The following is a 144,179-nucleotide window of genomic DNA, read 5'->3' on the forward strand; positions in this document are numbered from 1 at the left end:
TATAAAAATTTTAATACATAATTTAATCTTAACAAAAATTTGAATCCCCCAATTAAAGGCAAAGACCTTAAAGGCCTAAGCATAGAGCTGCCCCTGCAATCAGTTGTCTCAAATACTGAAACAGAATACAACAATGTCAAGCATAACATTGTTAGTTCACCATTTTGGGTACTGGAATGATAAAAAAAATTTGTGTTGACTAAACTATAGAGGGGATCGCGATAAAACAGTCCATTACTAGTTAGTTATAGAAATGGGGTACGTTTTTTTTTCATTTATTTTTAATATTTATCTTTATCTATCTAAAAAATAAAATATTTTCAAAAAACATAAATAGAAAACAATATTTAAAAAAAAAACATATTGTAACCTAATGTTTAAATATGTTTAAAACATATTTTTTTAATAATAAAAAAATAAAAAATGCGACATAGCACCCTAATAGGAGATAATATTTTTTGTGTCAAGTATATTTTGAGGAAAATAGGCAAAGTTGGGTGATATTGTAGTCCTAAAACAAACATAAGTGATATTCTTATGTAATTTTCCAAATATAAGTGACTATCTAGAGAAATTACTCCTATTGGATACAAAATTGTCATTAATTGGACTCTCTTCTCACAACTAGAAACAAACTTATTTTTTCCAATGCGACTCAATGAGAAGTTTGTGTTATTAAACATGATTTTACCACTTATTTCTCAACGAATCAGCTTACTGCAAAATGCACGTTGAAAAACAAACTCTCACTAAAAATAACGGAAAACTACTTACTAATTTTTCATATGAAAATATTATCACTATTTTTTTCGCATCGATTCAATCAAATATATATGAAAAAGCTATTCACTACAATAATAACAACTTTTAGCGGCAACAAACTATAAATATTAACAAAGAGTGCTAAAATCTTTATTGATATCAGTTAGTTGTCATTAGATAAATTGTCGCTAACGGTTTAAAGGGACATATACATAAAGTGTTAATTATCGCTAAAAATACATATATAACAACAGTTAAATTACTATTACTAATTAATTATCGCAAAAGATTATTTTTATATAGGAACATTTTTGGGTGGAAATTCAGTGATTTTTTTTAGCTTGTGTGCTTATTTTACCTTCTGACTTAGATAAGATCGTTGCTATAGGTAATTAATAATGATAGGAGTAGTACTTCATAGAACAAGAAAGAGATCATCCGATAGTTGGAATACTGTAAAGTAAATAGAGTAGCTAGCCTAGCAGCAGTCTTAAAAGCACTTGAATATTCTGTCAGCTTTTCAACATATTTGAGTGAGGTTGACAAACTATCTTTTTCAAAATTGATATGCGTTTGGATATAAATTTTCTTTTTTATTTGTAAATAGCGATGAATTGAAACATATGTGTTTGACAGTAACAAATATTTTATCTTCGGTAAAAAAATTATTTCAATTTATGTGATGAAAATTTAATTTCACAAAAAAATTGAAAAGTTGAGAGTAAGAAACACATCTAAATTATTTCCATTTTTTGAATTTCCTACCTGAAAAATTAGGAGTGTGAAATACACCTAGACGCTAACTAGACCAAATATATGTTTACAAACACTATGCTAGACATGTTTAATTATTGTAGCTTGTTCAGGTGATATTGATGACTTGTAATATACGCAGGCCACAACTTCATGATGTCCCTTACTCCCGCACAACGGTCTATTTGTCCATAGATTTTCTAAATAATATTTGGAGAAAAACTTGACAAATAGTGTTTTTCCATACACTTTGCCATTAATTGACAAATATTTTTGATAAATATCTCAAATTTTTAAATACTAATTTTTTCTAATATTTGGGCCAAATCTTATTATTTGGGATCTTTTAAAAATTAAAATTTTACTCCAAACTTTTATCTTTTACAAAAACACCCTCTATAATTGTTGCATACGTTGCATTACATAATTTTTTATATTAATTTCAAAGTAGTGATGAAATACCCGGTGAATGTTAAATGATGATATGGTTATTGATGAAAATGATGAACAATCGGCTCAAGATAAAAAAAGTCATGTATTTTGTCTACTTCACGATGTATGAAATGATGTTTGTTGCACTAACTCCAAATTACCACATTGCTCTAGTGTCATGAACACTATTTATTATTATTGTAACAAAGATCCAATTGACTTGTAACACAAATGTATGGTTAGTTTTAATGTTTTTAAAATTTATGGGTGTAAATCATATTTTTCTAAAAAAGTGAAATATATTTCGCAAATACTATGACCAAACACATGGTGAAATTTCACCTAAATTTTCACCCAAATAATATTTGCTAAGAATATTTTAATATCTATGATCAAACACTCGCAACATAAACTTGCCAATTAGTAATTACCTAATATATACTGCCAACCACAGACAGAACAGGAAATTGTATAAAATTATGAAATATGAAGACATTTGTGTTACTTGAATTGATTGGTTCTGAAATTTGGAAATTGTTGGAACATATTTTGGTTCATCTTTTATCTATACGCATCCGAGTTTATTCAAATACCCACTTTATGAAATAAATTAATATTATCATACTTTTATTTGTTGATAATCTGATTGTGTGTTATAAATCTGTTGTGTTATATGGATGATCCATTAGAGTTATTCAACAATTAATTGGATTCATGTATTGGTGTTTCCAATGTGATAAGATTCTAAGGTGATATGAACCTTGATGATAACAATGTATAATTCCAAGGTGACCTTTGACTATGATATCTCAACACTATAAATAGAAATATCATTCACCATTGTATACACTTGAATAAGAAGAAAATTCCTCTTCTTCTATCTACTTCTCTTGTCTTCTTCTCTTTATGATTATATTCTTATGAGCTTGATTTTATAACACATTATCAACACGAGTCTCTAGCCAATTAAGATTGTGTTTTAGTTTTTTCTTTAACACATGTTTTGGTTGATCTCGTTATGAGAATCAAGGTATTATATGCATAAAATCAGGTATGTATATACTAAAATATTTTTATGATTTAGAATATTATAGTATTCAATCACTAACAATTATCAGGAACCAAAGGCATATACTACTATTGGTTGAATATGACATGCTATACAAAACTTCTTAAATGGAAGAAGGTATAAAATTTTAATAGCATGAGTTTGAATATTATTTTGATTGTTTTGAAAGTCTCAAAGAATAAATCATGTTGTACTTCGGTTTATTATACCGTTGGTTAAGGGTAAGACGATGGATTCAAGTTTCATCGCACTAAAAGGGTAAGACATCAGGTTAAATTCCGGATGCACCATAATGAAAAATATTTGAGGATAAGACGATAGATTCAAGTACTATTGCACCAAAAGGGTAAGACATCAATTAGAGTTTTGATGCACCGTGATTGGGTTCAAGTCTCATAGAATTATGGCGTAACACGCCTTATATGGGTAAGACATTGAGTTTGAGCCAATGCACCATAGTGATGATAAAATGATGACTAAGAAAAATAATATATTTTTGATGAAATGTCTTGAAATTCATCATATTGAATTTGCTCCATTCCTTGAAAAGAATGTGGTAGAAACATGTGATAACTCTGAAATCCACCTGTTGACTTGCTCCATTCAATCATATGAATGTGGTAGCAGCGAATGATTAGTCGGAAAGATGAAAAAAAATTAATAATATGAATAAGAGTGTGGAGGGACAAAATTATAATAGTTATCATTGTGGTAATGATAAAAGGAAGAACACTATGAGTTCTTCAAATAGTCCTTCAAAATGAGAAGACAATTTTTATTAGCAAAATGGTATGAAAGGTCATTAGACTTGTGAATGTTGTCAACCCAATAATTTGACAAGTTTATAAATCCTCTATCATGATACAAGAAGATAAAGTGATGGTACACTTGATCTTTCAAAGTGATGTTGAGGTGTGTTATAGAAATATGATGAATTTTAAAGCCATGACAATGTGCTTATAATGCAAATTTATGAAGTACATATAACTAATTAGTCCATTCCTTGAAGAGAATGTGACTTGTGATGAGTATCGTGAATGCTCGACCATTCTATAAGAGAATGGGTCCAGATGTGATAAAATCATTATGGGTTGGATATATGCCACAACTCACCTCTATGGAAGGTTTGAGAAAAAAAAATGATATATGTCACTTCTCATCTCTACGAGAGATTTGAGAGAAAAGAAATTTTATTTGACAGAAATGGCTAATTGTAAAGTACGTTTTATACGTCACTATGGTATGTTTATTGTGAACTACCGAAAGGGCAAAAGAAAAAAATAGTTCTTGCCTATAAGGGTTGTGTGGCAATACAAATTTGTCATTGGTTGTGTACCTATGGTACAACAAAAGTAATGCAAGAAAGACGTCTTGCTCGTAATGATTTTGACCATGACAATAATAATATAATTTCCTTTTTGAAAGAGATGCTCACCATAAGGATTGTGTCATGCAATATGTGATAGTACACAAAATTAATTGCAAGCTCTAACGAGTTGTGCTATTATCAGAGGAATAATATTGAGGTTGTAGTAAGTCTCAAAAGAAACTTTTTAAGTTTCGGATGAATTGAAAATAAATATTGAGACTATAAATCACTACAACCGAAAAGGGTTATAAATGTTTATGTAAAAGATTACCCCACTTTTCCTCTTGTTTGTTCCATACAAACATGTACATGCTGATGAAATCACATGTAAAAGTAAATTATAAGTGTACTAAAATAAAGATCAGTTGACATGACTGGTTGACCATTCCAATTAAATGTGATGCAAACGTGATTGAGAATTCAGGTGATTTATATGATGAAGAAATAAAGATTCTTCAAGAATTCTCTTGTGTTGTTTTTTCTCTTGATAAAATGATCATTGTACTAGCTAAGGTTGAGATTGTAATCCCCTAAAATTTTTGGAACATATAAAAGGGTGAATATGGGCCCGTTCACCTGTCATGTGGATCATTTGCAACTATGTGATTGATGCATCTATGCGTTGGTCACATGTATTTTGTTGTCAACTTACAAATTGGTTTTTGTAAGGTTGTTTGCTCGAATTGTTAAAATTAAGAGCACAGTTCCAAACTATGAAATTATATTGATAATGCTGGTTGATTTAGCAGAAATTGTATGCCTCCAATTATAGCTAAATCATGGTTATGAGAACAAAACTCCCAAATAAGATTTGGTATGAGATAATTTTATTTAACATGTAGCAACACATGTATGCATCAAACCAACAAGGTTTCCTCATTAAAATTGGTTCAGGGTCAGGAACCATATAATTTTCATCTAAAATGTTGAATGTGCGGTTATGATTTTAATTGCTCCACCACGCACGAAGATGAACTTCTAAATAAGGTTGGAATGAATGTTAAATTTTCTAACATTAGGGGGAGAGATGATTCACAGCTGAAAATTATGTGTGAGGTTAATTATGAATTATCTAGATCCTTGTTAAATAAATATGTGAACTTAAAGTTCAAGGGATAATTCAGTTGCATAATGTTGCAAATCAGTTGCCAGATGAATGCACTGACCCTATGATATAATTCAGCCGCAAATGCTCCAATGTGAAGTCCTTGAAGGACAGAGTCTATGACACACCGAAAACGTTATAGACCATTCGATTCCAAATATAAATTTCCTTAAAGAAGGAAGGAGCAAATGATCAATATGGTCATGATAATGAGGCAAGTGCTATAAATGAGCATATTGACATAACACTTCATAAATTCTTGAAAAAGGTTCATGTACATGAAATAATGAAATATGAAGAGATCTCGAATAAGTTATGTCTTGTTGGAATCGATATCAAATAACCGTCGATGGTATCTTTGATATGAGGTAGCGCTCAATGATATAAATTGTGACGAGGATCTTGAATTCAAATCTGTCATATAGTGTGGACAGATAAATGGTTGGCCAAGTAAAATGCACAATTCAAGTATATTTTGTTTCACTTAGAAAAGTGACATTTTGGACTGATAGTCCATAAATAAAGGTATAATGTCAGTGGGGTACAAATAAATTATAATGCGATAGTATAACCGTAAGATATCAAATATGTTTTGTGCCTTGGGGCATAAAGATTTATCGCAAAAATCCTGACATTATTAGAGATGTTTTCTCCTTTGGTGGATGCAATGAGGTTTGTTTTGATCTGGCAACATATGAAAAACTTGAATGCATATAATAAATAATTGTAATGTCTAGCTAGACAATAAAGGTTATATGAAAATCCTTGAAACAATCGAGGTGTCTGAAGCATATAAGAGTTTGAAAGAAACTTTTTCAATAAAGCTTGAAGAATCCTTATATGGATTGAAATAGTCAAGGAAGAAAAATGGTACAAAAGAATGGCCCTAATTGTCCTTGTATTTTTATGAAAAAATCTTGGTAAGGCAAAATTTTATCTTGACCTACAGATTGATAATTTGACAAATGAAATATTTGTTTAACAGTGCACATACACTGAAAAGTTTTGATGCAATTTTATATGGATAAATCGCATTCATTGAGTACCCCAATGATTATGAGATCACTTGACATAAATGATGATTCAATTTGATCTCAAAAGAAGGATGAAGAGTTTCTTGGTGATGAAACTCTATCTTGGCGCAATTAGGGCACTAGTGCATCTTACTAACAATATTTGACCAGATATTTGTTTTGCAGTAAATTTACTGGCAAGATTCAGTTTCTCCCCAATAAAAGGACATTGAAATGATGTTGAACACATTATTGAATATCCTCGAAGGGCCATAGTTATAGTTTTATTCTATTCCGAGGAATCCAAGACAAAATTGATTGTTTATGCAGATGCAAAATATTTATCTAATCTGCATAAAGCACGATCTCAAACACACTATTTGTTTTCATGTGGAGGCACAATAATATCCTGGCGATCAATAAAGCAAATGTTGCTACGCAAAAATAAAAGCCCTCCACGAAGCAAGTCGAAAGTGCGTCTGGTTGAGATAAATAACACACCATATTCAGGAAATGTGTGATTTTTCTTTGAAAAGAATATACCAACCACAATGTACGAAGATTTTGGAGACATCATAAAGAGAAATTAAGTGATGTTTTAATCAGGGGGAGTATAATACGCGTTGCACTCTTTTTCCCTTGACCGAGGTTTTTTTCCCACTGGATTTTCCTGGCAAGGTTTTTAATGAGGCAACAAATAGTGCGTATCAAAAGATATGTGTACTCTTTTTCCTTCACTATAATTTTTTTCCCACAGGGTTTTTCCTAGTAAGGTTTTTACGAGGCACATTATATATGGACATCCAAGGGGGAGTGTTATAAATCTATTGTGTTATATGGATGATCCATTAGAGTTATCCAACAATTAATTGGATTCATGTATTAGTGTTTCCAATGTGATAAGATTCCAAGGTGATATGAACCTTGATGATAACAATGTATAAATCCAAGGTGACCTTTGACTATGATATCTCAACACTATAAATAGAGATATCATTCACCATTGTATACACTTGAGTAAGAAGAAAATTCCTCTTCTTATATCTACTTCTCTTGTCTTCTTCTCTTTATGATTATATTCTTATGAGCTTGATTTTATAACAATTGTGTAATTTTTTATTTACGCTATATTGATCAACATATCAGCTAAACTATATAAATCAAACAACAAGAGCATATCCAATTAAATGCTATAAGTGGGTTTGAGGTGGGTAGCATTTTCACGATTTTATTCCTATTTCACAAAGGTAGAGAGACTATGTGTAACATCTCACAACTAGAAAGAACTAGAAAAGATTTTAAAAACTGAAAACACTTATGGGAATGCGAGTTCACAATAACTCAAGTTTGCATAAATCATGTAGCCATTGTGAGCATTAAAGGATCATACTTTTTTGATGATCACTTAAGTTAAGCTAGTGGATCCACTAAGTTAAGTAAGGTCCTATACCAATTGCAAGATATAGAATGGTCCTCGGCAGCGTGAGGTAAAAAGTTATACCATCACTTAAGCTCATAGTGATGATTATCGGTTAGAGAATCTCCCACAGAAGTTACATTACTTTAAATGAGTAAAGTTAAATTTGTTATTGCTTTATCTTTAATGAACTAAGATTGTTTTTGATTGCTTTATAAGTTGTAGAAGACTCCTCAAAAGAACTTTCTTAGAACGTTTAAAATAATTCTCAAAAACTTAACTCTCAATTCTACCTTGAATTTGAATTTTGAATATAAAGTTATGAACATGTTAGGAATGAATTTAGATATGAAGAACAAGGTTCCAAAAGAATATCGGCGTAAGGGTTTTTCCAATTTAAGTGACGTTGTTAATTAAGGGATTATCTTGATTTTTTCAGAGTCGCCACTTGGAATTGAGTTATGGTGTTCCAAGTCACCTTTTTTGTTTAATCCCTAATCAAAAGGAAATGACTCTTTGTTTGGTCTGCGAACGAGTTTGGGTAAGGAATTCTGTTGACCGAGGGGAAGGTATTAGGCATCCCTCGTGTCCCGTGGTTCTAGCACGGTCGCTTTATGGACATTTATGACTTAAACTAATTTATGAATATTGTATTATTAAGACAAATGTATTTACCCTCATTCTTTGATTTATTTAAATATATTAAAAACTACCTTATTTTATTAATTCATGCCCTTTAATTAAAAATATATATATACACGTATAAATTAAATCAAGCAAAGCAGAATAAAATAAGATATTCTTTATTATTTTTATTTCTTTTGTTATTATTATTTTTTTTATTTTTTATTCTATTTTTTACATTTTTTTTTACTTTCTCATCTTTTGCTATTATTATTATTTATTTTTATTATTAATTTTTAGTCTTTCAAGGTTTCATTTGTTTTGATTTTTTTTTATTTCAACTTTTTTTTTGTTTGGACAAAGAAACTTTAAATTAAAAAAAAATAAAAAAAATTATTTCCTCTTCAATTGATTTTTTAATATTATTTTTATACTTCTTTTCTATTATTTTTTTTGTTTTCTCTTTTCCCCTCTTTTTTATTATATTCATTTTCACTGTTTATTTTTTATTTAAACTTTTCCCTTTTTCTTTTTATTATTATTATTATTATTATTATTATTATATTTTTTCTTTTCCTCCACTTTTATTCGATTTTTTTTTTACGTCATTAACATTACACTAAAATTCTACTAACTAAAATTAATATTTACATAATAGCTACACATGTTATTATTATAAACTAAATATTAAAAATAAGAATAGACTTAGACAATAATTTTACTTAGGCATGAAATAAACTATGAATTATTTAATATGATATAAACTACGGTTTGTTATAGCAATTTCACACAAAATAAAACTATATAAAGGATCTAAACTAAACATAAAGTTGATATTAAATATTTGAACAAACTTCATATAAAACATAACGGTTTAACCACATGTGAAACTTGACAACTTTAATATATTGTAATCAGTGCTTGTATAAACATGATATTAAATTATATAAAAAATAATTAAAAAATTGTACCTCTTGCGAAAATTCCACCAAAAGAAAACAATTCGAATAAAGAACCGCGAAAGTAAACCTCCACTTCAACCTTTGTTTGTGATTTTCAAAAAAAGTAAGAATATGAGAATAATATTTTTTACGTATGTGTTGCCTTCTTTTCTTGATTTTTTTTTTCTCCCTTTTGTTCTTTTTTTTACCTCTCTGATCTTTTTTTTTTTTGTTCTTTTGGATCTTCCTTTGTTTTATATTTTGTGTTTAGTATAGTGTGTGCTGAGAGTGAATGGGGAGTGGGATAAAGTGGGGTAATGGGGAGTGGGGTCGTGGGGAAGTGGGGAAAATGGGAGTGGTTTCCTTTTTTTTTTTTTAATTATTACATATATATATATATACATATTAAATGATAATTATATAATTATTAATTTTTTTTGAGTAAATAAATAAATAAAAGCTAAATGGGTAATTAAAATAAAAAATATAATTAAGAAATATTAGTTTATTTAAATAATATATGTTATTTATATATATATATATATATATATATATATATATATATATCTTCTTTTTTTTTTACAATAAAAAACAAACTTTTCTAAATAAAAATTATATTTATGTTGTTTATTTTTATATCTTTTAAATAAAATTAATGAAAATAATAAAAGGTCAAAATATATTTAATTTAGATTGATAAAATTATTTATGCTTTAAATATTAGTGTTAAAATTAAATTCGGTCAAAAATTACGTGTCTACAAGAACATAAATAGAAACCTTGAAACCCTAGCTTGAAGGTCAATGATCAAGAAAATTTTTCTTGAGATTCTTGAATTAATTTCCTGAAATCTTTATGGCCAAGAATTATGATTTTCATTAATAAAATGAAAACCTGATTGTTTTGAACCTTTTATTAGTCAAGAAATTCGTTTAGGATTTTCTTGGAGGTAAAAAAAACAATCATAACATGATTGACATGTAACAACATTGTACAAGTTACTAAAATAATCATAACTTTTTACTCAAAAATTGGATTGACGCGAAATTGGTGGCGTTGGAAAGTAGATTCGATTAACTTTCATTTTATAGTTTATGACTTACGTAACATTTAATATTCTAAGAGATATGATCGTTTAAGTTAATCTAACTAGAATCTTACATCAAAACTTAATAAAACTTCAAGAATACTTACCAAGAACTTTAATCTTTCAATTTTAAGAATGAAATTGCGCTGAAAATAACATGATTGACATGTGGGTGAAAAATCCCAACAATATGGAATCTTACATACCTCTTAGAGATTAGAACCATGGCGAAAATCCACAACTAACTCAAGAACGTCGATGAACGCATTCATCCTTTCATCTTTTCTCCTCTTTTCTCTTCTTGCCTCTTCTTGAAGTATCAACTAAAACCCTAGGTGTATATTAGGATTTTGAAACTGAACCTAAAAGGACTAGCACCCTAATATATGACTAAAAATGAATTAAATTTTATTCGGTAAGAAAAGGACTAAAATACCCCTCATTATTTTTGCTAACTTTCCTTAACTGGATGGCTTAACTTCAAAAGGTCATATCTCACTCATTCAAACTCAAAACTTAGTAAGCTCAGAGATGTTGGAAAGATAATTCAAAGATATTTCTTATGGTATCTTTTAGCACACCTAACTCATCCTGTGGTAGGAGTTATGCTCGTTTGAAGTTGACCCAAAACTCATACTTGGCTTAACTTGCAAAATTTCAGATTTTGCTATTTCCAATTTAATTATTTTTGGAACTCAATGTGCTAAATCTAGTAAACTGACCTTAATAAATAAAATTTCTTTAATTCCTTGATTAAATCTCACTCACTACGATTACTGGCTCAAGTCTTAGTTCGAAAAAATCTGTGGTGTTACAACTTATAAACGATGCAATACACCTCTTTATACCACTCTACCAATAGACTTCTATTATACCCCCGGAAAATATTTGAGCTAAGACTCGAACCATGTTTCATTGTGAGTAAGATTTTATCAAGAAATTTAAATTTTCTTAAGTATTAAAGTCAATAGATGTAGAACATTGAGTTCAAAAAAGAATTGTCGAAAATTCATTCAAGTCATTGGTAAGTTCTTTTTATGTTTTGAATCATTTCAAATGACCATAACTTTTAGCACACGATGAGTTAGGAGATTAATGATATATCAAATGAAATATATCTAAGTCTTCTTTCCAACATCGCCAAGTATGCTAAAATTCGAGTTCGAATGAAAGAGATATGCCCGTTAAAGTTGAGTCTATCTAGTTATTACCTCAACAAACGAAGAGTATTTTGGTCTTTTCCTTAACCAACTAGCGTAGACCCTTTTTGTTAAACTTTATAGGGTCTAAACTGATTGAAATCCGTTTGAGTTATTCCTGAACGCGCTTAGGGTTTTCAAGTGTTCAAGATTCTTGCGATCTTCGAGAGATTTTGCCAAGGATCTGATCCTTACGAGGCATGTAAATTTTCATAGTGTTAGGTTCGTTCACCCACAAGTCAATCATGAGTTTTACTTTAGATTCGTCCATGAGAATGAGTATATTGAGGTTATTGATGAAATTCTTGAGGTGTTGTTGTTCATTCTTGAATTAAAATATTTGGTCGAGTTCTTGAGACGAGGATCTTGTTAATGAGCTTTTTCTTGAGGGTTTTCGAGTAGTTTTTCATGTAATTAAGTTGGGTAAACGAATCTACGAGGGTTTGGTAGAAACCATTCAATTATAGGTGAATTAGGGCCAAAAATTGAGGAAAAAAATTGTCGAAACTTTTGGGCAGTGGCGGGCTCTTTGCGCCAGCAGTGCAATTGAGCCGTGCCTCTGAAGTGTAGGGGCTGGCACCCCACGCCACTACATGCGCCAAGTCTATTTGAGTTTTTCATGGTAGAATATTAACGTTTGAATTTCTATTTCAAACATTGTCTCAATAATCCATCTTTGATGTCAATTGACTTACTAAAATCACTTATTTTAAACCTTATTTCCTAATGAAATCCCACTATTGCTAACAATATTTTCTTATTTTAATTTTTCTTTCACTAATCCGACAGAGGATTATTGGTGTTCACAAACCTATTATTGTACTTTCTGATACTTTCCCTTTTCTAATTCCCAACTCATGGTTGAACACAATCCTTAGTTTGGCCAATTTATTAAGGCGAGTATTTTGTTAATGAACTTTCCTTTTGAGGGTTTTGAGTAGATTTTCATATAATTAAGTTGGGTAAACGAATCTAAGAAGGTTTGATAGAAAGCATTCGATTCTAAGTGAATTAGGGCCAAAAATTGAGGGGAAAAAATCATCAAAAATTTTGGGCAGGGGAGGGCCCTTTGCGCCAGCAGTGCACTTGAATTGTGCCTCTAAAGTGTAGCCGTTGGCACCGCGCGCCACTACGTGTGCCAAGTCTATACGAGTTTTTCATGGTAGAATATTAATGTTTGAATTTCTATTTCAAACATTATCTCAATAATTCATCTTCGATCTCAATTGACTTACTAAAATTACTTACTTTAAACCTTACTTCCTAATGAAATTCCACTATTACTAACAATATTTTCTTATTATTTTTCTTTTGCTAATGCGATAGAGGATTATTGATGTTCACAAACCCATTATTGTAATTCCTAACTCCATCAATGGTTGGACACAATCCGTAGTTTGGTGGATTTATTGAGGCAAAGATCTTCTTAATGAGCTTTCCTTTTGAGGGTTTTCGAGTAGATTTTCATGTAATTAAGTTGAGTAAACAAATCTAAGAGAAAATTGGAAGAAACCATTTTATTCTAGGTGAATTAGGGCCAAAAATAGAGAAAAGCAATTCGTCTAAAATTCTGGGCAAGGGCTGTGGCCCAGACCAACAGTTCTCCCTAACTGCCCCTCTGAAGTTTAATCACTCTGTGCACTAGGTCTATTTGAGCTTTTGATGGTAGAATATTAACATTTGAGTTTCTATTTCAAACATTATCCCAATAATTCATATTCTATCTCAATTGACATAGTAAAATTACTTATTCTATACTTCACTTCCTAATGGAATTCCACTATTGCTAACTACATTTTCTTAGTATTTCTTCTTTCAAAAATCCAATAGAGGATTGTTGGTATTCACAAACCCATTGTTGTACTTTCGAATTTAACTTTAACAATGTCAATCATGAGTTTCACTTTCAAACTCATGAATGAGATTGAGTATATTGAGGATGTTCTTGAGGCGTTGTTTTTCATCCTTGACTTAAAATTTTTGGTTGAGTTCTTGAGGCAAGGATCTTGTTAATGATCTTTGTTCTTGAGGGCTTTCTAGTAGACTTTCATGCAATTAAGTTGGGTAAACGAATCTAAGAGGATTTGGAAGAAACCATTTGATTCTAGGTTAATTAGGGCAAAAAATTGAGAAAAAAAATTCGTCAAATAATTTGGGCAAGGACTTGGCGCACCACGCCATCAGTGCACCTAAACTGCTCATTTGAAGTTTAAGAAATGCCGTCCGCGCCACTCAATGCATCAGGTCTATTCGAGTTTTTCATTGTAGAATAATAACATTTGAATTACTATTTAAAGCGCTATCTCAATAGTTCATCTTCGATCTCAATTGAGTTACTAAAATAATTGATTTTGAACCTTACTTCCTAATGAAATTCCACTATTAATAACAACATTTTCTTATTATTTTTTCATTCACAAAACCAACAAAGGATTATTGGTGTTCACAAATACATTGTTGTACTTTCTAAAAATTTTCCTTTTCTAATTCCTTACTTTAACAATGGTTGAACACTAATATTTTGTTGGGTTCCTGAAAGAAAATAATAATAAAAATATGTTAAGAACAATAATGGAGGTACTTTATAAAGCAAAGTGTAAATCAAAGTATTTTTCATGGTAGTTATTCTTAAACGCGCTTAGTATTTTGAAAGGAGTTCAAAAGGAGAAAAAGGAAGAAAAATTTCAAGTGTTCAAGATTATTGCGATCTTTGAGGGATTTCGTGAAGGATTTGATCCTTAAAAGGTATGTAAGATTTTATAGTGTTGGGTTCATTCACCCACACGTCAATCATGTGTTTCACATTAAAATTCCTCAATGAGATTAAGTATATTGATGTTCTTGATGTAATCTTGAGGTGTTGCTTTTCATTCTTGAATTTATATGTTTGGTCAATTTCTTGAGCCGAGGATATTGTTAATTAGTTTTGTTCTTGAGGTTTTTTGAGTAGATTTTCATGTTATAAAGTTGGGTAAATGAATTTAAGAGCATTTGGAAGAAACCATTCGATTCTAGGTGACTTAGGGTCAAAAATGAGAATTTTTTTTAATTAGAAATTCTTGGCAGCGGTTCGTGCCAATAGTTCGCCTGAAATATGCCTCTAAAGTTTAGGGGATGGCACCCTGTGCCACTCTGTGCGCAGGTCTATTCGAGTTTTTCATGGTAGAATATTAACATTTGAATTTCTATTTCAAACATTATGTTAATAATTTATCTTCGATCTCAATTGGTATATTAATAATTTATCTTCGATCTCAATTGACTTACTAAAATCTCTTATTTTAAACCTTACTTCCTAAATACAAAATCCACTATTGCTAACAACATTTTCTTATTACTTTTTCTTTCACAAATCCAACAGAGGATTATCGGTGTTCATAAGCCCATTGTTGTACTTTGAAATTTTTCCTTTTCTAGTTTCTAAAATCAACAATGGTTGAATACTAATCCTTTGTTAGTTTCCTGAATGAAAAAGTAAAAAAATATGTTGAGAACAATAATGGAGGTATAAGCAAAGCGTAAAAATAAATATTTCTCGTGGTGGTTATTCTAAGCGCGCATAGGATTTATAAGGAGTTCAAAAGGAGAAAAATTTCAATTGTTCAAGATTCTTACGATCTCCAAGGGATTTCACCAAGGATTTGATCCTTAAAATGTATATAACATTTTATAGTGTTGCGTCCGTTCACCGACACGCTAATCATGAGTTTCACTTTAAAATTCATCAATGAGATTCGAGAATATTGTTTTTCATTCTTGAATTAAAAAGTTTGGTCAATTTCTTGAGGCGAGGATCTTGTTAATGAGATTTTCTCTTGATGGTTTACAAGTAGATTTTCATGTAATTAAGTTGAGTAAACGAATCTAAGAGGATTTGGAAGAAGACATTGGAGTCTAGGTTAATTAGGGAAAAAATTGAGAAAAAATTTATTGAAATTCTATGCAGGGGTTGGCGAGCCACGCGAACAGTTCACTTGAACTGCACCTCTGAAGTTTAGGGGATGGCGCCCTGCGCCACTCTTTGCACCAGGTGCATTTCGAGTTTTTCATGGAAGAATAACATTTGAATTACTATTTCAGACATTATCTCAATAATTCATCTTTGATCTCAATTGACTTACTAAAATCTCTTATTTTATACTTTACTTCCTAATGGAAATCCACTATTGCTAACAACATTTTCTTATTATTTTTTCTTTCACAAATCCAACAGAGGATTATTGGATGTTCACAAACCTATTGTTGTACTCTCTGAAGTTTTCCCTTTTCAAATTTCTAACTTCAATAATGGTTGAACACTAATCCTTTGTTGGTTTACTGAAAGAAAAAAGTAATAAAAATATGTTGAGAATAATAATGGAGGTACTTTACGAAGCAAAGTTTAAAAATAAATATTTTTATGGTAGTTATTCGTAAACGAGCATAGAATTCTTAGAAGAGTTCAAAAGAAGAAAAAGGGAGAAAAATTTTAAGTGTTCAAGATTCTTTCGATCTTCGAGGGATATCGCCAAGGATTTGATCCTTAAAAGGTATGTAAGATTTTTTATTGTTGGGTTCGTTTACCCACACGCCAATCATGAGTTTCATTTAAAATTCATCAATGAGATTGAGTATATTGAGGTTCTTGATTAAATTCTTGAGGTGTTTGTTTTCATTCTTGAATTAAAATTATTGGTCGAATCCTTGAGGGGAGGATCTTGTTAATGAGATTTATTCTTGAGACTTTTTTAGTAGATTTTCACATAATTAAGTTGTGTAAATGAATCTAAGAGGGTTTGGAAAAAACCATTCGATTCTAGGTGAATTAGCGCAAAAAGTCCAGAAAACAAAATTTATCAAAATTTCCTTGGCAGGGGCTGGCATGACGCGTCAGTAGTATCCTGAACATGCCCTATGAAGATCAGGGTATGACGCCCCACGCCAGTTTGTACGCCAGGTCTATTCGAGTTTTTCATAGTAGAATGTTAACTTTTAACTTTATATTTCAAACATTATCTCAATAATTCCTCTTCGATCTTAATTGACTTACTAAAGAAATCTTATATTTTAAACCCTACTTCCTAATTAATGAAAGTCCACTATTGCTAACAACTTATTTTTAATACTTTTTTCTTTAAGGAAACCAACGGAGGATTGTTGGTGTTCACAAACCCATTGTTGTACTTTCTGAAATTTGCCCTTTTCCTAATTTCTTACTTCAAAATGGTTGAACGCTAATCCTTTGTTGGTAACCTAAAAGAAAAAAGTAATAAAAATATGAACAGAACAATAATGGAGGTACTTTAGGCAGCAAAGTGTACAAATAAGTACTTTTCATGGTAGTTATTCCTTAACGCGCTTAGGGTTTTGAGAGGAATTCAAGAGAAGAAAAAGGGAGAAAAACTTCAAGAGTTCAATATTCTTGTGATCTTCAAAGGATTTCTCCATGGGTTTGATCCTTAAGAGGCATGTAAGTTTTCATAGTGTTGGGTTCGTTCAGCCACACGCCAATCATGAGTTTCACTTTCAAATTCATCAATGAGATTGATTATATTGAGGTTCTTGATCAAATTCTTGAGGTGTTTTTTTTCATTCTTGAATTAAAATTTTTGGACGAGTTATTGTGGTGAGGATCTTGTTAATGAGCTTTGTTCTTAAGACTTTTCGAGAAGATTTTCATGCAATTAAGTTGGATAAATGAAACGAGGGTTTGGAAGAAACCATTCGATTATAAGTGAATTAGGGCCAAAAATCTTGAAAACAAAATTTGTCGAAAATTCTTGGCAGGGGCTGGCACGACGTGTCAATAGTGCGCCTGAACTTCCCCACTGAAGTTTAAGGGATGTCGCCCCACATCACTCTGTGCACCAGGTCTATTCGAGTTTTTCATGGTAGAATATTAACGTTTGACTTTCTATTTCAAACATTATCTCAATAATTCATCTTCGATCTCAACTGACATACTAAAATCTCTTATTTTAAACCTTACTTCCTAATGAAAATCCACTATTTCTAACAACATATTTTTTTTACTTTTTTCTTTAAGGAAACCAACAGGGGATTATTTGTGTTCACAAACCCATTGTTGTACGTTATGAAATTTGCCCCTTTCTAATTTCTAACTTCAACAATGGGTGAACACTAATCCTTTGTCAGCAACCTAAAAGAAAAAAGTAATAATAATATGTTGAGAACAATAATGGAGGTACTTTACGAAGCAAAGTGTAAGAATAAGTATTTTCATGATAGTTATTCTTTAACACGCTTGGGGTTTTGGGAGGAGTCCAAGAGGAGAGAAAGGGAGAAAAACTTCAAGTGTTCAAGATTTTTGCGATCATCAAAGGATTTCACGAAGGATTTGATCTTTAAGAGGCATGTAAGTTTTCATAGTGTTTGATTCGTTTAACCACACGCTAATTATGAGATGTTGGATTTTAAAAAGGTGTGAATGGAAAATGAAGAGTTGCGACTTTTATGAAATGTTGCGACTTTTATGAAAAGTTGTGACTTTTATGAAAGGTGACGACCTTTCTGAAAGATTGTGACTTTTCCAAAGGTTTGTGACCTTTCTGGTAAGGCACAATAACAACCTTTTCGCACTATCCTTTGAATTCTATAAATTGAGGGATTTCCTCTCATTTTAAATAGAATTTATGGACTTCTTCTTCAACTATTAAATCTAGTATTCTAAGTGTACTTTATTGCCGTTGAGTGGTTCGCTGACACCAGAGTTTTTGGTATCTATACTCTGGTGATTGAGATCATTTTACCCTGGGAGGTCATATTCCAAATCAAATCTCGAATATTAGAGAGGAATAATTTCCTTAAGGGGACACTGTGAATTCAGTGGAATTGATATTTTTCCTATTAAAAATTTTCCAGATTCTGGTACGTGTTTTACAAACTTTAGATTTGTGAATTAATTTAAGTTCTTCTATTCTTTTGTTCTTCACTGGTTCATTAAACATGGTAACTTCGTGTTTCTGCAAACTTTGTTGGAATCAGTAAGATTCTTTAGACACATAGTAACAACAATTCTTCTTTAAGAAAAATATTTCGTATATTTTTTTTTAAAAAAAAAACTCTGTTTCTAATTCTAGTTTCGCTAGTAGTTTTAATTTTCTAGCTGTGAAAATGTTCTTAAACTTTGTTTTCATACAAAGATGTTCAAAGTTCTGTTCTAAGTATGTTTAGAATACAAGATGAACAACAAGAGATTCACTTTCAAATTCATTAATGAGATTGAGTTTATTGAGGTACTTGATTAAATTCTTGAGGTGTTTGTTTTCATTCTTGAATTAAAATTTTTGGTCGAGTTCTTGAGGCGAGGATCTTTTAAGAGCATCGTTCTTTAGACTTTTGGAGTAGATTTTCACGTAATTATATTAGGGTAAACGAATATAAGAGGGTTTGAAAGAAGCCATTTACTAGGTGAATTAGGGCAGAAAATCGAGAAAACAAAAAATTTTCGAAACTTCTTGGCACCGGCTGACACGATGCATTAGTAGGGCGCCTAAACTTCCCCTGTGAAGTTTAGCGTATGACGCCCCTTGCTACTCTGTGCGCCAATTACATTCGAGTTTTTCATGGTAGAATATTAACATTTAACTTTCTACTTCAAACGCTATCTCAATAATTAATCTTCGATCTCAATTGACTTACTAAAATCACATATATTAAACCTTACTTCCTAATGAAAATCCACTATTGCTAACAACATATTTTTATTACTTTTTTCTTTGAGGAAACCAACAGAGGATTATTGGTGTTCACAAATCCATTGTTGTAGTTTCTGAAATTTGTCCTTTTCTAATTTCTAACTTCAATAATGGGTGAACACTAATCCAATCCTTTGTTGGTAACCTGAAAGAAAAAAGTAATCAAAATTTGTTGAGAACAAAAATGGAGGTACTTTACGAAGCAAAGTTTAAAAATAAGTATTTTTCATGGTAGTTATTTCCAAACACGCTTAGGGTTTTGAGAGGAGTTCAAGTGGAGAAAAAGGGAGAAACATTTCAAGCGTTCAAGATTCTTGCGATCTTCAAAGGATTTCGCCAAGGATTTGATCTTAAGAGGCATGTACCTTTTCATAGTGTAGGGTCCCGTTCACCCACACGCCAATCATGAGTTTCACTTTTAAATTCATCAATGAGATTGAGTATATAGAGGTTCTTGATTAAATTCTTGAGGTGTTTGTTTTCATTCTTGAATGAAAATTTTTGGTCGAGTTCTTGAGGCGAGGATCTTTTAATGATCTCTGTTCTTTAGACTTTTGGAGTAGATTTTCAAGTAATTATGTTGAGTAAACGAATCTAAGAGGGTTTGAAAGAATCCATATAATTCTAGGTGAATTAGGGTAGAAAATCTAGAAACAAAAATTTGTCGAAACTTCTTGGCAGGGGCTGACACGACACATTAGGATGGCGCCTGAACTTCCCCTGTGAAGTTTAGGGTATGACGCCCCTTGCCACTCATTGCGCCAGGTACATTCGAGTTTTTCATGGTAGAATATTAAAGTTTGACTTTCTAGTTCAAACATTATCTCAATAATTAATCTTCGATCTCAATTGACTTACTAAAATCTCCTTTTTTAAACCTTACTTCCAATGTAAATCCACTATTGCTAACAACATTTTTTTATTACTTTTTTCTTTGAGGAAACCAACATAGGATTATTGGTGTTCACAAATCCATTGTTGTAGTTTCTGAAATTTGTCCTTATCTAATTTCTAACTTCAACAATGGAAGAACACTAACCCAATCCTTTGTCGGTAACCTGAAAGAAAAAAGTAATCAAAATTTGTTGATAACAAAAATGGAGATACTTTACGAAGCAAAGTTTAAAAATAAGTATTTTTCATGGTAGTTATTTCCAAACACGCTTAGGGTTTTGAGAGGAGTTCAAGTGGAGAAAAAGGGAGAAAAATTTCAAGCGTTCAAGATTCTTGCTATCTTCAGTGGATTTCGCCAAGGGTTTGATCTTAAGAGGCATGTAACTTTTCATAGTGTCGGGTCCGTTCACCCACACGCCAATCATGAGTTTCACTTTCAAATTCATCAATGAGATTGACTATATTGAGGTTCTTGATTAAATTCTTGAGGTGTTTGTTTTCATTCATGTTGGGTAAACGAATCAAAGAGGGTTTTAAAAAAGCCATTTAATTCTAAGTGAATTAGGGTAGAAAATCTAGAAAACAAAAATTTGTCAAAACTTATTGGCAGGGACTGACACGACACATTAATAGGGCGCCTGAACTTTCCCTGTGAAGTTTAGGGTATGACGCCATTTTGCCACTCTGTGAGCCAGGTACATTCGATTTTTTCATGGTAGAATATTAAAGTTTGACTTTCTAGTTCAAACATTATTTCAATAATAAATCTTCGATCTCAAATGACTTACTAAAATCTTTTATTTTAAACCTTACTTCCTAATGTAAATCCACTATTGCTAACAACATATTTTTATTACTTTTTTCTTTGAGGAAACCAACAGAGGATTATTGGTGTTCACAAATCCATTGTTGTAGTTTCTGAAATTTGTCCTTTTCTAATTTCTAACTTCAACAATGGGTGAACACTAATCCAATCCTTTGTTGGTAACCTGAAAGAAAAAAGTAATCAAAATTTGTTGAGAACAAAAATGGAGATACTTTACGAAGCAAAGTTTAAAAATAAGTATTTTTCATGGTAGTTATTTCCAAACACGCTTAGGGTTTTGAGAGGAGTTCAAGTGGAGAAAAAGGGAGAAAAATTTCAAGCGTTCAAAATTCTTGCGATCTTCAGTGGATTTCGCCAAGGGTTTGATCTTAAGAGGCATGTAACTTTTCATAGTGTCGGGTCCGTTCACCCACACGCTAATCATTAGTTTCACTTTCAAATTCATCAATGAGATTGAGTATATATTGAGGTTCTTGATTAAATTCTTGAGGTGTTTGTTTTCATTCTTGAATGAAAATCTTTGGTCGAGTTCTGGAGGCGAGGATCTTTTAATGATCTCTGTTCTTTAGACTTTTGGAGTAGATTTTCACGTAATTATGTTGAGTAAATGAATCTAAGAGGGTTTGAAAAAAGCCATTTAATTCTAGGTGAATAAGGGTAGAAAATCTAGAAAACAAAAATTTGTCGAAACTTCTTGGCAGGGGCTGACACGACACATTAGGATGGGGCCTGAACTTCCCCTGTAAAGTTTAGGGTATGATGCCCCTTGCCACTCTGTGTGCCAGGTACATTCGAGTTTTTCATGGTAGAATATTAAAGTTTGACTTTCTAGTTCAAACATTATCTCAATAATTAATCTTCGATCTCAATTGACTTACTAAAATCTCTTATTTTAAACCTTACTTCCTAATGTAAATCCACTATTGCTAACAACATATTTTTATTACTTTTTTCTTTGAGGAAACCAACATAGGAATATTGGTGTTCACAAATCCATTGTTGTAGTTTCTGAAACTTATCCTTATCTAATTTCTAACTTCAACAATGGGTGAACACTAATCCAATCCTTTGTCGGTAACCTGAAAGAAAAAAGTAATCAAAATTTGTTGAGAACAAAAATGGAGGTACTTTACGAAGCAAAATTTAAAATTTTTCATGGTAGTTATTTCCAAACACGCTTAGGGTTTTGAGAGGAGTTCAAGTGGAGAAAAAAGGAGAAAAATTTCAAGCGTTCAAGATTCTTGCTATCTTCAGTGGATTTCGCCAAGGGTTTGATGTTAAGAGGCATGTAACTTTTCATAGTGTCGGGTCCGTTCACCCACACGCCAATCATGAGTTTCACTTTCAAATTCATCAATGAGATTGAGTATATTGAGGTTATTGATTAAATTCTTTAGGTGTTTGTTTTCATTCATGTTGGGTAAACGAATCTAAGAGGGTTTGAAAGAAGCCATTTAATTCTAGGTGAATTAGGGTAGAAAATCTAGAAAACAAAAATTTGTCGAAACTTCTTGGCAGGGGCTGAAACGACACATTAATAGGGCGCCTGAACTTTCCCTGTGAAGTTTAGGGTATGACGCCCTTTTGCCACTCTGTGCGCCAGGTACATTCGATTTTTTCATGGTAGAATATTAAAGTTTGACTTTCTAGTTCAAACATTATTTCAATAATTAATCTTCGATCTCAAATGACTTACTAATATCTCTTATTTTAAACCTTAATTCCTAATGTAAATCCACTATTGCTAACAACATATTTTTATTACTTTTTTCTTTGAGGAAACCAACAGAGGATTATTGGTGTTCACAAATCCATTGTTGTAGTTTCTGAAATTTGTCCTTTTCTAATTTCTAACTTCAACAATGGGTGAACACTAATCCAATCCTTTGTTGGTAACCTGAAAGAAAAAAGTAATCAAAATTTGTTGAGAACAAAAATGGAGATACTTTACGAAGCAAAGTTTAAAAATAAGTATTTTTCATTGTAGTTATTTCCAAACACGCTTAGGGTTTTGAGAGGAGTTCAAGTGGAGAAAAAGGGAGAAAAATTTCAAGCGTTCAAGATTCTTGTTATCTTCAGTGGATTTCGCCAAGGGTTTGATTTTAAGAGGCATGTAACTTTTCATAGTGTCGGGTCCGTTCACCCACACGCTAATCATTAGTTTCACTTTCAAATTCATCAATGAGATTGAGTATATAGAGGTTCTTGATTAAATTCTTGAGGTGTTTGTTTTTATTCATGTTGGGTAAACGAATCAAAGAGGGTTTTAAAGAAGCCATTTAATTCTAGGTGAATTAGGGTAGAAAATCTAGAAAACAAAAATTTGTCAAAACTTATTGGCAGGGACTGACACGACACATTAATAGGGCACCTGAACTTTCCCTGTGAAGTTTAGGGTATGACGCCCTTTTGCCACTGTGTGCGCCAGGTACATTCGAGTTTTTCATGGTAGAATATTAAAGTTTGACTTTCTAGTTCAAACATTATTTCAATAATTAATCTTCGATCTCAAATGACTTACTAAAATCTCTTATTTTAAACCTTACTTCCTAATGTAAATCCACTATTGCTAACAACATATTTTTATTACTTTTTTCTTTGAGGAAACCAACAGAGGATTATTGGTGTTCACATATCCATTGTTGTAGTTTCTGAAATTTGTCCTTTTCTAATTTCTAACTTCAACAATGGGTGAACACTAATCCAATCCTTTGTTGGTAACCTGAAAGAAAAAAGTAATCAAAATTTGTTGAGAACAAAAATGGAGATACTTTACGAAGCAAAGTTTAAAAATAAGTATTTTTCATGGTAGTTATTTCCAAACACGCTTAGGGTTTTGAGATGACTCAAGTGGAGAAAAAGGGAGAAACATTTCAAGCGTTCAAGATTCTTGCTATCTTCAGTGGATTTCGCCAAGGGTTTGATCTTAAGATGCATGTACCTTTTTATAGTGTTAGGTCCGTTCACCCACACGCCAATCATGAGTTTCACTTTCAAATTCATAAATGAGATCGAGTATATTGAGGTTCTTGATTAAATTCTTGAGGTGTTTGTTTTCATTCTTGAATGAAAATCTTTGGTCGAGTTCTGGAGGCGAGGATCTTTTAATGATCTCTGTTCTTTAGACTTTTGGAGTAGATTTTCACGTAATTATGTTGAGTAAATAAATCTAAGAGGGTTTGAAAAAAGCCATTTAATTCTAGGTGAATAAGGGTAGAAAATCTAGAAAACAAAAATTTGTCGAAACTTCTTGGCAGGGGCTGACACGACACATTAGGATGGGGCCTGAACTTCCCCTGTAAAGTTTAGGGTATGACGCCCCTTGCCACTCTGTGCGCCAGGTACATTCGAGTTTTTCATGGTAGAATATTAAAGTTTGACTTTCTAGTTCAAACATTATCTCAATAATTAATCTTCGATCTCAATTGACTTACTAAAATCTCTTATTTTAAACCTTACTTCCTAATGTAAATCCACTATTGCTAACAACATATTTTTATTACTTTTTTCTTTGAGGAAACCAACATAGGAATATTGGTGTTCACAAATCCATTGTTGTAGTTTCTGAAATTTATCCTTATCTAATTTCTAACTTCAACAATGGGTGAACACTAATCCAATCCTTTGTCGGTAACCTGAAAGAAAAAAGTAATCAAAATTTGTTGAGAACAAAAATGGAGGTACTTTACGAAGCAAAATTTAAAAATAAGTATTTTTCATGGTAGTTATTTCCAAACACGCTTAGGATTTTTAGAGGAGTTCAAGTGGAGAAAAAAGGAGAAAAATTTCAAGCGTTCAAGATTCTTGCTATCTTCAGTGGATTTCGCCAAGGGTTTGATGTTAAGAGGCATGTAACTTTTCATAGTGTCGGGTCCGTTCACCCACACGCCAATCATGAGTTTCACTTTCAAATTCATCAATGAGATTGAGTATATTGAGGTTCTTGATTAAATTCTTTAGGTGTTTGTTTTCATTCATGTTGGGTAAACGAATCTAAGAGGGTTTGAAAGAAGCCATTTAATTCTAGGTGAATTAGGGTAGAAAATCTAGAAAACAAAAATTTGTCGAAACTTCTTGGCAGGGGCTGACACGACACATTAATAGGGTGCCTGAACTTTCCCTTTGAAGTTTAGGGTATGACGCCCCTTGCCACTCTGTGCGCCAGGTACATTCGAGTTTTTCATGGTAGAATATTAAAGTTTGACTTTCTAGTTCAAACATTATCTCAATAATTAATCTTCGATCTCAATTGACTTACTAAAATCTCTTATTTTAAACCTTACTTCCTAATGTAAATCCACTATTGCTAACAACATATTTTTATTACTTTTTTCTTTGAGGAAACCAACAGAGGATTATTGGTGTTCACAAATCCATTGTTGTAGTTTCTGAAATTTGTCCTTTTCTAATTTCTAACTTCAACAATGGGTGAACACTAATCCAATCCTATGTTGGTAACCTGAAAGAAAAAAGTAATCAAAATTTGTTGAGAACAAAAATGGAGATACTTTACGAAGCAAAGTTTAAAAATAAGTATTTTTCATGGTAGTTATTTCCAAACACGCTTAGGGTTTTGAGAGGAGTTCAAGTGGAGAAAAAGGGAGAAAAATTTCAAGCGTTCAAGATTTTTGCGATCTTCAAAGGATTTCGCCAAGGGTTTAATCTTAAGATGCATGTACCTTTTCATAGTGTTGGGTCCGTTCACCCACACGCCAATCATGAGTTTTTACTTTCAAATTCATCAATGAGATTGAGTATATTGAGGTTCTTGATTAAATTCTTGAGGTGTTTGTTTTCATTCTTGTATTAAAATTTTTGGTCGAGTTCTTGAGGAAAGGATCTTTTTAATGAGCTTTATTTTGAGACTTTTCGAGTAGATTTTCATATAATTAAGTTGGGTAAACAAATCTAAGAGGATTTGGAAGAAATCTTTCAATTCTAGGTGAATTAGGGCCAAAAACCGAAAATAAAAATTACAATTCAAGAATGAACCTTAAAATAGTAAAACTAGCCATGGAAACAACTAAAACAAATGAAACATATGGGCAGATCTGACATATACTAGCCATGGGAACAACTAAAACAAATGAAATAAAAAGGTGAGAAGTAACTAACCTCAATGGAGTAAAACTTGCTTCGTTGTATTAATAAGAATCCCCAAAAAATCACCACATAAACTTGAAACCGAACATGAAGTTGATCGTTGTATTGAAATGGTGTGTTTTGGATGATCAAAGGAAGTGAATTGTGGTTCTGCCTGTTGCGGCTGCTTCTCCCAAGGTTTAAATAGATTAGGTTTATGTTTCTTAATTAGGCTTTATCTTGGGTATCAAAATGAGCCCAAATATAGATATCTCACCTATTCTGCTCAGAACTTTATGGGTTGGGCTTTTGATGATTTGAATTGGGTTTAATCTCAACTCGTTCAAGTCTTAACCCATTTTAAAAGAGTTTTCAATTGAGCTCAATATAATATTTAATTTCAACTTGTTTTATAAATCTTTATCTGTATTGATGTAATGTATGTTTCTATATTGAAGTATGCATTATTATCTATTTTATATCTTAATTCTACGATTTATCTATCTATTGGTAACTTTGTTTTTCCTTGAGTTGAAATTCAAATTGTGATTATTAAAGTTAAATAACAATATGTTAAAATTATTGAGGTTAAGTGGGCCAAAATTGGGTAGTCATGACCAAATCCGTTTTCAGCCCATTTGAGCTCAAACTCATTTGAGCTCAAAGTAAAATTAGGCAGGTGATGACCCAACCCAATTTCTATTTCAACCTATTTTAATATCTCCAATTTCAACCAACTTGCCCATTTGACACCCCTAGTTTTATCTGTGAAGTATGTCTTTTAATTTTAAGTGTGTACAAATATGTACATAAACTAATCTCATATTGAACGAGCTAACACACACGTCTTATGTGACATAATACATGTAGACCGTATGTAGGACACAAAATTTACTTGTGGGGTTTCACATAAGATAAATGTCTCTATTTGTTCAATTTTATATAAGTTTAAGTGTCTACCTGTTCACACCAAAAGTTTAATGACATAAATGCAAGTTGAAGCTAAGTTGAAAGACATGTTTATATATTATATCTTTATTTTATATTCTAGGTTTAGGGTGTAATGTGCTATATTTTTTGGGAGGTCTAATCTTCCTAAAATGTCTTTATGAATTTTGGATAAGATAAAAAATTTGGGGTGGAAGAGTAAAATATCGCCCCCCCCCCACCCCCCCCCCCTCTCCCATGAATATGTTTTTAGTAAAAATTAGATGAAGTTTACCACATGGAAAAATGTCATTGGGCTCTTTAATTTTTTTCAATAATCAACAATAAAATACCACTTAAACATTATGTCACGCTCAGAGCATACTCAAGGGACATAGTCGATACTCGAGAATCATTACTGGTCCCCAAGCAAACCTTTGGTCTGACTGACTACTTAGCGAAAGACTTATTGAAACATTTAAAGGCTTAAAACAAAAGTAAATCATTTAAACTCAAAGTCAACACTCATCTCAAAATGTGTGATAATACTTGGTGTAATAAACATAATAGTTATAGAACAGTTTAACAAGAACTACGAGACATCTGAAATCTAAGTATCTATGAAGCCTCTAATAGTAAGATAGGTGTCGGGACAAGACCCACGACATCTCAAAGCTACTAAATTGAAAGTAAATATGAAGTCCTTCGGATCGCAAGGAGGCTTACCAAAAAGCTATATGAAGTGCAAAGTGATCTCAACGAAGCGTCTATTGATGATCTTGAATAGTTGTGCTTGCATTATAGAAATATGAACGTCAAATGACATCAGTTCATGAAATACGAGTATGTAAAGTAACCTAAACGAAATAACTAAAAGAAGGGACCGCAACAACTAAAATATACTCAAGCTAAATGTAAAACAATAAAAAAGACTAAATCATTTAAAACTTTACAATTACTTAGCTTATTCATCTCTGAAACTCATAATAGTAATAAGTAGAAATACACTTTAAATTTATCTGAGAGATTCTCTAATGGACAATCATCACTATGAGCTACCCGATGATAAAACGTCTCGCCTACACTGCCATAACTGTCTTATACCTTGTTAAGGTCTCAACTAAGTGGATCCACTTAGTAATAAGGATTCATACAAAAAATATGATCATTTATCCATGTTGACAAAACATGATTTATTAGGATTTTGAATTGTCGAAACTCAACCCCGTATCGATGCCCAATACTATTCCCAATAATATACTCATGTTCAAATGTATAAATCATACTCTTTTTCTGTTTTGAGGTAATTACTCAAATTAACTTTACTTAAAAAGATAACTACTCTGAAGTATCTTTAAACTAATAAACTCTTTTTAGAAATTAAAGTTTCTCTTTTCTCAAACGTAATTATGATACATTTGGGAATACCCTTGTACTTTTTTCAATTATGTATAAAACTCTTCTCAAAACTTATCTTTGCTTTCTCAAAAAATTAATTCAAGGCCATTTTCTGGTTTAAAATGATTCTTAATAATAACTCAAAAATCGGGTTCATGCTGAAAAATAGACATGACCAATCAACTCAAGAATCTCAATGAAAAATTTAGCAACTTAATAATCAAGAAATGTAATTCAGAATTGATCAACGAAACTCATCTCAAGAATTATCAAACTAAGGATATAACCCTAGATTATTCTTTACTAATAGAAAGTAGATATAGCGAGTGAGGATGAACTCAACCCATCACTACGATAACCTTACATACATAGAAAGAAAAAAGTTCTTGACGAAATCGACGAAATTTAAAAAACGCTAGAAATCTTGGCTTTTCTCCTATTAAATCTTTGTTCTAAGTATTTGAAGTATTAAAAACGTAAAAGAATGTGTTAACACTATTTAAAATCTTAATTAGGTGAAAAAGGGTCGTGCTTTAGTTTTAGAAGGGGTGGGAAAAGACTAAACTACCCTTCTTAAAAGTTGATAAAAACTTTCTATGGGTCCATCTACGGTTGTGGTTTATTCTATGGACAGTATGGGACGTCGAAATTTTGATGGCAACAAGTTGTTGAAACTTAATATGAGGCAAACTTTGTGGCGTAGGAATGAGGATTCAGAGACCTTTAGTTTTGTAGGTCATGTGTTACCTACTTTGTTATTTGCGGGAAGATATGATCATCTATAGTTGACCTTAGTAGAATATTAATTATGTCAAAACTTAATAGGTAAGGAAGCTTTCTAATATCAACTTTGTGCCGGGGGTTTGTATGACCTTGAGTCATATACAAATCCATTCCAACACTAAAGAATTGACCTTTGTTCATATGAGAAATTTAAGAATTACCCGCTATGATTTTACATGCAAATAAAGAATGGTACGTGCCTTAGCTTAGAAATGTTTAGAGTTTTACATATTAAATATAAGAAAACTCAAAGAACATAATTTTTGTTTGTAATTTTCTTTTTCTTGCAAAAAAACACATTATAAAATAACAAGATACTTTTTATGATATTTTTCTCAAGTAAAATTTACTAAAAGGTGAACTAAAAATTAAGTAAATAATATTTAAAAATAAATGATTAAAACAAAAAAAATGAATTGAAACTAAGAAAGGTCAAAATTCACGTGTCTATACTACTTATTTCATAACCTCTTTGTTCAAGTCTACATAAAGATGGCTGAAGACTTTTATCGATGAGATCGGATTTTCAAGAAGGAGACGTTTTAGACATGCTAATATATCCAAGCACAGAAGAATTTATAAAAAGATGTTGTTAATAATGACCTAGACTTACGTACCCTTAGTGATGAGGGATATATTCTAGTAAAAATAATTAATTAATGCTTTAATGAACATGTCTCTATTATATACATGTATGAAGTATTTATAAATGGATGTCTAAGTGTGCTAGTCTATTCATGATAACAAGAAAAAGAATAAGACACTGTAGGTGTTAGATCATAAATTCTGAATACTTTTTTATTTTATTTAAAATTGGTTATCTTAAAATTGTAAATGAAAAATTGTATTTGCTTTTCTTTTTGCAAGAAAAAGTGAGAACATTCTATTTGAAGCTTATGACGATCGAGTTTGAAAACAAGTTTAGGCTACTTTTTCCAAATTTGAAATCCAACTCATGATTTACTTATGTACAACAAATCATGCTGTTGCAAATGTCACTTGATTTAGTAGGAATTACTGTCATACATATTAGTAATTTTATTCTTATAAAAAAATTTCTATACTTGTTAAACTAATTAGCATCTTAATGTTTAGTGTAGTTTGAGATTTAATTGGCATATTTACATGTGTGTAACTTATGAATTAGATCTTTAATATGCTTAAAAACAAATAGCAACACCTCTTTTCTAGTTTATGTGGTAAAATATGAATACCGACATACATGTATAGTTTCTTAAAAAAGTAAAGATCGATTCATTAATGAAATTTGTGATTATAAACGTATCATAAAATTTAGGCGGTCATATAAGTTTTCTAACTTATGATTTTAAATATTTCATATTATTTTTATGGTATTCATATCGTAATTAATAATTGTTATACTTATATCAAATTTGTTACAGTTCAAAAGGACGAAGAATCTGATATTCAAAGTGTATTTTCTAAACAATCTGATCAGCTAAAGTTAGAATATCGTACTCTTTTGGGGTGGACATGTTTTGAATTTTGGAACTCCAAATGCAAAAGTGTGAGCTGATATATAGAGGAAATTGATAAATATAATAATATGTATCGAATAATGAAAAGACAACTTTTCAATTTCTATAAAAGTTTTATAACTACGAGCTCAAGATAATATAAATTTATTAATTTAATAAATGACATAGATAAATAACATACATTTTATGTATGTGTAGTTAATGGGGTAGTGAAGACTCTTTCTGAAATTATTTTTATCTCTTTAAAGTATTTTTAAACATACAATATTAGTATTAAAGAAAATCATATAAAGTCGTAAGCTATTGCAAGTTTCTTTAGTAATTATTTTATTAAATATATATCTAGTAGTAAAATTATTCGCGCTTCGCTCGAGAATTTAATATTGTGAAATTTATAAAATAATACTTAAAATCTATCAGTCATTACAACTAAAACACTATATTATGTTACATACAAAATTATGCAGTAACAAACATTGATAATGTAAAGGAAAATGAAAATTATCACATTTATCATTTATTCTTAATAACCTGAGCATATGACCGTAAAAATATATAACAGGATTTGTAACATAAACTCATCACTGAGTCACTCAACATGAGCAAAGTACCTAAATATTTATTTGTGAAGAAGAAGAAATTTTGATGTTTTAAAGTCAGAGGGAATTCCTCTATTTACAGAAAACAAAGGATAGTGTGAACAAATGTTTATTGTATCATATAATAAACTAGGTAATTTGCCGCGCTTCACGCGGTCATAAATAATGATTGCAATGATTTTTACTAATATCCATACATTAAATAATGAAAAAATATGTTCTTAAAAACCTATTTACAATATTCCAACATTAATTTGATTATTTGTCATTATAACATAACTCAAGAACGTCTAATGAATGAATTATTCATGAAATAATGAATCATTGGTTTTTTAATCAATATTAAAAGGAAAATAAATAAGAATATATACAAATTTCGTAATAAAAATAAACATTTAAGTTGCAAGATTATAGAATTGTGATTATATGTATTAGGAGAAAATTCAAAAAATTGTTAACATATTGAAAAAAAATTAAGCTTGGACATGAAAGAAATTACAAATTTTGAACTTGCATAATGATTTTCTTCAATTAATAAGTGAGAAATTTCATATCTATGTAAATAGAGATAATATGTAAGCTTATATATAGTATTTTTAAGTTATATAATTTGATATAAATATCAAAACATGATTTCTTGGAACTGAGTACAATAATTATTTTTTGCACAACGAATATATGTACTATATGTGTATATTTTTAATATAACCGGAGACAATAACATTGCAGAAACATAAACAACAGAATTTAAAACATGTACTCAAAAACAACAATTAATATCATATGCACAAATTAATGAGAGTAAGAAAAATACACCAGGATATGTACAAATAGAATGAAATAGAAAGGAAAAAATCGAGTTCACTGAATGCACATTGACCCCTTAAAAAAAACTATTTCCCTTCAATGGCAGATGTTTAAAGAATAATTACATTAGCAAAGTACACAAATATTTAATTTTGCGGAAGTATAAGAAGAAGATCACAATTTTGGTTGTTTTAAAATGAGAGGAAATCCCTCTATTTATAGACAACAAAGGTAGTGTGAACAAATGTTTATTGTGCCTTATCAGAAAGGTTACAACTATTTTGAAAAAATTGCAACCCTTCGAAAAATTCACAACTTTTTTTATAAAAGTCACAACTTTTTATAAAAGTCACAACTCTTCATTGAAGTCGCAATTTTTCAGAAAAGTTACAACTTTGATAAAAGTCGCAGCTCTTCATTAAAGTCGCAACTTTTCATAAAAGTCACATCTTTTCATGAAAGAGAAGGGCTAGTTTTGGTACAACTTTTGATAAAAATCACAACTCTTCATAATGTCACAACTTTTCATAAAAGTCACAACATCTGATAAAAAGTTGCAACTCTTAATTAGAGTTGCAACTTTTCATAAAAGTCTTAATTCTTCATTAAAGTCACAACTTTTCATAAAAGTCACATCTTTTCATAAAGAGGAAGGCTAGTTTTGAAAATAAATAAATTTAAAAGGAAATTCTTGCTTGTGGTGGCACCACGTAGGCGGGCCTAGGATCTCCTTTATATAAATATATGATATATGATGTTACAACTATTTGAAAAAGTTGTTGCCCTTCGGAAAGGTTACTATCTTTCATCAAAGTTCTAACTTTACGTAAAAGTTGCAACACTTCATTAAAGGATTCGTATTTTTTATATATACTCTAAATTGTCAAGATTAGTTTATCTTAAGGCAAAGTATTCCTCCGAAATTTTGAAGTGCTGATTTTTTTTTTAATCTTCATTTTTGTTGTACAAAAAGTCTGAGTTGTAGAGAGAATTTAATTATAAGAAAGAAGTATAAGAAAGTCTCAGTTTGAAATAGTTGATCAAAAGTAATGAAATTTTCTAAACTTCAAGAAATTGTAAAGAACAACAAACGTTAAAGAAGAGACCAAAGAGTCTTGAACAACAACACTCTCAAGTATAGTGGAACATCAAGTCCATACAAGATTAACTAAATTCAAATGGAGGACCTTCGGCTCCTTTCTTATGAGAAAATGAAGAAAAAAACTTATGACTCTAAAATTGTTAGTATCATAAGTTTTTTTCTTCATTTTCTCATAACAGTCATTACTATTGTTTAGATTTCATATCACCGGGCCCAAATTATTTTGAAATGAACCATAGCTATTGTTCTAGTTATCCTATGCCGGTACAAAGAATTAATGCAATTATCAACCAAGAAGTAGGTGACAACTGAATGGAATTGTTCACAACCGAATATTCTAAGCCATAATTTTGACAAATAACATAGTAAATACAAAAGTCCACGCCATACACTCTGCTTATTCCCTAGAACTTCATGACATACGTGAATGTTTCCTAAAATCATCACTATTGGTTAATTTGAATTAGCCGGACACTAATTAATAGATGCAACAAAAAAATCAATAATAATCTTAATTGATAATTGTAGAGCACAATGTTCTTCAAGTAATCCACATTCTTCATATCGTCATTGAGATCTAAGCTTTGCCAAGAGATAGCCTAAGTAGTTTGATAATTTCTACAACATCAGTTTAAAAAGGCATAATTTCACAACTTATAGAGCCCCGAAAAAGTTGTTATTCATTTCCCAGCAAATTATAGAACACTTATAGACGTATAATGAGAATTTGAGCTAAATCTTTACTAGTTGTCTATCTCTTAATTTGAAATTTTTGATCTTTCAAATGTTGTGTGGTTGCGCTTGTGAGAAAAGCAAAGCTAGTATACAATTTGAAGTGCGATAAATGTTATCAATTAAAAATTTATTTGGCATGAAGCACAAATTTGACCTCGCAAAATATTCTACAGCCCAAGGAGGCATATAAAAGCTTGGAAAAAAAAACTAAGCATACCATGCCAAAATCAAGATTGAAACTGTGTTTTGGAAAAATGCTAAGCAGTTTATATCAGATTAGCTATCCCAAAAGGTTGTGAAGAGTGATAACACTATTTAAAGCATCTTAGATAATGTGGAATCAAGTGAAAGAGGAAAAAATTCAGAATTGAACGATAGACTTCTCAAAACAACGCAAAAGAAATGAAAATAAAACATAAAGCATGGATCAACATCATAAACTGACAAAAAATCCACTTGATCTTGGAGTGTCTTGTGTAAGTATAGTTGAAGAACATAAACTGAAAAAAAAAATGAAAACTCAATACAATAATGACTTCATATTGTGAATTTTTGATGATGAATAGAGACACAACACTTCAATTATAAAACGGTTATCAGTTTTATCTACTACAAACGTTTGAATTGCTCTATCATGCAACAACGTGGCTGGTGAAGAATTAGGTTAAAAAAAAATCTTCATGAAATAAAAAAATGTGTAGTACTTTGCTTATTGAAACACCATCAAGATCTGTCATAATCTCTATGTTGTATTCTGCACTTTTGTTGCCCAACTGATCTCTGGAGTTATTTTTTGTCTTTCCGTTTAAGTTTTGATGCATATTCCAAGTTCCATAAAAGAAATTCCATAGTCGGTCGATCTGAACCATATTCAGCCTTGCATTTCTGATCAGTCTCTACAAACTTCATCTACGTCTCTGGTGCAATCCTAGGATCTGTGATTGTTTCTGATTCTTTAATTTGGTCCCTAAAATTTCACCATACATTCAATCAAGTTGATCAATTCCTAGGGAAGAAAGGGATCGATAACAGGCCCTTTCCCAAAAGACTACAAATAATACAAAATTTATTTTTTGTTACACTATTTAGATGGAAATTTTTTAGGTAAGATTTTATCAACTTAACATTGAAAAACATCTTTAAGTGAGACAATTATTATGTATATTGTTAACATAATGTTATAAGTAATAAGTTAATAAATATTAAATAAAAATAAAAGTTCAAACTATAGTTTTTGACTCAAGAAGTTGATGACAGGGTATACCTCATTTTAATATGTGTATACTCTAGTAATGCTTGAAACTAAGATTTAAAAAGAAATAAAAAAAAGATTTTTTTACATTTTTTCCAATACTTTTCACTATTAAGTCTTATTTTTAACAAAATACAAAAGACGTTAAAGTGGATAAAATAATTTATTTTTAAAAAATTATACTTTCTATCATAAATAATCAATTTTTCTACAAAAATTTTATCACATAATTTAATCTTAACAAAAATTTAGGACAATACCTTAAATTCCAAAGCATAGAACCGCCCCCGATTAAATTACACAAAGAACTAAACAAACATGTACAAAATCAGAAAAATCCCTGAAAGGAAACCTGCATATGTCCAAAGTACAATTCTGGAATAGGAGAAAGAAAGAGGCAGTAGCATTTGAAAGGGAAATGATGTAACGCATAATATAGGAGACAAAACATAGCAAAGAGAAGCATTCGCTTTTATAGAAAAAATTGGCCTAATATATAAATAATGCCCTTTAACTTGACTTTGAATCAAATTTATATTTTTTAACTTTGGGTTTGCACAAGTAGACACTTAAACTTGTATAAAGTTAACAAATAGACACACATGTCCTACATGTCATATTTTGTCTAACGTGGTGTCCTACGTGTATTTTGCCATGTAGGACTCATGTGTTTATTTATTTAAAAGTTGGATATTTAAAGTGTTTGTTTGTGCATAATGAAAGTTTGAGATAAAGTTAAAATTTGAAGCCAAATTTAGAATTCAATATATGTATTATGCCAAAAAAATTGTGAAAAAGAAAAACGGTTTCTGATCGATAAGATGTGCCAATTGATTGTGGCGTTTTGGGAGGAGGGAGGGGTAGTTTTGGAAATATATTAAAATAAAAAAGAATTCTTATTTATGGAAGCGCTACGCTCTGGGTTGAAGATTCTCTTTTATATAAGATACAAGATAAGATTGTTTTTTAATTATTTATAATCATTGGGAAAATGTATAAACTAATTTTGGAAATCTTGTAAAATGAGAAGTTATAAATTCTTATCATTATTTCCACCTCACATATTCTAGTAAGTTCACCTTTATTTCCCATTTAGAAAAGCTACACTACTCCCCTTGGAAAATCAATAGGTGTTTGTTTGATTTGAAGTCCAAGGCAAAAAATTTGTTTGCCCATAATGCTCATCTCAAACCTAGTAAGGTCATATTTCCATATCACCTTTTTTATGTCCTTTCTTTTGATTACTAAATATATTAGCATTGAAAAAAATATTGGGAAAAAAATAATAATAAAAAAGGAAAAAATGAAAATAAAAATAAGCAACCAATAACTCCACACATAATTGTTATTATATATTGATACAAGAATTAAGGAATTAAGGAGATATATCATTTAAGTGAAGAATATAAAAAGATGGAGGTTTCATTAAACTCATGAGATCTAATTATATGTAAAAAAAACCATTTAATTGATTAATGAAAATAATGAAGTAATTTTTTTTTAAAAAAAGGATATAAAAGATAAATAATTTTTTAGACCATAGAGAAATGTTACATCACCTTTTTTATATATGGTTTTATTATGTCCGTAGATTCTTGTTATTTATTCCAAGGGTGAAGATAAAGATAAATATATATTCTATTATTAATATGTTGGATTTCTTTCTAATTAAACTTTTAACTCCTCATTTATACTAATAGAGTTTGTTGCCTATATCAAGTAAAATATTCTTAAAGACAATGTTAATCGTAATTTTCTCTAGGTATCATGATGAAGTATTTTCCGTAAGATTTCCACTAAGGAACAGTTCTATAGTTCTTGGAAAGCATCCTTAAATGAGTTCATTGAAGATCAGCGCACACTCATAATTCAAAGTAAACGTGTTCGAACATTCAAACCAACAGTCTATATAAATTCATAGATAGCACCATGAGAACTGCAAAGTATCATGCATAATATTCCCGTTTGGCTATAACATTTCAAAGTAGAAATTTGAAAATTTAAATTTATGAAGTTTTCTTATTTTGAAATTTGAATTTATGTTTAAACATACATTTTACTTGAAAATAAATTGTCATTGGATATAATCCTTAGGAGGAAATGACTTTAGTTGTAGTATAAATTTCTTTACCTAATCTATTTCCCAATTTGTTGTCAAAGAAGTTATTGATATCTATAGCATCGACAGTTGTGAAACTAATAGATACTGATAAAGCTACTCAAATCAAGTTCATATCTAGCACAACTAGGGTCAAGGTTATATTTGTTGTAATGGAAAATATTCTGAATCGTATAAGGTTCAGTTTGTGGACGGAAAATATGGTTAATTAATCGAGAATTTTAAGGAAATTGTATATGATAATCTGCATTTGTACTCCAATTATTGTAAGAACCAAGTTCATGATGAAGGTAGTTGTTGTTTGATATTGAAAAGAAATCAAAACAACAAACAAATTGATAATACCATTAAAGTTGCTTCGTAAGACACTAGCGACGATATTGGAAAATATCAAGGTGATGAAATTGAAATATTAAATGAAAAATAAGGGTTGTTGCGTATGATCAAAGAATAGTTACTACTTTAGATTGACAACTGATTATTGCCCCTTTAAGCATAACTAGACAGACAATGTTGATACAAGTAACATTGGTCATCAAATAACTACAAGAAACAACGACGTTTGCAATAACCAACATGCTTGATACTAATGAGGTGCAATCAAGAGAATTAGGGTTGAATTTGATGTCTAATGCAAGTAAAAAAGCAGGGTAACCCCAAGTGTTGGGGTTGATGCATCAGGAGTTGATTCAAGATAAAAACTAATTGATACGGTTGATGTTGAAGATGCTGAAAATTTTGGGCAGCATGTTTTTACTAGTTGAAAATGAAAATGCAACTAAAATTGAATTTTGGTTGCACACAAAATTCAACTAGTGGTCAGTCCCTTTCCTCAATTAGTCAAAATAATTCTCCAGGTAGTGAAAATGGTGTGACTCAAAATTTTCAGGACAGTGAAAAGAGGCAAGATATTAATAATGCATCAAGAGACCTGTTATATTTGAATTGAAAGTCAAGAGGGGGGGGGGGTGAATTAAAATATTAATTGTGAGATAGTCGACTAACCCTCCAAGTTAGTTCAACAAAATAGAATGAAGTAATGTACTGAAAGTAAATGAACACGGGAAAATTTATACTGGTTCGGATCACCAATATGATGCTTAGTCCAGTCCCCTTGGATTTCAAGGATTTCTTTATGAGCTCGTTCAAACTTGGTTGTACAGATGAGTAGTCTTCCAATCTTGTCTGAAGTGTAAATCAGATTGTCTACTTTCGACACTACCTCTACTTGCATAACCTACTCTCAGAATCTTTCCTTATCTTTTTCTTTTACAATTGTTCACTCACGTTTACAAAGCTTTATCAAAGATGAAAGAACATTACAAATAAGTTCAGGTAAAGTTGTATACTTCTCACTAATGGCAGAGGGGGTTTATATAGCGTATGCTTTTGAAAGAAAACCCAAGGTGCTTGAATCAAGGATCTTTGATCTTATCCTTGATTCGTTTGAGATTGACCTGCTAAGTCATGTCCATATCAGATATGTGCATGATAGATCACTTCTTTCCTTGCATGAAGATCTTGAATCAGTCTTGAGTCATGGCTTGATTTGATTCTTTCCGTAGGTTGACTTGTCTTGTGCTCTTTTACAGATGTTGTTTTGATAATGTTTCCTTAGTTAGTCCCTTGATTTATCCTTGATTGATTTGCTTGCTCTTCTTTGTAGATTTCACATGCCGTGAGATTTGATCTTGATTTGATCAAATATCTATTATCTATTTTCCATTTTCATCATTAGTGTGATCCCTGCAATCATCCAGATTTTCATCTAGATAGCATTTTACTTGAGTTGATTTTGTTCCTTTCCTGCAGCAAAAAACTGGTCAGTATTGTCATTATTAAAAACATTCAAATCTGAGGTTAACATGAATACCTTTGATGTTTTATTGAAGGTTGCTAGAAAAGATTGTAATATTATAACTCCATTATTATATATGTATATGCATGAAGTAGCTAAGATTATTCAAGAAGATTAGGATAAAATGCTACTCAAATACAATCCAACGATCAAGTCACTCATGGTCACATTGAACACCTCGTATCATAGGGTCCCTTTCGTTTGGTGAAGCTGGACAACTAGTAATGTTAATAGAGAATGACAATGGTTTGGTACCACATGCTTTGAATAGTTAAGCCAAGAATCTCCCTTCTTGTTGTCTAGAAGGGTGATTGCAAAGAATAATGAGTCTGGGGCCTTGTCAAGATTTAGCCCAACAAATGCTCATAAAATTGATTTGGGCGAGGATTCTTTTGAAAAAGATGGGGAAGACAATCTTCTAGACATATAGAGTTGGTAGGAAAAGAGATATATTACCTTGGCAACAAAGAAGTAGAAGAAACAAAAGCAAAAAGAAGACACATGGAAGGCAACATAATTGAGAGGATAAAGTAATTGGAAAGTTTGTTTCAAGACACCTATTGAAGTGACTCGTAAAGCGGAATCATATCGATGTATACCATATAGGATTAAAAAGTTCTAATAAATCTATGGAAAAAAAGTGATAAATTATTAAGTGGTGTTGAATAGTTTTGAAGAAAAAGACAAGAGGAAAATACTTCAAGCTACTTTTGATGGGCAATCAATCTTTTTTAATTAATGCATTTGTAAAAGAAAGTTTGAGGTTAATAACTCAACGTTCTTCTTGGTTGTCATATTTTTGCATTTTGTAAGCATCATTATTTGTAATATCATCATAGAGTGTACTACAAACTTTGTGGTGATCACATAAATACATATTTCTCTCTAACTATTATTTTCTTCATGCTTGTTAGTTAGTTGAAGGCTAGCCCTTTCTTGTACTTATTCCTTTTGATATCTTTTTATTTATAATAAAAGGACGTTGGACACTTTTTTTAGTGGTAAATTTGCTTGCAAAAAAAAAAACTTGGAAACAAATTAAATTTTTGTGAGTAAAAAGTAACATTACTCCCAAAAGTGATTGAACCAAATTTTGAAACTTTGAAATTTTTCAAAGATAAATTTTAAATATCTAATAAAAAATTTATGGTCAAATAGTAAATTTAATTTCTTTCATTGAATTTGTTAGGTCTACCAATTTTGTCTCATGAGTCAGGATTTCATATATTAGTTTATCCAATGCCTAAACATTGTGTGGCTGTATATTAATGTCTCGTAAGTACTCTAGTTCCATCTTGTTTGTTTAATTTTTCTTTTCAATCTTGGATTCACTGATGGATTCTCGACTTTATGTTAGTGCAACTCTACTTTTGTACTGACCCTTCAGGTAATTTTCTTTTTATTTCTTTTCATCATTAAAGCGTTCTTATAGCTATTCCAAATTCTTTATGATTTGATGAGTGACATAACAAAAAATTTAAAATTTAAAATTATTCGAATTGGCATCATCCCGCCATATCCCGAATTTCCAATATCGCATGTTGTTGTGGCAGCGGGTCAGACGGGACATAAACTCGAAAATACAGATTCTCTTAGATGGGAAAAACTGTCTAGAAAGAGTCGTCTCGAAAACACAGATTCTCATCATAGTATCAACATAAGAGTCAAATTATTTTTTGTTTTTTTTATTATTGATGAAGAAAGAAAAAAATAGTTGAATGGCAAATTAACTAATAAATAATCCATATACAAAGAAGTAGAGATTAGAGAAATTGGTTTTATTTTATACGACTATGATAGAAGGTACTATTGGGATCCCAACTATCCTTCATACTTCTATTCTATTATATGAATATAAATAAAAGTAAGTTATTTAATTATTTTTTCTATTTCTCACAAATATATAAATATTTTTCACGATTATATTATATATAATTATTGAAGTTAAACAATTGAATACACTCCTCTTAGTTACATAATTTAATCATCAAAATAGTAATATTAAAAAATTAGAAATGTATGTGTGCTTGAATTAAAACATGCTCTTAGTAAATTCTCTTTGATTACCTTACTTGTTATGATTAATTATTACATTAATTGCCTCTTTAGATTACAAATAAGTACATGTAAAATAAATTATCATAACATAAAATTGATTAGTTTTTATATTTGTTGCTACACTCATATTCAAGTAGACATCTTTAAAAAAAAAATCAAACCAATAAAAAGATTATCTAAGATCATATGAATTTCTATTATATAAAAAGGCCATGATGAAGATGATTAATGACAATTTTATAATTTTAAATATTATTATGGATAAAGTTCTGAATTTATAGTTATATAATTAAATGGTTAAAATAGTATCTAAAAGAATTCAATTTTTCTTTTCAAGAGTCACGCATAAGCTCTGTTTATTCATATATTTAAAATAGAAACTTGAAAATTTACATTTTTAAATTTTTTATTTTAAGAATTTAAAATTGTATTTTCAGATATGTATTTTAATATTTTGAAACATGAAAAAAATTAGAAGATATAATTTTTTTTCAAAATTTGATACAAAATATATAGGCATAATACATAAATATGTTTTGTTAACTTGATTTCAAGTTTTCAACTGACAACTATTTTCTTTGGTGTATGCAAAGAGAGACTCAAACTTGTATAAAATACGTCATATGTAGCATAATATATGTAGGTAATTGACACATACGACATAAAATTGAAATGAAACATCACTTAGGACGGATTGTTTATTGGTTCAATTTTATATAAGTTTAATTATTTACTTGTGCACATTCAAGTTGAAGGATTTGAAGCCAAAGTTAAAGCGAATATTTATGCATTATGTCAAACTGGGGAATTAGACACAAGTATCTTTTAGACTATGACCGAAATCTCAGATATATATTTTAATTAAACTAAGGTTTTATAACCTCCACCCCACCTAAACTCATTTTTTAAAAATAATTTTATATATGTTTTAGCTTGCATGGTACACACTGTGATTCCACTTAGTAGAGATGCACGGAGATGTTTGAAAGCTATGTAAACTAAAAATATATATAAAATCATTACAAAAATTAAATTTAAATTAATAGATCCTTAGTTTAGTTAAAGTGTGTCTCTGAATTTCAACCGTAGTCTAAGATTACCATTTCTTCATTCAATTATTTTCTTAGATTTACCTTTTTGCCTCGTAAGTCACGTGTCACATAACTAGTTTGCCCAATAAAAATTTTCCACGATTTGCACAAAATCTATTTATTTTGAGAAAAATGATAAATATATTTCAAATTCGTAATGTAATTAACATGTAAATACTTTTCGTTATATTTTTATGACATTGACGCCTTTGCCGTCCAAAAACTAGAGCATATACACCCTTTATACTAACGAACTTCACGTGTCATAATCTTATCTACTGAGTCAACATTTATTAAATATCGAATCGACGAATAAAATTGTCACGTATTCCAATTTAGTAACCTATTAAAGTGAAGGACATATATGATTTAGTTTGGACGACAAGAACGTCAATGTCCCAAAAATATAACGAAGGTTCTATGTACCATTTATGATAATTCAATATATATTTGTTCTCTTTTCCTGTGTTTTTTAATTAAAAAAATATGGAACAGTTGTATAAGATTTTTTTTTTTAAAATTCACTTTTTTGGTCTCACAATAGGTGGAAAAGTTCATAATATGGACCCTCACAGAAAAATTAGAAAAGCCCAAAGAGAGTGATAAAGCGTACTTATATGCTTTCTAAGCTACTGCTGCCCATCGGCAGTCATGGTAAACAAGTTCCGCAGGCAAATTGGTAAAGTCTCTTCCATTTCTTACACTTCTCAACCCAAATTCTGCAAGATCATTTTTAGCCCGCATGAATTATGCCGTCTCGTAAGTACTTTCTTCCCCATTTTCCTTCTTTAATTTCTCCTGGATTCCCAATTTTATCTTACTGTAAATCTACTTTCCCTCCTCGTTAATTGTGCATTTGAATCGAACGATTTGTAATCTAGTTCAATGAAAATTTCTCAATAAAATTCGCATAACACCCTTTACCTTGGTAATAAACTGACATTTTATGTCCTCCAACTTTGAATGTTCAAATACACTTAAACTTAAACTTGTATAAAGTCGAACAAGTGTTGTATAAAGTCGAACAAGTAATATAGGCTTCTTACGTGATATAATATACATAGGATGTTGTGTAGGATAGACATTGTCATGTAGGTCGAGTGTGTCTACTCGTGTACATTCAAAGTGTCCTAGGTAGGATAGACGTTGTCATGTAGATCGAGTGTGTCTGCTCGTGTACATTCAAAGTTGAATGATATAAATGTCAAATTAGGTCAAGTTGAAGGACATAGTGTATTATGCCAATAAAATTTGGATGCTCGGAAGTAAGAAATGAATCTTTGCCCTTATTCAATAGAAGAAGCTAGCTAATGAGCTAAGACCTATAGCTCATTGTCTCAATCAATGTAGGACAAGTTAACATAGGTCGAATAACAATGCTGTGAGTGAAGGTGTCTATTGCGAATTATGTGTGGAACTGAATTCATATTTTTTGAACACAGAGGATTCCAAAAGGATTTGCCAGCAGATATTGCAAGAACATATTAAACCCGGTGTATCTTGAGGTTCCCAATGGAGAAGTATGGGAGGTTGAACTGGAACATTCTGAAGGCCACATTTGGCTAGCTGAAGGCTGGAAGGATTTCAGCGACTATTACTCAATAAGACGCGGGAACTTTTTTATGTTCGGATACAATGCTCGTTCTCATTTTAATGTCACTATATTTGATTTTAGTGCAGCAGAAATTGAATATCCACCAGCAGAGATTGAGTCGGATGATTCTATAGATATATCGGATGTGGTTGAGTATTCTTCTGAATATCTGAGCCATGACCCCTTAGTGAAGGAGAGAAAAAGAATAAGACAAGAAGGGGAAGAAGAGAATGATATTCCAGTTGAACGTCAAACTATTGTAATTGATGAAGAAGAGTCTCAACTGAATGTAGTTTCACTAGGTAAGAAAACTTCTTATCTGGTTTATTAGCTATGAACAGAATGAAATCAGTCGTCTTACATTATAATTTAATAGTAATACATTGTTTTTGGATATCTATTTCAAGTAATAAGTGAAGATTGTGAGGAGCAACAATCCAACATTGTTACCAGTAAGAGAAAGGAAGAGAGGGATGAAGGGACAGCTGATAACTATCAAAGAGCAAAAGCTTTTAAATCTAAGAATCCATTCATTGTATCTTTTATGCATCCATCGTATGTCTCGAAACCACACGCTCTGGTAAGCTATGAAACTTTGTAGAATGCCTGATACCCGACCCCTTTTAATTCATATGCACATCCTTCAACTCAATTTATGATTTACCTCTTTTGGCAGTACATTCCGTTGAAATTTGCTAGGATGTATTTAATGCGGAACAGTGGCAATTTAGTGTTGCGTGTTCCAGGGAAAGGATCTTGGTCTGTCAAATGTGTTATGCTAAGGAAAGATGCTAAAGTTACTTGTGGTTGGAAGGCGTTCGTTCTGGACAATAAGTTAAAATATGGTGATGTTTGTGTCTTTGAAGTAATTAATGACACTAAGCTTTCCTTGATAGATGTCACCATATTTCCAGGAATTTCTGATGGTACAAACTGAGTCTATCAATGCTGAGGCTTCGGTTCTATGTTCTCAATATATAGATACATCCTATCAAAGAACAACAGCTTTTACGTCTGAAGAGCGGTTCTTTAACAGATAGATCCGTTCTATATGCCTTTGCAAAGGGAAGTCCTCCTCCCACTAAATTAGAGAAATTTCGCCAAAGTATGTAAAACCTTAGAATATTTTATTTTGTAATATTAGCTTCTTGTATGGAGGTTTTTTGTCATGAACTTCTTGTGTAGAGTCGAGTGTGTTCAACTGTGACATATGTACGAGGTGGTAAATCAATGTGTCTCCCTTACTTCATGTACTCTTGGGATATTAATGTTCGAAGTAAGGGTCAAATCCCAACCCCCGGCAGATGCCATTGGAAATAAAAGAACCTTTCTGATGGTTGACCTCAATGATTTTCAATATCTTGGATTATACATAAACATATGAATGGTCGATTTGATTCTGAATTGCATTAATGAAGACCAGAAAACACATTTTGGATATAACATGGAGATACCTAGTTGTGAGTTACTTGTTTGTGAAACATATTCACTCACGAGGAGAAAAAGGAGAGAAGTAGGAACATAAATTTATCGGAGTGCCAGTGATATTCCTCGACTGGTGCATGTGTAGCAGACATGACTTTTCGTCATCTGCAACAGGCTCAATAAGCTGAGATCTCATAGCCCAAAGATCAAACTTTTTGAAGCTAATGAAGAAAATAGCAACAGATGATGTCATGGCCAGCTTGCTCACACCCTGACTAACTCCACAGAGTATCTACTACCTTGCATCAACAGAAGTAGTATGAGGTAACTTTGTCCATTAATGCTTAGGCAGTTTCATACGCAGTAAATTTGTGTCCGTAGAAAGTGTCCTGATTTGAGATTTTGGACTACTTCCTTTGTAACCTGAGGTTTCTATAAATGGATGTTCTCATCCACAGCACAAGTGCACAACATGGAAACATCTAACCAACTGGTTCTTCATGCGAGGTGATACTCAAATGATTTGTCTTGATTTCTTTTGTTCATATACGTTTCTACCATTCTTTTGGAGAGCTTATGTATGCAGACATATCGAGCAGGTGCCCAAATTAGCTCAAAGTGGAACTTTGTAGTTTGATCATCTTGCATATAAGTGTACAAAACGGAGATATATATATTTGCATGTGTATATATAATTTTCTCTCACTTTATACAATTAGAAACACAATTTATACAATTTTATTGTACAAAGCGAGAAAGGCGAGCGACATGAAGCGAGCGAGAGAGAGAGGCGAGCAAAAGTACGAGGGAGAGAGACTAACAAACAGTTTGTTGTGGAACACAAATATCAATATCGACTATATTTATTTTATATTATTAATTTGTATTTTATAAAATTATCCTAATTCGAAAATATGTACGGGATGGCCGACCCGTATTTGATAACTTTAGCGGTATAATAAGGTCAAGCCGCAAGCACAATAATTTCCTACGCTATATAAATTGTTAAGATACTAAAGTATTTCTTTTTAATTTTGGTTCAATTGTTTCTCTTTTTTCATTTAAAGGTATGATATGTCTTTTAAATTGGTTGGATTACAATTTCTATCCTTAGAAATCAAAATTATATCCAACTGTATATAAATTATTTATGAGCATAAAATATAATTTGTGAGATATTGATAACATAAAAATATAAACTTAAGCTCATTAAAACGAATATTTGTCATGAGAATATTTTGAAAATTTTATCTTCAAAAGTCATAAACTTTTATCAAACGGTGAAGTTTAGGTTTTGGACACAAAAATATTTTCCCTCTAGTTTTAAGAAAGTCTCTTTTATCGGGAATAGAAATATCTACGTAGTAGTAGTGATTAGTGAACCCTGTTATTTCCCGGCGGAAAAGTAAATTGCCGCCGCCGCCGTTGCCGTTGCCGTTGCCGTATTCCGTCTTCAACTTTCTCTTCATCTTCCACAGAACAAGTCAAGAGAATCAGAAATCTCTAAAAGCAAAATTTCATGCAATCCAATTTGTACCCATCAACCCACACCCGTTGTTGTTTCTCATGGAACCCAGACAAACCCCAAATCCCCACACCCAAAATCCTCAAACACAAGCTCAAAACCTCTATTATTTCCCCAGGTGTATCTACTTCTCTGAAGACCTCATTAAATTTTGGGGAAGAAAAGTGTAACAAGCAACAAGAAGAAACTACTCTGCCTTTTTATCTTCCAGTTTCGGTTCGCAAATCAGATAGTCATTCTAGGTATATTTGGGATGGGAAAGACTTGAAGTTGGTATCTGTTGACGGGAATGCTTTTTCGATATCCGATTTCGACTCTAATTTTGAAGATACAGTTCATAAGTTGGTCAGAATTTGTGTTTCGGCAATAAGAAATTTCTTTCTTCCGAGGGAAGTTAGTCGTAATTACCTTGAATACGTGAAGTGGAAGTTTGTTCATCGTGTTTCCAGTTCTGCTCTCCAAGTTCTGGCGACCCAGGTACACTTATTTTTTTGGTGTTATACAACAAAGTTTAGATTTTGATGTTGAATTTTAATATCTCAGCTATTTAACTAGTTAATCTTTGGTATTCAATATTCATATTCTGGGTTTTGAACTTGTGAATTGTTGTATACGGTGAAAGTTCCATCTTTGTTTCAGCTACCAAACTTGTAAATTACTTGTATGCTAGGTATTAGAGTTGGCATTTTGATGTTGAATCTTCATATTCGATCTTCTAAAATTGTTGGTGAATGGTAGTAAATTAAGATTTTTATTTTGCATATTCATATCTCAACTATTGAACTTGTAAAACTTGTTAATTAATATATGGTGCACAGTTCAGATTTTAGACTTCATTGTTGAGTTTGGATTCTTCCGTCAGGGCTCATGATGTTTGTTTAGAGTCACTGGTGTAGTTAGTCATTATGATTTTTATATGGAGAATTAACCATTTTGTAGTTCACCTATGGAATTACTCATTATGATCTTTGTGAAGATATGAAGGTACCAGTAGTTTGCTTGATATTTGTGTGCCTGTACAATGTGAGTTAGCATCTAAGGTGCAGATCACTCAAATGCCTTCATTGACAATTTGGGCTTGCGTAATCGGTTGTGTTTTGTGAATGACGACACAGGCTATGTTGCGGGCAATTGGAATTGGGAACTCCCGTTCACTTCCATTGGCTGCTGCACTAAATTGGGTCCTGAAGGATGGTCTTGGACGGTTGTGCAGGTGCATCTACACTGCTAGCCTAGCATCTTCTTTTGATACCAATCTTAAGGTATACCTTTCTAACATAAAACAACAGGGGATAGTTTGTGCAACTCATCTTATAAAGCTTATTTTACTGATTTTTTATGATAAAAATTCAGTTTCATCTTTTGCAAAATGATGCTTATATATCTTCTATAAGAATGTTGACTTGTATGCCAGAAAGATTGCCATTTTTAAAGCAAGATTACCTCAAGAGACTATGTAAAAGTTTCATCTGTTTGTTTCTTACTTTGTTTTATGGGGTTGGCTGCAGAGAGTAAGGTTCTGTACATCAGTTCTCTTCAGTTTAAGCATTGGAGTTGAATTGTTGACTCCTGTATTCCCACAATACTTTTTGATGCTTGCATCAATTGCCAACATTGCCAAGCAAATAAGCCTTGCATGTTACCTAGCAACCAGTGTAAGTCTCAGCTACAAAACATATGATGTTATATTTATATGCATGTGTAACACTTTTGGGATCTGATCTCAAGTTCTCCAGCTTTAGCTCTTTGTTATGATACTTGTTAGATGTGAGCTACTTATTTTGGCTGCAAATGATACTTTTTCCCTTATCTTGCCATTTAGCTGTTTACCATTGTTTTATCTCCCTTTATAGTTTCTAAGAATTCCACTGCAATTTGGCATATAAATTGATTTCTTCACAATTTTGTTATGTAGAGAGGGCTGTTAAGATCTGAAGTGCCTTTGGCAAATTCAAAATAGTAGGCTAATAAATATATGCACTTATTAGGCTTTGAATTTCTACTATGAGGTCCCAGGTTAACGATGGCATAATAAGCTGACACACTTAATTTTGTCACTTGGTTGAATTGCCTTCTGAAAGTGAAATTAGTTGAAGTTGAGTACTCTAGCCTTCTAATTGCTTCCGCTAATGACCAATTCACTTTCACATGTCCTAGAGATCTGAGAGAAACAATGTCTTCAGGGTTTAAGTGTTTTTAGCATATCTGTAACAGCTGGAAGAGAATTGATGCAATTATACCTTGAATTTTTCCTCTAACATGCAAGTCAAATATGAAATCATCAGGGAGTAACTGCATGTTTTTGTCAGTTCATTTGGAAAATGGCTATTTTCAGTAATTGTAGTTCGTTTAAATAGCCAAACCGCATGTGAAATTTTTAGCTATATGAATAAGTACAGGTGTCTTCTGGATTTATCAGTCATTGATAAATTTGAGATAGAATTTCTGTTTGAGAATTTATTGTTGACATGTTCACAGACTGCTGTTCATAGAAGCTTTGCAATTGCTGATAACCTAGGCGAGGTTTCTGCAAAAGGACAGGTTCTCTACAATATTTCATCATGTCATGCTCGATTCTAATTAGTTTCACTCTTCCAATCTGACTGTTGGTTTGTGTTTTTAGATTCAAACAGTCTGCTTTGATAATCTTGGTCTTACACTTGCTGCAACCCTGAACATACTGTCTGCTAATAATCCAAGGTTTGTTTGTTTTCCAACTTGAATTTCTGAAGTATCACTGTCAGCTTTATTTATGTTTTGAAATTATATAGAGATTCTTTGCATTTGCCTCTCTGAACCTATCCATTTGGTCTATCTTTTTGTGCTTGAAGTGGAACAGTTTATATCTACACAACATGGGTCTTACTATTTCCTTTTCACACTGTAATATGAGAAGTGAAAATGTGATTTGTATCTTCCACCATTTCCTTATACAATAAGATGGAATAAGATCCTAAAAGCAAGAATTGGTTGACACATTTTTGTGCTGCTTCTGGTTATCCCTGTAATGTAGATTTCTGACTTCTGAATGATATAAAAGATTGCAGGCTGGTCTACCATTTGTGATGTACCCTGTCTTCTCTGTGCTTGACCTTTTTGGTATTTATCAAGGACTAAAGCATGTGCATCTGCAGACATTAACTAAGGTTGGCCCTCGTTCTCTGTGCTGAAAGCATTAGTGTTCAAGTTGAATTATACTTCCTTTTTTTGGCTACTAAACTTAGGTTATATTTTCTTCAAGGAGAAGAAATATGTGATATGAGTTATGACATGATCTATTTAACAGTCTTTATTGAGTGAACATTAATCATCTTTACGTGTTGATTCGGATATCACTCATTTTATATTAATTTCAGGATAGGCTTAACATCATTATAAGCACATGGATTCAACAAGGATTTGTCCCATCTCCTGAAGAGGTGAGTAAACAGGAGGGTATTGGCTTATCTTGGAGCAGAGGTAATTTTTAACTTAAATTTTGCCGTAACAAGGCCTTATTGCTTGGTTTATCGCTACATTTTTAGTAAAGGAACATTCTTAATCAGCTTTAATCAGGCAGAGAGCCATGGTCAATCAGAATTGGTTGCTTAAATCCTAGACGTTGCACAGCAAAGCTATCTGTGATGACGATGCAATCTTTGAATAGTGAAGACTTATATTTCTTGAGCCCAGAGAGTTTGACTAGTGAACTGAAAAGGAACCAGGAGGTATGTATAGCCAAAAAGTAAAAGAGAGTTTTAATCAGGGACAGGCAAGCTGTTACTCTTCTAAATGTATTTCTTAAGTAGTTCTCTTGTTTTGCTATTACAGTATGGTGTCCTACTTTCTCTGCGGGAAGGGGCAGAAACTACAGATGTGATCAGGGGCATATTGCATGTAAGATGTTGTATCCATCCCTTCTCATAGTAATGGCTTTATCAAGTAGTAATTTGGAACTAATGATTTTCCTTTGCAAATGAACTAAGGGATACGGGTAAACCAATAGTTTTACTTCAAATAACTTATCTAGTAATGCTTGTTTCTTGCTGAGCTCTTTATAATGGTTAGTATTCTTTATAATAAGCTATTCTGGTGGTTGACAGGCAAGTTATGTCCGCAAGGGTATAGAAGCTTGTGGTAGTTCTAGTGCAGTTCTCAAGCAATGGTTTAACCTGGTTGAAGATGGCAAGAGGTTAACAGAACAAAACTTGAGTTTCTTGTATGAGCAAATGTTGTCTTTAGGGTGGGCATGTAAGAATATTCTGTTGAGCACGCAGGAGCAAGCCCGCTATAGTTTCATAGCTGACTGAGCATATATCTACTTTCTTCCAGTTATGGTTGATTCGCAAAGATGAAAGTGAATAAAGGGTCAAAGAAAACCAAGACTAGGAGATTTTGTCTTTATATCCTTGTATTTGTATATAATCAAAATTTTGGGTATCAAAAAGAGATGCCTTATACATATCCGTGAGTACTGGCTCCACAAAGAGAGCAGCAAGTGTTGTACAAATTTTGAGTAGCTTTATCTGTCTTGTAGATTAACCGATTGAGGTTAAAACTGTTATCCAACTGACTATTGTTTCCTCATTCATCCATTTTGTCCGAAAGATTTTGTAATCATCTCATCTAAAAGCTTGATAAACATTTTATTTATGAATATGCTCCATATGAGCTAGTCAGATTCTTTTTTCATGGCAAGCTGGTGGAGAACTTTACATTGTCTAGCATAAGATTGGAATTCAACACCTCTATTCAACTTTAATATTACATTGAATTAGCAGTGATCAAAATTTAGTAGAAATATAACTTGGAACTCTTTTCTCAGCTCTCTGGATACTCCAATGTATGGGAATTGGAACTTGGATCAAATATTAAAGAGGGGAAGAGGAAATGAGGAATGAGATTACAAGGTGAAAAATTGAACCCTCACTAACAAAATGGTAGTTCAAATCCGTAGAGGCAACCAACTTAGCTTCTTACTAACAAAATGGTACTTCAAATCCATAGAGGCAACCAACTTAGCTACTTAGATTTTGGAAGTCATTTTTACCTAGCACCACGCTACAACCGAGAATATCGCAAGTTTAAAAAACTGGGTTGTCATTTCTCAAACCTCAATAAATTTGTATAACAGATTTAGAAGCAATTCATAATCTTGTGCAGCCACTTAATGATTCAACACTTGACTGAGATGAGACTGTTGCAGTGTAAACAGTTCAGCAGTTCCTACCCACAAGTATCAATAAAATTGCAATATACCATCAAAAAGTTGTTACAATGTTTTGTTTTGTTTTTTTGGTTTACCCATCAGTGTCCAAAACCAGCTCGCCATTTAACACCTCTACCAGCATATTCTCATTACAGCAAGCAATACAGCATTGACATCACTCGGGCTAAAATCTTCAAAATCATCACCTATCATTTCGTACGTAGCAAGCCAGATGTAGATAGAAGGCGTAATGCTTGACTGGAATTGTTCAGAACAGCTGATGATCTTGACACCTGCATCTTACGTTTCTTCAAGAATGCCAGTGAGCTCTCTAAGCACGGAGGAGGTGGTAGATCCTTCAAAATAACTGGTCCAGACCTGTGGCAAACATACAGTGAGTAAATACAAGCGAGTTATCAATATTATATTAATTAAACAAGAACAGAGCACGATGCTCACCCAGAGCTCTTGGATCTTTTGTTTTTAGATGTAGGCTGCTTCTCATGTTCTTCTTCCGAGTCTGACGAGAAAACTTTCCTGCATACAATTGAGTACCGTTTTTCAAGAACTGGGAAGAGTATGAGAAGACCGGAACTACCAATAAACCAAGAAATGCAACAAATAACTTACTTTTCACGAGCTGCAAGAATTTTTACAATCTCATCAGGCAGCATCCCTCTATTGTCCTTTGACTCTTGGGCATCTTCAGGTTCTTTTGTGTCTTCAATGCTTTCATCATTTTGTTTAGGTCGTGGAGTTAACTTTTGAGCCCATTGTCTACGACGTTCCTTCCTTTCCCGAACAACTCTACAACAGAGCAGTCATTTCATGACTTATAATGGAACGACCATAAGTTGCTCATGTTTTGCAATTAAAGGTTATAATCCCCGCGCAAAAACCACCAAATCAAACATGACGAATTTTCCACGAATATCCCAAATGAATAAAAGTTTACAGGTAGCTTACATTAGTGTTTGGGACTTCAATAATGGATCATCTTTAATGTTATAAATAACAGGATCAAAGGACCATGAACAAATCAAAGTTACCATCGAGATTAGGCTCTGAGAAAAACTAAAGAGGATCTGCATGGAAAATAGGACTTTCATATTTCCTTGAACCTAATACTGATTAGGCTCTAACATGTATCCTTAATCCTCCAAACCAACTGCGCAAACCAGTTTGTAAGGACAATATATTTCTAGACTAAAACACATGTACCTGAATACCAAGCCTAAGACAACACAGTGATATAATACTTGTCTACTTCTCAATTTACGAAAAACTCTTAACTTTCTCCTTTATCTCCCGTCACGATGCTTTTGAACAGGAGTTCAAATCTCGGTGGAGCTTTACTTTAAAATAAAAAAGATTTTGTACAGAAATGTAACTTTCTACAATTCAAACCTTAAGAGCTATAAAGTAAATAGCTTACTTAACAATCAAACTAATTCAATTCTGATCACCAGATAAATTAAGCAATTATGCCAGAATCCAACGAACACATTAACCTTGGTATGAAAAAATGAAATGTCATGTTGAATTTCAAAATTGGCAGAAAAAAGTGAACTCCCAGAAGCCCTTGGGTGTGGTCTAGTGGTCAATGAAGTGGTTGAGAATCATGAGTCCTCAGGTTCAATTCTCAGCGGAGACAAAATACACTAGTGATTCTTCCTATCTATCCTAGCCCTGGTGGACAAAGTGATCCAGTACATGCTGCTTGCTGGTGGGAGGTGACAGGTATTCTTAGAATAAGCGGAGGTGTGCAAAAAGATGGCCCATGGTTATAAAAAAAAGGCATTCTCGTAGCAAAAAAGCAGTACTAATCTCTCTCAAAGATACAAGATTTTAAGTCAGAGGGTCGACAGCTCAGTTGCACCCTCTACAAAGAAGGATACTAAACAAAGTTCAAGTATTAATGACTAATAAATAACATAGTGCTAAACTAACATTACAGAAACCTTAAAAGAGCTGAATTTTTAACTTCCAATTACTTCTCTCAAAACAAAACAATAAAAACAAAATTGTATGCAAAAATCAAATCAAATTATGAAGAGAGCATACCTAGCCTTGTGTTCTTTTTCAACTTTTCTAATCTCCTCATTGTTTTGAATTCCCTGCAACGAAGACCAATTAGCTCAACTTCTTCGACTACATCTGCTATCGCAAAAGACAGTAATTTTGATAAGAGATTTCAGAGTTAAACAAACCTGTACGGAAGTTAGTTCTTCCGGCGCATCGGAATCACTATCTTCTCCTCTTCCCGACATATCGCTCGAGCAAAGTGTCTCACTTTGGCAGAGGGTTTTAGGGCTAGGGTTTTGGAGCACAAGTAAAGGATAGTGTACTTGTGAAATAATTTTTGGCTTACCCCAATTTTAGCCCAAATGTGATTTAGTATACACTAGGGCTGATTTAGTTTGGTTCGAAAACAAGTAATAATGTGATTAATTATGTTAAAATTTTGGAATTAATTAATTAATTTGGTTTGAAAACAAATAACGATGTGATTAATTATATTGAAATTAATTAATTTTTTAATGAATATTTGATTTGCTACATTAAAAATAATGTGTTGTCTAATTTTTAAGAACTAGTTATTTATATATAAAAAATACTCTCTAAGTGTTCATGTGAAAACTAAAAAGTGAGGTATACCAAGATTTTGATAGGTAATTTTGTCATTATAACTATTGGGAAAAATTATCCCAAAATAATTATTTCACTTGGATGCAGTGTTAACTTATTTAGTACTAAGTAGGCGTTTGAACAGAATTCCTAATTATGATTTGAGACTTTAAAAATACAAAATTGTCCTACAAATTTATATTTTATAAAAATAACTTCACATTTATATCTACTAATAACTTATTTTATATAAAAATAAAATTTATAATTCATATTACATTTAACTCATTTATATTAATTTGAAATTTAGACAAACTCAAGCCAAACACAAAACTTTACATCAACATGGCTAAAGTAATGTTTGATTAGCCATACAAAAATACTCCGACCGTCCCATTTTGTGTGTTATTTTTCGCATTTCAAAATTCAAACAAGTTTATCTTTAACGGTAAATTTTTCATAAATCCTTTTAACATTTTGAATTATCAATTACCGTGACTTATAATACTCTTTACGTGATTTACAAATATATAAATTTCATTTCAAAAAATTTAATGATTCCATACACAAATGTCTGGTCAAAGTTAAACTATTTAACTCTCGAAAACGAAAAATGTCACATAAAATGGGCCAGAGTGAGTATATATAATCGTCACCTTACCAAGTTCATAGATTGCAAGCGTGAATGAGTGAAAACTTTACAATCAAATCCATCAACCATAAGTACTTCATATGTCAAAAGTACATAATCACATAACCAGAAATGTTTAAAACAAAACCAAATCCATTTATTCAGAGGTCTGCTTTGCAGCATTGAGCATTGAATTCGTGGACGAAAACACACATATGATCGTTGTAGCTATAGTTCATCAGACGGCTCGAAGAACCAGAGCCCAGATTGGATATACCAACAGAAGAATTATACCAACTGTGTTAGATATACCATTGCTTTGTGTTAAGGAATTTCTGAATCCACCGGAGGCTCTGATGTGCTCTTGGAGGAGATAGCAGCCAATCAAAAGACATATCGCAGTGCCAATCCAGCTGTCTCTGAAAGTGTGGGCAAAGATGTTGGGCGAAACCACTAGGAGTAGGATTAATGAACCAGGCATTTCCAACCAGTCTATATTTCATGGACAACAGCATTATAAAGGAGGATTAGCATATATAAAAGAACCATAGAGCAAGCATTAGTAGCGTAACTTAAGTAGATAGGCAAATTTAGGATTAAGATTTAGTGTTGATTCTCCCACATTGGTTGTGGATGGGTGTTTGATCTCTTTTTATAGTCTTGAGCAATCCATCCGTCATGAATCTAGATTTTGAGGTTGAGTTCATGGTATCAGAGTGGCGTGCAAGGATGTTATTTCTCCCACATCAGTTCTGGCTGGGTGTTAGGTAGTATACGAGCCAGCTTGCACACGCATCAACCATGTGTGTGTCAATGTGTGTATTTTTTAGAAGAACAGTATACGAGCCGGCTTGCACACACATTAACTAATCCATCGAGTAACGTTTGCCCTTCCCAACCACCAACCACCGGGCCATAGTCTTGCTAGTCTTTCCACCATATATGATTAAGTCTAAGGGTGTAAATAGATCTTTCCACCATCTATTATTAAGTCTAAGGGTGTAATAGATTTCTTGGAGCAAACTACATTAAGTTCATCATGAGAGCTCCAGGGAGTGAAGATATTATCACTATACGCAAATCGTGTTTTACCATCAGAATAAATATAAAAGAGTCTACCGAAGAAAGCAAAATCACAATAGCTAATCCTAGTGACACTTCTCAGTTGGCAATGCTGCAACATCTTCAGTATTTCATCACTATGTGAAGCTCCGAGTTTCAATAAGTATACTCGAAGAAACTTTTTAAGTTGAATATCTATGCAGCTTGAAAAATTTAGAGATATCTCTTCCATGAACCATGACATGTCATGGTAATAATTGGGGAGCATATTACTTGCTGGAAAGTGTGCCCAGTTGTATTTAATTTTTTTTTAATATTAAGAAAAAGTTAACGGAAAAGGTAACAGAATCTTGGATTACAAACAAAAGAACTTAATTGCACAAAAATGAAAATGATAACCAATAGGTTATTTTCATCATATAAATTAAAAGCTAATGTTCATACCTGGAAAATGTCGTGGGAAGAAAAGCCTAAGTACTACTGCAACGAAAGCAATCCATTTCCCAACCTCTCCTCTGGTGATCAAAAACGACAATTGATTAACAAAGAAAAGAAACCTCTTTGAATCAGGTAGCAACAAGTGATAAGAGAACATCTTGGATGACAAGAAGCAAGGAAAACTTAATAGTAGCAAACAAGAGAAGTTTACCTGAAGAAGTGGAATAACACTGCAGGGAAACTGAAGAAGATATATGGGACTAGAAGTCCAGTCAACATATTTGTTTTCCAGTTTGTCCGGTCCAGTATCAGCAAATAACTGCAGATGATATTTGCTCGAACCGTTATCAAAAAATCCATCAGGAAAAAGGTGTAAACTCTAGATTCTAAACAAACCTCTTTGACTAAAAGCATTTAAAATTACTTGCAACCAGCCAACTGAGCACATTCCACCAAGATGAGTTATATTTCACCAGCTCCCTCAACAACATCAGAATATACTTATTCAATTGTTTCATCTAAAAGCTTAAAACAATATTCCCGTCATGTCATGTTCTCTAGAGGTTTTACACAATATCATGTATGAGGGTGGGTTAGCTTTTTACACTGAATTTCCTAATGTCTTCCTCTGGGCATACTTAAATTAACTGGACTGATATTGCAATGTTATGGCATGTTAAACTGCTTCAAAAAAACAAATGACTCCATATGCACGTAAAGGTGAATTCAAGATTTGCAGTTAAGATTTGGAGTTCGCCAGCACCTACTAAGATGGTCAAGAGAAAGTCTTAAGACTTCTCTATTGCATTTGGAAGGAGACCGGAGATAAGATTTTCTGATGCAGAGTGGTTATATTTAGGATGAAAAGTTTGTCAAGAAATATTGTCAACGCTTGGGATGTCTCATCTTATTTAAATAGATAACGATTCTCTTGGACTTCATCATGTGTAGTCAAAGTAGATTACTTCTCTGGGATCTAAATGGAAGATACAACATAAAGGAAACAAAAATAGGAGGAAAGAAGAAGACTCACAACCTTACTCTAAGGAAAATCTATAGGTGATGAGTTGGTATTAACTATGTTGAAACTTGAAAGGAAAGAAGATTGGTACAGGATTAAGCAAAACATTGAATTTGAACGATTATGGATACAACGTCAAGATTAATACCAAATTAGATCAGCTAAACAGGATGACCCCCAAAAATCAGGAAAAAGACGATATTCCACATTGCTGAAACTCAGCTCAAGATGTAACAAGTTCAAAAAGACCATCGAGTTGAAATATGGATACTAATATTGTACAGCAAGTTTCTTCCAGCCAGAGTTAAGTACAAATATTTAAACATATGTATGATCAACCGCAAAACAATAGACATACTTTTTTGGCAGAGTGAAAACTTCTTTCCGCTCCTACTTGTTAATAAACATTCCACAGCAAATGTGTCAATAAGGCATTCCAACATGTCTTATTATCTAGGATTTAATCTTCCTCTGTGGATTAGCATTGTTGTTGGTTTGCCAATGCAGGACACTCAAGTCTCAGCCAAGAAAATTCAACACATTAATTTTGCGGGAGCAATTTTCATATCCTGATAATAACAGTGGAATATGCCTAATCTATTTCCGGGTTAAAAGCCTCTACTTTCCAATTTGCTACAACTTCATGAGCTTTGCTAATATGATGCATTTTTCAACCAAGTCATGCCTTGTGGGTGATTGGTAACTGAATAAGTTGGTGTACCACATTACTGTAGACTTAATGTCACTTGTCCTTCACTCAGAGTAGAAATTTAAAACTAGCAGCAGATTTGAGTGCATTTCTCTTCCCTATTCATTAGGTATATTTGATGAGTAATTAGCAGTGAACTGACGATTTCAATTGCTCATGGGGATAACTAAAGATCAACGATAATGTCAAATTTCTCAAGGATAGGACAACCCCAACCTCCAATAGTCCCTAGAATCAGATTTATTGTCATTGATGAAGCAACTCACCAGCCAAATTCCCACCAATAAGTTTCAGCACTGAAAACTTCTGAGTTCAACAGCAACGTTGGCTAACAGATCAAAATGTTACAAGCTACTGACTAACAAACTGAAAAGGGACATCTAAGATGATTAAATCCACGCCAATCCCACTCCCAAACATTGAAACTGGAGGGATTAAAACATACTATTATGGTGCAGGCATTATCCCATCCAATCGCTAATTTCAGACATTTTGGGTAATGAAGTTAGGCTTCCCAGTCCCCAACTTCAGATCTTTTGGGATAAACTTTTTCAACTTTAGATGAGCAATTCTCAACTTCAGTCTCATGAGTCGGAAGTGATTAAACTGTTGATAATATATCTATTTTAAAAGGATTAGTTGATGCCAAAGGTTGGCATCACGTGATGGCCTTGGGCCATTCACATGCAGTGACAATGTAATCACATAGCTTTACATGTTATCTAACATATTAGTATCCCAATCTCTCATTTCAAAACCCTCGTATATCTCTTCTTTAAGAGTTCTCAGAGAAAAAGCAGAACCAAGAAATCAACTCAGTAGCTTAAAAGTCATTTTCCAATCTTGTTAATTTGTAGTAGAAGTCATTCTGTTTTTTTCTCTGTGAACTCTTTTGCTAGAGTATATAGGAGGCTTTTGAAATGAGAAAATAGAATACTAATATGAGATAACATGTGAAGTCATGTGATTACATTGTCATTACGTGTGAACTTTCTAAGGTCATCACGTGATGTGAACCTTTGACAACAAGAAATCCTTTGAAAATAGATATATTTTCAAAAAAAAAAAAAATTGAGATTAGAAAGCACCAGCTCATTATCCTTAACACTGCACAAAGCGAGGACTATTCGTTGCACAGTGAAACCAGTCTCACTCAATTCACCCTACTCTAATAGCCAAACAGCCCATACTTTCATTTGGACCGCGTAGCCCAACTCTGTGCTTGGATAGGACAGGTCAGAGAATAGCCCACAAGCCCAACCATCAAGATTATCCCAACATTCCACCACGTTGTTACCCCCACTTAGGTTACAAGCTCATATTACAAGGCTTAGCTTTTAAAATAGACAAAACTTCATCATTGACTTCAAAGCTAAGGAGATATCTCTCAAGGCAAATCTTGTTTAATCCTAATATGAGATGACATGTGAAGCCACATAATAACATTATCGCTAATGTGAATGGCCTAAGACCAAGTCTTACTGCCAAAAATTGGCATCACATGATGGCCTTAGGCCATTCACATGACAATGCAATGTTATCTCATATTAGTATCTCACTTTCTCATTTCAAAGCCTCTCATAAATTGAGCGGAAGAGTTCACAGAGAAAACCAGAACCAAAAAATCAACTTTATAGCTTAAAAGCCATTTTCCTATCTTGCTGGTTTCGTAGTAATTATATTTTGTTGTTCCTATTTCTTCTTTTATAGAGAAGTCTTGTTTAACCCTGGAAACATTTCACATCTCAAGACCTATTAGCTAATTAAGTTAACCACATAAATTACTTTCATCTTCTTTAATTATGAAGATCAACCTTAACTAGAAAATTCTGGAGGCTTATGGGCTTATCGAAACAAATGCTAACTAACGGAGATAATATATATTTACTTTTTTCCAAAATTTGAACCAAAAGTATCTAATTGGAATACGTTCAGGTGCTCAAATCAATAGTTCGAGTGTCTAAATAAAACTTAATGGTGTTATCACTTTTCAATTTTTGAAATTGAAAACATCAAAATCAAAAGGAGACAATATCAAGCTATTCCAGGTCAAAAGTCCCTTTCTCAGTTTCCACATTGTAATAGATATAGAGAGAAAGTAAAATAAGATTCGTTTAAAATAAAAGAGGAAAAGGGACATTACATGGCAGCAAATGAGGCAAACCATTTGAGAAGAGAAGTACCAAATCCAAGACCGCCAAGTTTAGTGGCATGGTCAAAGAGCTTCTCAGCAGCTAACTTTAGCTCATTCAGATCTTCATTAATCAATTTGTTAGTATCTTCATCAGTCTTCATAGCCAAATAATCCATCCTACCCATTTTTCTTTCAACCCCCTACTACTAGATCTGAAAAGTTATTGAACAAATTCCGAATGATTCTGCACTCTACAACAGTCTGTCGAGTATTTGCTTTTTCTTTTTCTCTCAAAATGAGATTGATATGCGTGTTAAAATCTGTAATAACTGGACACGTGGGGCCACTCAAATTTCGCCGTTTTGACCGAAGTTAAGTACAATGCTTACACGTTTCATACGATACCGGATTTTACTCACTTCTCTGTCATCGCTGACTTAAAATTTAAGTTCCACTACCTGTAATGAATTCTTCGACTATATATCACCAGAATTTATATCGTTGGTCAAACTTTTACAAATTTAAACTATTTATTTTCAAAAGTTAGATTTGTTTTTTTAAAAAAGGTATTTTCTCTGTTTTTTTAAAAAAATAATCTATTTTAATTTGTACAAAACTGAATAATTTGCATAAAATTGGATGTTTGTAGTGAATTATACAAATCAAAAACTTCATAGTAAACATAAAACTTGCTATGGAGCACAACTACACAAATCATAGTTATACCATACGTATATGATTTTTATATTTGCTAGTTACTCTTTTAAATACACTATACAAACCTTACTCATCTTCCTTCCGTTCGCTTGTGTATTGGTATCTCAAATATATATATATATATATATATATATATATATATATATATAAAATGTGATTCACATGTATCTGCTACACATAGACAAATCTCGCTTGTCTCTATCATGTTCTCGCTTGTTTCTCTCTTTATTTGAGTATATATCATAGCAAAAAATATGTGTCTAAGTTAATTTAATTCGAAAATATAATATAAAATTATTAATTAGTGATATAAAACATAATTATTTCAAATAAAAAAAAGAATAATAAATAGGGAAAGGGTCAAAAATATCTCTCAACTTTAATTTATTAATTGATTATATTCATGCATTGAAACAAAGTTATTTATACCCTTGCCGTTAATAATTTCACCATTTATATCACTCAATTGACAAAAATCTCCAAATTAATCAATTTTACTTAAATTATCCAATTTTAATCCGACTCAACCCACCTAATAATATAACCCATTTTATTCTATCTTCATCTTCAAACTTGTGAATTCCCGTAGCTTTAAGTACATCGGAAAAATTCCAATAATGTTCTAAAGCTGACATAGGTTGAAACATATGCATCACAATTCATCAATTAATAATTTCTTCCATACCTGCTTGATATAAAGTTCAATGTTGGTGGATGGTTCATGAACTATGCGAGATCTTCAAATAAGACAGAAGAAGTTTCCAAAGAGGTATGTGTTACTTATTTTAAGTATAGTTTTTAGTATATATTAATATCCATGTTACAACCATTCTCAACTGAAAATTTCATTTTAATTACTTGAAATATGGATTGTATCTTTTAACTTTAGTCTGACCTTTTTATTTAATTTTGATCGATAGAGCTAGGTCTTTCTCTCTAATTCTAAGAACTAGTCAAATATGGAAAACTGACTGTCTCTGCTCTCTCATTCAGACCCACATCGATAGCAATGTCCAGCCACCACCGTGACTCCGATAGACCGAAGAAAATCAGCAACGACGAATTGGAGCTCCAAACTCCAGTAATTCCTACAATTTTTTTTAGATCTAACTGAGAAATAATGCTTGGATTATCCGTATTTAATCATTGTTGTGTTCTTGTGTTTATAGTCATTTATTACATTATTTTTGATATTGTTGGGATGTGTTGGATGATTTTATTGTTTTTGAAAAGGAACACAAGTTTGAGGATGAAGATGAAGAGAGAACAAAAATGAGTTATATTATTAGGTGAATTGGGATCAGATTAAAATTATGTAATTTAAGTAAAAATTGATCATTTTGAAAATTTTATTTTTATAATGTTTCCTAATAAATATGATATAAATATATAAATGATTGGGTAATTTCTCCATAATTGAATGAATTAGAAAGGCCCAGAAGTTGTGGGTTTTGCTACTAAATCCGAGCCCATATGAATTTTTTCATCCCTCCTAAACCCTAAAGTCACCCCACCACCTATAAAAACTCCTGTTTCCTCATCAATCCATTCATCTTTCACTTTGCTATGGCTGCCCTTGATCCATTTATCTAGTATTACGTTTTTTTGCTATGGCTGCTCGGGTTCGATTCTGATACTATTTGCGTTTTCCTTTCAAATTTCACTCTTCTTTTAGTACTTTGGTTTCGTCTTTTTGCTATATTTATGGTTTGTTTTGGGAGTTTCTCAGTGATGAACAAACACAGATGACGAGTCTGATATCCATTCTTTTAAAATTATGAAGACGAAACGAGGCATTTGTCTGAGAGGAACTCCGATCTGAATCATTTTTTTTTCGTTTTTTTTTTAATTTTTGATCGAATTTTATTTTGAAAACGAATCTGAATGGTTCATATTTTTCTTCCTGATTCCCATCTCCAAATATTTGATAAATTTACATATATTTTTTAAAAAATAATTAAATTGCTGTGTTCCCTATTTTTATCAGGGAAAAAATAGCCAATCTTTGAGATCTAAAGAATCTGTCAAAGTAAACGTAGCTGTGCTTAGATCTCCAAATTAGCTATATATTTGAAAATTAGAAGTATTTAAAATATTCTTACTTTATAAATTTAAATTCATTTAGATTTTAAGTTAATATTTTATTTTTGTGATAAACTTTTTATTCAACCTTACACGTCATAAAATTATAATTATCATAATTTTATTTTTTCTTATTAGTAATATAATTAATTAATTGTGTTTTTTTGTAATATGAATTTTTACTTGAATTCTTTCGAGTTGAATCTGAAAAGGTTTTTAGCGTTTTATAAATATTGAATATTAGAAAATTGTAATTTTTCTTAACAGTAATGAATGAAATTTATATTACTTCAATTTCAGAATAATGGAATTGATGACACACTTTTAATCATAAATTAGACATTATCTTTTTTAATCCTTATTAATTACTCTTTTGTCAAACTAAATATTAATCAATAATTAATTTTAATACTAAATAATTCAAAATGCTTTGAACTCCACATATAAAATAATTTAAAGCTATTAAAATTTCTTGAATTATTACATAAAAAAAATCAAATGTAGGATAGAAAAAATTAAAAAAATATAATATATAATTGATAAATTGAAGAGGGCATAAGAAAAAAAAATTGTGTAAGTGAATTGATAAATTAATTAAATTAAATAAAATTCGTTCAATGACTCCTATCATCGCATCAAACCTCTTTTTTTTTTTTAAGATGAATTTTGGATCAAGTTAATCTGATTATTATTCTTTGGTAAATTTTATACTTATTATTTGGTAAACTTTATATTGGGATCAATACAATTACATTTCGTTTTAAATCTTATATTGCAATCAATATAATTCAATTTACTTTTTCTCTATTTTTTGGTTAAAAAAAGATATTATATCATAAATGTTAATTTTGAATCTTATATTGCAATCAGTATAATTCACATTAAATTTTTCTCTATTTTTTGGTTAAAAAAAGAGAGATATTATATCATAATATTATGCATTAATATAGAAGTTTTTACTTTTTATGCTTCTGGTATAGAAATTTTTACTCTTTATGCTTCTAGTATCTTGTGAAGTTGTCATTGGTTCGATTTGGTTTTATGTATTATCGATTTTTTATTTTTAAATATCAATAATAAATTAATAAGATATTCTTTATCGATTTTATGTTTATTGGTTTTTAATTATTATCGATTTGGTTTTCAATTTATCCAATAAAAAAATCTGTAAAATACTATACATCTTCTCACTTCTCTAAATGCTTTGATATAATGAAACAAAAAACGATAATGAGAAATTGCATCAATAAGAGAAAATATAATACGAAGGCTATAATTACGTGTTACCAACAAAACATAATTTGAAATTTTTTATGTTAATAAATTAAGACTTTTACAAGCTTGCAAATGGTGACTATCACAAACTAAAAATAAAATAGTCCAATTAGACTAAAACTAAAACTAAAATCAAATAGTATACACTTGGCTTTAATTTTTAGGTTATAAGTAAACAGTAAAACTAATAAAAGGGTCTATTGTGAAGTTAGTAGAGTACTAATAATTTGACATAGTTATAGTGTCTAATTATATATTAAGTTATTAATATTCAATAATTAGAAAAGGCACAATAATAAATTATTACCGTCTTATTAGATTATCGATTTATCCAATAACTAATAGTAAAAATCGGTACCAAATCAATAACCCAATAAATTATTTTTAAAAACTAAATAACCAACAATCCAATAACTTTTTTTCGGTTCAATTAATTGATCGGTTCGATTTTTACACACCCCTACTTGTGAAGTATGCAAATTTTATTTCATACTTTATGTGGAGTAGAAAAATTATTTTGAATAAATTCTTGTCTCAAGAAAATCATTTTCGAAAACTCGTTTGACAAACACAAAAATAAATCATGAAATTATTGTAGAAAACAAAACATTAAGACCATCTTCAATCCACACCAATTTTTAACTAAATTTGGTGTGAATAGACACCAAAACATTTTTAAATTTTTTTTTTAATATTATTTTCATACTTTTAATTTAAACATTATATAAATGGTATGTTTTAATTAAATCTCCTGTGTGTTTAATTATTTTTAATATTTTTATAATATTAATGTTAGATATAAAGTTAGTTTTTTTTTTTATAAATTAAGTTTTCTTTATACGACTTTATTTAAAAATCAAATTTATGTTAACTCTATTATTATAATGGAATATAAAAGTAAATAATATGAATTATATATGGTGAATGTTTTAGAAAGAGTTTATTTTATGAAATAAGAAAATATAAATAAAATAAAAAAATAATAATTATAATAATGAAGAGAGAAAAATATTCTTTTTGTGTAAAATTTGGTGCATTAGGTTGGAGATAATCACACCAAAAATAATATTAATACCAAATTTCGTGTAAAATTTGGTAGTTTGGGTTGGAGATACCCAAAAAATTAAAACAATAAAGATAATTAAAGTAAAAGCAACAATGATACTTCCTTCATTTCACAAATAATGATCTGGTTTGATTTGACACGAAATTGAGAATATAAAAAAGATTTTTGAATCTCGTGATCCTAAATTAAAGTTAGGTCATATATATAGAATTATTCTTTAATCTTGTGGCCTTACACATATCATTTGGAAAATTGAAATCAAAATATTACCCAAAAAAAAAAAAAGGTTATTCTCAACAAATAATTAAGCATGATCAACTTATATGATTTGGTACAAATATGTAAGAGTAAATATTTCACAAGATTTTAGGTTCAAATAATGCAAAACGAAGTAGTCCACAAATTCCCTAGCAAAATTACAAAATGAGTATCTTTATCCTAAACACTAACTTTGCCACGTTGCAAGCCACCAAATAAGAGGCATTAGTTTAGACAACCAATGAAAAATTAGGCCTTATCCTATCTCTTATCTTACTCACAGCAAAGCCACCAAAATAATTTGTCTACTCTCTCCATAGTCCATACAAACCATTTCTTACTGCCACTCATCCACTTTCTAACAAAGCAGAAACAGAGAGGAACACAAGACATTTGATCAACAAAAAAAGGGGTAAAATTATGGCTGCCTCTCTACAAGCAGCTGCTACTCTTATGCAACCGACAAAGGTTGGTGTTAGAAACAACCTGCAGTTGAGGTCTGCTCAAAGTGTGAGCAAAGCATTTGGTGTTGAACAAGGTTCAGGCAGGCTTACTTGCTCTTTGCAAACTGAAATCAAGGAATTGGCTCAGAAATGTACTGATGCTGCCAAGATTGCTGGTTTTGCTCTTGCCACCTCTGCCCTCGTCGTCTCGGTAAGTTGCTTTTCTAATTCAATGCTTGCCTGCTTCATGTCTATATTTCCCATGTATCCAGTGCTGTTGCCTGCATAATACAGAGTCATATAATTCAACTAGGATCTTTCTAAACAAGTCCATCATATTATGTATACAATTCAACATGCCAGATATTAAACAACTAACGATTAGAAATACAAGACAAACCAATGAAAAATGTCGTGAGATCCCCCGCGCTGCAGGGGTGTATCTGCTGACTAGTTTAGATCACGAGGAGGCACAAAAGCAAGAAAGCCACTTTTAAGCTATGAATGGATCAGTACTGTGAATAGGATAGGATGAAAGAGGAATTCCATTCATTATATGAACTGCCATATCCCTCTATTGTGTATGAAGTTTATGGTTTCCTTTGGTGTCAATCCAATCATCTAAATTTAGGATAATAAGAAAGGCTATAACTGGACTAGAGATGAATGCTAACTAACCAGTATGACATACCGATAATTCTAAAAGCAGGTAAAATGTTCTTCAAGCTAGTCGGCCTCATATTCACTGTCAATCACTTTCTTTGAAGTAACCATAACTAGTAAACTACCAAATATCTTTATCAGGAATAGAGGGCCTTGATATCTTTGAGAGTACGTAAAAATACTTCAGAAGGCTTCTTTACCATTGCCACCTCCAAAACTAAGATCAGACTATCCAATCTTTTGTCAAAATTTCCTAGCTCATTTCTGGATGTTCATGCTATCATCTGTATTTCAGGACAAGCATCAATAGTTCTATAAAGATGAACTAGTTTGCAGATTCTGTCATACATACTGGTATATATAAAATCTAACTTCCAGACATACTTTTATTTGGTATGATGATGACATGAGTTGAGCTTATATGGAGAAGCATAGTCAATGAGAATTCATATAGCCGACCCCAACTTTTGGACTGAGGTGTAGTAGTTGTTGTTCTTGTTTCTCATGCAAAAATTTCTAATGTTTGTACACTTGGATACACAGGGAGCAAATGCGGAAGGAGTTCCAAAACGTTTAACCTATGATGAAATCCAAAGTAAGACATATATGGAAGTAAAGGGAACTGGAACTGCTAACCAATGTCCTACCATTGAAGGAGGTGTTGGCAGCTTTGCCTTCAAACCAGGCAAATACACTGCCAAGAAATTCTGCCTAGAGCCCACATCATTCACAGTCAAGGCAGAGGGTGTCAGCAAGAACTCAGCCCCAGACTTCCAAAAAACCAAGCTCATGACACGCTTAACCTACACTCTTGATGAGATTGAGGGACCATTTGAAGTGTCTCCGGATGGCACTGTTAAGTTTGAGGAGAAGGATGGAATTGATTATGCTGCTGTTACAGTTCAGCTTCCTGGTGGTGAGCGTGTGCCCTTCCTCTTCACTATCAAACAGCTTGTGGCAAGCGGCAAGCCAGAAAGCTTTAGTGGTGAGTTCCTTGTGCCATCATACAGAGGTTCATCCTTCCTTGACCCAAAGGGACGAGGTGGATCTACTGGCTATGACAACGCTGTTGCATTGCCTGCTGGAGGGAGAGGAGACGAGGAGGAGCTTCAGAAGGAGAACGTAAAGAACACTGCATCTTTAACAGGAAAGATCACCTTGAGTGTTACCCAGAGCAAGCCAGAGACTGGTGAGGTCATTGGAGTATTTGAGAGCATCCAGCCATCTGATACTGATCTGGGGGCAAAGGTTCCCAAGGATGTCAAAATCCAGGGTATCTGGTATGCCCAACTTGAATGATGGAGAGTTCTAGAATGTGTGTATCATTTCTTGGTCTAAATTTTGTTGTAAGTTACAAGGTTAAACATTCTGTGACCCAATTTGGACAAGCACTGAAACAACTATCTTGCTGTATATTATCAAGCTCAAGTAATATTTCATGCTGGTAGCCAGTTATAAACACTTCTAATGCTTGTATACACCCAGGATAAAGTAAAAAGTACTGTCATCATAGAAAGGAGCAAATTCATGATAATCCATACCCCTTAGACTCCACAATCATCAAAATTAGTGAATATGTTCAGCAAAGGTAAGCTCAATCAAGTATTTTTATTAATAGATTTTACACCACGGAAAGGCTGGTCCTTACCAGTATATATCTACTAAGTAACAAACAACTGAGTGTTCATCATAGATCATGCAAGGGTAAAGCAGATGAAATTTGCAACTACAGTAGAAACGGACAGACAGATGGAGAGAAATCACTTGATCAAGAGAAATGAACAAAGGAGCCAATATAAATGCTTACTCTTCCTTGGGTTCACTTAACCCCGCTAAGCTCCAATGAAGTAATAATCATCTTATTGTTTTCAATATTGACTTCCAAACATATAGAATTCGTATTCTAGTCCCAGGTATCAACCTGGCACTAGAACCTTTCTTCTCTAGCTTAGGACTTCACCGCTCTGAAAGGAAAACCTTCAGACATATAATAGGGTGCCTAAAAGTGGTTAGAAGAAAATTGTTACATTTTTGCATACAGGGATAGGACGTAGAACCTTTGTGCTGAGTATATCTCATGGAGCTTGTGCCAGCGAAAAATTCTAAATTGTTAGTTGCACCCGCAAGCATGGTCACAGTGGATGATATCTGCAGACTTCTATTTTCCTTGGAGAAAAATGAAAAGAACCTTCTTCATAGTATTATCAGCTTAGGTCCACCAAATATCCCTTAAAGAACTAATTACATTTGCAGCTTATCAAGTTAAATACTTGATGGCATTTGTTATTTCACCAAAAATCTCTACAGGAGCATAACCCATCTTTAAAATGGTGGAATCTTAGAGGATCTCTAACAATGATCTGCACCCCGACAATCTTAGCCAAATACTTAATGGCATTATGGCAATCTCCACATATTCTCAAGTTTTTAAACACCCTAATGGATGATGCACCATCCAAATTAAGAATCCCAAAGGCAACAGCAAGCCTCTCGCTGTGATTGCACAAACTGTATTCCTTCTCCTCTGCATCAAGATCTTGGCCAACAAGGTCTGTACAGGGTAAATACCCAGCTAACCTCATCTTTTCACCTACTTCAGTCAAAAAGCTGTAAATGTCCGCAGTCTGCGCATTATTCTTGTCACCGACAACAAAAGTATGCACTTTGTCTTTCACTTGAATCCAACTACAACCAGGAACTTTCATAATGCCTCTTTCTCTCATCAATTTCCTAATTTCTGAGGCCTCGTCTCGTAATTTGGCAGCTTCATAGATATTGGACAATAAAACATAGTTCCCAGCGTTTTCTGGCTCAATCTCCAACAGTTGTTTTCCAGCAACTCGTGCCATTTCCACATTCTTATATACTCTACATGCACCAAGCAATGCTCCCCAAGCACCAGCACTTGGTTTCATGGGCATGTTTTGGATGAAATCATATGCCTGTTCTAGGCGACCAGCACGGCTTAGAGCATCAACCATGCATGAATAATGTTCTGAATCAGGTTCAACTCCATGTTCCTTACTCATTGCGTAAAAGATCATAAGGCCCTTGTCTACCAGCTGTGAATGGCTGCAACCCGATAAGACACCAGTAAAGGTAACAGAGTTGGGTTTCACCCCTGAACTTACCATTTCACGGAAAAGCAACAAGGCATCCTCTCCGTTCCCATGCATTGAATTTCCAATGATCATTGTGTTCCAAGCAATAGTATCTTTTTTTGGCATCATATAGAAGACTCTTTTGGATAGTTCTAGGTCACCACATCTAGCATACATGAGTACCAAAGCAGTGAAGACTGTCTCATCTTCCAAAAATATATGTCGAAGGAGAAAACCATGAATCTCCTTCCCTCTTCTTATGCTTCCTAGATCTATACAAGTAGGTAATACACTGGTGATCGTGATTTTATTTGGTTTTACACCTGACTGCTGCATTTCATGAAGTACTTGAAGTGCCTTATCTGTTCTTCCACTTTGCATACATCCTCCAATAACAGAATTCCAGGAATCATGATTCAGTTTGGTTCTTCCTTTTCGCAACTGATCAAAGATGCAAAGTGCTTTGTCACATTCCCCATTTGAGAAATATGCTGACATAATAACATTGCATAAGACATAGTCAAACTGACGCGTACTATTAAATATCATCTCTGCTTGTTTGATTCTTGAACAACTAGCATACATGTCCACAAGAGCACTGCTAACATACACATTATCATGTATTCCATTTCTCACAATATACCCGTGAATCTCTCTACCTAAATCCAAACTTTTCAAATCTGAGCAGGCAGGAAGTACAGTAGACAACGTAACAGGATTAGGCTTCACCCCATCTAACCCCATTTCACGGAACATTATTAACGCCTCACTTGGAAGTTTACAATTAACATAGCACGAACTCATCGACGTCCAAGAGATTACATCTTTAACACTTAAATTATCAAAAACCTCTCTTGCACCTTGAGCATATTTACACTTGCCATACATATCAATCAATGCATTTCCAAGGAGCAAATCAGCGCGATATCCATATCTAATTACATCTTCATGAATACCTTTTGCCTTTATCAAGTTGCCCAAAGCAGCACAGGCCCTGGTTACTGATAATAGTGCCAATTGATCAGGATGAACTTTCCTTGCCCGCAATTCATCATAGACTTCCAATGCTTCTTTTGGAAATCCACTCTTTGTGTATGCGGTGATCAAGAGCGTCCATGATCGTATATCTGGGTGGGGAATTTCATCAAACAGTTGACGGGCACGTCGTATATCTCCAGAAGGTCCAAGTGCACGCAGAAACTGTGAGTTTGGAGTTAGACCGAATGAGGGTAGCTTCGACAGCATGTGCTTAGCCTTGCAAAAGTGGTTTGCCCAAATATAAGAAAAAAAGTACACACTTTCGTCACTCTCCCCAATCTCGCAAAAGTGGATGCAGTGGTCTATACCTCATTTAATTTCAATTTGCAAACAAACTTTTCGCCTCACACATTGTGATTGGGTTTACATTTATATACAAATATAAATATATATTTATCTATTCTGTATACTTGTAATTATATAAATATAAATATTTCTTTGTTCAGTGCTCTTCTGTCTCTCTTTTGCTTTATATAAATACAAATTATAAAAATGTAATGTATAATTTATATTGTATAAAGCGAGAGAAACATTATATACAAATGCAAATATTTTAACTCAACTCAACGATTTAATTATATACGAATTCAAATTTTATGTAGAAAGATTATATACAAACGCAAATGTTTTAACTCAACTCAACGATTCAATTGTATACAAATTCAAATTTTATGTCGACATACAAATATAATCATTGACACATATACATAGTAATTACATATATACAATTATCTAATATATATATATATATACAATTCATTTCTGTCCACTCTTTGCACTCTCTCGCTCACCTGTCTCCTCTCTCCTAATATTGCTCGCCACTCTAGCCTAACACAGAGAATATATACATATACAAACACAATTTTCATACGAATTGCCGCAACTTTTATACAAATTCACAATTTTATACAAATCATATATTCCATAGCAAACATAATTTGGCTATGGAGAGCAAATAGCAAAATTATAGTTATAGAGTGCCAATTCGATTTTTATGTTTGTCATTCCTAAAATTTATTTTATTTTTAATAGAATTTAAAATATACCTCTACTTTTATTTATTTTTTCCTAAAATTCTAGAAATAGCAAACATAATAGACATAATAAGACTCTATAATTATAATTTCGATAATTACGTTCCATAGCTATAGTTCTATTTTATATATATATAAATAGGGTAAGTATATACAAATTATGTAAATACATATTAGGAATTTTTCAGAACTCAATTTGTATATTTTGCTTGCCAACATACAAATAGGATAATTTATTATGAATTTTTCACAAATCATATATAAATAGTTATTGTACACATATACAAAATATTGTATTTATATCATTAGAAACCAATTATAAATCAAGTGACTCATAAAAATATTAAAAATTATAGTCGCAAATTACAATTTTATTTATCTATAGCTATAATATCGAATATAGGTTGAATGTTTATTATTGCACAAAAATTTCTCTTTTTTAAGGGCAGACCCAATGGTGACACTTCAAAAAGATTTTCTCACACGATTTTCCTCTTACTCTGATTAAGAGTAAAGTAATGTTTGTACATCACAATCCATTGTTGATACCTTTATTTGAGTTTATTAATTAAAAAAATTATCCTTTCTTTATAGGAAAATTTGTACATTATTGTGAATTAATAATTTAAATTATATGTTATAAATATAGTTTGAGTAATTGTACCCCATAACAAACTGTTGCTATTTCGCTTCTCTTTAGGTAAATTTTGCTCGTCACTCTCCTTCTCTCTCTCGTTTTTTTCGCTTTTATACAAACACAAATGTATAAAATGTCTTTGTGTTCGTATAAAGCAATAGAATATTTTATACATATATTTTTGTTCCTCTCTCTCCCTCTCTCAGATCTCGCTCGTCACTCTCCCAGATCTTGCTTGTTAGTCTATCTTTCACTCATACAAATAGAAATGTATAAATGACATTTCTGTTTGTATATAATCAAAGAAAATTGTATATACAAATGCAAATACATATCTTCGTCATATAAACTTGTAATTATACAATATAAACATTTTTCTACCCAGTTCTTTTTTGTTTTTCTCTCTTTCTTTCTAGCTTTATACAAATACATATTATACCATCGATCTTTTGTATATGTATACAAAAATAAAAACTAATTATATATAACTACATTCTTTTATATATGTATAACGAAATATACATATTTATATTTACTATCGAGGGTAGTATATTATGGTATCCTATCTTTACTAAAATAAACAAAATTGCCTCCGATTTGAATAGATACTCCCAAATTGACTTTAGCCCAATTTCAATTGAATAATTGATATACTAACAAATTATGTTAGGCAACATCAACATTTATTGTTAGTCGGGCACTGGGTCGCTATTTCCCTTTCCTCTTGAGACTCTAGAGTCAAAAAGACGAATCAAATTCTCTTCTCAACAAATTAGACAGACATAGTAAAGATTGCAATGAGTATGATATTGTTACGTTACAACATCCCCATCACTATTATTTTCCCCAAAATTCCTTTTCGCATTCCATTCACTCCGTTTCAAAACAAAAAAAAACTGCACATTATTGATTGAGTTGCAGAATTCTGACAAACACAACAAGGTAAATCGCTCTGTGGCGTGCTACTGATGAAATGGATAAACAGCCGGGGGCTATGGGGACGAGTGCTGGTTTAGCTTTGCGATTAGGACAGGCTATTTTCTCTGTCAGTTCACTTCTTTTCATGTGTTTTGGTGTTTCTTTCTTAAGCTACAGCTACGCTCCCTTCTGGTACTTGAATTTTTTTTTTTTTTTTTTAATTTCATCTCTTTTCACTATTCATCTCTTTTTTTCTTCTTCCTCGAGGTAATTTATTTCTGATTGTTGCTGTTTAAATCTTTGAATTTGGTGGGCTCTTGAAATTGGCATGTAAGTGAGATGAGTGGATTGAAAAGATTGAGCAGCCGATTGTAAGGAAACTAAACTTGAATTAGGCCTTAGCATGAGTACTTTTCATTTGTCTTAGCATCGGTGGATAGAGTTATCTGATATAAATTAGTTGAGGGCTAACCCGGAGTACCGGACACCATGATCATCAAATAAAGAAAAACCAAAATCTTTCCACTTTGAACTGTTAGGCACTTTTGAAATTACCACGTGATTGTCCAGTAGAGAGCTTTCATTGACCTTTTAAAGGTGTAAATAAAAAGAACTTCACAAGAGAGTTGTGAAGTTCATTTTCAGTATGGAGTCTGGAAGAAATGGTCAAATGCACATAAAGAAGCTTATATGTTGGATATATGCTTGGGTTATTTTATTGGAGTAGTTAATTGGTTGTTGCGGATTTGGATACATAATTGAGGTTAGATATGACCATTGTCAACAGGTCCTATTGCATGCTTTCTATACTTGAGAACTTGAAACAGATATCAGATTTTCTCTGTACTGTATCCAGAGTTTTGTCGTGAAAGCTGCCATTGGGAAGTGCTTAGTTGAGATTTATGCTGCCTGGAATCATCTATGCAGTTGTCATACCAATTGGAGTATTATACTGAAACGAGTTGTTAGTGGGATATATCTCACATTTGTAGTTATGTTTTTGTATAGCCTCAATTGGAGTATTATATATAATTTGAATTTGGCCTGCATAGGGCCCATTAAAGGAGGAAATGCTCTCTACCAGCAATTTCTCCATTTTCAGAGCTTGATCATGAAACCTCTAGTTAAGGGTTGAGGGAGAATCACCTGTTCCATCACATGTCTTGATAGTAATCTGTTCCACCACATCTCTTGATAGTATCTCATATACTTAATCTGTCTAACGGGGATTCTAAATTTATGAGCTGTATTTCCCATGGTTTAATGTTTCTATTGGTCATCGATGATTGAAATCATATTCTGCTTCTAAGGTGCTATTCCTGCATTTTCATTTTCTTATTTTGTTGCCTAAATAAAGCTCTCTAGCACACTCTTGCTTGGGTAGACCCTTCGGGGTGGCCCAGTGGTTTGAGCTTCGGACTTCCATGTTAGAGGTCTCAAGTTCGAAACCCCTTGCCAGCAAAAGCAAAGGGTTATCCTTCTGGATCGAGCTCGTCGCACCAGGCTTGCCTAGTGCGGTTACTTTTCCTATGTGGTTTGCGAGCAACCAACCCCTCGATTCTCGTGTGGCGACTATGTATGCCAACTCCAACTAGGAAACCACTACCGCTTAGGCCTAAACTCCTGAACCGGCAGGAAGAAGAAGCTCACCGATACTTTTTGTAAGTCCATGGTTTTAATATGACTTCTGGCTGAAGATTATTCCAATCGAAACCGCTGGCCAATTACTCTAGATTCGTACTGCATAGGGTCCTGTAATGTAGGAAGCGCTCCCCATCAGGAGTTTCTCCACTTCCAGGCTCGAACCTGAGACATGTGGTTAAGCGTGGAGGATCCCATCCATCCCACCACACCCCTTGATGTTATCTCATATGCATAGTCTGTTTAACAGATTCTAGATTTAGAAGTTATTATCCCATGGTTTAATGTTACTATTGGTCATTGTCAAACGAATCATATTCTGCTTCTAAGGTGCTGTTCTTGCATTTTCATTTTGTTATTCTTTCCAGAATACAGGCTTCTTAGCACTGATATTATTTGTATCCATGGTTAACTGTTACTATTGATTGATGATTATTCAATCAAACAACTCTTTTGCTTATAAGATGCTGTACATTGATGTATTTTTATTTTCCATATTTTAATTCTTGCAGAAGTAGGGGGTTTTAAAATCGAGATTTACTGGTTTGCCTGGGTCATAATTCCATCAACTTAGTAGCAGATGTCACCAAGTGTATTTATCGAGTAGTCATTCCTTAGTTTCACATTCTAAACTAATTCATGACTACATGTGCATAGTTTCAAGTAAGAATAGAACACAAGTAATCAGTTGCAGGAAAATCTTATTCTCTCTCTCGCTCTCAGTTGCATAGGTGCAATCTCTCTAATAAATTACCTATTTAACCTATTGTTGTTTGTAGCTTTTTGGTGACAACCATGGGTTTGGTAACACCATGGAGTTTGGGATTGGCAATGATTGATACATTTCTAGTCTTGGCTAAACGCCCATCTAATCAGCCCAGAGTATTGACAGCTGTTGTTTTAGGAGATTGGGTAAGTGCTTTGATAAATTTTGTGACAACTCAACTGTATAATCTTGTTCTGATCAAATAGCATATCATTGGGTTCAAAACAGGTCCTTTCGGTACTGTCACTGGCTGTGTCGTGTTCCACAGCTAGTGTGGCTGATTTCCTGATTGCTTCTGGTAATGTATACTGCAGAGATAACATATGCCTACGGTATCAACTCTCTGCTGCCATGGCTTTCTTGACTTGGATTTTGTCATCGGCGTCTTTGCTCTTGAATCTTTGGCTTCTTCCTACATTATATTAGTTGCATCTCTGGTCCTTGTCCCCTCCTGGTTGTCTCTTGATTTAACGAATAGGAAGTAACAATTGTGACCGATCTATTCGGCTATGATCTCTGAAAGGGCTAGAATGATACTAAAAGTTACTTCACTCATTGCGTTAAAGTATTTAGTCAATTTATAAACGACATGCGTCATTGAACTTGCATGGCTTGGATTCACAATCTACTACCTTGAACCACTTGGTAACGCTGTTTTCTACCCCCACACAACTTGTCTCCATCCACGACCAGATCCAGTTTGAACTCCTCCATTACTGTTTTTATATTAGAAGCTTTTAGATACGATGCTCAAACTGTTCTCTGCATGATACCAGAGTTCTCTTGTCCTAATTAGATAATTGTAACCATTCTCTTATACTTATACCAAACAAATTTTTAAATATAAATGGCAGTTTACAGAGATTAAGTAAGCATCTTATTAGTGATGTTCTACTCAAAAGATGAAAAGTGGTAAAGACACATGAGAAGCAAATTGATTTTGAGCTTAGTTTTGTACTTTTGACATACATTCTATCGGCATATTGAAAATGCATTAATCGGTTCATGAACCAAAACTCAAGAGCCATGCATCTCTTGGACATGCTTCCACTATAAATCATATCTTTCTTTTTTTCATGAAATTATATTGGGGGCAAGGAAACCGATATGGTGAGGCGATTACAAGGTTGTTCCAATCAGTATATACCGAAAACCAACATACAGATTTAGGAATTGATCAAAAACAGACAAATAGTCACTATTTGACTCAACTTTAACAGCCCACCCCTGCTCTGATACCATGTGAAATTAGGTCTTAAGCCTAACTCACATCCCAAAAGCGCCTTATAAAGAGTTCACCCATCTCATTAATCTCCGACGTGGGATTTTTGTCATTCTTTAACAAGGTTGATGTGCAGTTTCTGTGGCCATAGGAAACAAGAAAAAGATGGATCTTTGTAGAATTAAAGATCAGATCATATTACGTAAGCTGCTGTTGGGTTGTTGGGATAACGACATATCAGTCATCTCTACTCCCAAATTCAAGTATTCAACGTGGATAAACTATTTTCCTTTCATCTCCAATGACACAATTAACTACATTAGTATTCTTAACTTGACGTCAGCGGAAAATTATAACTTTTAATTTTGAGTGTGCATAAATAGACACTAAAATTTATATAAATTGAACAAATAGATCATTCATCCTGGTACCTTTTGTTGATTAGTTATAACACAAAGCTAGAGTTCTAACTTCACCAAAATTTTGTACGCCCCAGAGGAATCGAACCGTCATAAAAAAGGGTAACAAAAACTCCAGCAAGTTCTATTTCTACTACTAGGCCAAAAAATTGCTTTATTAACGAGTTCTTAACAAATATTTCTCGTATATATATCTAATAGATTTCTCAATAAAATTACTTATTTTTTTCCATTTCCCTTAATTTCTAGTAAATAATTATATTGCATATGTATAGACTATAGTGTCATGATCTAGAATATAATATTAATAATAAATAAGAAAAGGAAAGATTATATAATGGTGCATGGTTTAGAATGTTGCATCACTATCAAAGGCAGAGGTTGCTTGTTTGTTAGTGGCCAGTCAATAGACCTTCTAGATTAGATTAGATAATGTTTGCCTTTCTATTGTTAATAATTTTTTTAATAATAAAGCTAAGATACGTTAGCTAGTCAAGATTTGGTGGCATGGTTAGGTTTTGAAGACCCACCTCCAAATGGCTCACTTTATTAAATTCATAAATACATTACATGTGTTTATTAAGATGTTGGGAGAATTAATTTGTTCTACTATTCTCATGAAATCTAGGTCAATTGAGGATTAATAGGGGAATAAAGATAACTTTTTAATCCAAAATAAGTATTTTCAATATGTCTCATTTACTATTTCTTAAAGTTTGTATTGATCCGACCGTGAGATATTGATGTTCATATTGATAATTGTGAAATATGATTTAAAGATGTTTGTCTGTTTTGATATTATGTTGAAGTGAATCGTTAGATATATAGAATCAAAAAATACATTTTTATTAAGATCTTTTTGATGATGTAAAATACTGTTTCTTTTGTCAAATACCACTTATTTTGAAACTTAGGGTGTGTATTATTAGGTGTATACTGCACAATTAGAAATCAGCTTACTATTTAAGGTTGAAATTAATATAATTGAAGAAAAAGGTAGAGAATAAGTCAATAAGGCAGCTGAATCCCTGATTTGGAAGTTAGCTTGGTGAAACGTGGGGCAGTGTGAAAGGTCACCTTATACAACCTGTCACCCCCCATTTTACAACCTGGCAATGCCATCTGTATAATTGGACACTATATAAACACGAATATAATAACGTCAGCGGTGGTTATATTATCTCACTCTTAATGAGAAATCTCAAGTTCGAACAATATGTACGGAGAAAATGTTATTAGGAACGTCACCTTAGAATAAGCCATGTAACATGTGATTTGAATATAATTAAAGCATTAATACAAACTCTGGACATCAGATGAAAAACAAAAAAAAGAAAAAAAGAGATGTAATACAATATATATTTTGTTTATTTCGAAAAATGTCATCTCTATTCCTTTACTATCCAAAATATTTTTTTTTTTAATATTATTGTCATACTTTTAAGAGTGATCCAGACTATTATATTACTAGTTTAAAATTATATTCTTCCCATATTCAATTTTTTTTTATCTTTCCCGTATTCCGCTACGAAGATAACAAAGTCTAATTCTAAGCTATTTTTCCTCTCAAATATTTTAACACCTAAAATTTATCAGGCTCACCTTGAAGTTTTTGTTAGAATAAAGAGCAAATTCGAGTCAATTAGCTAATAATTAGAATATGAATAAATGATTCTAACCTTAAAATATAACATAAAGTAACATTAAGATATTTTATAGAATTAAGGAGACGTAAATCAAACTTTTCCCTTTAGGATATTAGGTGAATATTCTACACCATACATTATTATTATTATTATTATTATAAATTTAACAATTTTGGCATGCAATTTTTCTTTTTAAATTTATGTGATGTAGATTGATTTGACAGTAAATTTAAGATTTTTATAAAAAAAATTTTATAATTTAAAATAAAATATAAATAATTATAAATTATTTCATTAATAGTTAATAAACATTTTAAAATTTAATTATTCCTAAATATAAAAATACATTAGTATTATTTTTAAGACGAACTAAAAAATATGGATCAAAAAGTATATTGCAACTAGGATAATGCTAATTACTAATAATAACAGAAAGGACCTGCATGTGACTTTTCAATGGTTTGTTTATAATATCTTCCTTAATTTATTGTTAGTGCGTGCAACTTTTATATATCAAAATCTTTCGGTCCAAATGAGAATTATGAATAAGTTTGACTTCATGTAATTTTATTATTAGTATATATAAAAAGCTAAGCGCTACCATTTAAGATTTAATAATTATTGGAAAGTCCACATTAATTGGATGTAAAATAGTGATATTCTTATGCATTTACTTTGGATAATCCTTTTAACGTTACATTGAAGTTTAGTTTTACGATTTTGTAAGTTCAAATAAAACTTTTAAAATTTGGAATTTTAAGAGAGTGTGAAGAAAAATTTAGAAAGAACAAAAAAGAACTTTGTAAGAAGACTTGTATTACTTTGAAAGATTTGCTTACAATTTTGCTTGGTGCCTTTGCAAATGAGGGACACCTCTATTTATACTACTTAGTAGGAACTAAAATACAATTAATATTTACTTTACAAGTTCCTAAAATATTTATACTTTAGTCCCATTTCTAGAGAATTATATACTACTTTGGGACCTTCTTTAGTTTTCTTAAAAGTTCTAAAATGTTTTAGATTCTTCCGCAAATCTTTCGAACAATATCGGCCTCTTTTCGGAGGTGAAATTAGGCGGAAATTGGAATTAATGCGTGCAACTTATATATATCAAAATCTTTCGGTTCAAATGAGAATTATGAATAAGTTTTACTTAATGTAATTTTATTATTATTAGTATATATAAAAGGCTAAGCACTACCATTTAAGGTTTAATAATTATTGGAAAGTCCACATTAATTGGACGTAAAATAGTGATATTCTTATGCATTTACTTTGGATAATCCTTTTGGTAAGCTAACTTTTAAAGTTACATTGAAGTTTAGACTCAAAATTAATTTCTCTACATTATTAAGAGCATGATCCGTCCTAATTATAGTGTATTGATGTTTGACCGCACGTCAATTGCATGTACACGCACCATACTAGGCATAAGGTAGGGTGGTGAAGTTGAAGAGTCATACCTCCTATGAAATATGGTCTTTTTTTCTCGCGAACTACTTTCTCTGTTCCTATTTATTTGTCACTATTTACTTGTCTATTTTGATTAATCAAGAAAGAACAATATTTTTTTATTATACCCTCATTTAAACTTTTTGAAAATTTCTAAGTTTTAATTCATCTGCTTTGAAATCATATTTAATAAGGATAAGATTGTAACTTCACTATATTAATTATTGTTATCTTAATATGTGTGCTTTTTCTAAAGTGGACAACTAAATAGGAACAAAGGGAGTAGCTTTTAGCATTAAGTTAAGCTCAAGTTCATTTCTTTCAATTAACTAAAACTCTCGAATTCGACCTTAGAAAATGAAAAAAAGTAAAGAGTGTCGTCCTCAACATTTACCTTATATTAATAATATTTTTTTTTGATTTCTCATCTGGTGTCCAGTATCCATCTTATTGGAGCCAGTGACGGAGCTAGAATTTATAATAAGGTGATCAAAATCTGAAGAACTTGACACACGAACTAATCGAAGGGGGTTCTACGTCTACTTTATATACATAAAAAATAATTTTAATCATATATAAATAGTAATATTTTCCATCGAATGAACCCCAAACAAAGGACTGGCTCCGCCCCCTGATTGGAGCCCAAATAAATCAAATCCGCGTCGAAAAAATCCCATATTAATAGTAAAACGCTCTCCGAGAATTTAAACTCGAAATCTCTAATTAAATATGAAAGAAAACTTACCGAACACTAATCCACACTGTATATTAATAGTACTCTCTTTGTTTCGAGAGATAAATAATTTAAATTATAAATTTTGACAAAAAATTTAAAAAGTGTCACATAAGTTAGAACGAACCGAACTATTGTATTTCTCATACTACTACTACATGACAAATAGTGGTGGCCTTTATATACCTCACCACTCTTCTCTTTTCTCAGTCGTCGTTGAGTCTTTTCAAACAACAATTAAATTACTATATCTCTTTCCCTTTCTCCAATTCATATATTTATGCACAAAAATCATAATATGGGCATTATATGCAGTTCATACGAATCAACATCAGTAGCCACAGCCAAATTAATACTTCACGATGGAACATTACAAGAATTTTCTTATCCAATTAAAGCTTCTTTCTTATTACAAAATGACCCTACAATCTTCATCTGCAACTCCGACGAAATGGATTTCGGTAACGTCGTTTGCGCCGTCAAAGCCGAAGAAGAGCTTCAGCTTGGTCAGCTATATTTTGCCTTACCTTTAACCCAACTTAAACATAAGCTGAAAGCTGAAGAAATGGCTGCATTAGCTGTCAAAGCTAGCTCTGCATTAAACACTAGTAGTAGTAGTGGTGAAAAGTTTATAGTTTTTGAAAAAAGTGGTCCTAATTTTTGGAAAAAAATGATGGACGATAATAATGATCGTACTCGTAAAGGGAATGGCAGGAGAAAGAAATTCACCGTGAAGTTGAGTTCAATAAATGAGTAGCGTAGCTCAATTATTGCATCGGTTATTTTCCATCAACACATGTATTATTAGATAGATAGTTATTATAAGTAAAGTAGGTAGTATTTTTATTTTTTTGGGGGTTATTATTTGTGCGTATATTAGAATCGAAGCTAATTAGTTACTGTTCATTTTGTGGTTATTAAGTTAATTTTATTGTACTTGTCATCAATGGTGGGATTGTATTACAATTTTACCCCTCAATGTACGGATTTGATTACAATAATCAGCTTGATTTATTGTTAATTACGATAACCGTAAGTACAATTTTGTAAATACTATAAGCTATAGCCTATATATAAAAAAAGTCATGCATAACAGTATCGTGAATTTTTACCACTAATAAGGATGAGGAGTAAAACAGTAACAGTAATAAATGGGAGCGTGTAGGGGTGGACATAGAAAGCTTATGCAACTTGCTTGAAAATACTTCTTCTGTCTCAATTTATGTGATATTTTTTAGATTTTGAAATATTTTGAAATTATTAATTATTATAATTTATAATATTTTTTTACGTAATTTATAAATATATAAATTTCATATAAAAAGTTCAAAATTTTCATGCATAAATTTAAACTCTTTGATTTTCAAAAAATAAAAAGCGCCACATAATATCGAGTAATCTAGTAATTTACAGAGCAAAGTTAAAAGTCTAGTTCATTAGGTAAGTTACTAGCAGTATGTCCCCTTTAACGAAGAGTGCTAGAAGTGGAGAATGAGTGGGGAACAAAGACTTGGCAGGATTTCCCCTTTATTGAAATATAATAAAAAAAAGAAATAGAAGAAGAAAAGATTTTGACGTATTTAATTAATTTCTTTACTAATTCAAAGAAGATTGACAAAAATTAAAGCAAAAATGTGTCTTAACAATTGCAAACGTAATAAAAGCACAAAATCAATCACATTCACACATTACAAACGTAAAAAAGTTAAGGCACAAAATTTGATAAGTAATCAAGTTTGACAATATGAGGGTGCAAGAGTCCATAAATATACGCTTTTGGGGCGATTATTTTGAAAATTAATTTGTATCATCTAACTTCAAAATATTTGTATTTGAGTTTTGGCCATGTAAAAATTAAATATTAAATGTTTTTGTTTGAAAATTGATATGACTTGTCAAGATCAACTTAGACATATTTGATTGAAGGTGACTTAAAACTTGGCAACAACAAACTTCAGAAGTTGGGAGTTTTACTCATGGACGTACGTACCTCAAGCTAATTTATATCTTTTATTTAGTCTAAAATTAACCCAAAAATAATTTTTTTTTTTTATGGAATTATGATGTAATGAGTCATGATATCTCCCTTCAATCAAGACCGAACAAAGCTTTTGAAGCAGAAGAAGAGGGGAAAAATGATATTGTATAAAGTTCACCCTTTATGTATAGTTGTTAGGCATAATACTCTAAATTTCACTTCAAATTTTAACTTTAACCTTCAACTTTCATACTGCACAAATAGATACCTTAACTATCCAACTTTTAAATAAATAAACACATGGGTCTACTTGACACAATACACGTAGGATACCAAGTAAGACAAAAAATGACATGTAGGACATGTGTGTCTATTTATTCAACTTTATACAAGTTTAAGTTGAAGGGCATAAATGTGATTTGAAGCTAAGTTAAAGACACATTTATTATTATGCCTAGTTGTTATATCTAATTATTTATTAGACGACTTGATAAGAACATTTTCTATTTTTTTCTCCCACCTGATATTTTGATATCCATACTGGAGTCCAAAGTAATTTCTGAATCGCGTCGAGAAATTTCACATTAGGATAAAACATTGTTGGATTTTAGCAAGGTATGAATTAGAAATAAGAAGAGAAAATAGAAAATGTGGGGTAACCAATTTGGAGGAAAAATGACAAAGTCATTTCAAATGAAAAGTCAGTTGCTCGACTTTAGCTTTGGCTTAATTAATATAATCAATTTCACATTTCGATTTTTCCCACAAAAACAAAATGTTCTGGAAAGACATGTCTAAACAGACGCGTTCACACCATTGTCTGCACAGACGCGTTTCTTGCTGCAAGTGGCTATAAATATAGGGTTCTTTTTCATTTTTCAACACTTAAATTTTTTCTCTCTGCATACATTTTTCTTACAAAATAAAATTTGTTGATCGACTAGTCTATGTGTTCTCTCGTTATTGTTTTTGCGTTCGCTGAAATTATTAAGGTTTGAGATACCGCTACTTCTCTAATAGGTTAATCCTTTTTATCTTAGAATGAATTAATCTGCAACCTCGGGTACTTGATGATATCAATTTTTTTAAGGAAACACAGTAAATTTTGTGGACGATCTGTTTTATCTTTTTTCTGTTTTTGTTTTCCTAACCTTATTACAGGAGATAACAAACACTCCGTAACAAAGGCAATTGCATGCCAGGGAGACTGAAATACGAGACATCTTATGAAGAATGAATGAGTACTTATCACTCTCTCACCCTCCTTGTCGGTAGATTACAAATTTATTTACATTTGTGTACAACTCATTCCAAAATACATTCAATGTGTACGTACACTAGTGGCATATATATTGAATACATGCTAGCTGTGAATTAGAAGTCACATCCTGTACAAAACTAGTCTGCTTTGGGAAGAACACATCATATGGATGGGACAATGTGTACAAAACTCAAATTAGAACCTCCAAATTGATCAATGATTACATAGGATTCAACTTAGGCTGAGTTGGCCCTCCATGCTTAGCTAGTGGCCTTTTGAATATATGTGCACCTAACTTTAGCATCCAGGATTCAGTTTTTGGTGTCTCTTTGTTTAAAAATTAGCATTATTGTGCATTTGCTCTTCCACAACCATACTGGCCTGGCCCATCCTATTGACCATAGGACCACTCATCTCACTAGCTAATGCCTAAGGTAATGTGTGTAGTTTTTGTTACTTATTATTACTATTTGAATTTAATATAGCCATTAAACTTGAAATGGCAAAAAAGTTATATGAATTAGAATTGGAAAGATACGTGTCTTCATTTTACAAGTGAAGGATAAATAAGTAAATAAAAGCTTTTGTTTTGACATGTGTGTCTCATCGCAATAGCTAAATATGATTAATCACGTGACTAAAAATAATTTTTAGTGATGATAAATTAAATATGTTTATTAATAAAAAATGTTAAAGTCTTCATCGACTAGTTAATTATTATTGGATTAAAATGTCTCTATAAGCTTTAGAGATACTTACAAAAAAAATGCTAATTGACGACAAACATACGTGTTTAACGACAATTAAACTATTACCGCTAATTAAAGATCACTAGAGATTAGTTTTAATGTATTGAATGAGACATGTAATATATACTGTGTACTTACCAGTGAAATTTAGTGGCATTAAAATTTTCTTTTAGCGGTAATATTTGTTAGTGCAAAAATATTTGGCAGTAATTGAAGAGCTAATGTCATTGTATATTGTATATATGTCGCTATAAATACTCATATTAATATTACTGCTAATTACAATTTAAATTAAAAATATCCTTTATTGCTAAATTCTTTATTTTTTTTGTAGTATATAACAAATAGAGATAGACCCTCCCATATGGTGTTGATGTACGTGTATCCGTTAATTCCGAAAAAAAATGTATATATATATATTTATTTTGAAAAACTAATAAAAATTAAAATATAATTAACAATGCATTCATGAGGAGTATAAGCGTGATATTGTGCTATTGCTACAAGCCAAAAGTAATGAATCTAACTAGATCCCTATTTTTTATTTTATATTTGTCTTAGAGATCGTATTTAAGCTTAAATAATATTGCTACACCCCAAGTTTGTTTTCAAATTCTATGTTCGTCTCCGGTAATACAATTTCGAAAGAATAATCATGAGTTTGTAGTGTTTTAGTGCCATATATATAGTGCAACTTGTAGAACTGAATTGGGTTGGACAATATATATTTAACAGAAATCATTGATAGTGCAAAAACAGGTGCTCTTGAAAAAGGTGATGCTAAGCTTCTGATTTTTTTTTTCATGACAATAGTTGAAAAGGATGTGCATGTATTGGATAAGCACGCCAAAATATATAATGTTTGAACCTGTCGATGTCAATCGTCACGTCCTTACAGAATTTATCGATAATCTCTAACTAATTCATAGCTAAATAATTTCTAGCAAATTGATTTTTCATATAATCCATCGTTAGGTGGAATTAGCATGAAATTGTATCGTTAGCTACCTTATTTTCTTTTAGTTATGCTTGTTGGTTGATTCAATGAACTTAACTAAACTTATTATTTTTGATATAACTATATGTACAGACAAAACAATATATATAGCTGGCTATATAAAAAAAATATCTCAGAGATTAAAATACGTTAAATTTAAATGCTGAATTTGCTTCTATTATTATTAAGAAGCTCGTCATAATAGAGGTTTGAGATGGTGGAGGCACACTTTCTCTTTTTTTTTCTTCCAAATATCCACTTCCACAAAATAAACATCTAATAATAAGAGTGTGGAGTTAGAGCACTAAAAAATCAGATAAAATGCATTTGTCCTTATTTATATTTATATCTTTATAGAAACTTTCAGTGGATACGTCAAATAACTGTTTTGTTTTATGAACTTGAAACGTATTGTTTTAAAAAATCTAAATGAAAATACGTAAAAATCTATAACTCTAATATGCATTTCCTTGGAATATCATGTAAGATTATATACTTTATACATAATATCAGGATCTTAAATACGATAATTTTACATAGAGATTGTTAAGGGCACATATCTGATGAAGACATCATCATAGACAAAAGCGGAAGCTTTAGTTGTAAGTTGGTTTCTACCTCCTTGTCCTAACTTCATGTTACCACTATTGTCAGTGATGAAATTATTATAGAAAATATGTGGTTAACCCTAATGGGTGGAGGGAGGACCAATTTATAGAGGTTAGGATTTAATCTGGTACGTCCATCAAGTAATCAATATTCGGATGAGATTTATTCCTTATTTAATACTATTTATGATATTACTTGGATTACAAATAAACTTGAGCTATAAGTAAGAAATAATTAATAATAATTCTTATATATCAAACAACTAGAGGTGGAGCAAGATAATGAGTTTGAGATTCTAAATTTTAGGACAGAACGAAATAATATTACAAAACATGCTTCATTGGTTGACAGTGGGTTCAAACCCACAACATGATAGTGCGAAAAACATTTTCCACCAACACTTCGTACCACTAAGTTAATTTTGTTAAGGGCTCACACGTTAATAATATACATATATATTTATTCAATTTTTGATACAATACAAGACTTACATAAAAGATAATAAATTCATTTGAACCCACAGATCCCTACCTTACCTCTGCAAACAACCTCTTCTCTTCATAATATATCAGAAAATTAAAATTTCTTTTTTTTAATCAATTTTTATAATGAGACATGACCAAACACCTCATTTTTTTAGTTGATTCATGCATGTTGATTTGATTATATTTTTTTAAAGAAAAACACACTTCACTTGTTTGTTGAAATATATATTAAATAAAATACTATTTTTTTAATATAAAAGACAAATAAAAAGAAATGGAGTACAAGCAAGGGAGATCCAAAATGGGCAACCATCATTAATGTTTGACACAGCTATATATGATGTCAAAAATAGTTGAAAAAAAGTGTCATGAAGGGGTAATAGGTTGCAACAAGCAATGGTGGTCTTTGTTATTCATCACACCTAAAAGCCAACAAATGGTTTACATATACCAATGAAGTGATCTCTCATCAAACCAACTATGCCTCCTTTTCCAACAACCCATCTAATTTGACGACTCATATTTATTGGACTTCTATGTTTCCCCACTTTCTTGAACAAATCTTATATATGCATAACCCCCCCCCCCCCCTTCCCCTTTATTAGGTTCCCAACGTCCTATATTATATAATTTAAAAATAGTTGAACCATAATATATGTCATTTTTTGAAATTTATGCATAAATTATAATTTTTGTCTATTATACTCTTAATAGATTAATTAATTAATCTTATAAATATATTTATTTTGACTAACCTAGAAAATCTACAAGCAACTAATTTCATTGAAGAATACTTCATTCATTCATTAACTAATTTCTTCATTCACTACTTATTCTATAAAATCCTAATTTGAAAAAAAATATATCAACAAACAAATTAAAAATAAAAAATGAAATGGAGGTTACAACTACATGAATCATCTCTAATGTAGTTAAACAAGAGTTAATGATCCTGATGACTGTTTGTTTACGTGATCATCATTTAAGTTTTCATCTGGTATTGATTGAAAAAGAAAAAAAAAGAACAAAAAAGATAAAATGAAGGTAACAACTACATAAATCATCTCTAATGTTGTCACGTTTGCTTTAACAATTTATATTAAAAAATTTTTACACAAAATATATAGGAAAAATGAGGTGGGAAAAACTTGATTTTAAATTGTTTTCGGATCAGTTGGTAAAAATTTGGCTCCAAAATAAATTCTTAAATTTAAATAGTCATCCAAATGCATTTGTATTTTTGAAATCTAACATTTCGTCATTTATAACAAAGTTATCATAAGCAAACATTAAATAAAGACATAAAAGTAAAATTATCTTATTTCTTAATGTAAGTGCAAATAAAAAATGTGACATATAATATGAGATGGAGGGAGTATCCAATATATAAAGGGATCATGCACCATCAAAAATATAAAATTGATAGGGTTAGGGGTCGCTTGGTAGCTGGATAGAGTTATATATATATTAATAATATGAATATTAATTATGCATATATTAGTAATGTGTGTATTAGTTATATAAGTATTAGTAAAGTGGTATTAATTATGCGATTATTAGTAATGTGAGTATTAGTTATACATGTCTTAATTATGCATGTATTAGTTATACAAGTATTAACTATGTAAGGTTTAGTTATATGATAAGGTTTAGTTATATGGAGTTTAGTTATGCATAAATTATTTCTTTCGATGTTGGTTCCTTATATTAAAAATTAGTAAAACTATTAAATTATAACATTTTTTTTTATAATTAGAGATCGTTTCTTCTTTAACTTTGTATTTAAATTAAAATATTTCTTTAATTATGTAAAAGAAGAAAGTAGTCAAGTGAAAGTGATAAGGATATATAATATTGTCATTTTATCTTTTTTTTCATGTATTAGCTATACAGATAGGGGTCGTTTGGTTACTGTATAAACTAATACATCTTATTCATGTATAAAAAGTTGCATTAGCTTTACTATGTTTGGTTGAAATTTTGCATTACGTATAAAAGTCAACATAACTTATACCATGTTTGGTTGGTAAGAATTTAAATGTTGTACAAAAATTGTTCATGTGTTAATTTATATTGTGTTTTGTTACATTTTTTGTAGTCTTACATGATTAATACCAACATAACTTATGAGGAAATCTATGTATTAAGTTATGCAAAAGTAGAAGGTGGGAATACATTATGTGGGTCTTAGTCATACATGTATTAAAATGATAATTACATATTTACCCTATTAACTTATTTTATTTTAATTGAAAACTAAACTTTACTTTTCTATCTACATTTTGTTGTTTTTGTTTCTTTTTAGATACATACCATTTTCATTTTTTTTATATACTTACAATTTTTATTTATTTATTTATGTAAATATAAATATTTTTTTTAATATTAAAAATTTGATTGTATATTTTTGATGGTATATACGCTAATCAAGTATTACACATTATTCGATATATTCCACATTTAATAAGCATGTATTATTATTTTATAAAAAATATATATTAATGATTTACAACAAATTTAATATTAAATAGTTAATAATTCATGTATTGTAATCTATACATAACTATATAATATCTACATAACTAATATCCATATAGTTAAAACTCAACATAACTAAACCCTGTATAACTAATACATGAAAAACTAAACCCTGCATTACTAATGCCTATATAACTAATACCTGTATAACTAAAATCCTGCATTACTAATATATATATAACGAACACCTGCATAACTCTAACCTTAAATTATTATACATGTATAACTAATACTTGCATAACTCTAACAAATAACTAAATGGCCCCGTAATAATTATTCCACCTCTCACTCCGCCACATATATAATGCATAAATTTCCTCATAACTTATACATGTATTTAATTGTGTGCATTTCAAAATTGACGTTGTATTGATTTTATACACAAATAACTTTTTTTTCTTATTCACCTACCAAGCATCGTATTAATTATATATATGAATATTTTTTTTCTTATCCATTATCAAACATCGTGTTAATTATATACATGAATAACCTTTTTCTTCTTCACCTACAAAACGTCATATAAATTATACAAACTCGAATACATGAATAAGGCTTATTTTATCAAGCTATCAAACAACGGCCCTAAATTCTTTATGTTACTATAATAACACCAATTTAAAACTCAACTATAGTAAATGCTGCAAGTTTTTCTACTAATTTATCAGGGATAATTATCTAGTTAATCAACTCTGGCCTAACTATATTCTTTAAGAGAAAATCACACATGCACCATGAATAAATGAATAAAATTCGATCTTACATACATAATTAACTTTAAATATTTATCATATATATATATATATATTTAGTTTCAACAATATATAGCAGATTTAGGCAGATTTGGGATGGAAATTTTTTGGTTTTATTTCCTACATTACAATCTTCTTTTTCTATGCACAATTTTTTTAAAATGAAATTCATGCTTGATTTATAAATATATACACATATATATATATTGACATTAATAAAGAGTGCTAAAGTCTTTACCAACATTAGTTAAGTGTCATTAGAATCAATGTCGCTAAAGGCTTTAGGGATATATACAAAAAGTGTCAATTATCGTTAAAAATACATATTTAACGATAATTAATAAGAATTAATTGCCGCTAATGATTACTTTTGTTGTAGTGAATAGATTTGAATCAGAATAAGACTCTAAAACTCATCCTTCTTGTCAAGTATAGACATATTTATATATCTGATATCTTCTAACTTGTTTTGTTACTAGGTCATTAGTTAAAAAATTCAATAATTTGAAGAAAAAAAACGGGTGGTAATTTGACACCACATAGTTTACTAATGTAACTGAGAATTTCACCGTAATTTACCCTTGTTATATATATATCTATATATATATACCATTATAAAACTTCGCTAAATTTCATAAATGGCCCCTAAAGTAAATTTTCTTTAACCAAAATTAGACAATTTTTTTATCTCATGAAAATCATAAGACAGTTGTCATTGTATTCAAAAATCACAATGGTAAAATTTTTAAACTTATTTGGTGCTAAGACTTTTTTCTACTAAGAGTTCGAAAATGAGATTTCTTGCTAAGGAATAAGTACATCCTTTTACTAATCTCAGAGAGGTCGAATGCCTTGAACGAATATGTGGTAACAGATAAAACCATAGTCTGTGGGGGAAGATGCCAACCATCTCTCTTTTTTACGAACACAAACCTCAGGTTAAGGTAAAGGGCGAATTTCGGACATTAATAAAAAAGGATCTTGTTGTTGGAGCAACGAATTGTCCGTTTTGATTTTAAAAGTATTTCAGTGGCCCTTTAAGCATTTTGGAAGAAACAAATGACTCCTTCGACTCTGGACTCAAACTTTACGACTTGTGCATCATCTAGAAATAATTACACACTGACGAATAGAAAGAAAAAAACTACTAAAATCACAATGTCAGTTAAAACAAATTACAAGCAATATCCAAATTATAATCACGATATCCCAGCCTTGTGTCCTTATAATCACAAGAGAGTTTCAAACATAACTAAAGAGTATTAAAAACATTTTTGGTAACTGGTCCTAAGGAAATAACTGCACTCATAGAAGCTCTTGGAAAAAGTGACAAACACTTTCTCAACTGTGAGGTATTAGTAGCGCAATTGTTGCATCCCTTATGCTCTGGCAGTATAACCAGTTTCTCCAAATTTATCGCGTGCTCAAGTAAGAACTTCAAGAATTGATCGAGCTCTGTTGCTTCGGATGTACAAAATGGCATAACCTTGACAATCTTCAAATTCTGTAAATGATCTTTGAATATGTTATCTTGAAATGAGAGGGGGTCATATAATTCCAGCGCCTCAGTGTCTTTTTCCGCGTTCTGAAAAATTGAGAAGTCCTGAAATTGAATCACACACTCTGTAATGTTACATTGTAATCAACATTTGACGCGTAAATGAAAAATACAAACTGGAAGAAAATAATGAGATGAATAATAACATACCTCCAAATCAGGAAACATCATCAAATTTTCCAAATTAGGAGTCGACCTTAAGAGTTTGTCTAGCATGAGGAAGGAAACTTTTGAAACATAAGAACTTATTGTCAACCATCTGCATTGTAGCAACGGTAAGGAGACTTTCAATTCCTCGTCCATCATCGAAGTGGAAATCACCTAAACAAAAGGATGAAACAGAACAGAATTAGGTAAGTAAAGTCAAGTGTTAAAATTGTTCTGTTTCTTTCATCTTTGTCAAGCCTTCATAAGTTGTATAGAAAACAAACATATGTAGAGGCCATTGGAACTGTGGAGCTTAGTGAACTACTTTACTATTGTGTTCTACCGGGCCCTTCTTTGAAGAGGCCATTGAAACTTGATATAAATTGTATCAAGGGCTTTACATTATGCATACATAATCCCTTTTGACTTTGCATTATGTAAGTTTCACTGTGGCTACTACTTGTGTTGATAATAAAGTTAATGTTGTTACTTTTATTGACAATAACACAATTCTTTCTTTGAGTAAACCTATTGTTTCTAGTTCTGTTCCAATATCCACATATATGCCTTCTTTTGTTTGTTTCAGAATGATCTTGCTTTACTATGACATTTGAGATTAAGACCACATGCTTTATCATAAGATGAAATCAATTGTCAATAAAAATGCTCAATTACCTATGGCTAGACAGCAGAGACTATCATTTTGTTTGTTACTTATCGTTAAAGTCAACAAATGCTGCAACAAACTAAAGCTGACCATTTCTTTTTTCAACTAAAATCTTACCAAGAAATCAGCATAGGTGAAAAGATTGAAACCTTGTGTTTTTTGTGATGTCACTGGTGACATCATTAGGAGTAGATTTTCCTATAAATACAGAGCTCTTGCTCATTTAAAAAATGCACCAAAAAAAATTACAAAGGAGAGAAAAGAAGAGTGAGGCATCACCCAGAGGAAAATAATCTGTGAGGAAAAAATAGTGAGTGTGAGCGATATTGTAGTGAGGTGGGAAATTTAAAAGAGTGTTATTTCTTTGAATGTTTAGTGGTCTTTGGAGTTTTGCTCAGGCATACAAGTGTAAAATTCTTACTATAGTGATATTCGTTGCTCCTCTCAGGTCGTGGTTTTTTCGTTATTTAGGAGGGTTTTCACGTAAAATCTTGGTATCATTATTTCTCATTTATTCTCATTGATTAGTCGTATTGTTGTGTTCCGCATTTATAGCCTTTATTACCACAAATATTATTTCTAGTACGGATTTATTCCCAACAATTGGTATCAGAGCACATGTTCTGCTCATTTACAGAAATATTTTTTGCAGCTTATTGTACTATACTCAATAAAAAAATATGTCTGGAGTAAAGTAAGAGGTAGCAAAATTCAACGGTGATAGCGGTTTCTCAACGTGGCAGAGAAGGATGAAAGACTTGCTCATCCAACAAGGTTTGCACAAGGCACTAGGCGGAAAATTCAAAAAGCCTGAATCCATGAAACTTGGGGATTGGGAAGAAATGGATGAAAAGGCTGCTAGTGCAATCAGATTGCACTTAACAGATGATGTAGTTAATAACATCATTGATAAAGAGAGTGCATGTGGCATCTGGACAAAGTTAGAAAATCTATACATGTCCAAAACGCTCACAAATATATTGTACCTGAAGAAGCAATTATATGCGCTACATATGGGTGAAGGTACAAATTTTTTGTCTCATTTAAATGTACTTAATGGACTAATCATGCAGCTAGCAAACCTCGGAGTAAAGATCGAGGATGAAGATAAAGCCATAATGCTCCTAAACTCGTTGCCATCTTCCTACGATACTTTAGCAACAACTATTTTACATGGTAAGGACTCTATTGAGTTGAAGGATGTCACATCAGCCCTTTTGCTTAATGAGAAGATGAGAAAAAGACTTGAAAATCACGGACATGCTCTCATCACGGAAAGTAGAGGCAGAAGTTACCAAAAGAGCTCAAGTAACTATGGTAGATCCGGAGCTCGTGCAAAGTCCAAGGTCCGATCAAAATCGAAGGCCAGAAATCGCTATAATTGCGATCAACCAGGACACTTCAAAAGAGATTGTCCAAATCTAAAAAGGGGCAAAGGGGAAAGCAACGAACAGAAGAATAATGACAACACAACTGCCATGGTGCAAAATAATGACAATGTTGTTCTCCTCATAAATGAGGAAGAAGAATGCATGCACTTGGCAGGTATAGAGTCGGAATGGGTGGTCGACACAACAACATCTTATCATGCCACACCGGTAAGAAATATTTTTTGCAGATATGTAGCCGGTGATTATGGCAGTGTGAAAATGGGTAACACAAGTTACTCAAAGATTGCAGGGATCGGAGACATTTGCTTTAAAACAAATGTTGGATGCACATTAGTGTTGAAAGATGTGCGCCACGTACCTGATTTGCGGATGAACTTGATCTCAGGAGTTGTTTTGGACCGAGATGGATATGAGAACTACTTTGCAAATAAGAAATGGAGATTCACCAAAGGGGCATTGATGATTGCAAAAGGAGTTGCTCATGGTACGTTATACAGGACAAATACAGAAATATGCCAAGGTGAATTAAATACGGCTCATGAAGAAAATTCTGCAGATTTATGGCATAAAAGAATGAGTCATATGAGCGAGAAAGGATTGCAAATTCTTTCCAAAAAGTCACTCATCTCTTTTGTCAAAGGTACAACGATAAAATCGTGTAACTAATGCTTATTTGGTAAACAACATAGAGTCTCATTTCAGACATCATCTGAAAGAAAGTTGAATATACTTGATTTGGTATATTCTGATGTTTGTGATCCAATGGAGATAAAATCAATAGGAGGTAATAAATACTTTGTTACTTTTATTGATGACGTTTTTTGAAAACTGTGAGTTTATATCTTGAGAACCAAAGATCAGGTGTTTTAAGTATTTCGAAAGTTTCATACTCTGATAGAAAGAGAGACATGTCGAAAGCTAAAACTTCTTCGAACCGACAATGGAGGTCAGTACACTTCAAGAGAATTTGAAGAGTACTGTTCAAACCATGGATCAGACATGAAACAACAGTTTCTGGAACCCCACAACACAATGGTGTAGCTGAGAGAATGAATCGCACCATTGTTGAGAAAGTGAGAAGCATGCTCAGAATGGCTAAATTACCCAAGATATTTTGGGGTGAAGCAGTTCGGACAACGTGTTATCTTATAAGTTTTAGTCCATCAGTTCCGTTGGAGTTTGACATTTCGGAGAGAGTTTGAACCAACAAAGAGATGTCTTACTTGCACCTAAAGGTGTTTGGTTACAAAGCTTTTACACATGTACCGAAGAAGCAAAGAACCAAGCTAGATGATAAATCAGTTCCTTGCATATTCATCGGATATGGAGATGAAGAGTTCGGGTACAGACTATAGGATCTTGTAAAGAAGAAGGTCATCAGAAGTAGAGATGTAATCTTTTGAGAAAGTGAAGTTGGAACTACTAATGATCTATCCGAGAAAGACAAGAAAAAGAATGGTATAGTCCCTAATCTTGTTACTGTTCCTTCTTCTTCTAACCATCTCATAAGTGCAGAAAGTACGATTGATGAAGTTGCTGAGCATGAAGATCAACCTGATGAGATTGTTGAGCAGGGGGAGCAACTTGGTGATAATACCGAGCAAATAGAGTACCCAAAAGAAGAAGAACAATCTCAACCTTTGAGGAGATCAGAAAGACAAAGGGTAGAATCAACCAAATACCCTTCCTCAGAGAATGTCCTTATCAATGATGAAGGTGAGCCAAAAAGTCTTAAGGAGGTGTTGTATAACCCAGAAAAGAGACAATGGATGAAAGCCATGCACGAAGAGATGGGATCTCTACAGAAAAATGGCACATACCAGCTAGTTGAACTTCCAAAAGGAAAAAGACCACTTAAGTGCAAGTGGGTCTTTAAACTCAAAAAAGATGGAAATGGCAAGTTGGTCAGGTACAAAGCTCGATTGGTTGTAAAAGGCTTTGAACAAAAGAAAGGTATTGATTTTGATAAAAAAATTTCACCTGTTGTCAAAATGACTTCTATTTGAACTATTTTGAGCATAACAGCTAGTCTAGATCTTGAAGTAGAGCAATTGGACGTGAAAACTGCATTTCTTCACGAAGATTTGGAAGAAGAGATTTATATGGAGCAACCAGAGGGATTTGAAGTATCTGGAAAGAAACACATAGTGTGCAAATTGAATAAGAGTCTTTATGAGTTGAAACAGGCCCAAGGCAATGGTACAAATTTTTTGACTCTATCATAAAAAGTCAAATGTACACAAAGACCTATTCTGATCCATGTGTATACTTCAAAAGATTTCCTGACAAAAAATTTTACTATTTTGTTGTTATATGTGGATAACATGTTAATTGTAGGACAAGACAAAGAGCTGATTGCAAAGTTGAAGAAAGATTTGTCCAAGTCATTTGACATGAAAGACTTGGGCCCAGCACAACAAATTCTAGGGATGAAGATTGTTCGAGAATGAACAAAAAGAAAGTTGTAGCTATCTCAAGAGAATTACATTGAACATATACTAGAACGCTTCAACATGAAGAGTGCTAAAAATGTTAGCACGCCTCTTGTGAGTCGTCTGAAGCTGAGCAAACAGATGTGTCCTACAACAAAAGAGAAGAAAAAGGGAATGGCTAAAGTTCTTTATTCTTCAGCAGTGGGGAGTTTGATGTAAGCAATGGTGTGTACAAGACCTGATATTTCTCATGCAGTTGGTGTTGTTAGCAGATTCCTTGAATATCCTGGAAAAGAACACTAGGAGGCAGTTAAGTGGATACTCAGGTACCTAAGAGGTACCACAAGAGATTGCTTGTGTTTTAAATGATCTGATCCAATCTTGAAGGGCTATACTGATGCTAATATGCCAGGTGACCTCGATAACAGAAAATCCACTATCGGATATTTGTTTATATTTTCAGGGGGAACGATATCATGGCAGTCGAAGTTGCAGAAGTGTGTCGCACTTTCTACAACTGAGGCAGAATATATTGCAGCTACTGAAGCTTGCAAAGAGATGGTATGGCTGAAATGATTTCTTCAAGAACTTGGATTGCATCAGAAGAAGTATGTCGTCTATTGTGACATTCACAGTGCAATAGACTTGAGCAAGAACACTATGTATCATGCAAGGACGAAGCATATCGACGTGAGATATCACTGGATTCGTGAAAAAATAGAGGACGGATCTATGCAGGTCATGAAGATCCCTAGTAGTGAAAACCCTTCAGATATGCTGACCAAGGTGGTATCAAGGGACAAATTTGAGCTATGCAAAGAACTTGTTGGCATGCACTCAAGCTAGAAACCTAGAGCTACCTCCTTCAGGTGAATGGGTATGGGGGGAGGGGAGATTTGTGGGGTCCATACCCATTGTAGATAAACATAAGAAAAGTTAAAATGCAGGAACGGTTGAATTTTGTTTGTTGCTTATTGTTAAAGTCAACATATGCTGCAACAAACAAAAGATCACAATTTCTTTTTTCAACTAAAATCTTACCAAGAAATTTGCATAGGTGAAAAGGTTGAAACCTTGTGTTTTTTGTGATGTCACTGGTGATATCATTAGGAGTAGATTTTTCTATAAATACAGAGCTCTTGCTCATTTAAAAAATGCACCCAAAAAAAATTACAAAGGAGAAAAAAGAAGAGCGAGGCATCACAGAGGAAAATAATCCGTGAGGAAAAAATAAAGAGTGTGAGAGATATTGTAGTGAGGTGGAAAAATAAAAAAAATGTTATTTCTTTTGAATGTGTAGTGGTCTTTGGAGTTTTGCTCATACATACAAGTGTAAAATCCTTACTATAGTGATATTCGTTCCTCCTCTCGGGTCGTGGTTTTTCCCTTATTTAGGAGAGTTTCCACATAAAATCTTGGTGTCATTATTTCTCTTTTATTCTCGTTGATTAGCTATATTGTTGTGTTCCACATTTATAACCTTTATTACCACAAATATTATTTCTGTTACGGATTTATTCCCAACACCTACCATACCCAAACTTACAATGACAATAAACATTATCTAACCACATTAGATGATTTTTTTCAATTCCACTTGGACACTCTTACTATCTACCAAGTCTAATGATTTTCTCTTATAAGTCATTTCTCTTCAAGGTTCAGACTCAATTTCATGTCACAATTTATACTCTAAGATATGACAATACTTTTAAGTTGGGTTCTAGCACTAAATTATTTTTAAATTTCTTCTCTTGATATTATATGTCAAACATCTACTCTTCGTACCCCACAATAAAATGATGCACTTATTGGTGATTTCTTGATCTATTTGAGCTAACTTTTGGAGTGTGAGTTAGACTTAAGATCTAATTTCACATGGTATTAGAGCCGGGTCCGTCTCATCCGATGTTGGGACCCCCAAAATCAAAATTGTCAATGCACCAGTTGCTAAGCATGGGGCGCGTCCCACATCGGTGATTAATGAGATGACTGGACTCCTTATAAATCTTGGACAATCCTCTATCTATGAGCTAGATTTCGGTAATGTGAGTTAGGCCTAAGACCTAATTTCACATGATCTATACTATTTTAATTCAAACATCCGATAAAATATTGGGGTGAGTGTGTCCTCACTACTAATTATCTTTTTAATGGACTTTCTTCATGTTTGTTACAAAATATCATTCCTTATTATGGTCTCCTATATAAAATTGCTACCTCCAACCTTTTGGTTTCCTTAGTTTTGCTGCAATACCTAAGCCTTATAGGATATGTTTAAATCCAGATTGATCAGTTGTGCTTTTTATAGTTATTACATGACCAAAAAGGACAGATAAGCTTGTTGATTTAAACAAGTAGGCTGATTTTTTTTATCTAGAGATGTCAGGTTTGATGAGACGAGTTTCCCTTACTTTTCCTTCTATATTTCCTCCTCCGCCACCATTTTTTCTAGATTATTTTGCTTTACAGATGAAATAAAATGTTTTTTCTCTCCCGACTCAACCAATTCCATGGCAAGGTATCTCAATTTCTCTTCTAAGAAGTTTAACAAACTTAGGAGATCTATTGATTTTCTCTTGTAAGAACTTGTAGTTGCCATCTTAAAGCAATAGAAGGAACCAATATTTAACCTCGCATACTAGATCAAAACAATATAATTAGTAAATTAGGAGATGATTCATCAGGTTCACGACCTTTAATTGACATAATTATTACCCCAATGCTACAACTAAATCAAAAAATAAAGGATTCAATATTAATATAAAATATAGATATATGGAGCTCTATTCACAATTAACATAAAAATTAAAGACAAGAGACATTTGAAACTGATAACTGACCTTGATAAACCAGGATGAAAGTATTAGCTCATTAGCACAACCAACGCTTACCAAAAGATCTATGAGTATGCCCTCATCCAGCGAATCAAACTCATCACTACAGAGATCAAGTTTGGCATGGTCCAAAGATGACAAGTCCTTAAGCTCAATAATCGTATAATCAAAATCTCCAAAAATCGTTAAATGTTCAACATACGGAGCAACAACTTCAAAGCAACAATCACCTTCGAATGAAAACCAATCTCCAGTAGGATGATAGTGATCAATCAATTTAAGTTTCTTACAATTTGGAGAAGTCATGTGCAAATAATTAAATCCACAAAATTTATAGAGACTGAATGATTCCAACTGAGGGCTATTGGACATTATTTGGCTAATGTGTTTATCCTGGATTAACAAATCTTCCAATGTCAAAATCTTCAACGATGTCCAATTTAATACACAGTCGTCTAATATTCTGCAATTCTGGCATTTGAGTTTTTGGATCGACGAACTACTACAGAAAACTTTTGGAAGACTATAAGGTTGGTCATTCTCAATATCATCAGTATCATAACTTATCTTCAGGCTTAGACCCTCCACTTTCTTGTTGACAGCAAATTCTAGCCACTTGTCAATTACGGGAAAATAAGACACCTCATCATTATGTCTGAACACAAAGTTTAGACTGCACTTTTTAATGCTAGAGCTGCTAAGGAGAGGTAGTACATTATCTGTTAAGGAAATGAATTTGTGTACCATCGAGCTATCTGAACAATTAAACTCCTCATTGTCATAAACAAGATTGTCGATAGCAGTCCAGAAGTATCGCCAATCTTTAGAAAGAATACTTGTTCTGAAGGCATCAATTATGGACAGTCGAGAAAGAATCTGAACAATTAGAGCGTGAGGTAGATGACTGATTCTATCAACGAGGTCAGTTTCGTCATTACATCCTGTCTCAATTTTCACATTTTTCTGAGGTGAGTTTCCAACAAGCCAACTTTCGGAGTTTCCGTCATCGCCAAGACTACTAAGGAATTGATCTTTCTCACTCCTAGTTGACATGCCACTTTTCTGTTGTTGAGAAACAACAAAGGGCTAATACTGAAAAGGGGGAAATTAATACTGATAACTATTACTACTTGAATTGAAATTTTCACATTTAAATTAATGTTGATCACATAAGCAAAGTAACACACTGGACTTTTGGCAAATGTGGTGAAGTCAAGAATGAAAGAATAGCGCTTATAAACGTACAACACTTTGAAGTAGGTAAAATTCAATAGAAATTACAAAAAAAAACCGATTCTTTGTTCAGGGATACCTAATAAAACTAATATAACCCTTTCTCAAAGAGCCCTTAAGACTCTACTAGGGAAATTATTTAACGTCGGAAAAATCGATACAAGTTATGACAACCCTTACTTGAGGAAAAAAGAACGCTTTCATTTAGATAATCCACACATACAATAGAACTAGAAAAACAATCAATGTCATACTACTTTAGGACTCTTCCTGAGATCTCTTTTCTTTTGAAATGATACAAAAACGAAACAATCAATCTATTCATGATATTGGAAGACCTTATTCAATGTATCATTTATAGGTCTAATGACATTTAACAAATCGAGAAGAATAATACCGACATTGGATAAACAAAAAGAAAAACAGGTTAAAATAGAACAAACCTTATTAGTGAACATAAACTAAGCGGCGGAACCGAGAAGAAAGCAGAAGAAATGAATAAAGTAGGCAGAGTAGGTAGGTTTTTAAAAAGTGTGGTGAAGTAAAAAATAAAAGGATAATATATGCAAATGTTACAAGACTCTTAAGTAGGTAAAATTCAATATAAATTACCAAAATGTCCTTTACCCCGTCGATCAATCTTTGTTTGGGTATGTGTACAGGCTAGGGCTGGCAAGAGGACTAGGACTGCGAGACGGGACAAAGGTGGACGGGATGAGCCAATGATTGATTGGGATTCAACCGATCCCGGGATTAACCTTATCGAGATTTGTGGGACTATTTGAAGTCTCGTTCCATCCCACTATATTAATGGGATGTGATAGTGTTCGACGTGACGTGACGGATGCGGAATTTAAAACTGTTTAATATATTTATTTAATTGTTTTGAAGTTATTTTTTGAATTTTATCTAAGTAAAAAATGCTTACGTTTTTAAAATTTCCAATTTCATATTTAAATTTCAAAGTTCGAAACTCGAAATTCAAATTTGAACTTTGAAATTTAATACTAGAAAGTTTAAATTAAAATTCGTGTATGTGTGTGTTAAAGAATGACAAAAGCCCCTTATTGGTGGTTAATGGGATAGGTGGACTCTTTATAAGGCTTGGACAGATCTCCTCCCTTTGAGCTAGCTTTTGGGGTGTGAGTTAGGCCTAAAACCTAATTTTCACATGATATCAGAGCATGACCCAAATCACCCGATGTTGGGGCCCCCAAAATCAAAATTGCCCATGCACCAGATGCTAAGCACTAGGCATGCGGTGGGGGTGTTAAAGAATGACAAAAAGTTCCACCTCGGTGGTCAAATGTGTGAACTCCTTATAAGGCTTGGGGTGTGAGTTACGTTTAAGACCTAATTTCACATGGTATCAGAGCTGGACCCGTCTCACCCGATGTTGTTTCCCCCAAAATAAAAATTACCCACGTACCAAATGTTAAGCACTAGGTGTGAGTTAGGGTGTTAAAGAATGACAAAAGTCCCACATCAGTGGTTAATGAGATGATTGGACTCCTACTGAGGCTGGACAATCCTCTTCCATTTGAGCTAGTTTTTGGGGTGTGAGTTAGGCCTAAGACCTAATTTAACCACTCAAAATGCAAGATAATAGTTGTGTAGAAAATTATAGGAAGGGTTCCGTTTAAAATAGTTCTCGTATGTAAATCTAATATTTGTTATCTACGCAACCACCTCAATTAGTTCTCGTATATAAATCTAATATATGTAATGTTCCAATAAAACTTTTTTCTAACCCTCGTATAAATCAACGGTAACATCATCCGATTTTTGCAATGATGCTTGAAACTCTTGTACCTCTTATTCATTGTCAGTATTACATCCAATTATTGAATTAAAAAAAGTTTCTTCTTTGAAAGTTAACTTTGGCAAAAAAAATAAAATTCTTTCTCTCGACATTGATTCAATCTCTAAATAAAATTGATGTCTCGAAACTTTCTTCTGTCAATTAATGCTTGTGATCTCTAATTGGAAATTTTGTTGCCCTAATATCCAAACTTTTCTCATATTGTTTGTTTGTACCAGTTAATGACTTTTTCTGCAAACATAATATCAAGTCATGTTGTTAGTCACGTAATTCATATTTTTACTTAGCTAGAAAACTCTTTTTTTATTTGTCACAATTTTCTCACATAGTTGTTGCAAGACATTTCACAATCCTATTTCATATAATGTGACTTGACAAGAAAAAAATCATCACATATTTTATATTTTCTTTCCAAATAAAAGTTATCTCACCAAAATATTTCATGTCAAAATGAATACTCAGAAGATTTTCATTATTTATTTGTAACTCTCATGTTAGAGTCAAAATATATGTACTTACAATATACTTATTTAGAGCATTTTTTAAAGATGCACAAATCATAATTTTACAATGAGTTTTTTCTTATTTTATGAATCCCCACTATCTAAAAAATTTATACAACATTTTCCAATAAAAAGTAGTATGACTTTATTCATGAAAATATGTGGTATTTTTTTTAATTTTTCTTCGCTTGTTTATATTGAGCAAGTAGAGAAATATTTACCCGCATGACTCTTCTCTTCCCTCTCTCGAAGAGAATGACGTTGAACGGAATGATAATATCCCATTTTGATATCCATACTTTTCTTGAAACAATAATAAAATATGAATCTCCTTAAAATTGTTTGTGTAATATATTACAAATACAATAATTACAGTTGAACATAAAAAAAAAATTAACTTTTTTGGTTGAGACGCAAATATGACGCATTTTTAAAGGAGATTCAAGACCATTTTGACATAATCTAAACCGATCTAGCAATGTCACTCTTGGCTTGTGCCCTCCAGAATACAACAACTCAACAATGCCATATAATTCAAATAACTCCAGATTAGTTGAAGAGCTCAAAACTCCACATAAGTACACGCACATTCCTTCAACATATAATTATTCTGTTTTGTATTGTGAATATAGTTGAAGACGTAAAATATTATTTTTTTGTCTCAACTCCTAATATACACAATACAACACTTCTCGTATTTGGCTTACCCTCTATCTCATATCCCCAAGACAAAGTAAGAACAACTATTTACACGTGAAGAATTCTTTCTTATAACGAATAAAAAAATAATAGATTGAAAATTGAGTATATAAATAGCCCAAAAATTACATAACTTACAATCTGATATAGAATAATTGGTGAGTACTGAATTAAAAATTACAAGAATTAGGGAAAATTATATCCATATTCTACTATATTAACTCGTGAGTAATGAGACATAAAATGCCAATTTTCACGTAATATTGCAGCAAATAATGGATGTACCATTAAGGTACATTTGTGATTATTATTATTAATAATAGTAATATTATTTATTATTATTATTATTATTGTTATAAATAATAATAATAATAAAAAAGAAATAAAAAATTCAAACAACCAATTTTTGGTAAACAATTATTTGATATGTATTCAACTTATGCCATCATCTTTAAGGTGCAGTTTATATATTTTCCTTAGTTAATATATATCTTATCTGCGTATTCTATTTTAACAGTTAGCTAAATTTCATAATTAATAGTAACTGATGAATTTCATTACATCAAAATCATGCGTTTTCTTTTCTCATCTTTATTTAATAATCTTTAAAAAACAAACATTTATTCAAATTAATTAATACAAACTGCATATTTATGTTTTTAACCACTTCATCTGAATAGAATCTTAAATTTATGATTTTATTTGAAAAAAATGTCATCTACACACTAATAGATGGAGGGAAAAAAAAGTTGACCTTTGAAAATATAATATCATTTACTGCCTAGTCTTATGTTTGATTTAAAACTCTAGAAAAAGTTTATTTCCTATTATATTCTCGAGTTATTGTGAGATTTTATATTTCATTTAACTAGTCAAGTTAAATATTAAAAATATATATAAAAATACTATTAATTTTGAGGTGCGATATGTCACGCGGTATATTTCTAATTTTTTGTTGGTCAAATATACTTTGAACTTAACATGGATTTAAGGCTCCTTAAATTGTTCAAATACACGAAGCTTATTTTAAAAATAAAAAAAATAGTTCAAGTGGTCAATCAACGAACTACATTTATAAAAAAAAAAACCCAATATAACAACTCAAACATGGAGAAAAAAATATTAATTTGTGAAATCATCAAATTACATGGAACAAATTTGGAGAAGTTAAATGAATATTCATAAATATTTCTCATATGAATCAAAAAGAACATTAATTACCAAAAAAAAAAAATTGGGGATAATTTAGTCATTTAGGGATCATATCCAAGGATTGCTAAACCTTGGATTAGCTATCCCTCCATTTCCTAGGGATAAAATAAGACCTTGTAAGAGGTATAACTAATCCATGGATTAGGTTAAATAAATGACTTACAATCCAAAAAATAATTAAAATTTTATTAATTGATATTTAATTAATTTGATTTATAATATTTAGAATTACTGTAGAGGGCAAAATCGTAATTTAACATTATAAATTGAAGCTTCCCAATTTTAGTATGATACAATGATGATTATCCCTATGTATATTCTATTATAAAAGTTGCCTAAATTTCATAAGTGGTCCTTTGCTTGTGACGAGAGGGAGTTATTCGGATGGTAAGCACACTCATGATAATTTTTTTTTCTTTTAATTTAAAAAGGTCCCTAAATTATATTTAAACCAGAACCAGAGAATTCATTTTGTCAAGTAAAATTATTAGACACTGACCATTGTATTTTGAAAACAATGCTAAAAAAATTTAAACTTGTGCATGGTAAAGGGGAATATCAATCTATCTTAATGACTCGAAGGGCATCTGGAAAACTTCTCTAATGTATTTGGGTTGGTACCAAAAAGAGGCTTTAATTTGCCTTTCAAGTTTCAAATAAATATCTTAATTTCTATCAATTTCTTTTCACGATAGATATATCTATATATACATGATTTTTTTAAAAAATTTAACGGATGCATGTGCACCTCACACTTCTGCCAATGGGTGGATCATGTCTACGTCAAGGGCACGAACAGGTGGCAATATGTTATTCGACATGATAAATATTGGTATTGGAAAAAGATATGTGGTTTAGGAGATAAATTTGCACCAAAATTTGGATGGCTTAAACTTTGAGGCCAAATACACAGTAGCTAGCAAAGTGCATATACATGGGGAAGAGGCGAGCAAGAAGAGTAGCTATGGAGCAGGCAGATTTGGTGCAAGAGAGTTCTGCCACTATGTGGGGATCTATGCACCAGAAACAATTAAGCATATTTATTTTGAGTGTTCATTCTCAAAGAAAACGCATATTCGCAATACTTCAGTGGCTTGAAAAGGGATGAGACAAGTGAATATGAACAAGGCTGGATAGACCCACAAGAGAAAGAGGATGCAGAAACCTGGTACTGGCAGCATTAGCAGTAGTGGTCTACCATATAAGACTGGTCAATGGACCGGAATCGGTTCACCGGATTGGAACGAATCGATATTGGATCGAATTGGACGTGTTGACCGGTATGTTAATCGGTATCGGGATGAACCGGATTGGAATCACCGAGATGAATAATCGATTCCGTTCCGCTTCATTATATACCGAGATGGAATCGGAAAGAACCAGAATGAAACGGGATGGGGATAAAACGGAACGACATTTTTTGGGATTAAGAAAATATGAATTTTTTATTTTTCTAAGTTTAAATTAATAGTTTTTAAATTTATACTATAATATTTTTCTTAGGTTTATTTTATAGATATTTTTTAATTTTTTTTTGTTATTAAGTTTGCAAGTAAAGTCTAATAAAATTTTCAAAATTTAAATCTTTTGAAGTTTATACTTTATAAGTTATTACTAATTATTCATTAATATTTATTTTGCAAGTTATATTTATAAAAAAATAGTGATTTTAATTTTTCCGTTTGAAAAAAGGAAAGGGGAAAAACAAATGCTGAATGGAGAGTTGGAAAGGGGGCTGCAGCTTTAGGTCAAAATACTCATGAATAATAAAGAATTATTCTGAAATAGGTGCAAGCTCGAAAATACAGACTCCGATAAGTGCAGTTCAAATTTTGTTCGTTTTAACTTCCTAAGGAAATAACCGCACTAATAGAAGTTGTTGGAAAAGCTAACAAATTCTTCTTCCAATTTGAGATATCAGTAGAACAACTGTTGCATTCCTTATGCTCTGCCACTATGACCAATTTCTCCAGATTTATTGCATGCAACTTCAAGAATTCATCAAGCTTTGCTGCCTTAGATGTATCCGTATGACTACATAAATCATAGCCGTTTTGATCACTCAGAGGATCCTCTACCTGATATACTTCTTTGGATCAAAAACTGTAGCCATTTTATGTCCCAGCCTCGGGTCACTCATTATGATGCTACTCTACACGTGCTTCGATATTTGGCTGGCACCCTTGATTTGGGATTTTTCTTCAATAGTTCTCCCAGTTTTTTCCTTTGGTTAAGGTTATTGTGATTCTAATTGGGCTAGTTGCTCCTTTACTCGCAAATTTATCTTACTTCTAGGTGGTTGTCGTGTCTACCGGACGTCGAAGAACCACTACTTGAAAGAGTATTATTACACTTTATCGTAAAATATTGAGGTTATTTCTCTCGATATTTTGTACTCTCATATTTACATAGTGGATTGCTCATCTCCTTTGTGGATGTAGGTCGGTTGACCGAACCATGTTAAATTTGTGTTTTATGTTATATTTCTTATTTGTTTTCTTACTTATGGTCTTTCAAGATTTGTTTTGCTAGCTTGTATGTAACACATTCTTATTTTCAGTCCTAACAAGTGGTATCAGAACTAGGTTCAATAGTTCGATGGTGCAATGATGGAGTCAAGTTTAGCGGTTCGATAATTGATGGTTGAACCAGGTTAAAAATTGGGTGCTCATATTGGCAAATGTAGTCCTAGCCGCAACATATTTAACAATAATGGAGATTTTTGTTGGAGAAATTCTTTGTGTAGATACAGATTTTGAAGTGGAGATGCAAGCTACATGAGATTATGTGAAAAATATGGACAAATTTATTTTGGTCAGAAATTCAAGCCAAGGGGTAGATTTGTTGAGTATTATCTGCCTTGAATTTCTTATTATAAATGAGTTTTTTATTTTTTCCTAAAAGTAAAATATAAAGTCTTCATATGAACCTCTTTGTATTCCGAGTGAATTGTTTATCTCTTTTGTGGATGTAGGTCGATTGACTAAACCATGTTAAATCTTTTTGTATTTTGGAATATTTCTAGTTTGTCTTCTTACATATGGTCTTTCGAGGTTTGTTTTGCTAGTTTTCGCATAACAATTACTTATTTTTTGTCTACAATGATGGAGCCAGATTCACTGATTTTATAATCCATGGTTGAATCAAATTAAAAATCATGTTCATCTTGGTGGGTATAATTCTAGCCGCAACCTATCTAACCGTAATGAAAATTTTTGTTGGAGATATTGTTTCAAAGAGATTCTTTATGTCGAGACAGATTTTTGAGAGGAGATACAGTTGAAGATTATGTGAAAAAAGTAAAACCCAAAGGTTATTTCCATATCCTTGTAAGGCAAGATGCCAACCATCTCTCCTTTTTACGGACACAGACCTTAGGTTAAAGGACGAGCAACTATTTTTTTTTTTGCGCGTTGCACACAACATAGCTTTAAAAACATATCTTATTGTGATTTAATCACCTTTTAAAAAATAAGTTTTAATTTAATCTAAGTAACGCAAACTGAATGTTGACGTTTTTAACCACTTGATTTGGATACAATCTTAAGTAACAAATTACAAGCAATATTTGAATCAATCTTGTGTCTTTATTATAATTACAAGAAAGTTTCAAACATAACTATATATTAAAACATTTTTGGTAATTTGTCCTAAGGAAATAATTGCACTAATAGAAGTTCTTGGTAAAGTAACAAAGACTTCATCAGTTGTGAGATATTAGTAGAACAATTGTTGCATCCCTTGTGCTTTGGCAGTATAACCATCTTCTCCAAAATTATTGCTGCTCAAGTAAGAACTTCAAGAATCGATCGTATTTTTTTGTCTGAGTCTCACAGATACAAATACAAAATAGCATAATCTTGACATTCTTCAAATTCTGTAAGGAAACTTTGAGTATGTTTTCTTCAAAGTAACAATCACGTTCGAATGAATACCAATCTCCGACAGGATGATAGTGATCAATCAATTGCAGTCTCTTACATTTTGAAGAAGTCATGTGCAAGCGATTGAAACCACAAAATCTATGTAGATTCAAGGATTCCAATTGAGGAAAATTTGACATTACACGTTATATGTGTTCATCCCCGATAGACAAACTTCCTAGTGTTAAACTCTACAGAGATTTCCAATTTAGTACACAATCGTCTAATATTCTGCAATTTTCACATTTGAGTTTTACAATCGATGAACTACATCTGGCAGACTGTAGCTGGTCACTCTCAATCGCATCATTAGTATAACCTATTTTCAGGCATAGATCCTTCACTTTCGTATTCACAGCAAATTCGAGCCACTTGTCAATTTTGGGAAAATAAGACACACACCATCTTGAGATTTGATCACAAAGTTTAGATTGGACTTTTTAATGCTAGAGGAGCTAAGGAGAGGCAACACATTATCCGTTAAGAAAATGAATTTGTGGACCGTCGAGTCATCTGAATGAAAATACTCTTTAATTTGTTGTCATAAACAAGGTTGTCAATTGAAGTCCAGAAGTATTGCCAATGTTTATAGAGAATAGTTGGTCTGAAGCATCCAGAATGAATTTGAACAATAAGAGCATCAAGTAGCTTGACTGATTCTATCAATAAGGCCAATTTCTTCAAATTCTTTCTCAATCTTCTTTTTTTTTCTGAGGTGAGTTTCCAATAGGCAAACTTCGAGAATTTCCATCTAACACCACAACTGCTAGGAAATTGATCTTTTTCACTCATGGTTGTCATGCTATTTTTTTTTTTTTAGAAACAACAATGCGCTAATTAATACTGAGAACAATTATTGCTAAAAATGAATTTTTTTTTATATATTTTAAGTCCATCGGTAAAAAGAATAATGTTGATCACATAAGCAAAGTAACATTCTGTACTTTTTTGAGGAAAAAAAAACATCTTCATGATAAGTTTACTTGTAATAAGCGATAGACAATTAATCATGTTTCTTTTTTATTTTGTTTGTTTATTATTTCTTTAATTCCCAACTAACAAAGTTACATCTGGTGACACTGTTTTAAATTTAATGGTATATGATATTACATACATACATATATATATATATATATATTTCTTTAAAATATAGGGGTCTGTAGAGAAAAAACGAAAAAGGAGATTATAAGGTGGAAGCAAAACTCTCACCAATGTAATAGTATATGATTGTATTATATGGTAAAATTTTGCTTGTATATTAAGAACTAATCAAAATTAGTGATAATGACTTTTCAGAAAAGTGTTTATGGGTTAAAACAATAATTTATATTTGATTAATTCATTATGTAAAGTATTTTTGATAAGTAAATTGTCTTTGACTCATCTTTTTAAAAAGTGTTTTTGAAAATCAAATTACAAAAGAAAACAATTATTAATGTATTTTTAATATTAAAAATATTTTATTGAGAGGAACTATTTTAAATAACTATTATAAAACATTGATTAATTTTTTTTATTTAATTTAAAATGTAAATATTTAAATTTTCAATCAATATTATACCTTTTGTAAGAGGCTGAAATCTATAATTGTCATTTTTTTTCCTAATCTTGCAAAAATATTTTACCTCTTTTAAAATTCTTTAAAATAATGTATAAAATTTATTATATAAAAATAAAAAATAAAATTCTAGAATGAAATTTTACCAAGCTTAGGAAATATACTAATTAATTAATAAGAGATATATTGGTAAATATGTATATATGAAAATGATATTTTGGTCTTGAGAAAAATATTTTTTTGCTTTAAGAAACATAAATTTTTAGCTTCTTCCCAACAATATAATAATTTGTTTCTACGTCAATTTAAAAGCATTTTCACTGATTTACCGAACAGTTAATTTTGCAATAAAAGCATTTTGTTTTTTTTAAAAAAATAAGTATTTCTGACCTTCCAACGACAATGTAAAACAGACTCTAATTAGGCATTGGCCGCACTTTTAGGACTCATTACTATTGTTAAGGGTGTTCAAAATACTTAATATTCAATATAAAGTAAGATTTGACCTATGCATATATCAAAAATTTTCAACAAAAGGTATCCAATTGGACAGCTTGGAGCAAACATAGCTCCGCCCCTGCATCTATATGGATAATTACCCTCCGAGCAAACTGAGTCATCACGAATGAATTACATGTAATTTTATACTTTCTCTATCCACAATTGTTTGTAATTATAAGATCATGCACACCCCTCAAGAAAATTTCAATACAAGGTGTAATTTGACTAATATAACCTCACTATACCAAGAATATCAAAAATCTATCCAACTTTTCAATTGAACTGCACTATCATTAAGGGCAAAATTAAAAGAAATTGACTAATTATTTCTTAATTATTTAAATTGACAAATTAATCCTAAATATCTATTTTTAGTATACCTGTCAAATAACTGTAGATAGAGAGACAATAATTATTATCTTTTATGATTTCCAAATTAGTTTGCTACACTTTTGAATATTTCAATGAGTATAATCTATAGTCTTGTACAAATAAAAACAAAACATTCACATCAATTTTAACCAAAGTCAAAAGAAATTACCTAGTATTTTTATTAGTTACATGATAAAAGACGGATGAATGAATTTGACATCCTAAGTCAAATTCACACCGGATATAATATAGAGAAGGTGGGTGAACACCTGCCACTACACGGAGTACAGCACATAGCATTAAATGGAATTACATGGAAGATTGATTTTGAGGCGTTGGTAAATATATAAGCAAATCACATGTCTAATTTCATCATTATCAAAATAGGATTCAAAAAAAATCAAACTTTAGGATAATAATAGATAAAAGGGCTAAATATATTATTAAGTCATATCACAATATTTTTTATAAATAATTTGATCTAAAAATATTTCTACGATTTAAGTAAAAAATCATGTCACGTCACGCCTCTTTGTTTTTGTTCAATTATGATCGCGTAGATCAGTGGGGAGGCAGGTTGTCACGTGCATTAATCTTGGGCATGTAAGTCCAATATATGAATCCCCACATGAACAAGATCCATTATGGAGGAAAATGACACATGAATATATCAAAACCAATTGTACAATCCTATTTAATATTTTACTAAATCATTAGGGATTTTAAAAAAAGAGCACCATGTCGGTCGTCTTATTAACATATTCATCTAACTTTTTTTTTATTATTATTTTTGATATATAATATCATACGTGATTCTTTTGTGTTTAGGTGATTGTATCTTATTATTTTGATTTGTTAAAATTTGAAAATCTTTTAAAAATAAGATGTCTATCTTAAAAAGAAAGTAATGTCTAAATACATAAATATCAAATATCGAATTAGAAAAATATATAATTTTAGCATAACTATCACAGTAGCGGAGCCACAGTATGCTTAGGGGTTCATTTGAACCTCTTTCCGTAAAAACTTATATTATTTTTATATGATTAAAATAATTTTTAATTATATATAATAAACATCGAATTCGCTTCAACTATTTCATATATCTATTTTTTCGTATATTAAATCCTCTTTATCAAAATATTCTAGCTCCGTCTCTGAACTATGATTCGCACCCACCTATATAAATGATGAAGAAAAGAAAACAGAGTTAAAAGTTGAGAAACAAAATGACCAACTTATTCTTCCTTCAATTCCTCTTATTAGCCACTGCTTCCACCTTAACTCACATCTCAGGCCAAACAGTCCCACCACCACCGCCGACATCCGCCGCAACTCCACCGTCCCGCGCGGCGCAAGAATTCTTGGATGTACATAACAAGGCAAGAAGTGAAGTGGGTGTAGGCCCATTGACATGGAGTCCAATGCTAGCAAAAGAAACTAGTCTTCTTGTTCGTTACCAAAGGGACAAACAAAATTGCAGCTTTGCAAATTTAAGTAATGGCAAATATGGTGGCAATCAATTATGGGCTAGTGGTACAGTGGTGACCCCACGAATGGCGGTGGATTCTTGGGTTGCTGAGAAGAAATTTTATAGCTATGAAAATAATTCATGTACAGGGGATGATAAGTGTGGAGTTTATACACAAGTTATTTGGAAGAAATCAATTGAATTGGGTTGTGCACAAGCTACTTGTTCCAAAGGAGCTGCTACTCTTACTGTGTGTTTTTATAATCCACCTGGAAATGTAATTGGAGAGAAACCTTATTGATCTGTGATTTGTAAGGTAAATTCAAGTTTGTAGCTTATAATAAGAAGTTAACTCTCTTCATTTGCTGCTATTCTCCAATTCTCTTTTTCATTTTCTACTAAATCTAGAATTTAAATTTGATGGGTTTCTAACAGTTTTCAATTTGGAATCCATTACATGAAACTACGAATTTTCAAAGATTTATTATTTTGTTGAAATTTCAAATAAATGTCGTATATATTAAGGTGGGGGAGCTAAAAGAATGAAATTTTCTATATAGAATTCATTAGAACTTATTGAAGGCAGAGAAGCTTATCGATACAAGGTTCATTTGAATCCATTATTTTCAACGTAGAACATAAATATATATTTAAAGCTTCATGAAATTGCAACAAATAGTAGATACGAACTCATAACTGAGTGGAGTGAGGAACAATTTTTAATTGAAGTAGGGTGGAGCTCCTCTCTTTACCGTCAAGTGGCTTTCACTCCTCATAGAAAGCGTTAGTTCCCATAGCAAAAATATCATAAGTTCAATGCTAAGAATCTTAGTGTTAATCCATAAAACTTAAAATCCTGGTCTGCCTCGGATTGAATGTCTTTGACCTAGAAGAATCTTAATATAAAGAGGAGCTTGGGATTAAGAGGTAGTTGATTGATGCAACCACACCCACAACAAATGTGAATCTGAATTATATATATCAAAAACTTGAAGCCAAAAAATGATGTTGCATACAAAACACAGATTGTAGGCATTCTTCAGTCAAATCCTCCATTTCTTAACTCCAAAATTTGTATGCAGTTATACAGAAGAGAGAAAAGGAAATAAGTTCCCTCTGAAAAGGAAAACACAAAAGAAAAAGAGAGGTCTCACAAAACAATCTTTTCCCACTCTCAATAATTCCACATGAGATAAACAATGATTTCACGTAGCCTTAACGAGACTCGAACTCATGACCTATTGGTTTGAGGTCGAAGTGGCTTACTACTAATCAAATCTCTAAAAGCACATAAACATGCTATAACACACCATTAAACTAGGCATTTCACCAGCTCCTTCATGATTAGATACCGGAAAGCAAAATTACGAGGTACATATTCGATGTTCTTGTGAGAATTCTTCTGCTGAATCATCGTTATGCTTCTTGTAAAAGATTCAGGTAAACATTGCTGGATCATCTCAATAACACCAGCAGGAAGTAGGCCAGAATCTTTAGCAAAGGACTCCACAAGTTTGGGCAAAACAACTTTCTGACCCTTCTTCAGACCAAAAGTTGCTATAATGTATTCTTCTTTTGCTGCTTCTAGCTCCTGAAACACTTCTTTCGGTGTATAAACTCGTACCTGACAATGGAAAAGTTTGCCCCGTGAGACAATCAAATGTCATAATTGTTCATCAAATCCTGATGTCAATTTCTAGCCTTGTAAAAAGATAGTGCAGCAATGTTCAATGCCATGTAATTCAATTATTATTGCGTACAAGGAAAAATGATAATCGCAAGCTTTAACGAGAAAGGAAGATTATGGACAATACCGCAGGATCTGAATGATTGCCTGAGCAGAGTGCAAAGTGCAGAAGGGGTTCTGGACGTTCAATAGCATAGGTTCGTCTTTCATCGCCTGCCTTGAATTTTTTCCCAGAAGAAAGTAACAAGCGAAGTAACTGCAATACAAGTAGCAAATTTGAGAATGTCAACTATGAAAGACTAGTAAAACGAGACGTGTAAGGGATCAGAAAATACTAGGAATGAGAATGTCAACTTAGATGCTTTTGTGAGATTCTCAAATAAAGCTAGTTCCTGAACCAAAGTACACAACTACTTGTAGAGGTTTGTGTAGTAAAGAACATAGTTGCTGAATATGCAATTTAAGCAGAAATGAATGTATAACAGGAAACTGTTTTAGCGGTGTACCTTTCCTGGTTTAGACACCCGACATCCCAAGATAGAGTTCTGAATCACATTCCCACTGATTACATGACCACCAACGTTATAGGCAGCCTGGATTAAGTAAAAAGATTAGACACAATCCACCAAACAACTTATGGACGAAGAAATTTGTTTGTCTCACTGACCTTCAAGAGTAGATAAACTCTCTTCACATTCTTTTGTGGAATGCCATAAGATAAAAATGCCTAGATAGGAATAGTTGAAAAATATCGTAAGCTCAGAGTGGATATGGAACTTCACAGATTTCTTAACCTATAATTCTGAAAGTTTAATCAAGAAGGATAATTACATGCATCACCAATGCGTTATGTATGTTAATCCAGAAGGCTAGCTTTTCTTCATGACTCAATTTTCCGGGATCTATTACTTCTAGGCGAGAAACAATGGACCTGCAATGGAAAAGATTATTGTGGATTTTACAGCAAGAAATTGCTAAAGTACGTCCCACGAGATGCTTGAATCTCAGATTTCCTTACCTGAAATTTTGCAACAAAGGCTCAATATCACCTAGTCTATGACCATCTTTATATATACATTGTACTTCAACCATTGAGCTGTAAGGTCCAGTGGACTCCTTCAATCCTTCCACATGAAAAGGATTGTCACGAACATCAAACGATGAATCTTTCCTTGATCCTGGGCTCCATATGTCACATTGGTCTTTCGTTGAAAAGGCACTCATTGATGAAAAGGATGAGGTTGGCGAGAGACACGGATTTGCAATTTTGCAATATATGGTGCACATGCACCTTACCATGTCCTCAGACAACTTATTTGGTGTCTCTGGAACACGATCAGAAATACGGGTGCCAAAATGCTCCGCCAAACTGATTAAATTTGAAGAAGAATTCTGTGCGTACTGCAAAGGACCATTTAAAGAAAAACTCTCAGTACTCCACTTTTGAGACTATAACATGGACAGATACAAAAGTAGTATCTTCGCATTTCTCTTTTCGTCAAAAAGGAAAAAGTGCAGTAAAAACTTATCTCTGATACAACGTACCTCCATCATACATGAAGGTTGAGACTGACAAGCACGCAAAGCTTTGCCTGGTATGTCCCCTGTTGTGGAAGCTCTCTTTGACAAATCCAAATGTTGAGTTAGTGAGGAACGACTTCGATGGACCACAGATTCTCTAACTCTGTCTTCTGTTGTACTAGTTGTTTCTTTCCATGGATTTGACGCTGACTGTCTATCAGGCTGAGCACAAGAATTTGTCCTTCTCACTTTAGTATAAGATTTAGAAAATTGAAGGCACCTTCTCATTTTAGTATACATAGGAGATTTTAGTATATCATCTCTTGTGGGAGGATACAAGGATGAATTCTGTTGATCATAAGCTCTTTTACTATATAACGAAAGAAGATCCTGCTCCAGACGCCCTTTTTCCGACTCTAGTGCTGCAATTTCTCTAATCAGTTCTGTAGTTGGCTGGATTCAATTGAAAAAGACACATGACCAACACAGAAGGTATTAAAAAAAACACAAAAATAAGAAAGAGAAGCTCAATTTTGACAAGAATAACCATGAGTGCGACGGTGAAAACAATTTACAATACAGTATTTGAGCTTTACATTAGCTATGTTACTTCACAAGGAGATGTAAGAAGTTTGAAATGCTTAAATTTACACAAACTATTATCGCTATCTCTAAAAATTATTCAGGTAGAAGTAACCAGAATAATACGTCATACTATAGTATGTCATTAAGGCTACGAGGAACAGGAGGAGATACCTCAGGCATTGAGTTTGTCTCCTGAGCGATGTTTTGCGATAAAGATTCATATCCCAATTCTTTCTCTAGAGAACGTCGAACTGTGAGTTGGTGCTCTAATATTCTCTGGAGTTGCATTATCTGTAAAGTAGTTAAGTTTCGACCAATTTTATACATTAATAATCCGTTGAACCAACTAGAATTAATTAACTGTTTCATTATCTCAATTTTCTTACCTCTTCCTTCATAGAACTTTTGACTTCCTCAGATAACTGCTTCTTCTTGCTCTTACTACAGTCATTTCTATCACCCTTATCCTAGACAAAAAATAAACATATATATGTATATCCTCAAATGTCAAAAATGCTTGATTAATCTAAGTCGTGTTCGTTGTTCATTTTCCTTACTTTATCTTTGAGAGAAATTTGAAAATTTAGGCAATAGTTTGATGATGTAAAAACAAATTTGAACGCGCACAAGGAAGAGAAGCTACAAAGCAAGTTAAGGATCAAAAGTTCTACAAAAAGTGTAACTTTTTTGTCACATTTTGCTATAAAAGCTATAACATAAACACAGGATGAACACATGGAAGCTTCCTTACCAAATTCAATTGAGTAAAATCCTCCACTGAATGATGCACATTGTCTTTGAATCCGCGTGTATACGGGAAACTGCATTTGTGAAGATCAAATAGTAAATAAAATGTTACAAAACCATACTAGCATAGAAGATGAAGCTAAAAAAAACGTTTTCTGGAGTACAAAATGGCTCCTACAATAAACAAACTTCATTCAGAAAAACGAAAACACTAGGAAATTAACAAGATGAGAAAATAACAAAGGCCCTTCAATTTTCTTTTTTCCATTTTTGCTACAAAATCTTTGAACTTTTGATTTTTTAAGACCAACTCCAATGAAATTGAATCAAGAAAACTGCAACTTAGAGAAACCCCAAACACAAAAAACAGAGAAGAGAGATTACAAAACATTACTCTCTTTCTGTCTGTCTCAATTTACGTGATATCATTAGGATTTCAGAATCTAACAACATAAATATTGATTGTGACTTATAATAATTAACAATTCAAAATATTTAACTAGTTGAACTCTCGAAACAGAATGGTGCCACGTAAAATGAGACAGGAATCATACATACAATAACAAGAGGAAGAAATCAAATTGGTTACCTCTTGGAACGCTTGTGTTTATAATTGGTTACTTGCATTTGCAAATATCTTTCTCCAACACCCTTTTCAAGAACTAACCTGAAAACTTGCCATGAACATACTCTGAACTTTCAACACCTAAAAAAAACTTGCATATACACAGAAAAAAACCAAGAAAAGGCAGGTCTTTTTGACAAAGAATTAAAGTAACTGGTGCATATATATTCTTTTGCTCCAAAAAAAAAATCTGTTACAGGCAGAGTCCCAATACACAAGCTTTTTAGTAGTATAAAGGTGAAGGAACTAAACTTTTTCAACATTAAATCTACTAAGTACAACACCTCCAAAAGCAAAAATCTTTACTTGATTACAAGGAGTGATGGCTGAATAATGAAAAGCAAATAAAAACTAAAACTTTACAAGAATATAGATGAAAAAAATATATTAATGAGAGCTTATAATTGGATTACTAATTTAAGTTGACAAAATACTTTAGAGTAGAAAATTTCAGCTGAAGTAAACTATTTGTAGTATAAGTTGAGTCATAGGGCTAGTAAAACAAGTGACAACAATGTTAGTGGACCATCCTAAGTTAGGGTTAAAAACAGAATATATGCACGCTATATTTTAATTTGATTGACTTATTTTAATTTTTTTAAAAATGTTTCTTTCATTTTTAATAGCTTTTTTATGGTGATAGTTAAGATTATAAAATATTTTGATACATTACACGTATTTATAATTTAAGGCTATAATATTTAGAAAAGATTACTTTTTAAAATTCTATGTACAATCAAAAAATAAAGGAATAAAGTATAACTCTAATTAATTGGCATGTCTGAGACCTTACCTTTGTTATGTTTTTGAAGTTTTATATTTTGAGACAATTAACAGAAAGTTTGTGTGCTTGAAAATTAGAGGTCTACTGAGTCCTGACACACTCGAACAAGTGTTTTATGTAGATCCAACAACTGCATAAATTAAGACTATATATTATATGTGCAAATGTGTATAATTCAAGCTAATTATAACCACTATTTATAAGGAATAGCATCTCATCAAAGCTTAAACTAACAATAGATAATATTTTTATTTGCTACTTATGGTTTTATCCAAAAATATCATGCTTATGCATAACTGAAAATCAACTAAGAAAAAAATTATTATTATTTGTTCAGTTAATTTTAATCAAATATAAATAGTGTATTTTTCGTTAAGAGAGTTTCAATAAACCCCTTGGTGCTATCTAGCTCGGCCCTAGAAGGTCTAGCTAGAGACAATTGCTGCAATTTGAAAACAACGAGAAATAATCACAAAATTAATTGATCAATTGTTACACACACATGAAATGGAATTCACAATTTTTTTCCATATATAAAATAGAATATTAAGTAGAATCAAATGTAACAGATCAATCGCTATACGTATATACATTTTTATGAAGGCGGCATTCACGAGACATCAAAGAACACTTACCTTAGCCCTAGGATGCGAGGAGAAGGGTTTCGGAGCTCTTGAAATCGACTGAAATGAAGGGAAATGAGAGAATACATCAAATTTTAAGTATTTATAGAAGTTGTCTGCAGAGATCATTTACGGCCACTCATGTTTGGACCGTATATAGAACATGTATGTGGGCAGTAAATGGACAAATCTTCTTAAAAATTTAAAATTTGAATCTTAAAAATAAAATATGTTAGATATTAATAAGAAGTAAATATAATTTAATGGCATAAACATGATTTAAATTGAGAAGTATACATTACCTAATTGATCTCCATCGCTATTAAGATCTAAATCTTGCAATTTAAAGCAATTTTTTAAATACCTTTATTATTGTCATTTTCTTAAGCATATACTTTCTCTCATGGCGGATACCTATGTATACGGGCGGGGTGTCATGGCATCGACCTATATAATTAATAAGAAAAAATTACGAAAATAAATATCTTATATTTTTGTTTTTTTTAAATTATTTTTAAAAATATCTAAAATCGCTTATTTTTTTAATGTATTCGAGCTATATATTAATGTATTTGAGTCAGTATTTAATGTATCTGAGCTACATAATGTATTCGATTTATTTTACAATGTATCCGAACTAGTTTTTAATGTATTTGAGCTACATATTATGCATTCAATTTATGTTATAATGTATCCGAGACTCTTTAATGTATTCGAGCTACATATTAATGTATCAGATTTATGTTACTTTATAAAGGATTAATGTAATTATAAACTAAAGAGGAATAAATAGTAATTTCATATTAAAATTATGTATTTTCTTTAAAAAATTCCAAAAAAATAATAGAATGGTATATACCTCGACCTCTGATTGATAATAATATTCAAATAAATCAATTAATGAGCCAAGCTCTTCTATGTTCACATAATTGATGATAAATTATACTCTTTTGATTCTAATTTACGCGGTGTCTTTCGAATTTTGAGATTCAAATAAGTTTAATTTAATGAATAACCCATTGTAAGGCAGGAACGTTGTTAGAACTATCTTAAGATGTTCAATTGAACACCCTTCATCGGAAAATTATGTTGTATACATATGTCAAAATAGAACATTTAAAGAATAGAAGTATATATTTAAAGTTGAACACCCTTAATAAAAGCTATGTCTTTGGTGTAGCAATAATAGGTGTTCATTTGAATGAAAAGGCTTCGGTTCGAACCCAAAATAACATAATAATTTTTTGTTTTATTTTGTTGACCGTCACACCATTAATTTTTTAATGCACCTAATTAAGAAAATTTATAATTCCGCTACTTTTGCAAGGTCAAGTAAAAAACAAATATTTTACCATGTTAGTATCGATGTTCATGAGAAACTGTAAAGATGAGTTGATATGTTCAGATGTACATTTTCAAAGTTAAAATTTTTATTTATCAACTCTGCTAATCTAATTTTGAGTATATATATAGGTAGAAGATGCTATATAGACTTTGACACTTGAATATATAGACACAATAAAAAGGTATGAATTGAGTCATGTCTGATAATGTGGAATAAGACGTATATTCTGTTCCAAGCAACAAAGATTATATTTTTGTTGCTTGGAACAGAATATACCTCTTATTCCACATTATCAGAAAGCTCTGTTAAATTCTTTTCATGAGACTCAATTCATACCTATTTATTGTGTCTATATATCCAAGTGTCAAATCTATAGCATCTTCTACCTATGTGTACATAAAAGATAAAGGATAGTTAAAAAGTGTTTGCCAATAAAGAAATATGAGTAATTTGTTGGAGTAATTCAGTGAATAATCAATTTTTAAATGAATCTGACAAACATGCTGTGGCAAGTCGTAAATACGAGTTATGCATGTTGGGTTGATTTAGTCTAATTCGAGATATAATAGGATTAGATTAAAATTTTTAGAGTTGATTTAAGAAAATAATTTTTTAATACGATCTGAATAAATCTGTTAATTTATGGGGCTTGAAAAATATTGATAGGACCGGCCTACGGGCCAATAAAAATTTATTAAAAAATATAATATAATATTGAAATTTAAAATTAAAGAGAATCCAAATTCAAAACAATTAGATTAATATTTCTATTTAGATATTTATATTTTTACATGAAAAAAAACTTAATAAATATTATAAAGATAATTTTATTTGTGAATTTGATTAACAAGTGGTAACATTTAACATAATTTGATTCTGTCGATATTTATGACAGTATTTTTAAATTATAATTTATAATAAATATTTTTTTTTAAAAAAATAAGCTGATTCGACAAGTATGTAACCCACGTACTTGTGGGTTAGACCGACCATTTTTAAGCTCATAGCAAAAATAGATTAGTCCAATCTAACTCGTAAATTATCAAAGTCTGTACAAATTAATCGAATAAAAATCCTAACCCATATTATCAACTCTAATCTTATTATTACTCTTTGGAATTGTGGATTATATTGCCTCTTTTTTTCTCTTATATTAATTATATTGAGTATATATATGCACTAAGTGTAACGACCTGTTTAGTCGTTTTGAGCAGCAGATTTTATTTCTGGAAAAACAGGCTGAGACGACGGAACCCACGACGGAACGTCATGGGCACGACGGACCGTCGAGGGTGTCTCGTTTCAAAACACTTAGAAAAACTGAAAATTGGGTACTGAAAATCGACTCTCTGAACTTCGTAACGAAATGGCAGGACGGACCGTCACAGGTGTGACGGACCGTCACAGACCCTTGATGGAAATTTGGGTCTCTGAACTTTGCGACGACCTGCAGGACAGACCGTCGCAGGCACGACGGCCCGTCACAGGTTGCGCAATCCCAGTCCGGGTCGGATTTCTTGATACATTTTAAGGGACATTTTTGACTATTCTTGCCTTAATTATAAAGTTAGTGGGTTAATGTTAATAAGTCTAATTACTTGGGGGTTAAAAGAGGTAACCTTAAGTTAATTAGTGGGTTATTATTGCCATCTTTTACACTTGATTATATGTTAATTAGGGTAAAAGAAAGAGGGTTTGAATAAAGAAAATAGAAAGAACAAGAGAAAGAGAGAGAAAGTGGAACGAGAAAGAGGAGAAACGAAGAGGACACAAAGCTTTGGGAATTTGTTTGCTTGATTTCTAATCTTCGGTGGAGGTAGGTTATGGTTTTCATGCTTTCATAGTAAACTCTTAATAGAGAATGATATGTATTGGTAGTATTGTAAACCCTGCTATGTGCTTAATTGTATGCATGCATGAACGTGATTATATAATTGTGATTATATTAAGCATGATGAAGTTATTGAATCCCAAATTTGATAAAAACCTAATCTCTTTTTAATGATGATGCCTTGGTAAGGGAGAAGGCTTGATGAACTAAAGTAATAAGATTGATGATGCCTTGGTAAGAAAGAAGGCTTGATGAATTGATGGAAGGAGATTAGGGGATCGGGTGTCACGAACCGACACGTAGTATTAGGGGATCGGGTGTCACGAATCGACACGTAGTATTAGGGAATCGGGTGTCACGAACCGACACGTAGAATTAGGGGATCGGGTATCACGAACCGACACGTAGTATTAGGGGATCGGGTGTTACGAACCGACACGTAGAATTAGGGGATCGGGTGTCACGAACCGACACGTAGAATTAGGGGATCGGGTGTCACGAACCGACACGTAGAATTAGGGGATCGGGTGTCACGAACCGACACATAGATTTAGGGGATCGGAGTGTCACGTACCGACACAAGAGGATTAATGAATATGAGGGATCGGAGTGTCACGTACCGACACAAGAGGATTAATGAATATGAGGGAGCGGAGTGTCACGTACCGACACAAGAGAAATAAAGATAATGAATCTCGAAAGATGTTAATATACTCAATCTAATGAACATAATTCCCAAATGAGTATGGTATTGAGGCTTGAGTCCTCATGCGTGAACTTGACGGTAATTGTTAATGATATAGTACTTGTTGTTGCTACATGTTGAGTATCATGGTTGATTTTATGATATTATTGGTATATATTGATTTCTATTTTGAGTTGGCCGATGATATCTACTCAGTACTCGTGTTTTGTACTGACCCCTACTTTTATGTTTTCTTCTTGTTTATTTGTGGAGTGCAGCAAACGTGCCATCGTCTTCAACTCAAAAGTAATTCAAGCCAGTCTTACTACATCGGAAATTCAGGGTAAGCTAATGCTTCTAGCTTGGACTGGATCTTCTTCTTCAAGTCTCGATGCCTTGAACTTCCGACATGGACTAGCTTCTTATGTATTTTTAGCTTTTAGAATACTCTTAGTTTAGTCGTTTGATCGTAGATGTTCTTGTGATGATGACTTCCAGATTTTGGGGAATAATAGATGTTGAATTTTAGAAGTTAATGAATTGGTCTTTATTTAATGAGTTTAAGTCTTCCGCATTACTTTTTGTTGATATTATATTGAAATGTTAAGGTTAGATTGGTTGGTTCGCTCACATAGGAGGGTAAGTGTGAGTGCCAGTCGCAACCCGGTTTGGGTCTGTCACGACCCAATTCCGGGCCGCGACTGGCACCCACATTTACTCTCCTATGTGAGCGAACCAACCAAATCTAAACCTTATCATTTCAACATATATCCACAGAAAGTAATGCGGAAGACTTAAACTCATAAGTAAAATCAATAATCAACTTCTATAACTCAAAACTTATCATTCCCCAAAATCTGGAAGTCATCATCACAAGAACATCTACTTCAAATTACTAAATCTAAGAGTATTCTAAAAGCTAAAAATACATAAGAAGCTAGTTCATGCCGGAAGTTCAAGGCATCAAGACTTAAAGAAGAGATCCAGTCCAAGCTAGAAGCATTAGCTCACCCTGAAGATCCGATCTGACGAAGACTGGCTAGAATTACTGTTGAGTTGAAGACGACGACACGTTTGCTGCACTCCACAATTAAACAAGAAGAAAACAATAAAAGTAGGGGTCAGTACAAAGCACGGGTACTGAGTAGATATCATCGGCCAACTCAAAATAGAAATCAATATGTATCAAGTAATATCATAAAATCAACTATGATACTCAACATGTAGCAACAACAAATACTATATCATTAACAATTACCGTCAAGTTCACACATGAGGACTCAAGCCTCAATACCATACTCATTTGGGAATCATGTTCATTAGATTGAGTATATTAACATCTTTCAAGATTCATTATCTTTATTTCTCTTGTGTCGGTACGTGACACTCCGCTCCCTCATATTCATTAATCCTCTTGTGTCGGTACGTGACACTCCGATCCCCTAAATCTACGTGTCGGTTCGTGACACCCGATCCCCTAAATCTACGTGTCGGTTCGTGACACCCGATTCCCTAATTCTACATGTCGGTTCGTGACACCCGATCCCCTAAATCTACGTGTCGGTTCGTGACACCCGATTTCCTAATTCTACGTGTCGGGTCGTGACACCCGATCCCCTAATTCTACGTGTCAGTTCGTGACACCCGATCCCCTAATTCTACGTGTCAGTTCGTGACACCCGATCCCCTAAATCTCCTTCCATCAATTCATCAAGCCTTCTTTCTTACCAAGGCATCATCAATCTCATTACTTTAGTTCATCAAGCCTTCTCCCTTACCAAGGCATCATCATTAAAAAGAGATTAGGTTTTTATCAAGATTTGGGATTCAATAACTTCATCATGCTTAATATAATCACAATTATATAATCACGTTCATGCATGCATACAATTAAGCACATAGCAGGGTTTACAATACTATCAATACATATCATTCTCTATTAAGAGTTTACTATGAAAGCATGAAAACCATAACCTACCTCCACCGAAGATTAGAAATCAACAAGCTATCTTCTCAAAATCCTTGCTATCCTCTTCGTTTCTCTCTCTCTCTACTCGTTCTCTTTCTTTTTCTGTCTCTCTTTGTTCTTTCTATTTTTCTTATTCAAACCCTCTTTCTTTTACCCTAATTAGTATATAATTAAGAATAAAAGATGGCAATAATACCCCATTAATTAACTTAAGGTTACCTCTTTTAACCCCCAAGAATTTGAGTTATTAATATAAACCCACGAAATATATAATTATAGCAGGAATAGTCCAAAACGCCCCTTTAAAACTTAACCAGAATTCTGACTTCCACTGGGATTACGCAAGCTGTGACGGGCCGTCGTACCTGCGACGGTCCGTCCTGCAGGTCGTCGCAAAGTTCAGAGACCCAAATTTCCACCAAGGGTCTGTGACGGTCCGTCACACCTGTGACGGTCCGTCCTGCCATTTCGTTACAAAGTTCAGAGAGTCGATTTCAGCACCCAAATTTCAGAATTTCTAAGTGTTTTGGGACGAGACACCCTTGACGGTCCGTCGTGCCCATGACATTCCGTCGTGGGTTCCGTCGTCTTAGCCTGTTTTTCCAGAAATAAAATCTGCTGCTCAAAACGACTAAACAGGTCGTTACAGGGTCGTGACACTAAGATCCCACAACCTGAGATCTTCTTGAAACTCACGATACTAAAAATGGTCAAACAGAAATTAAATAAAAGCAGGTAAAAAAAATAATTTTAAGCAGTAGTAAAATTGTATATTATTAAAGAGTTTTTTTAACATTAGTTAATAATTATTGAATTCAGTGTCACAAAAAGATTTCGATATATATTTACCAAGAGGGCTAATTACCTCTAAAAAATATTTAATGGCAATTAAGTTATTATCACTAATTAATTATCGTTAAAAATCATTTTAATATAGTATTAATGTTGAATATTGGTCGACTAACATTCAGAGAATATACCATAGTTGAATTAATTTTTCACTAAGAGGGTTTAAAATATAAAAAAGTAAAGCAAAAAAAAGAGTCGAAAAAAATTAGTTTATTATATACATAAAAATTAATTCTAACTCCATAAATAGCATAATTTTTTATCAAAAAAAATTTGAATAAATCTCACGATCCTACCTTGGAAGGTCTAGCTAGAGACAATCACTGCAATTTAAAAGTTTCGAGAAATAAATCACAAAATTTAAAGTATCACCAAATTCAATCTAAAGTGCGGATCAAACAAATTAGAAGTGATATACAATTTGACCTTTAAAACTGAAATTGTGACAAAACTTAATAATTAGCTTAAATTTTATATTTGTATTCAAAAATTTGTTTATTATATTAATATTTTATTGAGAATTTAATTTTTAAATTTAGAATTTAGAAAAGGTGAGAATAAAACAGAAAGAAAAGGTTCAAATATGGTCATTATTAAAATTTTGTTTCATGTATATCATTTTTATTTGAGAAAAAGCTTATATATGTTATTATTTATAAATTAATTTTTTTTTTATTTTGTAGCCATTTTTTATATGTGATCAATTATGACTCGGCTATGTCATTAGTTAAATCAAAATTTTAAAAGGAAAATACTCAATTTCAAATATGTCATCGAACATTAAAAAAAGAATCATTTATGTCATTCATTAAAAGTTTGATCTATTTATATCATTTCACTGAATAATTATTGACATAAATGAGTCTTTTCTCAAATGAAAATAGCGTAGATGGGTCAAACTTTTAATAGATGACATAGATGAGCTCTTCTTCAAAATTAAGTGACATATTTAAACTTTTTTTCTAAATAAAATTACTTTATTAAAATGTACCTATATTAGTTACGTGATCTAATTAGATTTGATATGAAATAAAAAAAAAAAAGATTTATAGATTTAAATATGTAATACTATGACTTCAAAAGCTTTTCAGTAAAAGTAAGAAAAGACAATTTAAAATTAAAGTATTTTAAATAGAAAAATATTTTATTCTTTTTAAACTTTGTTTCCTATTCGACACTCGATGTCAGGAATCCGCATCAAAGTCTTGACCATATTTGGATAGCGCTCTCAAGAACCTAGTCGAAGGTGACACTCCTAACAAAATTTTCTCTTTGCCAAAACTCGAATTCATGACATGATTAAAAGTAAAATTGTCTCAGCACTACAGAATAACTGATATTCGTTTTTTTCTTTTGCATGTTATAAAAGAGAATAGTATCACATAAAAATTTGTTGTCTGAGAATTATATACTAATAAGTTTTATTTATTTATACACCATATAAGTGGAAATATATGAGGTGAAACAGAAAAGTTCATTACTGACTTTATAAAAGCAAGGTATGACTGTATGTGACAAAAGATACTTACGATTGCAGACTGGAAAACAAAAGGGGTGAGTTAGAGAGCGATGGTTCGATGATTGAAATATGTTATAAGTGGAAAATTAGAAGGTGAAACAATTTTACTAGTTAAAGGTAATTTCAATAGATTTTTCTATGATAATATTCAATGCTGAAACACTGACTGCAACTTCTAAAGAAAAGTACATGGATACAAAAAAAAAAAAAAAAAAAAAGGTCAGTGCCAAAACTACACATGTAAGTTTTTTTTGCATGTGACCTGTTCATGCTTTCTGTGACATGGGTAAATATGGATTGCTATCCATATTCGAACTCATAATATTGTCGATCATTTCTAAAATACTTAGAATAATTTTTTAAAGATTTGTAAAGAAATTAGAATCAGAAAAAAATTAGAAAAAAATATACGAAATAAAGAAAAATTGTTGTCAATCTGTGTTTAAAAAATCTTACTGACTCGACAAACTTTGCAAAAACACGAAGTTACTAAAGTTTAATGAACCAATGAAGAACAGAAGAATATAAATTAATTCACAAATCTAAATTTGTAACACATATCAGAATTCAGAAAAACAGAAAGAAGATCAAACCCACTGAATGCACACAATGTTCCCTTAAGGAAATTATTCCTCTCTAGTATCTGAGGTTTGATTTTGAAATATGTCATTCCAGGATAGAATGATCTAAATCACCAGTGTATTGGTACCCAAAACGCTGGTGTTAGCAAGTCACTCAACGACAGTAAAGTACAATTAGAATACTAGACTTAGTAATAGTAAAAGAAGTCCAAAATTTTTTCATTCTTTTTAAAAATGAGAGGAAATCCCTCAATTTATAAAAAAACAAAGGGTAGTGTGAAAAGGTTCTTATAGTGTCTTATTAGAAAGGCCACAAATATTTGAAAAAGTAACAATCTTTCGGAAATATCACAACCTTTCATAAAAGTCACAATACTTCAGAAAAGACGCAACTTTTCATAAAAATCGCAATTTTTCATAAAAATCGCAATTCTTCAAAAGTCGCAACTTTTCATAAAAGTCGCAACTCTTCATTTTCCATTCACACCTTTTAAAACCCAACAACATATGGATAAAATATGGATTAGCCAAATGGATTCAGCTTTTAACTTTTATTCATTCAAAATTTATCATATATTATTTAAACTAGTGTAACTTATCTTCCTTTTATGTTCTTCCATAGAACTAATTATTTTTCTCTATAATTGAAAAGTTGAAGTTTTTGGCCCTCCAAAGATATATACTGTTTTTTAAATGTATATTTCTTTTGTTAATTGTAATTATATTTTTAATTTGTTTAATTTTATATTGTGTAATAAATAATAGTGTACAATAAGCAAATCATATATTAGTATTGACATTGCTTAAAGTGCATTAAACACCATGACACCTACCCATATGAAACCTATAGGAATGTGTGATCAAAGTATGCTAGGAGTTTTCTATTCTAATGATTGCATATGCTCTTGTCTCCTATGATGTAATGTGAGTGTGTGTAGTGTATAATTCGTAAGACTCTATATGTGTGTATGACTTGAGACTTGAGGAATGTTATACATGTGTTGTGATACAAATATTCATTTGCTTTGAAATCAAAAATATTTTTCCCTTGTTATTACATACAGTTATTTTATATGGAAGAGTTATAGGTTTTTATTTTATTTTTATGATACAATAAAACTAAATGAAACATTTTAAACATTTTTCATATGTAAAAGACTAATCCATTTTACCCAATCAATTTGTTATCCAATCCATTTTACCAATATCAAATATGGGCGGGTCGAATTATTACTAATTTTATGTTGACTCATTTTCAATCCGCCCAAATTTTATCCAAGACAACATTTGCCACCACTAGTCATAAATAATAACCTCACTTTTGTCGTGCAATATAACATTTAGATACACTCTAATTTGCAAAATTTGTATTTTATCAAATTTTGGTGTGTTCAGATATGTCTAAATACATGTATTTCAAGATACATGAGGTCAAAGTTGTTCTAGGTACATTGTATCCAAGTGTACTTACATGTATCTCTGAGATACATAACAAATCTCCCTAGCCTTTCTCTCATATCGCTCGCCAAATCACACCTGATACATACAAATACATGTATCTAGTTTGATTCGCATGTATCTGGAATACATAACAGATTATTAAGATTTTACTGTGTATGTTAGATATATGTGAATCGCACTAGATACATGAATATACTATATTAAGAAAATATTTACCATTTATAGCAATATCATTTTTTTTCACTTAATCACTTTTGATACATTTATAATAAAGTTTCACTACATAATACAAAGTATAATTTATAAAACACATATAATACAAATTCTATTGATATATAACATATTTATCACACATTTTAATATAATGTGTAAATTTCTTATCAAACAAGCATGATATATTTTAAAACAGTTATAATAGATATATATTGCATACGTAATTCATTTATAATATATATTATAGATTTATCATAATATTGCTATATATTATATAAATAATAATAAATAAATTTATCATTAAAATCAGTAATTATTTATTAAAAATTATTCATCCAGGTAATTTTTCCTACCGATCTATTTCAAGTAAATATAGGGCCTTAGTTTGCCGTGTCACGTAATATTTCCATCCAAATTTCATCAGTTGGATCTGTGTAGAGTTTCAACTTGGGCTTTCCCCATTTATTTACCATAATATTGCACATTTGTCCTTCAAATGATCCTTCACATTTGGGTCTGCTTAAAAATACAAATATTATTTTTAACATAAATAGATAATATATAGATGAATAATTGAGAACGTCAAAGATAAAATACACATTATAGAAAAGATAAAGCATATCTATTATTCATAATTGATGTGAGATTTTAATTTTTGAAGTCAAGTTGAGAGGCATAAATAACTTTCACTCTAACAATTATAACTCCAAGAGAAAAATGAAAATGAATATCCAAAGCATGTCAAACGAGCTAAAAAATACAAAAAAATTGAATATTTCATTCCTAACTTTACATCTCCAAAACCAAATTTGTCCAAAAAAAATTTTCACGTTCATCAAATATTGATCCATGTCATAAATTTAGAGGATACCGTGGCAATAACATGTATATTACCGTGTATATCAATGTATACCCATACATCTCGCCATTACATTTGTAATATACAATACATATTGGCATGTGTATATCATAATATCAGCGTATATCACACATATACCTTGCGAATAATAGAGTAGTGAGCATTTTATCGAATTATTCACCCTTTATACCTCAATGACATTTATATTGGTTTTTACTGAATCAAGTTTAAATTGATTTTTTACGCTTATATTTTGTGATTGAAGTATGTGCAATTACATTGTACGTACAAAAATAAAACGAAGCATAATTCAATTTTTATTAAATTATTAGAAGATGAATAAGGAGGAATAATGCAACAAAACCACAAGTTAGATATTTCTCTCTCTCTCTCTCTCTTGGTAATATGTATATTAATTTTAAAAAGTAAATTCAAATTTATATGTAGCTAAAGGCTACTCACAATATTGAATGCTGAATATATAACGTATATCCTGCATTATAACGTACGTTTTTAATAATATTGACCTATGTACCATGCCCTTTTTTTAAAAAAAAAAATTATTACTTGACGTACTAACCAAAGTTTGCAAAAGATACTCCCTCCATTTCATTTATTGGGTTTGGTTTCATTATGGTAAAAAATACCCAAGTTTTCTAATGTGATGTACATCATATTATGGAGAAGACGGGGACTAGACCTTACCTTTAATATACAATCACATATTGCAAACATTCTAGGTAAAAACCCTTTAACATGGGTGGGTAGTGATTCACTGAAGGAAGTGATTTACCTTTAATCAGAGATTTCGGATTCGAGATCTAGGTATGAAGAAAATCTTATTGAATGTATCATCTTTGAATAAATCCTGCAGTGAGCATCCGAATTTAGTTATAACCCTAATGCGGACCCCTCTTGGCAATTGACTAATATTATGAATCAAAAGTTGATTATCCAAAAAGTAGTGGCTTTGAAAAAGAAAAAACGAAGTTAGATATTATGAAAGGTCGTGCTAATAATTCATAGATTATAAACTACTACCAATTATGTTGGTTTTTTTTTTTTTTGTAAAAGATGCAATTATCAAATGTATGGCCTTCGCCTCGAGCTGTCACGATTGATATTGATCTGAACTCAGTTATTCATCTGAATTTAATATTTTTTACATAAAATTTATTAAATTTGCAACAAAAATAGATGTGAACCTACGATGATATAAGAGATTAGATGTAGAATGGGTGGCTATGATAAGGTTTGTGTGCATGTGTGTGGTCCTCTTAATTAACTACATCACCCAACTTAGTTGGAGAAAAGGTGGTCCTTTAATTTATTGAAATGACAGTCATGCATGAAACTCTTGTTTGTACTCTTAACACATATCTGATTACCTAATAACATTAACCATTTATTGTCTTTTTAGGGTATAGAGTGGGTGGAGAATGTTATATACGAGTTCAATCAAACTCAATGATTTTAATTCTACGTTAAATCCTATTTGATATCAACAAGGGTAGAGTGATAAACATAATTTTTATTATATTCTTAATCTGAGGTCTCCATAGTTGTTTTGATAGTTGCTTTTGTGTGTTTACTAGCTAGGGTTCATTCAAATATTATCCATAGAAAATAATTATGAAGACACTCTTATATCCTCTAGTTAGAATGATTACTATATTTAAGGCTGCAATCATTCACTATGCTACTTGCAAACTAGCCAACCACTCTCTTCGCCATATTAATTTTTTTTTTTAAAAAAAATAATTAATGTAATCTAATTTAATTTTAAAAATTAATCAGATTGACTTTCGAAAAAATGTAACATAACAACTAAAAGACGACGGAGGAAGTATCAATACTCCTTCCTTTTTAATTTGTATTATGTATGTAGGAGATTATTTATTTTGATTGAATAGAAAATTTAAAAATTTAAAGATAAAAGACTTTTTTTTATTGTATTTTAAAATAAGGTTAAAATATTTTGTTTGTTTAGTTTTACTCTTTCACAATGAATTTGTACTTATATTCAGAAATAATAAATGCAAGTGTATATTTTATCATAATGTAATAAATGCAAATGTATATTTTATCATAATGTATTTATTAATATCATTTCAAAAAGACTTCGAGAATAACTTAAGAAATGAAGTAGTAAATGTTAAAGGGTAAAATAAGAAAAATAATTTACTTTTCTCTTAAATATGCTAAATTGAAATAGAAGAAATAGTTCTGACTGAAAAAAAAAAGGTTCTATACATTGATAGTCCTTGAAGAATATTTAAAAGTGTTTTCAAGTATCCATGTAGATAAGTTAATCACTTAAAATATATTATCTCATTTAATTATAAAAATATTGTCTCAATAAGTTGTAAAACCTTAGACTTATTCTAATTTAGATTTAAAAAATGTTATATTTTACACGATTAGTTTAAATACCTTAAAAACGATTAAAAACACTTCCAATATTTTATTTTAACAATATTGACTTAAAGTGTCTAATATGAACACTTTATTATACATTTAAGTGCTCAATTAAAATAAATTTTAATTTAAATATCTAAATCAAATTTAAATAAGTTTAAAGGATATCAATATATATATTTTTTTTAAAAAAAAGATATTTACTCCCCCACAGAAAAATAAATTTAAAAAATCGATGTCACGTGTTTTAGGTGCATTATTTTGTTTTTATGTGCAATATAGCTGGGCAGGTAAAGAAGAACATCATAATAATTCATTGATTGTAACGTACAACTATCCCAAGTAAAACAGACCAATTCAACTGTCATTTCAATTTATTGTTTTGAGAGAAAAAAACAAAAATTAACTAAAGAATCTTGTTTGTACATGTACAAAGGAAAACAATTAAATGCAATACTCCATTGCGTAAGATAAGTTCAATTTTAAAAGCCCAAACAGCATCATGTGTCCCCATGATCACTTTGGGTCCACAAACAAATTTTCTTTACTTTTACGGTGTCAAACGGGTGGATTGGATTGAAATTAGAAAAATTACAATAGGTTGAACAGAAATCAGGTTGAATCTTTATCCGTTCAAATTTACTTTGGGCTCAAATGGGTTGGGTTTAAATGGGCTAAAAAAGGGATTGGGTCTTGACCCGCTCATTTTGGTCCGATTAATCTCAATAATTTAACATATTGATATTTAACTTTTGTAATCACAATTTAAATTTTCACTCAATAATTTTTTGTTAGAAAAGTAACAAATTGATAAATAAATCCTAAAAAATGTTAAATAGATAATAATTTGTATCTTCAATATAGGAACATATCTTAATTAAAAAATTTAAAACGGGTTGAAATTGGAGATTAAATTGGACTCAATTGAGAATTCTCTTAAAATGAGTTAAGCTTGAATTGATTGAGATTGAACCCAATTCAAATTTTCTTGAGCCCAACCCTTAAAAAAAATTCTGGACGGGTTGAACGAATTAGGATTCAGTTTTGACACGCTAATGATTTCCATATAAATTTTTCGTAAAATTTCCAACAAAATATGTATATATTGCAAGATGCAAACATCCAATTTGAAGCGCATAAATAAAATGATGTAGAGAGAAAAGTGTGTGCATGTAAATTAGTTACGTGACTATATATATTATGTAGTATGGTTGGAATAAACTAGTTGAATTAATTATAAAAATGAGGTAAATTTCCAGCATGGTGCAGTCCTAAAGTAAGAGAAACATCAGCAGGCGTGGTGGTCCCAAATGTCATAATTTTGGATCCAATATCAGTGGTCCCGTCGTATTCGGCTCCGCTGCGGTGGGACTCATGTTGAATAGTGGGAGAATTGTTTAATTGAGTTTGCATAGAGGATGAATAATGTGTATTCATTGAAGGGTCATTTTCAGTTGCAGCAGCTGATTTTGTTTCTGTAATCTTAGAATTGGTTGTAGTAATATCAGGCGTTGGTCTTTGTGTATTTCTACTGTTCATGTCATCATCTTCATTAGCCTCTCTTTGATACATTTCTTCTACCATGGGTTTCCACAATCTTACCCTAGCATTTATGAACCAGTTTGCTACCTGCACATATATATATATATAACATGATTATTATTATTAGTAGTAGTATTGTTGTAATATAATGTTATAAAATTATAAAAAAAAATTGATAAAAAGATGATTCATCAAGTCTAACTAAAAAAAATAGCTAGTCAATACTCCTAAAATAAATGAATTTGAAAGTATAACATAAGTTCTAGGTTTAAAATAAAAAATTTAAAAATGAAAATCCTAACAAAATTATACGAAATAAAAGAAAAAAATAAATAATACAAAAAATTGCACAAAATCGCATGAAGTACAGATTGAGATTAAGAAGAAAATGAAATTTAAAAAATAAAAACAAAAATATATTTTTAGAAATATTAGAATAATAAAGATTAAAAAAAATTAATATAAAAAATAAATTAAAGCAAAAAAATAAAAGGATTAAATGTAAAAATAAATGACCTGTAATTACACCATATAATCATCATCAATTCATAACATCCCCCTCCCTCCCTATTAATTTTACTTAATTACCTAATGATCAAGTAATTATATGACCAACCATATATGTCTAAATTATATAATTAAACTCAATTACATTAAATTCAATTACTAAAATGATTTTCCAAATAAATTCTAAAAATAATTGATCAAACCATATCATTTACTCCCTGAGTTATAACTATTATTTTTTCATGCTTACTAATAAATATTTTGAGTAAAAACAGATAAATTTACAGAAGGTCAGTGGGGCAAACCTGGTTTTTGGAGAGACCAGTCTGTCGTGCCAAAAGATGCTTATCTGCATCACTTGGATACCTGAGAAAAAAATTTTAAATTAGAAAAAATAAACACAAAAATTATACTCCGTTTTAAAAATTTTAATTTTTCATATGATATTTTAAAACTTTGTATCATGAAATTAAATCATTCCTTCTTAATGGAATGAATAATATCAGAGTCCTTTAAACTATATAAAAGCTTGAAATGTTATCCGTAGTCGTTATTCATTTAGTAGAATGTATTAGACACTATAATGCTTGCATTAGCTTGATGTATTATTAATACTTAGTTTGATACACTTTTCTAACGTATGCATAACTAATGTTCGTACTAGTAACACACACTATTGTGTATTGAAGAATATATTAGTAATACCATCTATTTTCACTATATTCATAGAAGATATTTATAAAAAATACATATTTTTTTTTAAAAAAATTATATAATATATAATATTTTTAGTACACTAAATTAAATATTATATATAAAAACATTTTCATTATAACTAATACAAATATTACCAATGCTTTGTATTTTACATTATTTTTATACACTCTACTTGACGGTTTCAGAACTTTTTTGTGTGTATTATGTAAACATACGTATTGGCGTGAGGATCGAAAAAGGAAATACCAAATTGATGAGCTGCTGGCCAAAGCAGAAAGTGAATAGAGAAGACAACTCCACCTCTTCTTTTTTCTTCTTAACATTCATTCATTACATAGATAGATAGATTCTATTGCTTTTTTTTTTTATCATTATTGTTAAGTTGTTGTCATGCATATATCACCTTAATGACTATTCATTTAACTGTAATTTAACTGCCACCAAAAGAATATGCAAAGTATATTAATTTAATGAACACACAAATTTCATGGCATATGTATTTGATACTACAAGTTTGTTTAAAAATAATTATACTCCAGTTTAAATAAAAATATTTCCATCAACCTATTTTGGCAATACTTTAACTTTAACTTTATACGTGACATGTTTAAGATCACAATTAAAGGACATTTTGATAGATTTGACATAATTTTAATTTAAAACTACAAGATTAAAAAATATTTTTTTTCTTTTCTTAAACTCCGTTTCAAATCAAACGTGGTCATCCTTTTTTAAATGGAGCGAGTAATATATTTTTTATATCTAAGTACTCTCTTTATTTCTATTTACATGTCTTTGTTAAAAATAGATATTTTAAAATATTTATCATTTTATAAAATCAATACATAAATAACAATATTCTTCTCATTTCATCTTTAAGTATTATTAGTTCCACAAGTATGAATTTAACAACTAAATAATTAGTTCATGTTCAATAATCAAAACAAACTAATTCATGTAAAACTTAACTTTAGAAAAATATAAAATCAGCAATGGTAAAAAAGTTACATGGTTTCTTAAGGGGTGTAGTCCTAAAACAATAACTCAATAGAAATGTAGGAGGTAAGAATTTAACTTTAAAATATTTATTTACTCTAACAAAATCATTCATAATAACATATAAATATTTATGATATATTTTTATCACACAAATTTTAAAAAAAATCTTTTTTTTAAAATTTCGTATTAAATCACATAAAATGGGATGATAGAGTAGTGCTTTTCAAATGCATGCCTAAATAAGTCAGCAAGATGGAAGTATTACTGTATCAAAATTGATCTTTAGCGGTAATTAATTAGTAATTGTCGCTAAATATATACTTTTAGTGGCAATTAACACTCTTTGCATATATCCCTAAAGACTTTAGCGACATTGAATCTAATACACTTAACTATGTCGTTAAAGACTTTAGCACTCTTTATTTATGTATCTGTTTATTGCCGCTAAAAATTAATATTTTTTTTTTAGAGTATATTGGATTACATGCAGAGGTAAAAGTGGTGCACAAAAAGTAGTAAGAGGTAATTTTGCATTTTGTTGAAAGGACTGAATTGCAAGCAGTGCCTTTAACATTGACTGCAAAGAGAGGGGAAAAGAAAATGTAGCAGTTACTCAATATTTATTGGAAATGTGTTTTAGATTAGACTAATATAAAAGTTGATTGCACAAAAAATCATTTTGCCATGATCATGCATGGGTATCTAACATTTTCCTCATTAACTTTTGATTGTGTGGTATATATCAAAGATCTACATTTTATAAAGGTACTTGGACTTGAGACAAGTGTATGTAAGCTAGAGTTTATACAAACAAAAGCAACTCAACATCAAGTTAACTTTGTTATATTCTATTCTTTTTAATCATGGATAATAAGACCTTAATATAGTATAAGTGTGTTTATGTGATTTCCGACATAGGTTGAAGGGATACTTGTGCATTTTTCCTTTATATTTCAAAGTAATTTAACTTTACTTTTTTTTTCATTATGTTACTTAACTTATATGTAGTTTTTTTTCTAGGGTTTTAACATTTTGATCAAGTGAATATTTTATTCACCTGACAAAAGGGAATTACTCAAATGATAAATATATTTCACTTTCAATCCTAAAATTGTGAGTTCAAGTTACCAAAAGTAGATCATATCCTAGGAAGGGGTAAACTGCTATTTCTTTAATCTTTATATGTCACAAAACTAGAGAGTTAATATAAAAAATTAACACTAAATTCGGATATAAGATCTTTAAATTTATTTAAAAAGAATATATAATTTTATAAATGTAAATATTATCATACTCCATCCGTCTCAATTTATGTGACACCTTTCCACTTTCATAATTCAAACAACTATTTTCTTACAATAATTTTTTCATATACATATTTTTAAAAATTTGAGTTATCAATAATTATAACTTTATGTTTGTATTTTTACATAGTTTTTAAATATATAAATATTTTATTTAATTTTTAAAAAACACATAACTTAATTAAAGACTGCCCGCCCGCCTGAATTCAAAGTCAAAATTAATTTGTTCGACTCTCAATATCAATGTCACGTAAGTTGAGACATAATGAGTAAAAAATAGAGTCTGAAGCATAAAGGGTATAAAATGTTAACAAAAATTTCAAAATAATAATATGAATTTTTATTTTAATCAAAACGGTAAAGCACTTACGTAGTAGTGATTTGTTCCGCCAGAAAAAGCAAAATCGCTACCATAGCAGCGATTTGCGAAACTTCATTTAAAAAAAAAAGAATTTCAAAGAAATCGCTGCCAAAGCAGCTATTTCCAAATTAACTTTTTTTTTAATTGTTGTTACTTTAAAATTATTATTTTTATTATTTATATGTCATTTTTTTTAAAAAAAATATTTTTTTTTCAAAGTTAAACAACAATAAATAAAAAAGTTAATTTGTAAATCGTTCCTTTGGCAGCGTTTCCTTTGATTTTTTTTAAAAAAATGAAATTTTGTAAATCGCTGCTATAACAGTAATTTTATTTTTTTCGGCGGAAGAAATCGCTACTACGTGAGCAATTTTGTTGTTTTGATTAAAATAAAAATTTATATACCATTTTAAAAATTTTATTAACATTTTATACCTTTAGGCTCCAAATTCGTAAAAAATACTAACAACTCACCATAATTAACAACTCAAAATATCTTATTAAGAAACAGTATGACAGGAAAAACTTTGTTTGACTTTCAAAACGTTCACATAAACTGAGACGAATAGAGTACGTGGTATATAAAAAAATTGGCTAGAGAAAGAAGAGAAAGACGTACGGATGTAGAAAGTGTTCGAAAAGCCAAGCTCTTAAAATATTGACAGATCGTTCGGGCAATCCTCTTTGTGGTCTCCAAGCTTCTTGTTCCATCACAATTCCCATTTGTTGAAAAGCTCTTTGTTGTCTCAAATTTTGTTCAAGCAACTTAAGCCTTGGTGTTTCTCCTTTAGTCAGCCCTGAACTAGTAGTATTGCTTACATCTTTTTCACCTAATGCCTCACATGTCTTCTTCAATTGCGCCCCCACCCCATCTTTTAAACACTTGAAATGCCTAGACATGGCTTTATGTGCTAGTGATGTGTAAGGAACTGCAGCTCCAAATCCCATGACTAAATCAAATGAGTTTACAACCATCTGCATTTGTTCACAATAATGGTTGTATCTTTTGTCTACCTGCTTGATAAACACGCGAAGAAATCAAATAAATATTTAATTTTCTAGGAATATCAAACTGAGACAAGAGTATTTCTTTTTTTTTTCTAATATAAAACATCGTCTCTTAGTTTCAATTTGTCTGTCTAATTAGTATGTTTATAAACGAATGCATCTTTTCTAATTTGGCTATTACTTGTTAATTTTTTAACTTTGACAATATGACATGTTTGATATCACAAGATTAAAGTATATTTCTGATATATTATACATATTCGTAGTTAATATAAGACTACAAAATTCAAAAGTGTTTGAAACTAAAATTTTTGCTTTTGTACCTTCTACTCAAACAAAAGAAACATAAATTTTCATGGTAAATCAGATATTGATTGAAATAGTAATAAAAGAAAGGAAGAAAAAGATACATAAATTTTATATTCTAATAAAAAGGTAGCAAGAAAGCTGATGGATAGTATTGTGTGAGCAAATAGTACATTGAAAAATGATTGTTGTTGTGAAGAAAGAATATCCTGTGTGTTTTGTTGCATGCGCCTTTGTTTACCATTTTTTCAATACAGCAATAATAACACTATAATGTTTTTTTTTTAAAAAAAAGATTTACAAATATCACTTATTTTGTCTGTTTTGAAAAATATGATGGTCAAATAAATAAAAGTGTACATGTAAAGGTAGTTTGATTGGGATGTCTACTGAATTTGAATTTGCGTTCGAAATTTCCTATATTAAGGGTAAATTATTCTAACAAAGGCAACTCTTTATTTAAGAAAATTCAAATTCGATATATTTGGTTTAGAATAAAGAAGTATTATGACTTTATCACAGTCATTGTTGGTGAATAGGATGTACTAGAAAAGAATAACAATGAATTTGATGTATTAGAATAGAAATAATACAACATATATTATGATACATAGTTAGAAAACACTACTAAACAAGAAATCAAACAACATCAAGAAATATCAATGTTATTTTCTCTAATACCTCCTACCAAACACCGCTTAAAGATAATATCTAACATATTTTAGCAGTAGAAAGATATAGCTTGATGGTAGAGTGAGAGCTAATTTTATCACCAAAACAAAATCTTATGTTATGCTAAAACACCCAAAATCAATAACAAATCAAACTCAATCTATGGATATTACAAAACCTATTTCTTTTTAGCCGGCTTTATATATATATATATATATATATATATATATATATATATATATATATATATATATATATATTCTCCTCTATAAAAGATTCCTCCAACTCCTACAATTTTCTATTCCTTCACTTTCTTGTGGTTTTAATTTATAATCAACATATATAGTAATACTAAAAATAAACAACAATGATTGGTTATTGACCCCCGGATCGCAAATATACCTCTTTGACTTCACATGAACTCAGTAATTTTAACTCAATGCATATTTTAAGAAATTCACTAAACAAACATAAATACAAATTTTGACCCATAGTAAATCAAGTTGTGGTAGAATTTCAAATTCAAACTCATAATTTTCAAATTCTGAATAAATAGAGAGAGGGGAAGAGAGAGAGAGAGAGTGTACATGCCTCATCAATCATGGATAAAAGTTTGACCTTCCTTCTTTGATGATCAAGTCTATCTGCAGTTGACAAATTAGGAGGGATAATATCCTTTGAAGAAGATGAATTATTGTTATTACTTCCACTAGGGTTAATAGTGGGTGATGTAATATTCCTAGAAACTTTGTTGATTTTCTTGAACAATTGACCCTTCCCAACACAACAAAACTCTTCTAACAACTCTTGTGTAGCTTTGACATATTTTGAATTCCTCAACACATTGACTAGTCCTAGTGATGACCCAAAACTAATATTATGATGATTTTGATTTTCTTGATTGAAAAACAACATTTCTCCTCCACTACTCATCCTCAAATCCTCCACTTTGGATGCTTCCAAATGTTGTAAAGTAGATGACAAGGACAATGAAAGACCTTGCCCTTGATCAAGCACATTTACTCCTCCAATTGGATTTGAAGAAGTGCTTGCTCCTCCACACATGAATTGACTAAAATGCCCTCCGACCGGGCTAGTAAACCCTTGATGAAGAGCTGAAGGAGTAGATAATTGTGACGGTGAATTTGGTTGTGGATTCATAAGAAAAAGTTGCATGGACTCCGTGGTACTTATACTTGGTACTTGATTGTGCTGACGCTGATAATAAGCAGTTACACTATCACGATTACTCAACACCTTCGCATTCACATCATCTTTTGTGTTATCCCCAAATGGTACCTGCAAACTTCCACCAACTACAATCTCTTGTCTGTTACCAAACCACGGTTGATGATGTGGTTGTTGATTCGAATGTGACAATTGCTCCTGCAACAACTCAGTTGCAGTCATAGCAGCCGTGGACGTTGTCTGAAAATTGAACATTTCAGACAACATCCCGTCTGTCTCATAAACTTGGATTCCACTTGATTCTCCTCCCCGTGGCTCGAAGCCTTGTTCTACTCTTAATTTTTCCTGTTGGATCTGTTGGCCAATATGTTGTTGCTGGTGGTGGTGTTGGTCTTGAGGTCTCTCGAATTCATTCGAGGCAAGACCTTGGTGATGATACTCTTGAGACATTGGAGTATTCAAACAAATGGTTCAAAAATTGAAACGTGTAACCATCTCATCTATTCATCCACCTCCTTCTTTTGTTGCAATTGGCTTCTGATTCTACCGTAGATTGAACATAAAATAGTAAAATAAATAAATAAACATAGAACAAAGAGATCATGGATACAACTATAATTAGGAACAAGGAAAGTATTTAAAAAAAAAAAAAAAGAAGAAGAAAAAGAGAGAATAATCAAAGTAAAGACTTTTTTATTTTTTTCAAATTCTTTAATTTTCTTTTCATAAAAAAAAAACAAGTTGAATTTTATTTACCTCATAGAATTGCAGGTCGGAAAAGGTTGCAAAGCCTCTCATCAGCTATCCTTTTCACTTCAAACAAATGAAATTTTTTTTTGTTCTCTTTCTCTTTGTTTGTGTGTGTATATGTTTTTTTTTAAACTTTTTTTTCTCTATCTCTGTCTTTGTTGCTCTTTGTATTTTCCAGTGATTGTTGTCTCTGCAATTGCCTTATGGAAAGAGAGAGTCTAATAAGTAACAACAATAAAGTTTACTTTTATAATGCAGATGGACTTGCCTCTCATAATGTGAATTTTAACATGTATCAGTATGTGTGCGTTTGGACATAAAAATTATAAAATTAAAAAAGAATAGGGTGTTTGTTATTAAATACCTCGGGGTCCATTATTCATGATAGTGGGGACATCGATAATGATGTTTAGACACTGCATTGTTATAGCATGGATGAAATGGAGGCTTGTCTATGGAGTCTTGTGTGATAAGAAGGTACCACTTAAATTTAAAGGTAAATTCTACGAAGTAGTGATTAGGTTGTTCTTGTTGTATGAAGTGGAGTATCGGTCTATGAAGAATTCACATGTTTAGAAGATGCATGTTGTTAAGAGAAGGATGTGTGGAAATACTAGAAGTGGCAAGATTTAGAAATATTGGGGTTATTCAGGAGGTGGGAGTGGTGGCCTTTGTACCGGACAAGATGAGGGAGCGAGACTAGATGGTTTGGGCATCATATACATTTACAGAAGAGGTGCGTCGACACCCCAGTGAGGAGGTGTGTGAGAGGTTGGATGTAGGGGGTACGCAGAGAGGTTGCATATTAGGTAAAGGCTAGTAAGGGTAGAGTGTAGTTTTGACTTGTTAATGTTTAGTGCC

General features: G+C 31.5%; 12 protein-coding genes, 2 long non-coding RNA genes, 1 other non-coding gene and 2 pseudogenes across 19 annotated transcripts; 8 read left to right on the forward strand and 9 right to left on the reverse strand.

Annotated features, from left to right (window-relative positions):
- Positions 1-40,618: 40,618 nt before the first annotated feature.
- Positions 40,619-45,439, forward strand: LOC101260398 (B3 domain-containing transcription factor VRN1). Its single transcript, XM_026029258.2, has 5 exons — positions 40,619-40,736; positions 43,043-43,257; positions 43,941-44,394; positions 44,500-44,672; positions 44,769-45,439. The coding sequence occupies exons 2-5, from the start codon at positions 43,150-43,152 to the stop codon at positions 45,027-45,029; spliced, it is 996 nt and encodes a 331-aa protein (XP_025885043.1). The 5' UTR covers positions 40,619-40,736; positions 43,043-43,149; the 3' UTR covers positions 45,030-45,439.
- A 1,170-nt stretch (positions 45,440-46,609) lies between these two features.
- LOC101260105 (protein root UVB sensitive 4-like) lies at positions 46,610-51,678 on the forward strand. The gene is made up of 10 exons (XM_004233370.5): positions 46,610-47,519; positions 48,158-48,304; positions 48,551-48,697; positions 49,521-49,583; positions 49,666-49,742; positions 50,083-50,188; positions 50,399-50,501; positions 50,598-50,749; positions 50,853-50,918; positions 51,125-51,678. Exons 1-10 carry the CDS (start codon positions 47,037-47,039, stop codon positions 51,329-51,331), a joined length of 1,551 nt encoding a protein of 516 aa, XP_004233418.1. The 5' UTR covers positions 46,610-47,036; the 3' UTR covers positions 51,332-51,678.
- On the reverse strand, positions 51,644-54,589 carry LOC101259806 (uncharacterized). The gene is made up of 5 exons (NM_001321880.1): positions 54,441-54,589; positions 54,295-54,347; positions 52,861-53,037; positions 52,690-52,767; positions 51,644-52,608 (listed from the first exon to the last, which is right to left on the reverse strand). The coding sequence occupies exons 1-5, from the start codon at positions 54,498-54,500 to the stop codon at positions 52,440-52,442; spliced, it is 537 nt and encodes a 178-aa protein (NP_001308809.1). The 5' UTR covers positions 54,501-54,589; the 3' UTR covers positions 51,644-52,439.
- Positions 54,590-55,474: 885 nt separating this feature from the next.
- Positions 55,475-61,381, reverse strand: LOC101259505 (cold-regulated 413 plasma membrane protein 2). The gene is made up of 4 exons (XM_004233368.3): positions 60,863-61,381; positions 57,201-57,308; positions 56,996-57,066; positions 55,475-55,981 (listed from the first exon to the last, which is right to left on the reverse strand). Exons 1-4 carry the CDS (start codon positions 61,036-61,038, stop codon positions 55,728-55,730), a joined length of 609 nt encoding a protein of 202 aa, XP_004233416.1. The 5' UTR covers positions 61,039-61,381; the 3' UTR covers positions 55,475-55,727.
- Positions 61,382-62,133: 752 nt separating this feature from the next.
- LOC104645950 (uncharacterized) lies at positions 62,134-63,607 on the forward strand. The gene is made up of 2 exons (XR_740183.4): positions 62,134-62,339; positions 62,564-63,607. It is a non-coding gene; the product is annotated as an uncharacterized lncRNA (long non-coding RNA).
- On the forward strand, positions 63,294-63,380 carry LOC112941001 (small nucleolar RNA SNOR75). Its single transcript, XR_003245829.1, has one exon. It is a non-coding gene; the product is annotated as a small nucleolar RNA SNOR75 (small nucleolar RNA).
- Positions 63,608-66,320: 2,713 nt separating the features above from the next.
- Positions 66,321-71,929, reverse strand: LOC101258616 (pentatricopeptide repeat-containing protein At1g20230-like). 3 transcript variants are annotated; one of them, XM_019212207.3, is made up of 3 exons: positions 69,415-71,929; positions 69,165-69,321; positions 66,321-66,975 (listed from the first exon to the last, which is right to left on the reverse strand). In XM_019212207.3, the coding sequence occupies exon 1, from the start codon at positions 71,701-71,703 to the stop codon at positions 69,646-69,648; it is 2,058 nt and encodes a 685-aa protein (XP_019067752.1). In that variant the 5' UTR covers positions 71,704-71,929; the 3' UTR covers positions 66,321-66,975; positions 69,165-69,321; positions 69,415-69,645. The 3 variants fall into 3 exon arrangements, with proteins under 3 accessions (XP_019067752.1, XP_025885044.1, XP_010317151.1); XM_026029259.2 differs by lacking the exon at positions 69,165-69,321; XM_010318849.4 differs by having other exon boundaries at positions 69,165-71,929.
- Positions 66,577-68,818, forward strand: PSBO (oxygen-evolving enhancer protein 1, chloroplastic). The gene is made up of 2 exons (NM_001309365.1): positions 66,577-66,905; positions 67,901-68,818. The coding sequence occupies exons 1-2, from the start codon at positions 66,672-66,674 to the stop codon at positions 68,654-68,656; spliced, it is 990 nt and encodes a 329-aa protein (NP_001296294.1). The 5' UTR covers positions 66,577-66,671; the 3' UTR covers positions 68,657-68,818.
- Positions 71,930-73,817: 1,888 nt separating the features above from the next.
- On the forward strand, positions 73,818-77,098 carry LOC101258328 (CASP-like protein 5C3). Its single transcript, XM_004233365.5, has 3 exons — positions 73,818-74,277; positions 76,506-76,638; positions 76,721-77,098. Exons 1-3 carry the CDS (start codon positions 74,141-74,143, stop codon positions 76,916-76,918), a joined length of 468 nt encoding a protein of 155 aa, XP_004233413.1. The 5' UTR covers positions 73,818-74,140; the 3' UTR covers positions 76,919-77,098.
- A 5,062-nt stretch (positions 77,099-82,160) lies between these two features.
- Positions 82,161-82,988, forward strand: LOC101258031 (uncharacterized). Its single transcript, XM_004233364.5, has one exon. The coding sequence runs from the start codon at positions 82,248-82,250 to the stop codon at positions 82,722-82,724; it is 477 nt and encodes a 158-aa protein (XP_004233412.1). The 5' UTR covers positions 82,161-82,247; the 3' UTR covers positions 82,725-82,988.
- A 2,941-nt stretch (positions 82,989-85,929) lies between these two features.
- Positions 85,930-93,468, reverse strand: LOC104645949 (uncharacterized). Its single transcript, XR_011214626.1, has 2 exons — positions 93,045-93,468; positions 85,930-92,939 (listed from the first exon to the last, which is right to left on the reverse strand). It is a non-coding gene; the product is annotated as an uncharacterized lncRNA (long non-coding RNA).
- LOC112941033 (U6atac minor spliceosomal RNA) lies at positions 92,146-92,265 on the reverse strand (annotated as a pseudogene).
- Positions 93,469-100,317: 6,849 nt separating the features above from the next.
- Positions 100,318-101,538, reverse strand: LOC101258823 (F-box/LRR-repeat protein 25-like). Its single transcript, XM_010319061.3, has one exon. The coding sequence runs from the start codon at positions 101,419-101,421 to the stop codon at positions 100,318-100,320; it is 1,104 nt and encodes a 367-aa protein (XP_010317363.1). The 5' UTR covers positions 101,422-101,538.
- A 7,531-nt stretch (positions 101,539-109,069) lies between these two features.
- LOC112941032 (U6atac minor spliceosomal RNA) lies at positions 109,070-109,206 on the reverse strand (annotated as a pseudogene).
- Positions 109,207-113,391: 4,185 nt separating this feature from the next.
- Positions 113,392-114,033, forward strand: LOC101257731 (STS14 protein). The gene has a single exon (XM_010318847.4). The coding sequence runs from the start codon at positions 113,421-113,423 to the stop codon at positions 113,961-113,963; it is 543 nt and encodes a 180-aa protein (XP_010317149.1). The 5' UTR covers positions 113,392-113,420; the 3' UTR covers positions 113,964-114,033.
- A 655-nt stretch (positions 114,034-114,688) lies between these two features.
- On the reverse strand, positions 114,689-120,349 carry LOC101258527 (uncharacterized). Of its 2 annotated transcripts, XM_026029260.2 has the most exons (13): positions 120,247-120,349; positions 119,621-119,741; positions 118,792-118,869; positions 118,207-118,276; positions 117,842-117,922; positions 117,627-117,746; positions 116,895-117,323; positions 116,368-116,750; positions 116,181-116,280; positions 116,017-116,076; positions 115,856-115,942; positions 115,477-115,605; positions 114,689-115,286 (listed from the first exon to the last, which is right to left on the reverse strand). In XM_026029260.2, the coding sequence occupies exons 3-13, from the start codon at positions 118,827-118,829 to the stop codon at positions 114,975-114,977; spliced, it is 1,809 nt and encodes a 602-aa protein (XP_025885045.1). In that variant the 5' UTR covers positions 118,830-118,869; positions 119,621-119,741; positions 120,247-120,349; the 3' UTR covers positions 114,689-114,974. The 2 variants fall into 2 exon arrangements, with proteins under 2 accessions (XP_025885045.1, XP_019067753.3); XM_019212208.3 differs by lacking the exon at positions 119,621-119,741 and having other exon boundaries at positions 120,247-120,294.
- A 14,674-nt stretch (positions 120,350-135,023) lies between these two features.
- LOC101257434 (BEL1-like homeodomain protein 2) lies at positions 135,024-143,634 on the reverse strand. 2 transcript variants are annotated; one of them, XM_069293428.1, is made up of 5 exons: positions 143,325-143,634; positions 141,968-143,111; positions 140,014-140,404; positions 136,319-136,379; positions 135,024-135,593 (listed from the first exon to the last, which is right to left on the reverse strand). In XM_069293428.1, exons 2-5 carry the CDS (start codon positions 143,016-143,018, stop codon positions 135,195-135,197), a joined length of 1,902 nt encoding a protein of 633 aa, XP_069149529.1. In that variant the 5' UTR covers positions 143,019-143,111; positions 143,325-143,634; the 3' UTR covers positions 135,024-135,194. The 2 variants fall into 2 exon arrangements, with proteins under 2 accessions (XP_069149529.1, XP_004233410.1); XM_004233362.5 differs by having other exon boundaries at positions 140,014-140,408; positions 141,972-143,111; positions 143,325-143,628.
- Between the last annotated feature and the right edge of the window lie 545 nt (positions 143,635-144,179).

This window comes from Solanum lycopersicum, chromosome 2 (genome assembly GCF_036512215.1).
Source record: "Solanum lycopersicum chromosome 2, SLM_r2.1".
NCBI classification, from domain to species: domain Eukaryota; kingdom Viridiplantae; phylum Streptophyta; class Magnoliopsida; order Solanales; family Solanaceae; genus Solanum; species Solanum lycopersicum.

Bases quoted from the DNA above. Each gene is read 5' to 3' on its own strand.
- LOC101260398 (XM_026029258.2), top strand. From the start codon at position 43,150: ATGGTAAACAAGTTCCGCAGGCAAATTGGTAAAGTCTCTTCCATTTCT. The intron at 43,258-43,940 runs GTAAGTACTTTC...TTTTGAACACAG, and splicing joins CGCATGAATTATGCCGTCTC to AGGATTCCAAAAGGATTTGC. The intron at 44,395-44,499 runs GTAAGAAAACTT...ATCTATTTCAAG, and splicing joins ACTGAATGTAGTTTCACTAG to TAATAAGTGAAGATTGTGAG.
- LOC101260105 (XM_004233370.5), top strand. From the start codon at position 47,037: ATGCAATCCAATTTGTACCCATCAACCCACACCCGTTGTTGTTTCTCA. The intron at 47,520-48,157 runs GTACACTTATTT...ATGACGACACAG, and splicing joins TCCAAGTTCTGGCGACCCAG to GCTATGTTGCGGGCAATTGG. The intron at 50,189-50,398 runs GTTGGCCCTCGT...TATTAATTTCAG, and splicing joins ATCTGCAGACATTAACTAAG to GATAGGCTTAACATCATTAT.
- LOC101259806 (NM_001321880.1), bottom strand. From the start codon at position 54,500: ATGTCGGGAAGAGGAGAAGATAGTGATTCCGATGCGCCGGAAGAACTA. The intron at 54,348-54,440 runs GTTTGTTTAACT...TCTTCGTTGCAG, and splicing joins AAGAACTAACTTCCGTACAG to GGAATTCAAAACAATGAGGA. The intron at 52,609-52,689 runs GTGAGCATCGTG...TGTTTGCCACAG, and splicing joins AAAAGATCCAAGAGCTCTGG to GTCTGGACCAGTTATTTTGA.
- LOC101259505 (XM_004233368.3), bottom strand. From the start codon at position 61,038: ATGGGTAGGATGGATTATTTGGCTATGAAGACTGATGAAGATACTAAC. The intron at 57,309-60,862 runs GTAATGTCCCTT...TATCATCTGCAG, and splicing joins TTTGCCTCATTTGCTGCCAT to TTATTTGCTGATACTGGACC. The intron at 55,982-56,995 runs GTATGAACATTA...CATGAAATATAG, and splicing joins CTTCCCACGACATTTTCCAG to ACTGGTTGGAAATGCCTGGT.
- PSBO (NM_001309365.1), top strand. From the start codon at position 66,672: ATGGCTGCCTCTCTACAAGCAGCTGCTACTCTTATGCAACCGACAAAG. The intron at 66,906-67,900 runs GTAAGTTGCTTT...TTGGATACACAG, and splicing joins CCTCTGCCCTCGTCGTCTCG to GGAGCAAATGCGGAAGGAGT.
- LOC101258616 (XM_026029259.2), bottom strand. From the start codon at position 71,703: ATGCTGTCGAAGCTACCCTCATTCGGTCTAACTCCAAACTCACAGTTT.
- LOC101258328 (XM_004233365.5), top strand. From the start codon at position 74,141: ATGGATAAACAGCCGGGGGCTATGGGGACGAGTGCTGGTTTAGCTTTG. The intron at 74,278-76,505 runs GTACTTGAATTT...TGTTGTTTGTAG, and splicing joins TACAGCTACGCTCCCTTCTG to CTTTTTGGTGACAACCATGG. The intron at 76,639-76,720 runs GTAAGTGCTTTG...GGTTCAAAACAG, and splicing joins CTGTTGTTTTAGGAGATTGG to GTCCTTTCGGTACTGTCACT.
- LOC101258031 (XM_004233364.5), top strand. From the start codon at position 82,248: ATGCACAAAAATCATAATATGGGCATTATATGCAGTTCATACGAATCA.
- LOC101258823 (XM_010319061.3), bottom strand. From the start codon at position 101,421: ATGTCAACTAGGAGTGAGAAAGATCAATTCCTTAGTAGTCTTGGCGAT.
- LOC101257731 (XM_010318847.4), top strand. From the start codon at position 113,421: ATGACCAACTTATTCTTCCTTCAATTCCTCTTATTAGCCACTGCTTCC.
- LOC101258527 (XM_026029260.2), bottom strand. From the start codon at position 118,829: ATGCAAGTAACCAATTATAAACACAAGCGTTCCAAGAG. The intron at 117,324-117,626 runs GTATCTCCTCCT...AATTGAATCCAG, and splicing joins AGACAAACTCAATGCCTGAG to CCAACTACAGAACTGATTAG. The intron at 115,606-115,855 runs GTACACCGCTAA...CTTGTATTGCAG, and splicing joins GGGTGTCTAAACCAGGAAAG to TTACTTCGCTTGTTACTTTC.
- LOC101257434 (XM_069293428.1), bottom strand. From the start codon at position 143,018: ATGTCTCAAGAGTATCATCACCAAGGTCTTGCCTCGAATGAATTCGAG. The intron at 140,405-141,967 runs GTACACTCTCTC...TCAAGCAGGTAG, and splicing joins ATCCATGATTGATGAGGCAT to ACAAAAGATACAACCATTAT. The intron at 135,594-136,318 runs GTTTGCCCCACT...ATATATGTGCAG, and splicing joins CTGGTCTCTCCAAAAACCAG to GTAGCAAACTGGTTCATAAA.